We start from the raw sequence: 142,500 nt of genomic DNA on the forward strand, positions 1-142,500 counted from the left end.
TCATGCCTGTAATTCCAGCATTTTGGGAGGCTGAGGTTGGCAGATTACTTGAGGGCCAGGAGTTTGAGACCAGCCTGGCCAACATGGTAAAACTCCATCTCTACTAAAAAAATAGAAAAATTAGCCAGGTGTGGTAGCACATGCCTGTAGTCCCAGCTACTCAGGAGGCTGAGGTGGGAGAATTGCTTGAACCTGGAAGTCACAGGTTGCAGTGAGCTGAGATTAAGAAAAAAAAAAAAACATAATGTGAACACAGAGTGAGGATTTTTTTGAGGACAGGAATGTGCTTCCTTTTGTATCCTCAGTGCCTGAGATAGTTACCCTTCCTACTGTATTCTTCTCAATGCCTGAGAGAGTTCTTTGCACACATTGAGACTTGGTGAATACTTGGGGAGTTCCTGTAGTCATCTTTGAGGCTCTGTAGCCAGAGCATTCATTCTTGTAGGACTGTGTTGAGGGACATCCTGAGGATAGTTTGTGGCTGAGCAGATTAGCTCAGAAGTTAATGTTGGGGCAGTTCTGCCGCCTTGTAAATAAATAGACTAAAGTTGTAACTGTTTCGAGGCACTTAGGAGATTTTTACTTAATGTCATGGGTGTTATGTCAAGGTGAATCTTTAATCACTCAGGTGTAAAGTTGATCAGATTTTCACTTTACATTAATGCCTTAAAAGATTCGTGGAAGTCAGATTTTTCATTATCTGGTGGGCTTTTGTAGATTCCTCACTTAATTCTTTTTTTTCTTTTTTTTTTTTTTTTCAATCTTTAGGCTTTAATGACTGATGAAACAATATCCAATGTGCCAATCCTTATCTTGGGTAACAAAATTGACAGAACAGATGCAATCAGTGAAGAAAAACTCCGTGAGATATTTGGGCTTTATGGACAGACCACGGGAAAGGTAAGAGAAAAATATTTGGGTTACATACAAAGGACATTAACAGTTTTTAAAACATGATGTTTTGCTATTTAGATTACCCTTCTCTTTTAAAGGCTTAAACAGGCTTAGGATTTGTTTTACTGTGGGTATTTTTAAGCTCACTAGAGGCAGGAGTGTGTTCTTTTTAACGTTTTAAATGGGATTCATTCATCGGGTATTTGAGGAAGAAGGAAATGGTAGAAAAGGCAAACTTACTCTTTTAAGAGTTTATGATTATCTTTCAAATTTGATTCTAGAAATTGCTTTTGAAATAGCCCTTTTTAGCCAGAAAAGAATTTGTTTTTTGGACTGGAGTTTGCAGGTTATGAAGAAAAATAATCATTTCAATCACTTTCCAAGCATTGAAATCAAAGCACTTGATTATCCTCATTGCTTCTTGCTGAGAGAGGTAGGACTGTTGGCCCCATTTTGCAGAGGAAGAAACAGAGAGTGATTTGTTCAGGTCTACACAGCAAGTCAGTGATAAAACTAGAAAAAGAACTTGAGTCTTCCAAATCAATAGTTTTTACTGTCTTCAGTTGGAAGGAGGACTCTTGTAGAAAAGCAGGCTTAAGAGAGAGAAAATCTAGATCAGATAAAGTTAAGCAGGAATCTTTCTGTTCTTTTTAGCTTGGGGTTTTGGCATATTTAGTTTTTAAAAATCTTCCTTTTCTGTGATAACTTTCTGACTTTTTTACATGGTTCCTTAGTCTCACCTCTTCTTGATTATCTGTTTCTTTATAGAAATACTTCCTTTCTTTCATTTAATTTCTCCTCTTTTGCATCAGTATTAAATACACATGAATTCTTCATTTCTTCAGTGCCACCTGTTATGAGTGTTTATTTCTGCATGCTTTTGTTAATGAGAATGTCCTTATTTCTAAACAGTCCCAGACCTCTTTTCTGCATCAGAGAGCATGCTGGTTCCATAAGTCCCAGTGGCTTTTTTCTTGGTTTGCTGCCATAACTTTACAGATAAATATTGGGTGTTCAAAGCAAATGCTCTTCAGAGAGAGAGAGGCTGGGAATAGAACTGTGCTGCTTATTCTATCCTGAAAACACGAAGCCTGGGGAAGTCATCTATATGGCCTTGATCACATTTCTGTAATTAATACCTACTTAGGTTTGCTTTTAAGGAATGGATAAAATGATTGTAATGATCGTCTTTTGAATCTTTTCCACCACAGAGATGCTAACAGGCCTTTCTTGGTTTTGCCTCCTTTAGGGGAATGTGACCCTGAAGGAGCTGAATGCTCGCCCCATGGAAGTGTTCATGTGCAGTGTGCTCAAGAGGCAAGGTTACGGCGAGGGTTTCCGCTGGCTCTCCCAGTATATTGACTGATGTTTGGACGGTGAAAATAAAAGAGTTTTACTTCTCTGGACTGATCCTATTCACAGCTTCCTCATGAACTTTTCTAATAGAACAAGGAAAGCTCTCCAACCATGTCTGGTGTTGAGAAGCCAAGAGTCTCTGTCAACTCTCTCATTGCCCAGTGGTGACATGTGCTCTTCTCCACACTGTTGGGAGGTAATGCTGCCCCACGTGCTGGTGCAGGTCAGTATCCCGGGACTTGGAAGCTGGCAGGATTTGCCGGGTAAAGCTGTGTGCCATCATGGGGCACCTGAAAAGAAAAACACGTCTCACCACTGTGGTTGATTCAAAAGAAAGTGATTCTATTTTTTAAAGAAAGTGTTGTTAATGTAATTGGTATCCCTCCTAACTTTTTGAGTTCACAATTTACTTGGTCCAGAGTTTTCTATTCTTTTTTTTTAAAAAAACTAATGAATGACATTTAGATACTTCATAAAATTATGAACAGATATGGAAGCCAGAGCTCATTTGGGTGAACTTACTCCTGCTGAGTTAGCAGATTGGTGAGAGAAGCTCCCCTGAGCTCACCTGTCTCTCTGACTGCCTTGGAGTAGGTGGCATAACCTTGTGCACAGAGAACTAGAAGAGGGGCAGAACCCTGGCCTTGCAGTTGTGGCAGGTTTCCACTGTGGTAAGCTAGGGTCATTCCTCATCAAAGAATGTGTAGCAGATTGTTCACTGTGGAGGAGTTAATTATAGAATGGGTTATTGTTGTTATTCTTACTCATGAAGTTACAGATTTCAGCCAGTCTTTGCTTTTATACTTTTTTGAAATTTAATTTCTCTCTATAGCACCTTCCTTTTTCATTTTCAGTATCAAAAGTGACTTTCACCTCATAAAAGAGTTGAGAACATCTCTCATGTCACATACTGCAGGTGCATCGGTTACTTTTGCACAGATTGTAGGGGGATGTTTTTCTGAATAGGAAGACAGGACAAAGTTAACAGCTTAAGGGCTCTTAATTCTGTGAGTTGAGGACTTAAAAGTATTGTAGCATTTGTTTGGATCCAGGAAAAATGTATTCAGTGGGCTTTAAAATTTCCGTTTGCAGAATTTGGTCTCTCAGGCTGTTTCTGAGCTCTTTTTCTTACATTTTTTCTCCTTTGATACCTATTTTATTGGTGTTTAAAGTAAAGGTTAACATCTGTAGCTTTTCTAGGTTTTTTTTTTTGTTTTTTTTTTTTTGGTATGAAATTGTCTTTCTCCATTGCAGAAATAAGCTGGGGAAACACTAACCCAAAAACTTTCTGTAGAGCTGTTCCTTTGGAGGCAGCATCACCTATTGGCAGTAAAGACTTAGTATAAAAGCACCAGCATCCCTACTTGGGTGATGAGGATTAATTTTATAGCATTCCATTTTCCTAGTGCCACATGTGAAATTGGATTTTGATGATCTTAATTTATATTCTACCCTTATAGTAAAAGATCGAAAGATATATCTCCTAGGAACAGACTGGAGATAGGAGATGAAAAGTTGGGAGGATGTCTTTATTCTAATGTGAGGGTAGGGAAAATGTGGATAACATTACTGGGGTGAGGGAGGCATTGTTCTTTAGTTGGAGTTCTCATTCTTATTCTCCAGTACTGACTTGTGGGGAAAGCATACTTTTTCACTGCCAGGTACTGAATGCAGAGGCTCAGTGAAGTATATATGTGGGAAGTGCATGCATTTCGTTTATTAGCAAACATAGCTGGATTAAGACAAAATTGTTGGTTTGGAAAGGGGTTAAAGCCTTAAGTGAACAAATCTAGCTAACAGTGAATGAACTAGGTAATTGCATATTTTTAATTAATTTCCTTTGGTTAAAGGTCCCCCATACTTCTCTATTCGGAGACATGAGAAGTATGATTACTTCAGTGTTAGTTTTCTTAGTCTTTTTTTTTCCCTATTTGTCCCTTGTCACTTTGTTGCAAGCTAGAAATCTGTGGGTTATACATAGGGCAGCTCTTTGTGAAAGTGGTTTATTCCACTGGAGAAAGGGGATTGAAAATCAGTTAGAACCAATGTATTTCTTGCCCCACGGAACACTATTCCTATAAGATAGCTGAAAGAAGCTGCTGTGAGGAGCTCAGTTCCAAACACAGGATCAGCACCTTGTATAGGAATTCCCATGAATTATGACTTCTCATTCTGTTTTATCAGAGTGCATATATGTCCTATTTCAGGAAAAGTAAAACAGTCATTTACAAAAGAAAGTCAATCTGTATCCTAAGCATTTTAATAAAAAGTTAAAACAAATGTGCTATTTCCTTTTTTTTTTTTTTTTTTTTTTTTTCTGAGTTTGAACAATGCCGTTTGTTTGGGGAGGCAACCAAAAGTTCCCTGCATAGAGGAAGAGACATTTAGGGTGCGTGTGAGATACTTGAATTTTGCCACCAGGAGGGGGAAAAAGGCTGGGGTACTAGAGGTAGTAGATTTAGTACTACTTGAGAGATTTGGAACATGCTGTGGATCCAGGGTTGTTGGTCATCTCTGCGACAGGATGGGGATGGCAGATGTTTGAGCAAAATCTATATTAACATGCTAGCAAGGACTAGTTCTAGTTTAGCTGTGTTTCACTCATTTTACACAGAATTAGAATTGGCCGGGTGTGGTGGCTCACACTGTAATCCTAGCACTTTGGGAGGCTGAGGTGGGTGGATTGTCTGAGCTCAGGAGTTTGAGACCAGCCTGGGGAACAGGGTGAAACCCCATCTCTACTAAAATACAAAAAAATTAGCTGGGCATTGTGGTACATGGAGTAGCTCCCAGCTACTCTGGAGGCTGAGACGGGAGAATCGCTTGAACTAGGAGGTGGAGGTTGAAGTGAGCCGAGATCATGCCACTGTACTCCTGCCTGGGTGACAGAGCAAGACTCTCTCTCTCTCTCAAAAATCAATTAAATGCTACATTTGGCAAAATGGGAAAGAAAGAATTTCCTTTACTAGGCTTGTAGGAAGCCTGCTTTTAGAAAAACCCAAATGAGATCATAGAACTAAAGTACTGGGACAAACAGTGGGAAACAGTGCAATGGGTTCTTTTCAACCAAGTATTAAAGTATTGGAGATGTTGCCGGGCGCGGTGGCTCATGTCTGTAATCCTAGCGCTTTGGGAGGCCAAGGCGGGTGGATCATGAGGTCAGGAGTTCAAGGCCAGCGTGACCAACATGGCAAAGCTCCGTTTCTACTAAAAATACAAAAATTAGCCAGGCATGGTGGGACGCACCTTTAATCCCAGCTACTCAGGAGGCTGAGGCAGGAGAATCGCTTGAATCGGGGAAGCGGAGGTTGCAGTGAGCCGAGATCGCGCCACTGCACTCCAGCCTGGGTGACTCTGTCTCAAAAAAAAAAAAAAAAAAAAAGTACTGGAGGTGTCCTGTTGTCCTTGTTACTGTGAAAGGATGCGATGGGTTGTATGGGCAAATGAGTTGGTTTTGTTTGAGGCAGAGTGGAAAATAAAATTAGGCTCAGTCAATGAGCCTAGCACTCAACAGATCTTACTTTGGCTGTTCTGGCTGTGACTTGGGACTTCTTTTTACCATGGTCTGCTGTAAACACAGAAAACCCAATGTCTAACAGTTCATGCTGGAGTCTTGAGCATTGAGGGAGAATCACTGGACTCTAGAGAGAATGTTTGTTTGTTTGTTTGTTGAGTTGGTCTCACTCTGTCACCCAGGCTGGAGTGCAGTGGTATGAACATAGGTCACTGCAGCCTTGACCTCCTGGGCTCAAGTGATCCTCCCATCTCAGCCTCCCAAGTAGCTTGGGACCACAGGGGTGCATCACTGTGCTCAGCTAGTTTTCAAAATTTTTGTAGAGTTAAGGTCTCATCATGTTGCCCAGGCTGGTCTCAAACTCCTGGGCTCAGGAAATTCTCCTGCCTCAGCCTCCCAACGTGCTGGGATTCCAAGTGTGAGCCCCTGTGCTCCACCAAGAGAAAAACTCTTTAATTGCTAGGAAGTTGGGATAAAGAAATTTTGCTGTGATCAAGCCACCTTCTGTGTCATAGAACCAAAAGAAGACTGCCTGCTATGGCAAGACGGCCTAATTTTACTCCTGCCTCATACTATCATGGATAATCGTTTTCCTTTCTCTAGCAAGTTTGTGTCACTGGGAGTACTGGGAGCATTACCCTGTGTTGTGCTGGGGTTATACCAAGCAGTGTTAACTTTATTTAAAGAATTCAGGCAGAAAGGTTAGAGAATTTAAGTAGCAATTGTATATAGTAAGCAATACAGTAACCTTAATAAAAATTAATGGTGGCCGGGCGCAGTGGCTCACGCCTGTAATCCCAGCACTTTGGGAGGCTGAGGTGGGCGGATTACAAGGTCAGGAGATCGAGACCATCCTGGCTAACATGGTGAAACCCCGTCTCTACTAAAAATACAAAAAATTAGCTGGGCATGGTGGCGGGCGCCTGTAGTCCCAGCGACTGGGGAGGCTGAGGCAGGAGAATAGCGTGAACCCAGGAGGCGGAGTTTGCAGTGAGTGGAGATCACGCCATTGCACTCCAGCCTGGGCAACACAGCGAGACTCCGTCTCAAAAAAATGAATAAATAAATAAATAATAACGTGTATTTTATCAATTCAGTGATAAAGCAGACCTTTGTAAACTGTCTAGCTTGTGGTGACTGATTGAGGGTATCATGAAGCTCCGCGCGCCCCCACCCCCCGACATACTCGTTCATCCTCCTCTGTCCTAAAGCGTACTTCTTTGGAAAAGTAGAGAAGTTTTATGTTAGTGTACACTAGAGATGGTAAACTATGCCTTGTGGGTCAAATCGGGCCTGCTGCCTGTGTTTGTGTGGCCTGTGAGCAAAGAAAGGTTTTTACACATTTAAATGGTTGGAAAAAATATTTAAAGAATGCTATTTCTGCACACAAAAAATTATATGAAATTCAAATTTCAGTGTCTGTGTCTTTTTATTGGGACACAGCCACCGCCATTCCTTTAGCTTTTGTATGCAACAGCTGCAGAGTTGACTATTTGAGACACGTTGTATGGTCCCCTCAAACTGGAACTGTTTCCATTCTGGCCTTCTACAGAAAGTATTTGGACCCTGGCCTAGATAAATCTGGCTGGTGGTTATGTTATGTGAAATGTGCACACTGCAAAATATAGGGCTGTATGATTAAAATTTTTGATTTCAGCTACTGTTCATAGTCGATTTAAAGGGCAATTTAATTTACAGCAAATCCAGTTTCTCGGAGATTTGTGTTGGGGTTTTGGCAGCAAAAAAAAATCCTAGGAGTAATCTTGAGAGTTCCATGCCCCCTAGTGGATTGCTATAGGGTTTACTTTTAAATTTTCAAAACACTGAATTGGCCAAGGATTTCCTTGGTCCATATTATCCCAAGGGTCAGAGGCTGAAGACCTGGGCAGATGCTCACAGGTACTGTCATGGCCTGGGCAAATCTAGCCACGTCAGCGCTCATTTCTATTCCCTTTCCCACATTCCAGCAAACAAGAGACTAGGCTTGAAGGGACCCACCTTCCTCTCCTCCGATTCCTCGTGACGCCGCACGCCTCTTACTCTCCCCGGGGCTCATCCGGGGGAATGGGGCAGAGATTATGTCCCACCGGTTGGACGAACTAACGAGGGCGGGGAAAGGAAAAAAAAAAAATCAGAATAGGCAGCCAATCAGAGCTCGGCACAAGTCCAGCCAATCGGGTCGGGTCAATTGGGGCTTAGCCAATCGGGCTCGATGAGGAAGACCTGAGTCAGAGCTTGCGCTTCTCGCTTCCATCTGTGGGTGGCGCTAGGCTGGTTCAGCCGGACCGGGTAGGGGTCCTCGCTCGCTAGCTCGCTGTTTCTCGGAGAAGCCCCCGAGTGTCCGGCCTAGAGGCCATGAGAAGGCAGTGGGGGTCTGCCATGAGGGCGGCCGAGCAGGCGGGCTGCGTAGTGAGCGCCTCCCGGGCCGGACAGCCCGAGGCGGGCCCATGGAGCTGCAGCGGGGTAATCCTGAGCCGTAGCCCGGGCCTGGTGCTTTGCCACGGGGGCATCTTCGTCCCCTTCCTGCGAGCTGGCAGCGAAGTCCTGACCGCGGCCGGCGCCGTCTTCCTGCCTGGCGACAGTTGCAGCGACGACCTGCGCCTGCACGTGCAGTGGGCCCCAACGGCCGCGGGTCCCGGCGGCGGCGCGGAGCGGGGCCGCCCAGGGCTGTGCACGCCCCAGTGCGCGAGCCTCGAGCCCGGCCCACCTGCCCCGTCCCGCGGGCGTCCCTTGCAGCCCCGGCTTCCCGCTGAGCTGCTGCTGCTGCTGAGCTGCCCGGCCTTCTGGGCCCACTTCGCGCGCCTCTTCGGGGACGAGGCAGCGGAACAGTGGCGCTTCTCGAGCGCGGCGCGGGATGACGAAGTGTCGGAGGACGAGGAGGCGGATCAACTGAGAGCGCTGGGCTGGTTCGCGCTGCTGGGCGTGCGGCTAGGCCAGGAGAAGGTGGAGGAGGAGCGCGGGCCAGCCATGGCCGTGTCGCCTCTCGGGGCCGTGCCCAAGGGCGCGCCGTTGCTGGTCTGCGGCTCCCCTTTCGGCGCCTTTTGCCCCGACATCTTTCTCAACACGCTGAGCTGCGGGGTGCTCAGCAACGTGGCCGGCCCGCTGCTGCTCACCGACGCACGCTGCCTGCCCGGCACCGAGGGCGGTGGCGTGTTCACCGCGCGGCCCGCTGGGGCGCTGGTGGCGCTGGTGGTGGCGCCGCTCTGTTGGAAGGCCGGCGAATGGGTGGGCTTCACGCTGCTCTGCGCCGCCGCCCCCCTTTTCCGCGCCGCCCGCGACGCGCTTCGCCGCCTGCCCCCCAGCGCCGCTGCCCTGGCTGCCCTCCTGCCGCCAGAGGTGGGCGTCCCGTGGGGTCTGCCCCTCCGAGACTCCGGGCCCCCGTGGGCAGCCGCGGCAGTGTTGGTGGAGTGCGGCACCGTATGGGGCTCCGGAGTGGCTGTGGCACCCCGCCTTGTAGTGACCTGTCGGCACGTGTCCCCTCGGGAAGCAGCCAGGGTACTGGTGCGCTCCACCATCCCCAAGTAAGCCCGCAGGGCTGACCCCACTTCATCTCTTTCCAGGTCTCAGATCTGGGTCCAGCCCTAATACTCTTGAGTATTGTGCAGGCCTTTCTTGTGTCACGTGGATGCTTTGGGCGTGTAGTGGGTAGAGACCTGGAACCCTCCCCTCATTCTTTATACCCAGAACCCCTGTGGGGAGAATCTGGGGCAAGGTGTCAAGCTCGAAGCAGCTCTGGATTTCGGTACTGTGGGACACCCTGAATCCGGAACTGGGCATCTTTGAGCTCCCCTCAAAGTCTGAGTTTCTACTGGGCAGCTTCACTGTCTGATAGCCCTGCACGCCATACCCCACGGTTCTCTGGCCCTTTGAACAGAGATTCCCTAACCCTGCTGCTACTCCTCTGAAAGTGATAAGGTCCCAGAGGCCCAGGATGGTGCTCTCCTGGGGTAAGGAGATGGGTTTGTTAATTTTATCCATCTTTTAGAGCTTAGCCAGAGCTTCCCTTCTAAGTGAAATGTGGGTTTCTACCTAATCAGAAGGTAGGGGGGTGGCCCAGGCAGCTCTACGTGGTTCAACCCAGCCTTGCAGCCCAGGCTTTTCCAAATCTCTTTCCTGAATCCCCAAGCTTAGCCAGGTGTGGGTAACACTGCCCAGTTTTGCCATAGGTGTCCCCACTGGTGGCCTATAGGACAGCCATGACTTTATAGGGAAGACTGATGATGAAGGTTTCCCTGTGATGTGTGGCCCCCACCAGATTCCTTCCACTCCCCCACATGCCCCTTGCTCCTAAGGAGACTGCCAGGTCTGTTGGAAGCTACCCCTACAGAGTGTGTGGTAGGATGCCCCTGTCTGATCCCGGGCAAGTCACTTAATCTGTCTAAGCTAGCCTCCCTGGGAGTTGATGTGAAATGTCATGGAATGGAGCCTGCCACGTAAGTGTGCTACGGAAGTGTTAGCATGTATGTAAATAGGGACCCAGAGGAGTGAAACCATGTCATATCTGCCCCACCAACTGACAGGATTGTTGTGGGTATCAACGAGGCAGTGAAGGAAAGTATTGTGTTTGCTTTGGCTCCTCCCACTTTCTGTTTGTTGTTGGGAATGTTACTGAGCGTCTCTCAGCCTCAGTTATACCACCTAAAATGGAGATAATGCCAGTGCCTAGTTTATAGGGTCGTGAAGACTAAATAAAGTGATGTCCGCAAAGCACTAACACCAAACCTGGCCCACAGTGCTAAGTGTCAGGTTGATTATTCAGGTACAGGAAGCTTTATAGAAGCAGCACACTTTGTCAGCCACCTTTGGAGATACCACAGAATGGTTACGTGATGTGCCCAGAGTTGCCTGGCTGGTTGATTTCAGGGCTGATAACCAGATCTTCTGACTTCTGCTGTCACTCTCAGCTCCTTGATTTCTCCCAAGTACTGAGGAGTCAGAAAGCTAGCCTGTCATTTGTTTCCCTTGCTCCCAGGAGTGTGGCCATCTGGGGCCGTGTGGTATTTGCCACTCAGGAGACATGTCCCTATGACATAGCAGTGGTGAGCCTGGAGGAGGACCTGGATGATGTCCCCATCCCTGTGCCCGCTGAGCACTTCCACGAAGGTAAAGGACAAAGGGCGACGCCTGAAGGAGGGCCCCTCTGGGCTAGGGTGGGCCTCAGGAAGGAGAATCAGTGTTGGGCATTCTCACGCAGTCAGGGTGGCACTGGTCAAGGACCTTGGAGGCCTCCCTTCTTGTGCTGGTGGGGCATGTGGAGTGCCCTGTGAAGGATAATGCACACCCTTTCCCCGAGTGCCTGCAGCAATGTAGTGTGAGGATGTTGGGCCTTTGGGGTTCCTTAACACTTCAGTCTGGTCAGAGAGGCATGTGGCACTTTCAGGGCTCCAGAGACACGATTTGGGTAAAAGGCTTTGTGATGCTGCCACATAAGTACTGATGTTGCACTCCATGGAGGCAGTGTGATACGGTGATAAAGGGTCCAGGGGCTCTGGATGGGCATCTTTCCTCTGCCACTTATTAGTCCCATGTCCTTGGACAGACTAGTTAACTGTCCTCTGCCTCATTTTCCACGTCTTTGAAATGGGGCTAATGCATCCTACTTCTGGGTGTTGTGAGGGCTGGGTGCGACGTTGCCTGTAAAGCACTTACCCCCATACCCTGCACTTGGAAAAGGAAGGTCATGGCTGCCTTATAGCCATCATCACCATTTCTTTTCACCAAGAGACTTCTTAGGAGTTCCAGGAGGAGATGGGTGTGAATTCCACAAATATTTATTGAGCATGTAGCTAGGTGTTAGGAACTCCTAAAAGTCACTGCCCCGCCTGTCCAGGGAACGAGGACTGGGGAACAGCCTGTTGCTCAGAAGTGGTCATGCAGATATAGTGCTAGGAGCTCAATGGAGTTCTCAGCCTCTTCCAGCCAGGGGACCTGGGGAAGGCTCTCTGGAAGCAGGAGTATCTGAGCAGAAACTTGAAGGGTGGAGGGGTTTGGGGCGTTTGGAGAGGGTAGGGATGGGAGTTAGGGAGTGTGAGTCCTGCTATAACACAGGTGTCCCCAGCTTCACCCTCCTTCCTTCCCTGGCAGGCGAGGCTGTGAGTGTGGTGGGCTTTGGCATCTTTGGCCAGGCTTGCGGGCCCTCGGTGACCTCAGGCATCCTTTCGGCTGTGGTGCAGGTGAATGGCACGCCCGTAATGCTGCAGACCACGTGTGCTGTGCACAGCGGCTCCAGTGGGGGACCCCTCTTCTCCAACCACTCAGGAAACCTCCTTGGTAACCAGCTCTTTGGCCCCCTCGCGCCCTCCCACTTGCCAGAACCTCAGTCCCACCCCATGAGTGCTTGTGGCCAGCCCCAGTGCACCCTCTGTCTGGGAAAATGGTGGGCATTATGAGTGAGCTAGCCAAGGTTTGCAGGCTGTTCTCCTGATGGTGGAGAGGGAGGGATGCTGAACTGGGAGGAGGGAGATCGGGGCTCTGGTCCCTTCTCTGCTACTAATATAATTTGGTTTGATCTGTGAAATTCAGGAGTTGGATTAGTCAAAGCGTCACAGACTCCAAAGCCAACAGAGTCTGGAAAGGTAAAGCAAATGAATGAGAGAAGACAACAGGGAGGGGAGGGGAGAGGTCTCAACTGAAGCGCACCCGACTCAGCCGCTGCAGACTGTGGCCGTGAAGGAGGATGGGCCTGACGTTGGCTGGTATTCTAGTATTTTCACAAGACATGGAAAGCTTTTTTTAAAAAAATACATGTGGCCGTTAAATTGATCAATTTTTAAATTTTGGTAACATTCAGGTTTTTAAAAAACTGTCTGTTTAGCTGTCAAAAAGAAAAAAGAAAAAACATGGGTTCATCTAGAAATCTCCAACTCCAGTCCGGTCTAACTCTCCTCGTTTGTTTCTTCTTTCTCCTGTAGTGAAAAACCTTGCTCTTGCTGTCTACAATATGTTTACTTACCTGTTCCACCCTAGTATACAAGTAAAATTGTATTTGCATAACTTTAGTATATTTCCTCTAAATATTTAGTACTTACAAAGAGGAGATATTAGAGCCGTAAGTAATATTTAGAGCCGTAAGTCTAGGCCTGGTGTGGTAGCTCGTGCCAGTAATCCCAACACTTCTGGAGGCTGAGGCAAGAGGATCACTTGAAATGGGAGTTCGAGACCAGCCTGGGCAACATAGTGAGACCCTGCCTCTATTTTTATTAAAAAAAATTTTTTTTAATTAAAAAAAGAAAATACTAAGTCTACCTTGGAGAGGCCTGGCAGATAGCGCCTCAGCTAAGTGATCAAGGTGAACATCACAAGTACTCCATACAGACATCAGACAGCTGAGACACTGGGAAGGACACATGGCTTTTATGGTATTCTTCCCAATAATGCGTAACCTTAAACGATTAAAAGTAATGGCAGAACACTTAAAAGTGATGACAAAAACCACATTCACTTTTGCACCAATCCAGTAGTCATGAGAAAACATTAGGTAGGCCTCAACTGAGGGTCATTCTCTAAAATCACTGACCTGAGCCAGACATGGTGGTATGTGCCTGTAGTCCTGGCTCTGCAGCAGTCTGAAGTGGGAAGATCACTTGAGCCCAGGAGTTCAGGGCTGCAGTGAACTGTGGTCACCATTACACTCTAGCCTGTGTGACAGAGCAAGACCCCATCTCAAAAAAATAAACTGTATGTTTATTTAAAAAAAAAAAAAAAGCCAGGTATGGTGGCTCGCACTTGTAATTCTAGCACTTTTGGAGGCCAGGGTGGGAGGATTGCTTGAGTCTGGGAGTTCAAGACCAAGCTGGACAACCATAGTGAGGCCCCAGCTCTACAAAATATTTTAGGGAGGCTGAGGCGGGAGAATCACTTGAGCCCAGGAGGTCGAGGTTGCAGTGAGCTATAATCCCACCACTGCACTCTAGCATGGGTGACAGAGCGAGACCTTGCCTCTAAAAAAACAAAAACAAGAACAAAAAAAAAACTGTAAATAAATAAAATAACCTGCACTCCTAAAAATGTCAAGGCCATGAAAGATAAGGAAAGACTGAGGAATTGATCCAGATTGGAGGAGATTTGGGAGATGCGACAACTAAATGCAATATGGAGTCCTAGATAGGATGCTGGAACTGAAAAAGGACATTAGTGGAAAAACTAGTGCAACTCATGTCAGTGAGTTCTATAGTTCACTTAATAACAGTATTCTACCAAGGTATATGTTTTGGTTTTGATAAATATTTTTTGGTGACATTAGATATGAACATAAAGGAAAGCTGGCCAAAGGGTATATAGAATTCTGCACTATTTAGGCAAGACTTCTGTATGTCTGAAATTATCTTTAAAAAACTACACACACATCCATGCACCGAGCAGGCCAAACAAAACATGTCTGTGGGTCTGATTCATTCATTCATTCATTCATTCAACAAGCCTTTGTTGAGCGCCTACTTGGCACAAGGCAGTTTGAGGTACTGGGGAGACTGCATGAACAAAACATCAAAGTCCTGCCCTTATGGAGCTGACACTAGGTGGAGAGAAAGATAACAAGTGAAATAAGTGAACTATCTAGTGTGTTAGATTTTGAGAGTGTTAAGGAGAAAATGTAAAGCCAGGAAGGGGTGTGGGTAGCAGATGTTCGTGTCTAGAAGCTCAGCGTCTGTCACCATGTGGGGTGGTATCCAGCCCTACCAGGCCCTGGGGGCTCCAGGGTGGAGATGGTCCTCCTCCCTTCTGCAGCCTTTCTGCCCCCTGGCTCACATCCTCTTTTGCTCTCTGACTCCTCAACAGGCATAATCACCAGCAACACCCGGGACAATAACACGGGGGCCACCTACCCCCACCTGAACTTCAGCATTCCCATCACGGTGCTCCAGCCGGCCCTGCAGCAGTACAGCCAGACCCACGACCTGGGTGGCCTCCGTGAGCTGGACCGTGCTGCTGAGCCAGTCAGGGTGGTGTGGCGGCTGCAGCGGCCCCTGGCAGAGGCCCCGAGGAGCAAGCTCTGAGGCTGTGTTACCACCTTTGGAAAGAAGAGTGACCTTTTTCTGCTGTAGGAAGTGATGTTGAGGTGATGGTGGCCTCAGGATTCAGGGCCCAGCCCCTGCAGGGGCCCGGGCTACCTCTCATCTCCACCCAGTGACTGCAGTCTGGGCTTTGGGCTCTGGGGCAAACTTCTCTTCAGCCCCATGGATCCTTAACCTGGCAGCCCGTTTTGGGGTGCTTTCTTGAGCCCCCAGTTCTCTGTCCCCTAGCACTAGACTCCGCTGTATTGTTTTTCCTTCTGGGGAGCCCACTCCAACTGCACAGAAGTTCTGGGCCTGACAGGTAGATGCCAGCTGGAAGGCAGGCCCATGCCTGGTTTTGCGTCTGTTCCCCTGAGGGCCATCGTCATCCTGGAGCTTCAATGGGGCCTTGGCTCCTGTCTGCCTCTCAGTCAGAGTCAGGGCTGACAGAGGACTCAGCTTCCTTAGCATCTCATCAGAAACCTTGCTGTGAAGACCAGAGACAGAAGGGACAGAAACAGGAGTGCCTCCTGCTGTGCCAGGCCCGTGGGCAGTGCAGGCAGATCCCTGAAGGTCAGCACTCCTGGGTCTTCATAAGCCAACAGGGGCGCTCTTGACACTGTGCCTTTTTTTTCCAGCCCACAGCCTGGGTCTCAGGGATCTTGAGGGGTAGAACATGTCTGGTTGGGGCTTGGGAATAAACCTGATCTATTGAAAAACCTCTGTATTTATATATCAAATTGTTGCTTTTTTTCAGGAGTTGAACTGGGAATAGGCGAGTACCAGGCAAAGAAACACACCCTTTCCTTTTTTTTTTTTTTTTTTAGAGCTGTGGTCTTGCTCTCTCACCCAGGCTGGAGTGCAGTGTTGCGATCATGGCTCACTGCAGCCTCAAACTCCTGGGCTCCAGGAGACCTCCTGCCTCAGCCTCCTGAATAGCTGGGACTACAGTCGCGCACCACCACGCCTGGCTAATTTTTTATTTTTGTAGAATTGAGGTATTGCTTTGTTGCCCTTGCTGGCTTCAGCCTTCTGGTTTCAAGCAGTCCTCCTGCCTCAGCTTCCCAAAGTGCTGGGATTACAGGTGTGAGCCACTGTGCCCAACCCAGAAATACACCGTTTCTGTGCTGTTTTCTCAGCAGGGTGTGAGCTCATGGGATACGGTCCTGCCAGACTGGCCCTCATAGCTGTTCATGTGCCAGTCAGAGCTGGGTGGGGCTTGCAGGTCCCGGAAGGTGGTGGTCTTGACCTGGCAGCAGGTGCTTAAAGAATGCCTAAGGTGGGTGTCAGCTGGGGAGTTCAAGGGTGAATGAGGCCAGGGCAACCCCCGGGAGCTGAGGCCAACTCTTTGAGTCAGGACTGTGCCGTGTGCCCAGGGCCCTGCACGTGTGGGCCCTCGAGTGATTTCTACTGGCAGGCTGAAAGCCCTGTGAGGGGCGGCTGTGGGTGGAGGCCACGCAGGAAGAGTGCTTAGGAGTAACTTGTTTCTAACACCTGTGTGCTGAGTGCCAGTGCTGGGTGTGGTGTTATGATATATATTGGTTTTCATCCAGCATTCCTGACTCGTAACGCTCATAGTCCTTGTTCCAGTCTTTGTTAGAATGTTGGGTATGTTAGGGCTCAGGGGGCAGGCCTCTGACCTCTGGGTATCCTTTCACTAACGTTCGCCCACCTTTTTGACAGTGGGTCCTAAAGACCTTCCCATGAGAGGGTCTCAATCCTGGGGGAAGGAATGCTGATGTCATGAAGCTTCCATAAAAACCCAAGAGGACAGGGTTCAGAGAGCTTCTGGATAGCTGAACACCTGGCGCTTCCTGGCATGTGGCGTGCCCAGGGAGGGCACGGAAGCTCTGCACTCCTTCCCCTTTCCTCATTCCTTGCTCTATGTACGTCTCTTCATCTGTATCCTTTGCGATATCCTTTATAATAAACCAGTAAACATAAGTAAATGTGTCTCTGAGCTCTGTGATCCACTCTAGCAAATTAATTGAACCCAAAGAGGAGGTCGTGGGAACTCAACTTGAAGCCAGTTGGTCAGAAGTTCTGGAGGCCTAGACTTGTGCCTGGTGTGGTTGAGGGGGGCAGTCTTGGAGACTGAACCCTCAACCTGTGGGGTCTAATAAGGTCTCTGGGTAGATAGTGTTGGAACTGAATTAGAGGACACCCGGCTGATGTCCACTGCTTGTTGGTGGGGAAACCCCACACACATTTGGTCACTGAAGTCTTCTGTGTTGATGATTGTGATGGCATGAGAGTAGAGGGAAAACACGATTTGAGGAGAGTTTTTCCTAAAACACGGGGCAATCACAGAACACTCCTGGGATGGTTGTTCCTCCCTTTACAGATTAGGAGTGGGTCCAGAGGTCATGGCTAGTTTAAGAGAAGTTCTACAGTAAGTTAATGGTAGCAGAGTCCTAGATCTGCGGTCTGACTTTGCTGTGAGAGGGAGTGGGGGGGACGGTTTATTCTTGCACGTGTGGGTACTGATATGGTTTGGGTGTGCCCCTACCCAAATTTTATCTTGAATTGTAACTCCTACAATTCCCACATGTCATGGGAGGAACTTGTTGGGAGGTAATTGAATCGTGGGGCTGGGTCTTTCCTGTGCTGTTCTTGTGACCGTGAATAAGTCTCACAGATCTGATGGTTTTAAAAGTGGGAGTTTCCCTGCACCAGCCCTCTCTTTCTTTGCTTGCCACCATCCATGTAAGATGTGACCTGCTCCTCCTTGCCTTCCGCCATGATTGGGAGGCCTCCCCAGCCATGTGGAACTGTAAGTCCATTAATCCTCTTTTTCATCCCAGTCTCAGGTATGTCTTTATCAGCAGCGTGAAAACGGACTAATACAGGCATCAAGGCACCCACAGGCTACTCTGGGGAGACTGATGTGTCAGCCCATTAGTGCAATAAGCAGGGAAGCTCTGTCCAGGGAAGAGTATGTCTGGGGGCCCAGAAGGGGTGGGTCAGGTAAGGCTTCAAGGTGATTCAGGCTCTGAACCATGAAAAGAGAGTTCAGAGCTTACCAAGTGGACTGGAAACAGAGTGTTCCAGGCTGAGAGTGGCAGGAGCTGGGATAAGGAAGTGTGGCACAGCTTCCTTGTGGAGAGAAAATTGGAAAAGTGCAAGACAGGCCCAGGGACCAGTTACAGTGGCTTGGTGAGAGAGAAGATGGCTGAGGCAGGACTGGTGGTGGTGAGATCAAGTGACAATACAGGAGGTAGAACTGACGAGCTCCCTAATTTGAGACCAGGTGCTGTGTCTCACGCATGTAATCCCAGCACTTTGGGAGGCTTGAACCCAGGAGTTTGAGACCAGCCTAGGCAACATAGCAAGACACTGTTTCTTCAAAAAAAAAAAAAAAATACAAAAATTAGTCAGGTATGGTGGTGCACACCTGTGGTCCCAGCTACTTGGGAGGCTGAGGCAGGAGGATGGCTTGAGCATGGGAGTTTGAGGCTGCAGTGAGCTATGATCATGCCACTGCACTCCAGCCTGGGTGACAGAGGGAGACCCTGTCTCTAAAAAAGAAAAACAAAGATCTAATTTGGGACCATGAGTGGCACTCACTTGCCATGTCCTGTTAGCCTGGTCCCTGGATGCCTATGTGGAGGGAGGCAGCCCCATTAACCAGTCCACTGGCCTGGAACTGATGCCCTAGCAAGAAATGCACTTCTGTTGTATTTGAGCCATTACATTTGGAGTCTATTGGTCATAGCAGCAGAACTTACCTTCACTAATATAGCCTCTCCCTAGCTGGGAGCACTATACCAAACCATGTGTTGGGGGAGAGAAGAAGAAACGAGGATATTCCTCTCTTCTTTGAAGCTTACAAATTTCGTTGGAACTATGTATGGAAAAGGAGAACGTTTACCAGGCTCTTCAGATCTAAGAGTTGCCTGTTCTTCAAGTGGGCATACTGCCTCTGTTTCTCTGGGCTCCTGAGATGAGCCAGTACCTTGGAGCTCCTCCAGCCCTGGGAGCCAACAGAAAAGCCACCTGTTGTCTGTAAGGAAGTGCCCTCAGGCCTGGCTGAGCTCATTACAGCAGAGAGCCAGCAACTCTTCCTTCTCTTAGATTCCGTCATGTTAGACAATCTGCCTGCTGTCCCCACTAACCATCAAAGTTCCATGGAATGAACTTGCCACTTTTTCAGCATCCTAACCACCACACTTTCCTGCTACCTCTGACACTTGGAAATTCAGAGACAAAAGCCCTTTTTTAGGCAGCAAGCCCTGATTTTCAGTTCCAAAGCTATGGGCACTACTGGGTGGAACCAGAGGAGTGGTGTGCAGTGAGCTACCTGGAGGGGTTGCATGAGACCATGTCCCCTCTCCTGGTTGGAGGTGTCTTCTGGTTGCCAAGAAAGTATTGAGTGATAATCAGAAAAATTCCTTGATTTTCATGATTTGTTGCTTTGTAGCAGGTCTTAAGGAAAAAAAAAAAAAAAAAAGATGTTCATGGTTTGGGACAGGTCCTTAGAGATGGGCCACACCAGCCCTGACACACCTGAGCCCAGTGTTGGGCCACCTCACACCTCTCTCGCCTCCCTTCCAGCTTTATCTTTGTCCTGCTCTTTCTGGAGTCCTTTCCTTGCATCCTGCCAGCTGGCATCCCCTTCATCCTTGCATGCCTAGCTTCTACACAAAGCTTTCCATGACCTTCCCAAGCCTCAGTGCTGATTCCCTGCAAGGCTGTAGCCTCTCTGTTCACCTCTCTGTGTCACATCTTACTGGGTACATGCCCAGTAAATTCCCCACAACTGAGATTCTGCTTTGCCTGAGCAGTGCCCTCTGGCTCCTTAGGGATGATGCCTGCTAAGGGGTTTCCTGGCCTTAAGGTCATGGTTCAGGCTGGGTGCAGTGGCTCACACCTGTAATCCCAGCCCGGGGAGGCTGAGGTGGGCAGATCACTTGAGGCCAGGAGTTTGAGACTAGCCTGGCCAACATGGTGAAGCCCTGTTTCTACTATAGCCAGGCGTGGTGGCAGGTGCCTGTAATTCCAGCTGCTTGGGAGGCTGAGGCATGAGAATTGCTTGAGCCTGGAAGGTGGAGGCTGCAGTGAGCCGAGAGCATGCCAGTGCACTCCAGCCTGAGCGACAGAGCCAGATTCGTCCCCCTACCCCCAAAAAAGGAGTCATGGTTCAGACCTCCATTGTAGGCCCACCCCCTTGCTTTACTAGCTGAGGGATCTTGCCTAAATTCTTTAGCCTCCAGGAGCCTAAATTTCCTTATCTGCAAAATGGAGATTAATAAAACTTACCTTGCAGGACCTTTGTGAAAAAAAAAAAAAAAAAAAAAAAAAACTTGAGAAGGCATTCAAAGCACTTAGTTCATGATCAATAAATATTAGCTTATTGTTCTTCTAAGACGATGAGTAGGATTTTTCATCAGAAATAAATCATTCTGGTTGCCTTGGGCAAACTAATCTGCAATATAAAATATCTATAATAAATGGCTGCTGTGTATTCATTGCTACTGTGTGCCAGGCACCATGTTAAAACACTTTATAAAAATGATCTCATTGAGACCTTTCCACAACTCTTTTTTTTTTTTTTTTTTTTGAGATGGAGTTTCACTCTTGTTGCCCAGGCTGGAGTGCAATGGCATGACCTCTGCTCACTGCAACCTCTGCCTCCCCGGTTCAAGTGAATCTCCTGCCTCAGCCTCCTGAGTAGCTGGGACTACAGGCATGTGCCACCATGCCAGGCTAATTTTTTGTAGAGACAGTGTTTTACCATGTTTGCCAGGCTGGTCTCGAACTCCTGACCTCAGGTAATCCACCCACCTCGGCCTCCCAAAGTGCTCAGATTACAGACGTGAGCCACCGTGCCTGGCCCTTATCCATAACTCTTAAAGTAGGTGCTAATATTTGCAGTAAGTAGGTGGAGATGGCTTATCTTTCGCTGAGTTAGCTTGATCTGATTTGAGCTGGCAATACACTGCCTTCCAGGTCATTGTCCCGCCTGTGGGTCTTTGCACATCCAGACCACACTTCCTTCCTCTTTACCTAAATCTGCCTCTTTCTCATCCTTGGAGAGAAGTATTTGCACCCTTCCTTTGCCCCCAGTCTTTTTTATTTTTTCATTTCATTTGATTTATTATTATTATTATTATTTTTTGAGACAGAATCTCACAGTCACCCAGGCTGGAGTGCAGTGGAATGAACATGGTTCACTGTAGCCTCAAACTCCTGGGCTCAAGCAATCCTCCCACCTCAGCTTCCCGAGAAGCTGGGACTACAGGTGTGCACCAACAAGCCTGGCTAATTTTTGTAGGTCTCGCTATGTTGCCCAGGCTGGTCTCCAACTCCTGGGCTCAAGCGATCCTCCCGCCTTGGCCTCCCAAAGTGCTGGGACTATAGGCACGAGCCACCGTGCCTGGCCATGCCCAATCTTTCTTACTGCAGTTGGTGATACATGGTTTTTGTTTTCTCTATACATGTATTTTTTGGTGGTGTGTTTAATATCTGTCTTTTCCCAGACTGTCGCCTCCATGAAAGCAGGAACCTTGTCTGTTTTCTCCTCCAAGTTATCCCTCCAACGCCTAGCATAGTGCCTGGCATATGTAGGAGCTCAACAGAGTTTGCGGAATTATTATGTGTATGTCTGAAGGAAGGATGTTGGCAGTGTGCCCAACGTGTGAGGGGAACCCCACTGTCCAAGGTTCCAGTGGCTTTAAAGGTGTCCTCGAGAAAGTCAGAGGGACAGGGGGACGCTTGTTTTCCTTCCTTCCTTCCTTCCCTACCTTTCTCTCCCTTTCTCTTTCTTTTTGCTTTAAAGTATGCTGAAAGGACACTTTAAGCCAAGTCTGAATGGCTCAGGCAGGACTGGGGCGCGGGTGCTGGCAGGAGCCGGAGAGGCGACATCTGGCCATGGAAGCATTTGTTTCAAAGTTCAAGGCCGTTCGCTCAGGGTCAAGGTCAGTCCGGCGGGCCGTTCGGAGACCAGCCCCAGCGTGCCAGGACCGTTTCCGGGGCCTGGCCGGGGCGTTGCCGCGGGGTCGGGGACCAGCACGAGTGCTGAGTCACGCCCTGCCCGGGAGCGCCTCGGGTCGGTAACTCGGGAAGACGACCAAGCGGGAGCGGGAGCCGGAGCGAGAGCGCGCGGGCGCGGCCGACAGGTGAGATCGCGCCGCCGGGCGGGCTCTCGAGACCCCGGGCGCCCCGGGCGGGACGGGGACCCAGAAGAGGGGCGAGCGGATCAGAGGCCTGGCTCACACCGCGTCTGGCGTGGGGAGGTCGGTGCGCGCAGTTGTGGCGCTGCGAGGAGACGGATACTGGGTTCAGGCCCGCCCCTCTCCCCCAAAAAACGCAACAGGGAAATTTGCTCCTGGCCGAGGGCAAAAAAAACTCCACCCTCCTGGTTTGGCCCCTAAATCCCTGCTAAGTTTTCCTAAGGAAGATGGGCTTAGGCCGGGGAGGGCGAACCGGGGAAGAGGGAAGATGGGGTGGGTGTAACCCGGATCTTGCGAGGACCGTCCGAGGACCGTCCGAGGGTGCGCTGGGTAGAAGCTGCCGGTCCGGACAGAAGCAGGTGTGGGGGGAAAGGGAGAAACCTCAGTCTCTAAGAGGAAAGAAACAGGAGTTACCCCAGTGCCCATAGGCTCGGGGGGATGGGGGGTGCAGCCCTAGGAGGTCTGCTTTTCCCCTCCCGAAGCCCTGGGTGCTGCAGGGACAAAGACCAGCGGTGAGTAAACTAACTCTGATGGGACGCGTGCAGTCCACCCGGAACTGAATTAGTGGCTGATATTGGGGCTCTCCTTCCAACACCACCTGATCAACACACCCTGCCTTTCCCTACAACGAGAGTCTTTTTGACCCTGGAATTTAAGGTGAGGATGGGGAGGGGTGAGGTCTCTTGGGGGGCTGATGATCCTGAAGGAGGACAGGCATAGGGCAGAGAGTCAGATATAGTTTGGGATGGGACTTGCAGGTTTCTGGACTGTGCACCTGCGTTCAAAAGCCTGTATGAGGTTCCAGTGTGCGTGCATGCACCTGCCAGGGAGCCCTGGGATCTCATATCACACCTGCCCTCACCCCAGCACCTAGAGAGGAGTTCTCCAAGGAGCACAGTGTGTCACCAAGAAGAGGGCACTGAGCCCCAGCCAGGGTGGGCTGGGCAGGCTTAGCACTACCCAGCCCAGAAGTGATGGGCTGGGCAGGCCAGTGGACTCCAGGGCCAGCCTGACCTTTGTCTGGTGGCGAAATGAAGCCAGCGTCCAGGTACAGGTGGTGGGCAGACCATGGGGACCACAAAGTAACTGGCTCTGAGGAGGAGGGACAAATTGCTTGGCCTAGGTTTTCTGTGCGGGAGTGAATATGACATCCAGATGAACCTGTCTGCCCCAGAGCTGCCCGCTCCTGGGGATAAAAGGAGGCTGCCTCCCTTCAGACTTTGAGTCCCTTTTCAGAAGCTGGTCTTTTGGGGGTTCTGTTCTTCAAGTAGTCCCTGAGGGGCTGGCCATGGAGTGTCCCAGGGAGGGAGGCCGCCCAACTCTCTCCATCCTGCTGTGTCCCCCAGGTGGAGGAAACCTCCATGGCGCTGTGAGTTGTGCTGTAGTGGCCTTCTTATCTGGGATGGCCACTCTGGGAATGTGGCTCTCCAGAGGCTGATGTTGAAACCTCCCCTTTGCATGAGCCATGACGACTCAAAAAGCATAGTGTTTTATTTGTAATATTTGTGAAGCAATACTGCAGCAACTCTGGGATGACATTCTTGCTTTGATCAGAGCCCACACGGTTCCTGCTGTGTGTCTTCTGAGGCACAACCTCTGAACAGCTTTGGCATAAATGTAACTTCCTGGTTTTTCAGTAGTCGTATGGGCTGCTTATTGTGGAAGAATACCCTTGAGATCAGGGTGGATGCTCTTGGCAGAGAAAACAGGATTGACTGAGCAAACTTTTGTGTAAATCAGGTTGTGTATGTGTGTGTCTGTGTGTATGTGTGTTGTGGGAGGGAGCAAAGGTAAAGTTACTGAGGAGTTCCTGGACAATCAGGGTTTGTTCCGTTCTCTTAGGCCTTCTTTTAAGCTAACATTCCTGAACCTAGACAGACATAGTTAAGATTCTCTGTGATTCCCACTGGGGCTTTGGTGTTCAGTTCAAAATCAGATGGTGGATTTAGCAGTTCCTCAAACAGTTAAACTTCAAGTTACCATATGACCCGGCAATTCCACACCTAAATATATACTAAAGAGGACTGAAGACCGGTTCACACAAAAACCTGTACACAAATGTTCATAGTGATGTTATTCACATAGTCAAAAGGTGGAAACAACCCAAGTGCCCGTCAGCTGATGACTGGATAAACAAAATGTGGTCTATTCATACACCAGTAATGGACTGTTATTCAGCCAGGAAAAGGAATGAAGCACTGATAACATGCTACAACTCGGATGAACCTTGAAAACATTATGATCAGTGGAAGACGTCACAAATGAAAAGCCACATAGTGTATAATTCCATCTACATGAATTGTCTAGAATAGACAAATCTATAGAGACAGAAAGAACATTAGTAGCTGCCCAGGGCTAGGGTAGGTGGGGTACAGGATTTATTTTGGGGGTGATGGAAGTGTTCTGGAATTAGATAGTTGTGATGGTTGCACAACCTGGTGAATACACTAAAACCCACTGAACTTACATCTCCTTTTTGGAAATTTAAATTAAAAAAATTTTTTTTTTGAGACAGAGTCTTGCTCTGGCGCCCAGGCTGGAGTGCAGTGGCATGATCATGGCTCATTGCAACCTCGACCTCCTAGGCTCAAGTGATCCTCCCACCTCAGCCTCCTGATATCAGGGACCACAGGCATGTGCCACCATGCCTAGCTAATTTTTTGTAGAGATGGGGTTTCACCATGTTGCCCAGGCTGATCTGGAACTCCGGAGCTCAAGCAATCTGCCTGCATTGGCCTCCCAAAGTATTGGGATTATAGGTGTGAGTCAGCCTACATCTCATTTTTTTTTTTTTTTAAAGATGGGGTCTCGTCTAGGCTGGAGTGCAGTGGTGCAATCATAGCTCACTGTGAACTTACATCTTAAGTGGTAAATTGTATATGTGAATTCTATTTTGATTAAAAAATTAGATGGTGAGCGGTCTGTCCTATTATTAAAGACATTATTTCTGCAAAAATGACATATGCTTGTTTGAAAAAAATTCAAACAATACAAAAGCTTAAGGAAGAAAATAAAAACATCATCTATGACCACTATTAGCACGTTGGTTCAGAGAGCAGGTTTGATGTGTTGAGAATTGAACTTGGGCAAGTTGTTGAACTTTTTTCTAAAATAAGGAGAAAAAACTCATACCTTAAATTGAAGATATGGGCAAAAGTGCAGCAGATGCTAACTGCTGTAATCATTACCTGTATATATGTATTCATACCGAGGTGGATGTGTCTTATTGGCCATAAATGGGATTAGATCTTTCATGTGGTTCTGTGGCCTGACTTTTTCGGACTGGGCAAACTAATCTGCAATATATATTTTATATATGTATATATAATAAGTGGCTGCTGTGTATTCATTGCTACTGTGTGCCAGGCACCATGCTAAAATGCTTTACATAAATGATCTCATTGAATCTTTTCTACAGCTCGAAATCACAGTGGCTTACACCTGTAATTCCAGTGCTTCGGGAGGCTAAGGCAGGAGGCTAAGGCAGGAGGATCCCTTGAGGGGCTAGGAGTTCAAGATCAGCCTAGGCAACATAGTGAGACCCTCATCTATACAAAAAAAAAAAAAAAAAAAAAAAATTAGCCAGCTCAGGAGTTCAAGGTTATAATGAGTTACGATCGTGCCACTACATTCTGGCCTGGGTGATAGGGCAAGACCCTGTCCCTAAGAAAATTAAAAATAAGTAAATAAATAAATAAAATAAATATTGCCTGACTTTTTCTTTTCTTTTTTTTACTTTTGAGACAGGGTCTCACATTGTTGCCCAGGCTGGAGTGCAGTGGTATGAAGCACTGATACATGCTACAACTTGGATGAACCTTGAAAACATGTTTTGTGTAAATCAGATTATGTATGTGTGTCTTTGTGTATGTGTGTTGTAGGAGGGAGCAAAGGTAAAGTTACTCACTGCAGCCTCAAACTCCTGGTATGTGTGTTGTAGGAGGGAGCAAAGGTATAGTTACTCACTGCAGCCTCAAACTCCTGGGCTCAAGCAGTCCTCCTGCCTTTGCCTCCCAAAGTGCTAGGATTATAGGCAGGAGCCACCACACCCAGCCCTTGCCTGACTTTTTCATGGACAGACTTTTTGTATAAAAACATCATTCACAGGCTGGGCACGGTGGCTCGCACCTATAATCTCAGCACTTTGGGAGGTCGAGGCAGGCCGATCACTTGAGGTCAGGAGTTGGAGACCAGCCTGGCTGACATGGCGAAACCCTGACTCTACTAAAAATACAAAAAACAGTTAGCCGGGCATGATGGCACATGCCTGTAGTTCCAGCTACCTGGGAGGCTGAGGCAGGAGAACTGCTTGAACTCAGGAGGCAGACGTTGCAGTCAGTGAGCTGAAATTGAGCCACTGCACTCCAGCCTGGGCGATAGAGTGAGACTCTGTCTCAAAAACAAAACAAAACAAAACATCACTCACCCTTTAAAAACGACTGGCTACACAGTACTGCATTGTATGGGTTTATAATATTTTATCCTGTAGCCTCTCATTAGTGGCAGTTTCCATTGATTGATGGAGTGTCACACAGGTGGAGGTTTGCACAGCACTACTGCTATGTTAGAACATATAGCTGGACATCCACTAATTCCATACGTGCATTTTCATCTCCTACAGGGTGTGTGGCTGGAAATGCAGCTCCATGGCTTAAGCCCTTGCTTTAGGTGTCTGGCCAAGTAGATCATGGCCAAGCAGAGGGGAGTTCACTGTTCTCTGGGGCCAGGCAAGAACTGTCACTGGCAGAGCCAAGGAGAGTCGGCATGTCCAGGAGTATTGGGCAAGGGGCTGCCAAAGAGGCAGGGTGAAATCTCCTGGAGAGTCACTGGCCTCCCTGTTCCACAAGTAAGGGAGGCAGGGGTCAGTAGAGGAGAGAGAAGAGAGAAAGAGCAGATTGCAGGAGAGGCCTCTGGCAGCATGAAGAGGAAAAGTGCCTCCCCTCCCTGGCCCTGCTCTGGCCTGGGTGTCCCCTCAGGCCCCAGGCCCTTCACAGGGAACCCCAGATAAGCAATTTGCCTTCCTTGGTGAGGCAAGAGTTTGCCCTTTTGGGGAAGCAGGTTGATGATCCTAGGGGCCTGGGGGTCAAGGGCTCGGCTCCTTTGGTCAACTCATTGCCCCTGAGGTCCACTCTGGGGTCACTAGACTTTCTTTCCCTGAAAGAAACCCCGTGAAGGGCCCGGGGCAGGCTTGTATGTCCACCTGGTTGTCAAAGCTGCCCTGGCATGGCAGGCTGTCTGTCTGTCGGCCCCTGTCACCTGTCCTCTAAGCCTCTCCACCTTCTGCCACAGGTGCCCTGAACTCTACCCGCCTCCTCCCTTCCTGCCACTGAGCCTCTGGCCCAAGTTGTTTCCTCTGCTAGGAAGGCCCCCTAATCTCAGCTCTTTTTCAGGGATCTAGGTTGTCCTTTTTGAGTGTCCCTGGGTGCTCCAGTGTGACCTGACGCACAGTGGACTCCCCTATCCCTATCCCTGGCCAGCTGCATAGCCCCTCTCAGGGGCCATGCCCAGCTAACTTGGAAGTGGGGCTTTCTGGGTGTTTTCTTGACCTCATCCGTGGCTGACAGCCCCAACGGTAACACCCAGCACAGAGGGTTCCACGCTGCCAGGGGCTGGTGAAACACACGCCACCCACGGCCGGCCTCATCACTGCCTACATTCTCAGGCCCTGCGCAGCTCCTGGTGTTCACTGCTACCTCTGGCTGGGCCTGTGGGCCCTCCTGGGTCCTGGTCCCTAAGAGACATTCCCTTCTGGCCCAGTTGGCAGATTCAGCCTGAGGTACACTTGGGATTAGCTCTAGACAACCCTTCTGAGGGCTTAGAGGAGCCAGGGTGGTCCTGCCTGCTGGGGGGCTTGTCTTGGGTCCTAATCACCACCAGGGCTCAGCGTCCTCATCTGTAAAATGGGTATGTTCAAGCCTCAATGCTTTGGGGACCATTTGACCCATGAGAAACAACTTTAAATCCTCTCCAATCCATTGTGTCAGTGCCCTCCCTCCGCTATACTGTCCTCCCCCAGGGGAGAAGTTAGGCAGTGGGCATTTGAACACCAATGGGAACAGAGCCTGGAGTTCTAACCAAAAGCTGCCCCATAAGTGTGGGATGATTTGGGGACCGTCTTGGGGAACCACCACGTCTTCGAAACCAGTGTGTACGAGGACATCTCAGGATATTATAGCCGGTTGGGCCTTATAGTCCCCTCCCATTATAGGGGGTAAATTGAGGCCCAGAGAGGGAAGGGGTTGTGCCCCAGACCCACAAAGATGATCAGGGCAGTGCAGTGGCCTTCCAGCGGCCTGAGTGTCCCAGATGAGCTGGAACACACTTCCTTATGAGGCTGTTCAGTGGCTTGATGTCTATCCTTCAAGGTTGACCTCAGAGTCTACTTCCTCCTTTGCTGACACCCCCTCCAGTCCCTCTTCCTGAAGCCCACAGCAGCTGTTGAGCCTCTGGGGCTGCTTTCTGTATAGTGTGAGCTTTGTTTCTTTTTCTCAGCATCTCACCCCAGCAGCCTGGCTTATTTCTGCCTCTCTTTAGGGCTCAGCACAGGCCAGGAGGAGGGTTGATTGCCTGTCACCTCTCAGGGTCTCAGCTGTAGTCAAGAGTGCCCCTCAATGGGCTGCGTGGCTCCTCCCACACCAGCAGCCCTCTGCCTGCCTGAGGCCCACACTGCAAGCATCCTAATTTGGGGTTCTGCTGGGCTGGAGGCAAGGCCTCTGGTGCAGCCCCAGGCCAGCCCCTGGGCCCTCCCCTGTCTGGGGCAGACTCTGGGATGCACAGGTAACCCTGTTTACCAGCCTTCCAGGCTGGCTTGGGGAGTCCAGGCAACTTTGCTGCTGTAGGGCCCAAGGCTGTTGAGTTGGATAAAAGACAACTTTATACAAATATAAAAATAGAAGTTTATTTAATGTATGTATACACAGGAGCCTTCAGAAGGAAGACCCGACCCCCAAAAGAGGTACAGAAGCTTATATACCATCTTGAGGTCATAAAAAGAAATGGGGACTGGGTGCAGTGGTTCATGCCTGTAATCCCAGCACTTTGGGAGGTTGAGGTGGGAAGATCACTTGATCCCAGGAGTTTGAGACCAGCCTGGGCAACAAAAGGAGACCCCCATCTCTACCAATATTTATTATTTTTATTGTTTTATTTTTTTGAGATAGGGTCTCACTCTGTGGCCCAGGCTGGAGTGCGGTGGTGGCATAGTTACGGCTCACTGCAGCCTTGACCTCCCTGGCTCAAGTGATCCTCCCACCTCAGCCTCCCAGTTAGCTGAGACTATAGGTGCACATCACCACGTCTGGCTTTTTTTTTTTTTTTTTTTTTTTTTAGAGAGACAGAGTCTCTCTATGTTACCCAGGCTGGTCTGGAACTCCTGGGCTCAAAAGATCCTCCTGCCTCAGCCTCCCAAAGTGCTGGGATTATAGGCATGAGCTGCTACACCCAGCCCCATCTCTACAAGTAATTAAAAAATTAGCCAGGCATTGTAGCATACGGCTGTGGCCCCTCCTTCCTACTCCGTGATCACAGTCTTAGTTCACACCACATTTGTTTTAGTCTGTTTTCTGCTGCTACAGCAGAATACCACAGACTAGGTAATTATAATAAACAGAAATGTATTGGCTCATGGTTCTGGAGGCTGGGAAGTCCAAGATCAAGGGCCCTGTGTCTGGTGAGGGCCTTCATGCTGAGTCATCCCATGGTGGAAGGCAAAAGAGAGAGTGAGAGAGAGGAAGAGCTTAAACTTGCAGCCTCAGAGGCCCTTTTATAATTGATATTAATCCATTCATGAGGGTGGAGACCTTATGACCCAAACACCTCTGATTAGGCCCCATCTCTCAACACTGTTCCTTTTTCGGAGACATATTCAAACCCTAGCAGCAGAATTTTGCAGGATTCTTGTCGTAACCTGCTAATTGACCTCCTTAGACCTGGACCTTAAGTTGGTGACCTGTGAGCTGGGCTGAATCTGGTTGCGGTGTTTGTTTAGTGCAGTGCTTAAAGAATGTTTTTTGTTGTTCCTTTAGATGTGGCCTATGCTTGCCAGTTCCCCACAGGTGTGCCCACTGTTTCTTGTTATTGCACCTTTTCCCAGCTTCCCACATCATTAACATTGCCTACCTGGTTCTTGGACTTTGTAAGCTCTGACCTTATAACGGCAGGGACCATATCTGCCTGTCTGACCACAGGATACACAATACAGAGCGTGTCAAAAAGCAGGAGTTCAATTCATATATGTTGTTGAGTGAACATTATTCCCCTCTTCAAAAGTCTTTTTTTTCCTCCTGCACCACTACAATCTCTCCCAAAAGTCTTTGATGAAATATATCAAGTAAAAAACAAACGTGCAGAACACTTTGTTTAATGGGTGCAAAAAATAATTGTGATTATAGGTGCATAAACTGTCTCTGGAAGGAGTCATCCAAACTTGTTACGTAACAGTGGATGCCTCTAGAGAAGGGAACTTGGTGTTTGGGGGTTGGGCTGGAAGTGGGATACCCCCTTGTTCCTTCTGAATTTAATTCAAATTTTATAAAATTGGAGTTTCGTTAATCAAAGATTTACCTCATCTAAAAAGGTCAATTCATGATCGAAGCCTCTCTCACTGTGGGTCCTCCCAGCCCTCCCAGCCACCCTAACTCTGATATGCTCTCCTCTTTCTTCCCAGCAGTGCCTGGTTCAAGATGGGGTCCCAGGTCTCGGTGGAATCGGGAGCTCTGCACGTGGTGATTGTGGGTGGGGGTTTTGGTGGGATCGCAGCAGCCAGCCAGCTGCAGGCCCTGAACGTCCCCTTCATGCTGGTGGACATGAAGGACTGCTTCCACCACAATGTGGCTGCCCTCCGAGCCTCCGTGGAGACAGGTAATGTGCTCCCGTCTGGGGCTGTCACCGTGAGGGGGGTCTTGTCTCTGCTCTGGGGCTTGATTTTAGGACTGGGGGTGGTTTTGCCCATTTAGGGCAAAGTGCCTGCATTCCACTGTCAGACAAGCTCTGGAGAAGCTCAAGGTCTTTGGTCTTAAGTAGCCACTATAATGAGACCCTAGAAGTAAAAGCTTGAGCTTTTCTGAGGGTCTGAGGCCCAGATTGGTGTTTTAGGAAGTAGGGGTACCCCAGGCATACCTAATGGCCCGACTCTTTGGTCAAGGGCGCCCCTGTTGGTGTGCAGCTCGTGAAAGGTTCTGAGTCACTCTGGCTTCCCGTGGGCAGCCTAGCTCTGCCCTATGACCTCTTCTGTGTCCCTTCCCCAGGGTTCGCCAAAAAGACATTCATTTCTTACTCGGTGACTTTCAAGGACAACTTCCGGCAGGGGCTAGTGGTGGGGATAGACCTGAAGAACCAGACGGTGCTGCTGCAGGGCGGCGAGGTAAGTGAGGGCCAGCCCGGCTGCCAGCTGGCTCAAGGGCCCTCTGCAGGGCCTGGGCGGGATCCTCCAGGGTCAAGAGAGAGCTAGGCTGGGGGCAATGGCTCACACCTGTAATCTCAGCACTTTGGGAGGCCAAGGCGGGTGGATCACCTGAGGTCAGGAGTTTGAGACCAGCCTGCCCAACATGGCAAAACCCTGTCTCTACTGAACATACAAAAATTAGCTGGGCGTGGTGGTGGGCGCATGTAATCTCAGCTACTCAGGAGGCTGAGGCAGGAGAATTGCTTGAATTCGGGCTGTGGAAGTTGCAGTAAGCTGAGATTGCACCACTGCACTCCAGTCTGGGTGACAGACAGAGACTCCATCTCAAAAAAATAAATAAATAAAAAGAGAATGCTGTCTGTGAACCCCAGGCTGTGCCTGGTGCTGGGCAGATAGCGGATTCCCCATGAACAAAGGCTTGACCACAGCAACCACAAGAATATGGTGGCAGATATTTCTTGTGTAATTCCTGCATGCCAGGCCCTGTTTGTAGCCTTTACGTAAATCTCATGAATGTTTACCGTGCCTCTATGGGGAAGGTGGTATAACTTCATTTTACAGAGAAGCTAAAGGGTTAAATGGCTTGCTTAAGATCCCACAGCTGGTAAGAGGCTGAATCAGGATTTGAACCCATGCAATTTTAGCCCAGAGCCCATGCTCTAAAAGCTGGCGTCCCAGACAACTCCCAGGCCTGGCCAGCCCTTGGCTCTGTCTAGAACAAAAAGTCACACACAAGGTCCCACATCCCCTGGATCGGGACGTCACTGGGGCAGAGGTTTCCCTTCACTCATCTGTGTGTTCCCCCACCTCACATGTGCATCATGGAGCCTGGAACACACCTGCCATGACTTGAGCTCCATCGACAAGCTGCCACCAGCTCTGGATGAGTGTCACGTCCAGCCCAGCCCCACTTGGTGTTTGAAGCTAAGGGGGAATTGAGAAAAGGAAACACAATTCCTTTCCTTGATGAGTATGTGATTTAGTGTGACCCAGCCCTTCTTGAATTAATGGGGCCAGATAGTTTCCTGGTTGGAAAGATTACTGAGTGTCCCCTAGTCCTGCAGTCTCCGGCCATGTGTTTCAGAGCCCTGGAAGATTCCATGAGAGCATTTTGGAGGTTCAGGGGAAAGTAGGGGCTGAGTGGAGTCCAGGCCCTCCAGCCCCTCCCATTGGAGCAGCTCTGTTTTTGTCAACTTTATATATTTAGGCTCCAAACAAGATTTCCTTTTCTTTGTTTAAAATTTTTTTAATTAAAAAACATTTTTTTTTTATTGTTTTTGAGACGGAGTTTCGCTCTTGTTGCCCAGGCTGGAGTGCAATGGCATGGTCTCGGGTCACCACAACCTCTGCCTCCCAGGTTCAAGCGATCCTCCTGCCCCAGCCTCCTAAGTAGTTGGGATTACAGGCACATGGCACCACGCCCAGCTAATTTTTGTATTTTTAGTAGAGATGGGATTTTGCCATGTTGATCAGGTTGGTTTCAAACTCCTGACCTCAGGTGATCCGCCCGCCTTGGTCTCCCAAAGTTCTGGGATTACAGGTGTGAGCCACCGCGCCCGGCCTAAAATTTTTTTTATTTTTAATTTAAAAAAGTTAAATTATTTATTTTTTATTTTATTATTTATTTTTAATTTAAAAATTAAATTAATACGGAGTCTTGCTATGTTTCTCAGTGCAGTGGCTGTTCACAGGTGTGATGCCACTACTGATCAGTCTTTCTTTCTTTCCCTTTCTTTTCTTCCTGGCGGAGGCAGGAGGAGGGTTCTTCTAAAACACCCGGGAGGTTCTGAGCTAACTCCCGTGGGCAGTGTCCGATCCTGCAGCCCTGCCTCCTGCTTCCAGGTGCCCCTCCCACTGCCATGCTGGGTGGCTCCAGTTGCCCCCGCATTCTCCACGTGGAGGTAAACTCTACTTCCTTAGGTCTTTCCCCGGGTTCTAGTGCCATCCTTTGGGCTAACCAGTGTGGTGGTTTCACCCCCTCCCACGAGGGCTGCCTCGGGTGCCTAGAGGGGCCTCTTTGTCTGGTTTGTCCCGGCTGGCAGGCCGGGAGTAGGATGCAGAGGCCTAGGCCTGCCCTGCCCTGCCCTACCCTCATCTTTTTTTTTTTTAATTTTTTTTTTGGTCTCTCTCAGGCCCTGCCCTTCTCTCATCTTATCCTGGCCACGGGCAGCACTGGGCCCTTCCCGGGCAAGTTTAATGAGATTTCCAGCCAGCAGGCCGCTATCCAGGCCTATGAGGACATGGTGAGGCAGGTGAGCTGTGCACTGAAGGCACGGGGCAGTGTGGGCAGACGGAAGGACAGCCGTGGGATTGCCTAGGCCCGCAGCTGGGAGGCCACGGGGGTACTCAGAGCTGCTGGCTGTAGCCATAGAGTTGGAGAGTCACTAGGAAGAGACTTTCCTGGGAAGAGACCTTGAACTTGCTGCTGGAGCCAGGATGTGAGCACCCCAGACCTGCTCATGTTGCCCTTGATATATGTCTCTGACTTGCCTCTCCTGGGGCTTTTCACGGGTCCCTTCCACTCCTGTTTTCATAAGGCTCTGTTTTGTAGAGCAGGCTTAGATCCACGGTCTTCCACAGCAATTCTGCGAGGTGGGTGGGAGGAAGCACATTTGGACTCAAAACGTGGAAAGGGTTCTCTGCCCTCCTTTGGCCCAGGGAGCCACACCACAGGCTGAACCAGCAGACAGAGGTGGATGTGTAGGTGTGTTTCATATGTCCCTGTTCCACACGTCCTCTTCTCCAGGTCCAGCGCTCCCGGTTCATCGTGGTGGTGGGAGGAGGCTCGGCTGGAGTGGAGATGGCAGCAGAGATTAAAACAGAATATCCTGAGAAAGAGGTGGGCCAGGCTGCCTTGCCTTGGAGCTCTAAGTGGTTGGCTTTTTTCTGCATTATCTTAGGAACATCAGGAATTCGCTCAGGGCAGAGAAGTCTGGAGCTCTATTCACATAAACTGGGAGTGTGTATTTCTGTTTTGTGCCAAGGTGCGATTCTATAGGGGATTTTTCCTGCAGAGCTGGGATCCTGCTGCACCTGACCTTACGGAGCTGCTTAGGGTGTGTCCTTTCTCAAGGAAAGGTCCTGCCCTCTGCTCCAACCTGGAGGATCAAGCCCAGGGGCGATACCTTGCAAAAGCAGAACTTCTGTGTCGCCTTCAGAATTCAGGCCTTTGTGATACAAATGTATATTTGATTACCTCTTGCTGGCAACCAGCTTGGACAAAGACACCTTCGGTTGTTGCTTTGGTCTCTGCCTGATATGGTAGCCCCTGCTCTGAGCAGCCCCATGGTGGTGGGGAGCCTGCAGCACAGCCCTTTCTGCCCACGCTGGGGAATGACTGAACAGCACTGCCTTCTGTTTCCCATGGGTGGGAACGGGGAGGGGACATCAGCCTGCCCTGTTGCTTTCTCATGCTCAAAAGACAGAGATCCTACCAGGCAACCTAGCAAGAAAGAGAAAATCCTGGCACCCTGTCCAGGCTTGGCAAGGGCTGAGTGATAAACGTCATTACAGGTCCTCTAGGCAAGAGCTTGCTTGCGGTTGAAGCCAGATCGGCTTCTGAGAGCCACGTGGGGCCTGTGAATGGATCTTTTTTCTTCAGGGAAAGGCAGGTTGGTTTTGAAAAGAAAAATCAATAGAGGATAATTTAATTATATGGCTGTTCTCTGACAAATTGTTGGAAATTATGATGAGTGATTGATAAAGTTACAATTCATTCATTTTGATTTATGAGGGTTCTATAGGGAAAAACCAAACTGTTTTTCTCCCAATTCACTCCACACTTCTGGGATGAGATGTGTGGGTTTTTCCCCCACTGACCAATTCTCTGACACCAGCTGGGTGTCCTACAGTTAAATTCAATTCTGACACTACCTGGTGTTAGTGCAGACCCCACGGGTCAAGGGCTCAGTCCCACGATCCTGCCCCGACTTCAAACACCAGTTGCAAGTCCATAGGTCCCCAGCTTACCCACGCTTCTGTCCCACTTGGCTACAAGATAGAGATTCTCATGACTCTCTCCTTGGGTTAAATAATTTGCTAGAGCAGCTGATGGAAGCCAGGGAGACAGTTTACTTGCTGTTGCTGATTTATGACGAAGGATGTTTTAAAGGACAAAAATGAACATTCAGATGAAGGGGCACATAGGGCGTGGTCTAGAAGGGTCCTGAGCACAGGGGCTTCTGTCCCCATGGAGTTGGGGTGCACCACTGTCCTGGCATGTGGACATGTTCACCAACCTGGAAGCTCTCTGAACCCTGTACTTTAGGGATTTTTATGGAGGCTTCATCAGGTAGGCAAGGTTGATTATGACCTCAATCTCCAGCCCCTCTCTCGTCCCTGGAGCTGAAAGTTCCAGACTTCTAAGCTGGCTTGGTCTCTCTGGTGACCAGCGATCATCCAGGAGCCCATCAGGAGTAGCTTCATTAGAACAAAAGATGCTCCCATCACCAGGGAACATCCAATGAGTTAGGAGCTCTGTGTCAGACCCTCCCATCACTCAGGACATTACAAAGATCTCAGGAGCTCTGTATCAAGAACCGGCAATGAGGACCAAATATTAGAACAAATGATTCTCTCTTAGTAATTTACAAGGGTTTTAAGAGCTCTGCATCAGGAACTGGGGGCAGAGACCAATATATACATTTCTTCTTATTTCACAGGGGTCAGACCAGTTTGAGGTAGTAAAAAAGTTCAAGTAACTCAGTAAAATATCCACATGTTTAGGATTTGTAGACAATAAGGGTAGTGGCAGCCACCCTTTATTAAGGACTTAATATGTGCTGAGTTACATGCTTTATACATTTTTTTTTTTTTGCCCATCATTACAAAATTCCTATGAGTGGGGCTATTGTGCCCATGTTAGTGAGCCTTTGGGAGGTGTCCAAGTGAGTATCAGAGATGGGATTTCAACCCAGGCAATTTGATATCAAAGCCCAGGCTTTGAACATGATTGCAACATGAGGTGCCCAGGACGCTTCCCTGTGTTGTCCCAGACAGCAAGTAGACACGCCTGGAAGCACTAATTTTAAACAAGCTTTAATGTTGACATCAGCCTGATTGACTGTTGGAATGTCCATGGCTTGTATAATTATAAGTGCCCAAGGATGCTTGAAGATAATTTTCCAGGTGGCCCTAGGTGAGGTGTAGGTTGTGACATGTTGGCATATTGGTAGTCCTCTGGCCTGGGTGTGGCAGGAGGGTACTGAAAGAGTCCTAGTCTAGAACATGTGGGCTTAAGCCCAGCTCACCACTAATTGGTCCTGGCATTGGACAGATTACTTCTCTGGAGCTTCAGTTTCCTCATCTGTAACCTGGAGGTACGAGTGGAGGTGGACGTTTGTGCAATGTTTGTGTTTGAAGACTTGGGGGCTCCTTCTCAGGCCCTGTGGTCATTTTGTCCTCAGGTCACTCTCATTCACTCCCAAGTGGCCCTGGCTGACAAGGAGCTCCTTCCCTCCGTCCGGCAGGAAGTGAAGGAGATCCTCCTCCGGAAGGGCGTGCAGCTGCTGCTGAGTACGTGCACCCTTACCTCCCTCCCTGCCCTGCCCTGGCCTGGTGAGATATGGCTTGGAGGCTTGGTCACTGCTTCCAGCAGGAGGGTGGCTATGGTCCACCCCAGGCTCCCTCTTTTCCACTGTGTCCTGGGGTGGAGCATGAAGCACTCAGAAGTGGCTGTGAGCATCAAAGCCCATCTGAGCCTTGTCCAGCTGGAAGTTGTGCCCGTCCCCGGGCAGGGAAGAGGGCCTGGTACTTACAGGATTTCCATGTCCTGGTTATTGCTTTGGATGCAGTGCAGATGGTGGGATGCCTGTCTGCTGAATGATTTTTCTTGAGTGCATCTGAAGGATTTGCCCCAAATAGGATGTCTCTGTGGTCGAGGGAATAGGTTTATTGGTTTATGTTTTGAGAGTGGTGAGGAGTGTGGCCTTCTTGTAGAGCAGGGGACGAGACCCACCCAGCAAACGCTGGAGGGTGAGGTTCTCTTCCAGCTCTGTGGCCCCTATACTTCACTGCACGGGGCCCCAGCCTCCTCACTGTTTGCGGGAGGGTGAGGCACCTGTCCTGTGAAGGGCCCACATGGCTGCCTCAGCCTCCTTTTGGTAACTGGCTGTGGAGTGCTGCCGTCACTGTCACTTTAGGCAGTGAGTGTAGCGAGCTGGCTTCTCTTTCTCTGGCTTTCCCCTTTGTCGTGGTGCACTTGGAGCGCTCGTCCTGCCTAGTTAGGATGGCACGGCTGGCACTCATAAGAGGCGCGTCTGAGGTCTTCCATTAAACAGCTTTTCTGAGAACTTCTTGGGAAACAGCCTCGCTTCCCTCTAGGGGCTTCTTGGAACTTTTCTCCAGCTGGGCCCCTCGGGGCCAGATGTCCAGGTCAGCTTTGTGGGGCATAGAGTGGACTGAGGGAGGGGCATGGTGGGAAGACAGGGTGCAGCCATTGCCCAGTTGGGCCCCAGAGGTCCAGGCCTTCCCCAGGGTCAGCCTTGGCTTGGGGTCCAGGCTTGATGGGGTCCCTGTCCCCACCAGCCTCCTGGTCATGAACCCCCTTCTAGGTGAGCGGGTGAGCAATCTGGAGGAGCTGCCTCTCAACGAGTATCGAGAGTACATCAAAGTGCAGACGGACAAAGGCACAGAGGTGGCCACCAACCTGGTGATTCTCTGCACCGGCATCAAGATCAACAGCTCCGCCTACCGCAACACGTTTGGTGAGCAGGTGCCCAGCCGGGCTTCCCCCGTGCCTCCTTGCTTTCCAGCACCCTCTGAATGTCCTGCAGTGCTTGCCTCCAGGAGTCCACACCTTGCTGTCTTCCCCCTTTCTTCCCAACAGCTCAGACTTTAAATTCAGTGAGGGTTCACCGTTGCTGAGCTCTCCTCAGCTGTGATGATGGCTTGGCCCCAGGTGGCCAAGGTGACCAGAATCTTGTGAGATTAGGGCCGCCCCCTAGTGGTAAGAGATGGGAACAGGCGTCAGAGAGATGACAAAGATTGGTGGTGTTTCTTTCCCCCTCACCTGGGGACAGAGGAAATTCAGGGTCAGGCCTTCCTCTCTCTTGGCAGGCGTGCTGCTGCCCCCAAACCCAGATCAAAACATTTGGTCTCTTGAGCTTGGATTGACTGGGGAGTGGGGTTGGTAACATGGCCTCGTTTCTTAAACTCGGTATTTGCGTATTTAGCTGGCTGGAGGTGGCAGAGGTGGACTGATGTGTGTTTAAGCCTCCATTTGTGAGCAGGAGACTCAGTGGCCAGGCCTGGTGGTTGCTTTGTGTTCTCAAGTCCCTGTCATTTACTCCCGAATGCCCTTCCCTGACAAGGAGCTCCTGCCTTGTGTCCGGCAGGAAGTAATGATCCAATCCCAGGAAAAGGAAGCCAGTCCAGGCTGTGTGTAGCAGTAGGATTGAGGGCTTATAATGGACAGAGATCCCAGAATTTAATACCAAATTGTCCTAATGTTGTATTTTCAAATACAAGTTTTTAAAAGTCCCTTTAAAAAAGCAGTTTGCCATTTATTAAATCTCTGCATTTATTTTTAATGCTTCAGTTTTGTTTTTTATTTTTATTTTTTGAGACAGAATCTTGCTCTGTCATCCAGGCTTGGAGTGCAGTGGCGTGATCTTGGCTCACTGCAACCTCCACCTCCTGGGTTCAAGTGACTCTTGTGCCTCAGCCTCCCGAATATCTGGGATTACGGCTGTATGCCACTAAGCCCGGCTAATTTTTCTATTTTTAGTAGAGATGGGTTTCACCATGTTGGCCAGACTGGTCTTGAGCTCCTGGCCTCAAGTGATCTGGCCGCCTCGGCCTCCCAAAGAGTTGGGATTACAGGCATGAGCCACCACACCTGGCCTGCATTTATTTTTAAAATCTCACTTATATTCAAAAGTCAATTCAAGACTCAGCTAATCATTGTAACTTGTTGAGAGTTATATACATTTCTAAAAGGAGGCCTGTTGGTATTTTGACCCATTTCCACTCTGGCATCAGCAACCTTGCCTCTGCAGGAAGAGTTGTGAGGTAGAGACTTCAGGGGGGAATAAATTAGGTGGGAGGGTGGCCTCTAGAGCAGGCACCTCCAGGGGGTGGTCATGCCTCAGGAGGGCGACCTGACCAGCACCTATTGACCAGCGTCTAGAGCTTGCCCTCTCCTCCTCCTGGTGGCCACTTAACACAGCAGCTCAGTGTCTTGGTTTCGGTGTCATTTCTTCTGGCAGAGAGCAGACTGGCCAGCAGTGGTGCTCTGAGAGTGAACGAGCACCTCCAGGTGGAGGGCCACAGCAATGTCTACGCCATTGGTGACTGTGCCGATGTGAGGACGCCCAAGATGGCCTATCTTGCCGGCCTCCACGCCAACATCGCCGTGGCCAATATCGTTAACTCCGTGAAGCAGCGACCTCTCCAGGCCTACAAGCCAGGTAAGAGAGGCCCTATGTGCTTTGCAGTTTTAAGAGAGTTTGGGGTTAAACATGGGGAAGCCTTTTTGGGCTATGCCATACCTGGCCACTAGAACAAACTCTCCAAGCTGGTGATGGAAACATCCCCTTAGAGCTCCTTAAAAATAGGCCGGGCGCGGTGGCTCACACCTGTAACCCCAGCACTTTGCGAGGCTGAGGCGGGCAGATCACCTGAGGTCGGGAGTTCGAGACCAGCCTGACCAACATGGAGAAACCCCGTCTCTACTAAAAATACAAAATTAGCCAGGCATGGTCGTGCATGCCTGTAATCCCAGCTACTTGGGAGGCTGAGGCAGGAGAATCGCTTGAACCCGGGAGGTGGAGGTTGCAGTGAGCCAAGATCACACCGTTGCACTCCAGCCTGGGCAACAAGAGCAAAACTCTGTCTCAAAAAAAAAAAAAAAAAAAAAAAAAAAAATCAGGGCCTCACCCACCTTCCTAAAGCGATTTCACATTTCCGGCCCTGAGTCCGAAGGCCCCGGGAAGGATCGGCACTCTGGGAGGTGCAGCCCCAGGGGGTTCAGTGAGGTTCTGGTTGTTTCTGTGTCTCTGCTTGCAGGTGCACTGACGTTCCTCCTGTCCATGGGGAGAAATGACGGCGTGGGCCAAATCAGTGGCTTCTATGTGGGCCGGCTCATGGTTCGGCTGACCAAGAGCCGGGACCTGTTCGTCTCTACGAGCTGGAAAACCATGAGGCAGTCTCCACCCTGATGGAGAGGCCAGGCGGGAGACAAGCTACCGCAGCAGGTGGGCATACAGACAGCTTGGCGCATGGCACCCGCCTGGCAAGTGCTAGAACTAATGCTATTCTTCTGGAATAAGATGCCAATGATGTGGTGGCTAGAAATGCAACTTGTATAAAACAAAAATGGGAGAGAGAGAGGCATTAAACAAATACCCCCCTTAGAGGATGCTTTCTGGGTTTGGAAGGTGTGCTTGCCGTGGTACTGGCTGAGCGGCTCATGCGTGCTGGCTGCATGGTGCTGGGGAGGCCACAGCCAGCCCTCCCTCTGCACCTGCCTCCTCTGCGATGTGTATGCGTGTGCACGTGCCTGTGGTCATGACGTGTGCCATTTAGAGCTCTCAGAGCAGGGCAGAGAGCTGGGCTTTGGTGGCCAGTGTCTGTCTGTGAGGGCAGGAAGGAGAGCTGCACGTTGAGAACAAAGGAGGGACCTGAGGTGGAGAGATGCCCTGTACCCCAAATCTCTGCCATCACATGGTCGGGGAGCCCATACATTCTGCAAGAACCAGGGACTTCACAGGAGCCTTGTTTTCAATTTGCTAACAGGTGCATAATCCCTGTACTCCTTAAGCCTCATGGCCTTCCTACATTTCCACTTTATTTGTTTTTTTGTTCATTTATTTATTTTTGAGACAGAGTCTCGCCCTGTCACTCAGGCTGGAGTGCAGTGGCACGATCTCAGCTCACTGCAACCTACGCCTCCTGGGTTCACATCATTCTCTTGCCTTAGCCTCCCAAGTAGCTGGGACTACAGGCGCGTGCCACCATGCCTGGCTAATTTTTGTATTTTTTTCAGTAGAGACGGGGTTTCACCGTGTTGGCCAGGCTGGTCTCGAACACCTGACCTCAGGTGATCCATTCATCTCAGCCTCTCGAAGTGCTGGGATTCCAGGCGTGAGCCACTGCAGCCAGCACATTTCCACTTTTAGATCCTAACTCCATACCATAGGTTTCACTTAAGAAGAAAGAGCTAGATAAATGTTCCCTTCTGCTTACCCCACCCTGACAGAGTGCGTTTTTACACGGGCAGCAGGGGTTGAGACTGCAGCCTGGCCTGCCAGCCACTGGAGGTGTTTAAGGAAGGGCAGATAATGTGACTCTTTGCGGGGTGCCATCTGCTTACCCATTAGTGAGCAGACGGGGTTTCTGCGGGTGACCCCCAGCATATTTCTAGGTTACTTATGGGCAGATTTGTAAGTGACAAAACTCCAGCTGATGCTGGGAATGGGGAGAGGGCCCTCAAGGGACTTTGTGGTTTCGTGCTTCTGGTTTCCTGGCCAACCCCAGGGTCACTTGTCTGGAGGCCCAGCTGGGCACTAATGTCGGCCACCAACTATGTTACGGTGTATAAATGACTCCTTTATTTGGGAGAGATCTTCCAATCCAGAGGAGCCCCTCTTGGACCGCCTGGGTTAAATCTGCATAGCAGAAGTGGTTGATGAGTTCCTCTGAAGAAATTCAGGCCCCACCTCCCCACCCTGCCCCTCCCTGCTCCCTTTTGATGGTGGCCTCTGGGTACTCGGGCAGAGTCCTTGGGACACCAGCCACTCTGGGGTTCTCAGGCCATCCCATTGGGGCTGTCGCCCAGGCCTAAGTGAGTCGTGTGCCTCTATTGGAGGATGGCTGTTCCCCTGGTGGTTGCATCCAAGGATCTGTCTTTATGGACCACGAAGGGAAGCCCACCTTTCCGGAGGCAGGACCTTCGGCCTGAGAAACACAGGCCCTGGTGCTATCTGACCTGGGGTCCAGTGAGGTGGGAATCCCAGTGTGTGAGCGACAGGCCTTATTCTATTGACTTACAATATTCTAGAAGGACCTACGTGTGGGGACACAGTTTTCCAAACTGAGGAAATGTTGCAATAAAAGAATATGTTGTAAGAAAGACACTGGATCTTTTATTTTTTTCCTTTCATTTTCTTTTTCTTAAAAAAACAAAATGAAACCAAAAAAAAAGCCTGAAGCAAAACCTTTTTAGGAGTAGTTACAGATATTATAGGGGTGGGGGCGGGGGGCACTAAAACAAAGAGAAAAGCACCAGTGAGATGTCTTTCCCATTTTCTTCTCTCCGCCACGGAACACGCACACCAACAGAGCCCAGGCCACTTTTTGCCCTCTTCCCTTGGAAAAAGGAGGAACAGAAGATTTAAGAATTTTGAAAGGACTTTTTCTTGTGTGAATGTGTGTAAAAGTCAATGCTATAAATCTAAAACGAGGTCTGTTTTTTTAAAAAAGTTCTAAAACAACAGGAGGAAAACACATGGAAAGAAACCCCTCACGGAGACCTGCTTCCTTACAGATGGAGGCTCTTTTGGAGGAGAGTGTGAAGGGCAGAGGCCCCCCCTGCGCCGGCAGGACCTGCCCGGCTGCCCTCCACTCCCCCGCCATCACCCCTCCTCTCTCCTTTTAAAAAGCAAAACCCCACTCTTGGGACTTGGGTCGTCCTCCGATCCCTGCTGGAAAGTGCGGCGGCTACTTGGCGTCGAGCTTGGCCATCTCCTGCACGTAGATGCCGATGCTCTCGCTGTCGAAGAGCAGGAAGTACACGTTCTTCAGCGAGGACGCGCTCGAGTCATCAAAGTGGGCTGAGATGGCTTTGAGGGTCACCTGGGCCGCGGTCTGTTTGGGAAAGCAGTTTCTGTGCCAAAGCAAAGGAAGAGCTGATGTCATTTTGGTCCCTGGGACCCATGGGAGCATGAAGTGCCTTTGTTTTTACTGGGTGGGGCCTCGCTCTGTGCAGGGCTAGTCCGTGCATGATATCCTTTGACCCTAGCCAAAGGGACAGCCTGGGGGTGGCAGGTGGGGCATGTTGCCCCCACTTTATAGGTGTGACACTGACTCGGAGAGGCACAATGATTTAATTTAATTTAATTAATTTATTTGCTTTGAGATGGAATCTCTCTCTGTTGCCCAGGCTGGAGTGCAGTGGCGCGATCTCGGCTCACTGCAACCTCCACCTCCCGGGTTCAAGCGATTCTCTTGCCTCAGCATCCCAAGCAGCTGGGACTACAAGTGCGCACCACCACGCCTGGATAATTTTTGTATTTTTAGTAGAGACGGGGTTTCACCATGTTGGCTAAGCTGGTCTTGAATGCCTGACTTCAGGTGATCCGCCTGTCTCGGCCTCCCAAAGTGCTGGGATTACAGGTGTGAGCCACCGTGCCCTGCCAAGCACAATGATTTTAGTCAAGGTCATAGGGCTGGCGAAGTGAAGAGTGCCCTGTATTTTATTTTTTATTTTAATTTTTTTAATTAGTTTTTTTTTTTAGAGGCAAAGTCTTGCTCCGTCACTCAGGCTAGAGTGCAGTGGTGTGATCATAGCTCACTGCAGCTTCAAACCTCTGGGCTCAAGCTATCTGTCTCCTGCCTCTCAGCCTCCTAAGTAGCTGGGACTATAGGCATGTGCCTATAAAAAAAAATTTTTTTTTTTGTTTTTAATTTTTTGTAGAGATGGGTCTTGTTATGTTGCCCAGGCTGGTCTCGAACTCCTGGCCTCAAGTGATCCTCCTGCCTCAGCCTCCCAAAGCTTTTGGATTTACAGGCATGAGCCACTGTGCCAGCTCCCTGTATTTGAATCTGTGTCACCTGACCAAGTCAAGCTTGGCTTTAAAAATGCTAGCCATTCAGTATTAAAAATACCTGGTCTTCAAAAAAGCAAACAGAAGTTTTATTAGCTCCCTCCAAACTGGTTTATGTACTAACCCGATTGGTTAGTAAAGGGCAAAAATGTATGCTCCAAACCTGTCTTCATAAGTCCTTTTTTATGCACTTAATATTTCATAGGCACAGGCCCATGTAATTTCAGCATCGTGACTCCGGGCATGGCAGGGTTGATGAAAGTTTGTTAAAGGCCCCAGGTTCCAGGGAGCTACTGATAGTGCCATCCACCAGGCTGGGCCACAGCACCAGCTTCCAGGGACACAGCCAGAGTGGTCGTTAGGGGTCAGCCACAGAGACCCCTGGAGCAGGTCCAGGAGGGGCCTGTTAATAGGGATTCTTCCCACTCGCATGTATTCCAGCACAGAACAGCACTGCCATGGTTCCACCGATGAAAGAATGCATCTCACAGCATCTCTGGGCCTGGACTGCTGAGACTCAGTGCTGTTTGCCTAGGTTGACGTACGATTACGGCAGGAACCTAGGCCTCATTATTTTCCTCTTGGGCTTCCCAGGACACGGCTATAAACCATAGCTATATTATAAAAGGCAGCTCTCAAGATGAGAGGGTGTTCAAAATTAAAGCAATAGATTGGCTAGGGGCATGAAGGGAAAGGATATGTTTTATGTGACAGGAGATATCCTCATTACGTATCTGAAACAATGCCCAGCTGGGATCTGTGACAATCCAGTCATCGCCCAGCCTCCTTTTCAGCAATCACTTGGGGACAGATTTTCACTTCTCTGGGTGTATTCATCAAAGCCTGGAACTCCTGGCTCTGCAGTTTCCCAGAGCAGCAACGGAATTCCCTGGGGATTCTGGAGCCAGGGGTCGGAGATGGGGGGGCCTGAGATTCTGCATTCTGACATTGGTCACTGCTGCCTATGGACCACACTTTGAGTAGCAAGGCCTTCGAGCCTGGCGTTTTCTGATCATGTGTCCTGGACATGGACAGCTGGTGGAAATATGGACTTTGAACCTGGAAGGCTCTCAAAAAATAACACACCAGCTGGCCTCTGCCTCCCGCTCCTCCCCTGGGCTGCCTTCCTTCTGGGGCTTTAACATCAAGGAGGCAGTGGGGCTGGCCCCAGCTGGGGAAGACCCGCTGCCTAAGAGCCAGTGGGCTCGCTTCCCCGTGGGTTCTGAAGGATGAAGACCGGGTTTCCTGCCCCGTCATCTGGTCAGCATACTTGGCTGTGCTGGCAGCCCTTGGTAACACCTAGATCAGATGTAAGTGGGGAGCAGCTGATTTCCAGGGAAAAAGCTGGAGGAATCAGCTCAGGGGAACTGCATCTTACCTGCCGCTGGGGAAAGGCGGGAACGCGACGGACTTTAGCTTCTTGTCCTCCGCCGCTGACAGGCAGTTTTTGATGGTCTCTTCAAGCTGTTCTTCACATTTGTCGGAGCCCCACTGAGGGATGTGACAGTGGATGACAAATTTGGCTGCGAGTCCACTGGATTGGCTGACGGCGGCTGGGACATAGGCGAGAAAATGCCGCGGGTTATTTCCTAAGGTTTCCTAGGTTATAGCCTAACCTCATCAGGTACCTGTTAGATCTGGAGATAAGGCAGTGAGAGAGACGTTGGCTGGGCAGCATCCTGTGCTCCTGATGTGACTATGTTTAACAGAGAGCAAGAGCTGGGTTGGATCGCTTTGCACAGTTAGCACAAGGTTTGGGTAGAAGCGTTTAATGCTGCTCTGACACGTCATTTTCATATGGTCTGCCAAGTAGTCCCTGGGTTGGGCTACCTCCTCACAATGGTTCCTAGTTAAAGGGACACGTCAGATCCTCTCTGGTGGCTGTGGTAGGTAAAGTAATGGCATCCCAAAACATCCATGTCCTCCTCCCTGGAACTTGTGGGTATTCCCGTATATGGCAAAAAGGACTTTGCAGATGTGATTAAGTTAAGGCTCTTGAGATGGGGAGATGATCCTGGACTGTCTGGGTGAGCCTGGGGCCTGATAAGAGGGAGGCAAGAAGCTCAAAGGCAGGAGAAGGCCGTGGGATGAAGGAGACACAGACTGGAGCAATGCAGCCAGGAGCCAAGGAATGTTGCAGCTTAGAAGCTGGAAAAGGCAAGGAAGGGATCCTTCCCTGAGCCTCCAGAAGGAACCAGCCCTGCCAACGCCTGGATCTTAGCCTTTCTTAAAACTCATTGTGGACTTCTGGCCTCCAGAACTGCAGGAAGATAAATTTGTGTTGTCTGAAGCCACGAACTTTGTGGTAATTTGTTACAGTAGCCACAGGAAATGAATACAGTGGCTTTTATTTTTTTTTATTTTTAGTTTTTTTTGAGACAGTCTTTTTCTGTCGCCCAGGCTGGAGTGCAGTGGTGCGACCTCAGCTCACTGCAACCTCCACCTCCTGGGTTCAAGTGATTCTAGTGCCTCAGCCTCTCGAGTAGCTGGGATTACAGGCATGTGCTAATTTTTAAAATTTTTTTGTAGAGATGAGGTTTTGCTATGTTGCCCAGACTGGTCTTGAACTCCAGGGCTCAAGTGATCCTCCTGCCTCAGGCACCCAAAGTGCTGGGATTACAGGCGTGAGCCATCACACCTGGCCTACTGTGGCTTTTAAAAAATAGCTGTGCCTGGGCCCCACCCCCAGAGGTCCTGACTCAGTAGGTCTGGTGCAGGGGCTTATTATGCTTATGTGATTTTAGGACTTCCTATGAGTTGAGAACCACTGAACTTGATTGTATAGTTCCTTGACAGGGACTGCCATTTGATGATCTCCACATGCCCTGCAGACAGTGAGTGGGGTTTCAAAAGCGGGCTGTGAAATTGAATTAGGCCAGCCTTGTCTCACAATTTCTGTCATACTCCTTTGTTTTACTGTTTACTCCCCTAAACGTGGTTCCCAATGGTGACAGAGTTGATAAAGCCCCGTGGCTGCTAAGCTGGAGGGAAGTCCCTGTGGGACTCCCCAGGGGAGCAAGTTCCCTTGGATCTGCCTGAGGCAGCTGCAGCTTCAGTCATGAGCCATGCGTGTCCCCACGCCGCCCATCGGCGCCCTGTGCCCCTCCAGGAACCCAGGAATCGGCGTAGCAAGGGTCCGTGGCCACTAGGGGCAGCACTTGTAACAGAAACGTGTGTCCGCTGTATTCCAGAGCTGTGTGTGGGGTTGAGGTGAAAGACTGACTGGAAATCTATGAAGCCCACCTAGTTTATGATAAGTATTTCCTGGCAATGTCCACAGTGTCAGGGAAGTGCTGACTGCACTTCCTCGCATGGGTGGAAGCCAAATCCAAGGGACCCCTTCGTCCATCAGGGGAAGCTGTAGGCTCCTTGCCTTCCAGTGCCTAGAGGGGGCTCAGTGTCATCACACGTGAACGCCTGAGCGCAGGACCCAGGCCACACAATACACCGAGGCCCTGGGTAGGGGCCCGCCATGCGTGCTGACTCTGAGACCACGTATATTTGTGCACCAGAAGCAGAGTGTCCCTCTTCGGCCTGAACAATGATGCCCCTAAAACTGGAGGCTGCTCTGCTGAGAACCAAGGACCCTGGGGATGGGCCTTGCCCGCATGGTGTGATCTTCCCGAGAACCTGGCCGCTATTGTATGCCGGACGGAGTTTGGCTTGTTATAGTCATGGCTGATTTATTTCATCTATTTTAAAAGTATAATCATGTTACTAGCAGAATGGTATTCCTCTAATGTAAAGTCTTTTTTCTTTTTTTTTTTTTTTTTTGAGACAGGGTCTCCCTCTGTCGCCCAGGCTGGAGTGCAGTGGCTTGATCACAGCTCACTGCAACCTCTGCCTCTTGGGTTCAAGCGATTCGATTCTCTTGCCTCAGCTTCCCCAGTGGCTGGGATTACAGGCACCCGCCACCACGCCCGGCTAATTTTTTTGTATTTTTAGTAGAGATGGGGTTTCACCATGTTGGCCAGGTTGGTCTTGAACTCCTGACCTCAAGTGATCCACCCGCCTCGGCCTCCCAAAGTGCTAGGATTATACTGCACCCAGCCAAAAGTCATTTTTAAATAAAAGGAATATGTTCCTATTGGCAATGTCAAACATCCAATCAAGTAAAAAATGACTTTCAGGGTAGTGCATGACATTTCAGTCCAAAACAAAGTATGTTCATGGCAACTGGAAATGAATAACACAGCTTGTAGCCGTAATGCTTTGTAATGTTCGCCAGAGGTGTCAAGGATGAGGGTCAAGTTATTGCAAGGGTTGTGACCCTGGTATTTGGTATAAGCACCTATCCACATAATGACTAGGGGCATTCTCTTACCTAATGTGATGTTGCCTGGTGAAGACCTGCATTCTGAGGGTGGCAGTGCTGCTGCTGGGAGCTTCTAGAACCTTCCCCCAGGTGAGCCATCACAGTTCTTGGAGTCACCACAGCAAAAGGGGACTCTAGGTTGGCCCCTTGTCCTGCTGAGAGGCTGCTACTGCTGATGCCTGGTTTCCGTGACACTGTGGGTTTTCTTTTAACAGCACCTCAGTTTCCCATAATGGCCTCTCCTCTTCCTGCGTGTCTGGGCCCAGTGCTCTTCTCTCTGCTGCAGCCCCAGCTCCTAAGCAGCCATGTGCAAGCCATTTTCCTCCTTAGCTTTCAACAGGGACCTGCACCTCATGACCTTTCTGGGGCCCCAGGGCTAACACGTGCCCAGTAAAATGGCCATTCACTCCTGAAACCCGATTCCCCTTTTTCCCTCCCTGTCACTGCAGACACCATCGGTTTCCTCTGCCTTGTCTCATTCCAGGCCCATGTGCTTCATTTTCACCCCCACTCCGCCCCCACCCTCATCCAATACAGCTTTCTCGATGGTCTTCGGGCCCCAGCCCTCCGTCTGCCAAACCATCCTCCATACGGTTGCTGGAGCCAAGGTCCTTAAACTCCACATTTAAACTCAGAATCTGCAACTGCTCCTGATTGCCACCTGGCCTTACTGCAGTCCTCCCAGGCTCCCTCCATGGTCAGCCCCTCTCCCCTTGGAGTCTATCCATTTCTTGCTCTTTCTGGATGCCCAGTCGTCCTCCAGCCAGTGGGCTCAGTCCCCTGCACACATGGGTCTGGCTGCACCTCTGTCTCCACACTTGGCTATCCTCCTTTGTCCCTGACTCCCTCGCCCATTCTCTCTGGGCCTCTGCCATGCAATTCAGCAGCCAGCTGTGCTAAGTGATGTACTGTGTTACCCTGGGGTCCCCGCCTGGTTGTAAAGTTCAGGAGTGTTCAGGGCCTACAATCACATCCACATCCCGATGCCTGCGCCCAACAGCACACACCATAGATGCCTAACGTGAACTGGTTCTGCCCCAGATGACATCTTCACTGAAGCACTTTTGTATTCCTTGCTGCTGCCTGGCTCCTACCACAGTCACTGGCAGGCAGGTGCTCCAATATTCAACAAATGAATGAAAGGCCTGACTTTTCATCAGTTTGCTCGGCCTGGAAACCCTGGACCTACCCTTAGCGCCAGCTTCTGCCTCCCTGAACATGCAGCATCGCTGCCTCTCACTGACTCTGCACCTGAAATATTTTCTTGATCCACCCTCCCCCACCCCCTGCCACAGGGTGGGCCTGCACTGCAGTTGGTCTTTTTTAACCATGTTAAGATGCCCTTTTTTTTTGTTTAAACATTTCAATATTGTTGAAATCAGGAAGCAGCTTAGAATTGCTGTCAGCCTGGAGCTGAGTTCTTCCAGAAAGAAATTACATTTCCTTCTATGTCACCTGGGGACACTACCAAACTAAGGCTATGTCTCACTCTCTTCTCTGCCTGAGGTTTTGAGCTGCACTGGATCTGGCTGCAAATCTTCAGGACCACTGGCTTGTGGTTCAAATTCTTTTTCTTTTTTTTAGACACAGAGTTTCACTCTTGCCACCCAGGCTGGAGTGAAATAGTGTGATCTCGGCTCACTGCAACCTCTGCCTTCCGGGTTCAACTGATTCTCCTGCCTCAGCCTCCCAAGTAGCTGGGATTACAGGCACCCACCACCACGCCCAGCTAATTTTTGTATTTTTACTAGACAGGGTTTCTCCATGTTGGTCAGGCTGGTCTCAAACTCCCGACCTCAGGTGAGCCACCCGCCTCTGCCTCTCAAAGTGCTTCGATTATAGGTGTGAGCCACCATGCCTGGCCAAATTCTTTAGTGAGGCTTTTTTTTTCCCCCTCTGTCCACTGGATGCCAAGGTCAAGATATTTGCTGCTCCTTTCTGCGTGGTGGGTTCATGTCTTGCTTGCTGTTATACTAATGTGCCCCAGCTTTATGTGGGGCCTCCTATTAGACACCTTATTTTGGAAATTTAATTTTTCTTAGTGTTACATACAATAAGAGTATATCTTACAACTGATGGTGTTTTTAAATGAAATGCAATGTGGTGTTAGACAGTGGCGAACCATCTCCCCTTCTCCATTTTTCCCAGGGTGCTAACACTCACTGGCCCCAGGCCATGGCTTCTTACACCTAACATATTTGCACCAATGTCTCAGCTCAAAATTGTGTCCTGCAGCCCTCTCCTTCCTTCCAGGTTCATGTCTATTTCCTCGGTGCAGACTTTTGTATTCTTTCCAGCTAGTGTCTGGATTGCTGCCTCTCAACTTCTGCACGTCTGAAATTGTACATCTTTTGTCTTCATTCTTGAATGACAACGTAGCAAAATGTGGAATTCTTGGTTGACAGTTTTTTTTTCCCTTCAGTGCTTTGAAGGTATTTCTTTCCTGTTTCCACACATCTTTTTTTTTTTTTTTTTGCTGATGAGAAGTCTGCTGTCACTAGAAGAGCCATCATTTCTTTACAAATGATCTGCCTGTCCTCTCGGGTTACTTTGAAGGTTTCTTTTGATTTTTCAATTTCTAAGGCTTTACCACAACACTCCAGGTTTTGGATTTATTTTCATGTATTTTGCTTGATATTTTCAGCTTAAGGGTTCATGCTTCATCCTAGAAAATTCTCAGCTATGATCTCCTTAAATAATGCTTCTCTACTTTCTATTTCTGCCTTTGGAATTCTGTTTAGAAGTGTGTTGGTGCTGGGCACAGTGGCTCCCACCTGTAATCCTAGCATTTTGGGAGGCTGAGGCAGGAGGATCACTTGAGCCCAGCAGTTCGAGATCAGCCCGGGCAACATAGCAAGACCCATCTCTATTTAAAAAATAATTTAAAAAAGAAGTGTGTTGGAGCCTCTCATTCTGTGTAGAGCAGCTATTTTTCCTCTCCTTTGCACCCTATCAGGCAGTTTCTGGGGAACCTTCCCCACACCCAGGCCCCCAGTCCAGATGCTGTCTTAGATGACTGTGTTGGGGCTTGGTCTCATGGTTATATCGGGGATGTGGTGGAGCCAAAAATTGAGTCGGTGGGCAATGTGGCCCTGGGCTTGGGTGAGGGGCTCTCTTTTCCCTTCTGCTACCCTAGAAAGACAGATTTTTATACAAGTTGTTGCCCTGGGTGGTGGCTAGAGCTTTGGCTTCTTGTAAAGGCCGCGAGAGTCTCATGCAGCCCCTTGCTTTGAGCAGTGAGCCTGGCTCTGGCCCTCTTTATACGTGAAGCGACTCTGCATCTTACAGACCTGGAGCCCAGGCCTGGGGCGGCGGCCTCCTGGAGGTGCTGCTGCCCTCCTGTCTCTGTCTACGTGGAGGCTTATCTTATATTTGAGTGTGGCTCTTACAGTTTTTAAAGAGACACTATCTATTACTGCTATGCCTGTGGGGAGTGGTGGGTGGAGATTTAAAGTGTGGGCTCTTGTTCTTTCTGGACCAGAAGCCCCCATTACTTTTTTCTATTTTCTTTTTCTTTTCTTTTTTTTTTTTGAGACAGAATCTTTCTCTGTTGCCCAGGCTGGAGTACAGTGGCACGATCTTGGCTCACTGCAACCTCCACTTCCCAGGTTCAAGTGATTCTCCTGCTTCAGCCTCTGAGTAGCTGCGATTACAGGCATGTGCCACCACGCCTGGCTAATTTTTATATTTTTAGTAGAGATGGGGTTTCACCATGTTGGTCAAGCTGGTCTTGAACTCCTGTCCTTGTGAACCGCCTGCCTCAGCCTCCCAAAGTGCTGGGATTACAGGCATGAGCCACCGTGCCTGGGCCCTACTTTTATAACAATCAAGTCTAATCTGGACAGCCCCCTGCTTAAACTTCCAAGTGCCCTCATGTCCACGTAGGGTCAGATCCAGACCCCTTCGCACAGCCCACAGGCCCAGACTCATCTTGGCTGCCGTTTCTCTCCTCCCACGTGCTGACCCAAGACTCCCTGCTCACGCAAGACGCGCGTCTTCTTGCATGCAGTGCTCCTATTGCCCTCTGTGTCCCACCCCCAAGGAGTCTCACAGCCTCCCTGCAGTCCTCCCACGCTCCCCTACGCTGAGGTCGTGGCTCCTGCTCTGTGCCCCAATTATGCATCTGAGGGCAGCAGTGGGTTTTATTTTCGTCTGAAGCCCTGCAGCCCTTGGCACTGACTGAGGGCACAAGGAGCGAACTGACTGGGAATCGTGTGGGTGGGAACACGGATCTGAGGTTGAATCCACCTGTCAAAAAGTTGCCCAATATCCTGGACAACAGATGTTCAAACAAAAACTTGTACACAGATGTTCACTACTGCATCTCTATTCACAATCACCAAAGGTGGAAACAGCCCAAATGTCCATCAGTAAATGAATGGTTAAACAAAATGGAATATTATTCAGCCATGAAAAGGAATAAGTACTGACCCATGCTACAGTATGGATGAACTTTGAAAAAAATGTTAAGTGAGAGAAGCCAGACAGAAAAGTCATATATTGCATGATCCCATTTATATGAAATGTCCAGAATAGGCAAATCCATAGAGACAGAAAGTAGATTAGTGCTTGCCAGGGCCTGAGGGGGCACTGGGCATGACTGCTTAATGGTTAGGGGGTTTGTTGGGAGAAAAGCTAAGTGTTGAGAGAAGCTGAGGCAGGGCTTGCATGTCTGACATCATGTAAAAGAGTCTTGGAACATGTCCGGGGTCCAGATTCTAAAACCCCTTGTGGCCTTTGGAACACCAAGCTCTGTGCCAAAGGGTGGAAGGCTACCCTGACGCACTATAATCTAAGCCCAGGGCATAAAACCCCTCGTGGCTTGGATAGAATCCAGGGCTCGTGGCTCTGGAATGTGTCTAGACTTGCTGGCTTCTTGCTCCTTGCTCTCCCAGGATTGATTGTATCTTGAGTTAAAAGAACCTGCTCTCCATTATCTCAAGTAGCAGAATATGTTCCAAATGCTTCAAAGGAAATGCTAAACTGTCACAGCTGTAGATCATGCGCTTGCCCTTTCGACCCCAACATCCTCACCACCTGTTTCTTTGTTTGATCACCAATAAATAGCCTGGGCTTCCAGAGATCGGGGCCTTCACAGCCTCCACACACTAGCGACAGCCCCCTGGACCCACTTTCTCTCTCAAACTATCTTTTCTCATTCATTTGACTCTGCTGGACTTTGTCACCCTCACGACCTGGTGTTGAGTCCAATCAACCCAACAGGGTTTCTGTGTGAGGTGATATCAAAGCTCTGGACTAGGTAGTCGTGATGGTTGGCTGCACAACACTGTAAAAGTACTTAATGCCACTGAATTATATGCTTTAAAATAGTTCCAGTGGCCGGGTGCAGTGGCTCATGTCTGTAATCCCAGCACTTTGGGAGGCCAAGGCGGGTGGATCACTTGAGGTTAGGACTTTGAGACCAGCCTGGCCAACATGGCGAAACCCCATCTCTACTAAAAATACAAACACTAGCCAGGCATGGTGGCATGCGCCTGTAATTCCAGCAACTCGGGAGGCTAAGGCACAAGAATCGTTTGAACTTGGGAGGCAGAGGTTGCAGTGAGCTGAGATCACGCCACTATACTCCAGCCTGGGCGACAGAGTGAGACTCTTTCTCAAAAAGAAAAAAACATAGTTCCAGTGGTAAGTCCTATGGTATATGTATTTTATCACACACATGCGAAGTTCACCCAATGGCTCTAGACCATTTTGGGGGATCTGATGCAAACTGACTTGAATTATTCAGACATATTGGAGTCCCCAGGACATCTAAAAGGATCTCTATGGGCCTGCCCAAATTACCTGAGATGCTAAAACAGCTTTCTGATTAGTTATGGCATACTTTGTCTCATAAGCTGAATAGGCATGAGGCATGTGAGGCTGGAGACTCCACAGAGGAGGGTGAGGCCATGCTGGTGACAGGAGCCTAGTTCCACACTTACCTTCGGCGACTTCCAAAGGGCCTTGGGATTTGCGAAGCTCCTTTACCGTTTCCAAGAACTCTTTTCCCCCAGCCTTTTCCAAGGCTTTACCTGCAAAGGAGAGCAATGGGAAGCCACTGTGGTTGTTCTTTCAATCTAATTACACTGTTTGACATATTTGTAGTAAGCCAGGAAAAAACAAAAGCACTGTTAGAAACTAGGAATTGAACTTCCCAATTGTTATCCTGGTTTGCCAGTGGTCAGGGGAGGCAGGGGTCTCTGGGCCTCAGTCTAGCAGACTTAGATTGGCAAGCTTTTATCAAGGATCTTTTAAGGGGTGATTTGGTCATAAAGCGGTCTCATGGCTTGAGTCTTGTAGATGATTTAAAAACAAAACAACAAAAAATGGAGATTCTAGTGTTGCGTCCCACAGGTTTAGTACTCATGTGGAGAGCTCTAAAGTCCTGGTCCCATCACAGTGCCATCCACATACTGTACGTGCTTGAGTCAAAGGACAGACAGAGGCCTAGGGCAGCCTGGCATGTTGTTCCCCCAACCCGGTGCTCAGTTTGCAATGGAGAAATGCAGAGAGGCTAATCTCTAAGGACTTTCCTGCCGGGAGATGCCCTGAGCTTTTGATGTTAGGGGAATGCCCCACTCTTTCTTTTTTTTCCTACCTCAGCTCTTACTTCTACACAGGCCAAGTGGAACCCCTGGGAGATGACAGGACGCCACCTCTGACCCCACAGGAACCCTGTCAGTGTGCACCAGCGCATCCAGCTCTCATGTCTCTGAGATGACATGGGTGTTTTGTCCAGACTGGGATGACGGCGGCTTTGGGGCAGCAGAGGAGGCTTTTTTCAGATGTTTTCATCTTCGAATAAACTTGGTGATCTGGATGTCTGTGGCAAGTCTCAGCTCTCTCTTTATGAATCATTATTATTATGGTTCAGTTCATGGTCTTCCCCAGGGCCTGGGTGCTGATGCTTCCCCACTCCACACTCGAGCCTCAAGTATATGTGGACAGCCACAGTACACTGTGCAGCTGGTTTAGGACAAGTGTCTATTCCAGTGGTCACTGTCCACTGGGGGAGGGCGTTCAGAGGGGTTTTCTTTGTTAATGTGCTTGGGTTTCCATGATGCAACAGAGAAATGGTGATTGTGCATTATACCCAGTACCTCTGAGGTTCCTTTCTGGCCCCCAGATTCCTGGACACTGTTGATCTATTGGGTCCAGAAGCCTGGAGAAGTCCGGGTAACCGAAGCTGGTAGCCAGTTCACGTTGAGAAGCAGAGGACTAGGTCTACACTGGTGCCCTCTGCATTCAGGTCAAGGGCCAAATGGGAATGTGCAGAAGGCAAGGGGAATCCACCCTCCTCACTGAAGGCTTTTAAGAAAAAAGCATCCTGGAGAGAAGTAGTTTCTCTCTACAGAAGCATTCCCAAGAAGGAAAGGAGCAATGCTAGAATGAGAATACCACAGCTTTGCAACTCCTAATGAATGGCGGAATCTAGAGAAGAGGCATCAATGGCTGCCAGCATCACACCAAGACAGACAACCAGGCACGACGCGCCTCCTCAGGCACGAGCGCTCGCCACTGACCAAGGAGTCTTGGCAAAGTTTTCGAACCTACGCCTCATGAAACCTCTAGATCCAACCACCAAGTTATAAAAAAGCAAAGAAACATGTTTCATGATGCCAGGGGAATGTAATCAACAAAATCCGGACTGCATGAAACCCTGTAGGACAAATGGCCCAGCTTCCTTAACAAATGAATTGCAAAGAAATAAGAAAGAAAGAGATGAAGGAGGAACCTATGGTATAAGAGACTCATCAACCAACTGCAGTGTGTGGACTGATTTGGATCTGAAATCAAATAAACAAGTTTTCTTTCTTTCCTTTCTTCCTTTCTCTCTCCCTCTCCCCCTCCTTCCCTCCCTCCTTCCTTCTCTACCTTCCCTTCCTTTCTTTCTCTTTCTGACTCTCTCCCTCTGTCTCTCTCCCTCTGTCTCTCTCTTTCTTTTTCTTTCCCTCCCTCTCTTCCTCTTTCTCTTTCTCTCTTTTTCTCTCTTTCTCTCTCTCTTTTTCTTTCTTTCCTGTCTTAATTTCTTGACAGGGTCTCACTGTGTGCACTCTGTGGCCAGGCTGGAGTGTAGTGGCGTGATCACAGTTCACTGCAGCCTAGAACTCCTGGGCTTCAGCGATTCTCCCACCCCAGCCTCCCACCTTAGCTGGGAGCACAGGCATGTTCTACCATGCCTGACAAATTTTTGTATTTTTTGTAGAGATGGGGTTTCGCCATGTGCCCAGGTTGGTCTGGAACTTCTGAGCTCAAGTGGTCCACCCACCTCAGCCTCCCAAAGTGCTGGGATTACAGGTGTGAGCCACCGTAGTTGGGCCCCCCTTTTTTATAAGAGATGGGGGTCCCACTATATTGTCCAGGCTGGTCTCAAACTCCTGGGCTCAAACGATCCTCCTGCCTCAGCTTCCCAAGTAGCTGGGACTACAGGAGTGTGCCACTGTGCCTGGTTTAAACAAATGTTTAAGAAACTTGACATTTATGATGTAACTGGAATTGGAACACTGGTAATTTGTTGATATTGCTATCTTTTTAAAGGTACAATAATGGTATTGTGGCTGTGTTGTTAGTAAACAGCCCTTATCTGTTAGAAGTCATTGTGAAATATTCATAGATAAAATGATGCTGGAAGTATGTGGAGGGGGTAAGAGCTGAAACAAAGGTGGCCATGGGTGGTGATTATTGCATCTGATTGCATAGGGTTTCATTATACTTTTCTGTTATTTTTTGTGTATGCTTGACTTTTCCCATAATAACATAATGTTTGAAAAGAGTAAGGCAAGGCCTTGGATGCTGGGATGATTAGTTTGGGTGATGGTGGTGGAGAATGGAATCATAATGGGAGGGACTCCTCCTAACACAGCAGCAATAAAACAACTGTCAATTACTAACTGCCTAGGAGCCCAGCACTGTGCTAGGCCCCATCACAGCACCCCTATGGGACAGGTACTATTGCTATCCTCCCTTACAGAGGAGGAAATGGAGGTTCAGGGAGGTTTAGAAACCTGCCAAAGGTGACACAGCTGGGAAGCAATTCAGAAAAGCCGGGACAGTCCAGGCAGGCCGACCTGGAACCTGCCCTCTTAACCACCTGACTGCCTTTAGCCCATTTCTCCTCCCAAGACCCTGAAGAGGTTGGCCTTAGAATCCACTGCTGGGATCTGAGTGTGAATTTTTGCTCCCAGACCAGTGCTCTTTCTACTCTGCCACCATGCCAACTAAAAAAAGGAAGCATATTGTTTTTCTTACATAAAAATTTCATTACTATAGAAATGTGTAAAGTATGAACACTGCAATGTGTCAGTGAGAGGCAGGACACCTATTAAAAGAGCTCCAGATGAAGGCTACTAGAGGGCGTCCTTCCATGGAGAGTGGAAGGAGACCTGTTTCTCTGTAATGCTGACTTTTCCCAGGGCTGTCCTATCTCCTTTTCAGCACAGCAAGTGGCCTCTGATGCCAGGAGGAAGCCGTGAGTGAGTCCAGCTGCCTGGGGCCCCTGGTGCTACCACCCAGGGCTGAACTACTAGCATTTACCTCAAATTGCCTCCCTCACAGGCAAGCCCTGTACCCTAGAGACAAAGCCCCTTCTTTGCTCACTTTACCCTTTCCGTGGAGAGTTTAAGGCAGTTCTGCTTGGTAAAAATGGACGGGATGGGGACTGTTAGCATGCTGTTATTTCCAGCGCCCCTAACAGCTTACCCTCCCAAGCTCCTCCACCCTGGCTAGTAACAGCTCCCTCTGCCACTCGTGGGACAGATGGCAAACCACAGGCAAAAATAACTCAGTGCTCATAGCTTAATGGACAACCTAATTTTTTTCTAGATATCCATTTCCCTTTTATCAATAGCACTCTCAATATTTAAGCTTACGATATATGTAAACATGTACAACAATATTTATAGTAGCACTATTCACTATAGCCCAAACTGGAAACTACCCCAAATGTCATCAGTGGTAGAACAGATCAATAAACTGTCATATATTTATAGATCGTAATACTACAGAGCAAGGAAAATGAATGAATACAAGCATACTCAACAACATGGATAGATTTCACAATACTAAGTTGAGCAAAAGGAGTCGGACCCAGAAGAGGACAAGATTTCATTTTTACAAAATTCAAGACAGATGAAACCCATCTCTGCTTTGATAAGAAAGGACAGTGGTTACCCTTGGAGGACATACTGACTAGGAGTGGGGCTGAGGGAGACTTCTGGGGTGCTGGTAAGGGTCTACTTCAGGATCTTGGTGCTGGTTGCAAAGTGGGGTTCACTTTGAGAAAAATTCATCAAGCTCTACGCTAATGATTTGCTTTTACACAATATCCCAATAAAAATTTCAAAAATATATGCAGAATTAAAACAAAGTTAGCTTCTCTCTAGTGAAACTGTTCAACTACACATAAAGACAGAGTTTGACATGGGACCCCAGCGATGGGATAGCCAGTTGACAATGATCAGCTTCACAAGAACTTGCCTGAACAGTGGCCTATTCTATGGCACTTCTACTGAAGTCTCAGGACCTTACCTATATCTTCTTTGAGGTCAATTTCGGCTGTGGTTGGGTGGACAATGCCCTCCACTCTCATGGAGCCAATATGGCTGATGTCACTCTGGGTTAAGGACAGCTGCATTAGGAAGAAAAGGTGGAGAATGTGGAAAAGATAAAATTCTGTTGAAAAATCTCATATTTTACTTGCATTCATTAATTCTCTTTAATTATTCATACCCAATGTCAACACAGGGGCTGCAAAGAGAGTGACAACCTCCAGTTTCCCAGGTGTTTGGCTTGCAATAAGCTCTTTGAGCTCAGTGGATTTGCTTTCCACTCTGGGGCTGGCAGCATGCAACAAATCCATTTCCTCTTCCCTGGAACAGGAACAGGACCTCCCCTCTTCTTTCTTTTTTTTTTTTGTTTGAGACGGAGTCTCGCTCTGTCTCCCAGGCTGCAGTGCAGTGGTGTGATCTCGGCTCACTGCAAGCTCTGCCTCCCGGGTTCACGCCATTCTCCTGCCTCAGCCTCCTGAGTAGCTGGGACTATAGGCGCCCGCCACCATGCCCGGCTAATTTTTTGTATTTTTAGTAGAGACGGAGTTTCACCGTGTTAGCCAGGATGATCTTGATCTCCCGACCTCGTGATCTGCCCGCCTCGGCCTCCCAAAGTGCTGGGATTACAGGCGTGAGCCACCGCGCCCGGCCCCCTCTCCTTTCTTTCTTTCCCTTACAGCTCATGCCTTTGGTTCCCAACCCTGGTGGTCTTAGTTTTCAGTGATACATCTTCTGAGCAGCTCCTGCAAGGAAGCCCAGGGCTTACTCTCTCTTCTCCCCTCAGCATCCTGCATTCTCCCTAGAAGAGCACAAAATTTGTGGGGCAGGGCTCTGAAGCCAATAACCTTGCTGGATAGAAGTAATGGGCTCTGGGAGTCTGACCTGGGGGTGTCTGGCTCCCTTGCCCTTTGGAGACCACAGTCTTGGGGCTACCATTGGGAATTGCTACCCTATGTGTTCATAGTAGAGTGGAATGGAGGGCATTCTCTATTGTTGGCCCATGTGAGCAAGACCTTTATGTTCCCTTAGCTAAGTGAGAGAAAGCTAATCATCATGTAACAGTGAACAGACCGGAGAGGGGACATAAATTCCACCTCTTTGTTTCCCTGCTTTCATCAGTGATGAATTAGCAACCAGCCACACCGATGCTCTTCTTATGTTCTTTCCAATTCTTTGAATGGAGGCTTACTGTGTTGTCAGGATGGAAACATTCAGCTACCAGAGATATGATTAACTGACTCTTTCCTTGGGTGTCTTATTTCAGCCTCAGTTGACTTGGTAGATAAATTGTCTGCTCAGTAAACTTTACACTTGTAGGAATGAATTATTTGCATGTCTGGCTGGGATGCTGTTGTGTTGCTGAAGACTGTTCAATGTATAGCCCTGTTTGTTTTCTTTCTAAAGCCTAGGAAGGCAGGCAGACTGAACTATTGGCAAATAATTCATTTCTAATACCAAGGATATTTGGGAAACATATATTTCTATTTTCTTTCTTTGATAAATTACATTGAACCATGTAAGATGGGCCTCTCAGAAGCTGTCTGAGAAAGTTAGCTATGGATTTTTTTTTTGGCAGATGTAGAAATAACTGGGGTGTGGGGAATTCCCAGCAAAACCAGTAATGCCATCTTATCTACTCACCAGAAAGAGCTTCCATGCTTACCCTTGTCTGACCAACATTAGCATTAACAATTCTCAGCAAAAAAGAACAATTCTCACTCTCACAATGCTGACACTGCCACAGCTCTTTAGTTTAAAAATGAATAATTCAAGACTGCAGTGAAAATCATTATTAGGGGAGCAAGGGAGGCATCATTGCTTGTAAACAGTAGGTTATAAAAATACAGTAGTGTTTTAATATAGCACAATGCAATTCTGTTACCTTCTGTCCCAGAACAAGGCTCTTAGAAGACAGAATGGTGAATCCATCCCCTGGCCCGTCTTCAGAGGTGGAATTTGAAGTTCCTTCTTTATCGCTGTCCTTTGGTTTGGACTGTCGGTAAAAATCAAAAGGCAAGATGAGAACCAATCCAGAAAAAGCCTGAGGTGCCTTTATTAAGCTCTTCTCACGGCTGCCACCAAGTTGAATATGAAAGGAAGTGGTTAGGTGACATGTTCTGCTGTTTCTTGAAGGAGGGAAGCAAAAGTCAGCAATATAAGGAAAGAAAAGGGTACCACAAAATAGCAAAATAGAAAGTGTGTTAAAGGGCTCACACGTACCTGCAGTCCTCACCTACCCCTGTACACCAGCACATTGTCCTTGCTCATTTCAATGCCTGCAACTCACGACGACAAGCATCGGAGCTGGGTGGGGCTGTTGATAGCCCATTGCTTAGCCTTCTTTCTCCCCAGGATTTCTCGGGGCACAGAGGCAGTGTGGAATGAAACATCCACAACTTCTACAGTAGGGTTGTCCAATAGAACTTTCTGTGATCATGGAAATACTCTGTCTTGATCCCCAATAATGTTGCTGAGTGCTTGAAATGTGGCTGGTACAATCAAGGAGCTGAATTTTAAATTTGATTTAGTTTTAATTCAAATCCAAATAGCCTTGGCTGGGTGCCTTAGCTCACACTTATAATTCCAATGCTTTGGGAGGCTGAGGCAGGAGGGTCGCTTGAGCCCAGGAATTTGAGGCTACAGTGAGCTACGATCTCGCCACTGCATTTCTGCACTCCAGCCTGGGTGACAGAGTGAGACCCCTGTCTCTTAAAAAAAAAAAAAAAAAAAAAAAGCCACATGTGACCAGTGGTTACTGTACTGGGCAACTTAAGAAAACATTGTTCTATCAGTGGCATCTCTGAGCTAAGCTACCTAGTATATCAAGCTATCCCAAACACCTGAAATTCCACTGGCGGAACTCAGGGAATGCCTGCTTGGAAGGCAACACAGAGCTCTGCAGAGAAATAAAATGCAGGTTCCCGGCTATCATCGCTCACTTCAGATTTTGCTGGGGATAGTAAAACGGATCTGAAAACTATCCCTGCTTAGGATTTGGAAACCTAGAGAAGACCCATTTCAGCTCTAACCTCAAAGGCCCTTTATTTTTTTACCTGTACATTCTTGTCATTTTCTTCTGGCGCCAAGCTGCAAGAGTCCTCGGTCCTTCAGAGGTGTCTGCTACGAAGTCATTGTTTCATCTTTAAACTTCCCTCCTGTTCTGTGAATGTCTTAGTGTCTGTCTGGGCTGCTCTAACAAAATGCCATAGACTGGCTGGCTCACAAACAACAGAAACCACTTTCTTTTTTTTTTTGTTTTCGAGACAGGGTCTTGCGCTGTCACCCAGGCTCGAGTGCAGTGGCGCCATCATGGCTCACTGCAGCCTTGAACTGCTGGGCTCAAGCCATCTTCCTGCCTTGGCCTCCCAAAGTGTTGGGATTACAGGCATGAGCCACTGTGCCTGGCCCAGAAACTTGTTTCCCATAGTTCTGGAGGCAGGAAGTCCTTGGCGCAGGCAGGTTCTGTGTCTGGCAAGGGCTCGCTTCCTGGTAGATGACACTTTCTAGCTGTGTCCTCACATGGCAGAAGGGTCCCTCTGCCTCCCTCAGGCCTCTTTTATAAGGGGACTGTTCCCATTCGTGAGGACTCCGCCCTCATGATCTAGTTACCTCTCAAAGGCCTCACCTTGTAATCCTGTGCCTCTGGGGTTAGGTTTCAACATATGAATTGTGGGGGAACATAGGCATTCAGACCATTGCACTGGGAGTGCCTGGCTCAGGACACGCAGCCTCGGCTTACCTTTTTGGACGTCCGTGGTTTGGCAGCCTTGGATTTCTTCCCCCCCTTCTTGCCTGACGTGGCCTTCCTGCCTCTTTTCTCTGGGGGCGGGGAGAGGATCGTTTCCGACTTGCCTTTGGTCCCTCGCTTTTTGGCCAGCAGTTCGGGGTGAATTCTGGGCAGGACGCCTCCACTGGCGATGGTCACTCCTTTTAGCAGCTGAAGAGAGAAATGCATGCACTCATGTAGCAAACAGCTTGCTAGTTCCCAATTTCATACAGTTCTTTTTTTTTTTTTTTGAGACAGAATCTTACTCTGTCACCCAGGCTGGAGTGCAGTGGCACAATCTTGGCTCACTGCAGCCTCTGCCTCCAGGTTCAAGCGATTCTCCTGCCACAGCCTCCTGAGCAGCTGGGATTACAGGCACCTGCCCCCATCCCCGGCTAATTTTTGTATTTTTAGTAGCGATGGGGTTTCACCATGTTGGCCAGGCTGGTCTCGAACTCCTGACCTTAGGTGATCCACCTGCCTCGGCCTCCCAAAGTGCTGGGATTACAGGCGTGGGCCACTGCGCCTGGCCTGGATTTAATACAGTTCTAACTGTTAAATGTGGCCTCCGCTTTCCTAAAGAAACTGCATAATACACCATTTAATTGGCTTTTCCCACTTTCAGTTGTAGAGCATTTCTCTGTAGGTTAACAAGGCATCCTGTGATGTTGTACAGAAAGCAAAACAAAGCAAAGCAAAATAGAAGGGACATAGAAGTTGAAACCAGGGATGTTGCCCAGGGCTCTGGAATTCCAGACACAACACAGGATAAAGAGCTTCCCATTTGGGGAGCGCAGCTTGAGAAAATGAGGTTCAAAGTCATTGCAAAGACTAGACCCAGTTAATGACGAACCAGTGGTCTCCACAAGCTTGCACATACATTCCATCAGTAAAGTATGTCTGGCCATGCTCCTCCCAATCAATATAAGTTAATTTATCCGTAAAGAAGAGACACGTACTACTCCACTAATATATTCTGCAGATTCGAAACCAACACGACCCCAAGCGTGGTCTGCAACCACGGCTCACCCATGAACTGGTAGTTACCCATCAGTGACAAGAGAAGTATAATAAGCATCTAGAAACTTTCACAGCAAACTGACAGTTATTGTATATCTGTTGAATCTGATAACAAAAAATTATGGCTTGTAGTTTGCTTTTTAATTTTTCTAGTAATTTTTATTACATTTTTGGAAATTATCAGTCCATGATGGATTGGCCATAAAAACGGCTTCTTCACTACAGTTTGAGAAGAATGAGATTAGAGAATAAAGATAAATGAAAAGAAACAGAAATAAAAATTCTTATACTATTTACCTACCACCTTACATATACTGTAGGTGAAGAGGGAGTATTCGCTTGACTTTGGAGTCAGTTTCAGAATATAAAGGGTCAGTTCTAAAATATAGTCTTCTGCCTTCATCAGAAAAAACTGTCAACTAAGTTTGGGTGAAGAAAGTGAAGAGAATAACATTTGTGCCACACCTTCCTCAGCAACACACAGAACTTGTCTTCAAAGAGAAAAGAAAGGTCTGATAAGACCTAGAATATATAATGAGATCTATGCCAGAGGCAATTTTATTTTGAATCTGAATGATAGAGCTAGCAGAATTTGTTCTTTTATATGGCCTGAGTTTTTTTTTGTATAAATGTAATTGGGAACTGTAGCGGGAGTGACTCATGGCCAGCCAGGCCCACACATTAGCATGTTTGGCAAACCCATTCTATGGCTTCCCTCAATGCTTCAGACGTACCTGGTTGAGCTCCTCGTCATTGGCAACTGCCAGCAAGATGTGTCTCGGGGCTATCCGGGCCTTCTTGTTGTCCCTCGCGGCATTCCCGGCCAATTCTAGAATTTCCGCTGAAATTACAAGGAGGCATTAACAGGCAATCACAGAATGGGGTCTGAGCTAAAGCTTTTCTTTGGAAATGGCCTTCAAGTTTGATCACATTCATTCATTTGTGATTTCTATGTCTCGGCCTGGAAAGAAATCCAGGAAGCATAAGAGAACTCAAGTTAGTCCCAGCTACTCAGGAGGCCGAGGCAGGAGGATCGCTTGAGCCCAGCCAGGAGTTCAAGGCTGCAGTGAGCTATGATTGTGCCACTGCACCCCAGCATGGGCAACAGAGTGAGACCCTGTCTCTAAAAAAAAATTTAAAAAAATTAAAAAATTAAAAAAAAGAAAAAAAGTCAGGTCACAGAGAAGTAAGCTATTTTAGCAAGATGTCATCCGATCCTGTGGCAAAGCCTCCTGGTTGTCCCTCAGCATCAGTTCTCCCTCTTCCTCTTCTTCCTTGGTACAGGACTTCTGATTTTTTTTGCCAAGCCCATAACTGCAGGAAAATTATTTTTCCCTTGATAAGTGTGGTTCTGTGACCAATATTTGGCCAACGAAGGCAAGCCGTCGTGTTGTCTGGTCCTTCTGGGAAGTGTCCATCAATGAAGGGGCTGTGCCCTTCTTTCCTTTCTAATGGTGGGCTGAGGACACGATGGCTGGAATTTGGGCAGCCATCTTTGACCAAGAAGACGACGTTGTGCACGCTAGAGCAAGAGCACAGAAGGAAACTGAGTCTCTACCAATCTAGACTGTCTTTTCTAGACTTCTTTTCTATGAGAGTGAAATAAACTCTCTTGTTGAAGCCACTGTCTACAGAAGTGAATCCTGACCAATACAGAATCCTGCTATGGAACCTAAATTCCTCCCAGTCTGTGGGGAGCAGGGCCATCTCTGAGGAGAATAGTGATGTAGGTAAAGTCTGTTCTGGGTGCCCACTTGGACTTCTCTTAGACTCTCCTTTTTTTTTTCTTTTTTGTTGAGATGGAGTCTTGCTCGTTCTGTTGCCCAGGCTGGAGTGCAGTGGCATGATCTTGGCTCACTGCAACCTCCGCCTCCCGGGTTCAAGCAATTCTCCTGCCTCAGCCTCCTGAGTAGCTGGGATTACAGGCGCACACCACCACACCCGGCTAATTTTTGTATTTTTAGTAGAGACGAGGTTTCACCATGTTGGCCCGCCTGGGCTCGAACTCCTGACCTCAGGTGATCCACCCGCCTTGGCCTCCCAAAGTGCTGGGATTACAGGCCTGAGCCACTGCGCCTGGTTGACTCTCCTTTTCCTCTTTGCTCAATGCCCTAGGTCCTTCCTGTCCTAAAAGAAAAGAGGATGGAAGGACTGACTTATACTCTGGGATGAGGAAATGGTTAACCCGAAAAGTGAATTCCTAAAGGGAATGCCAGGAGACCTGCGTAGGAAAGCACGTAGAGCCTGGGGGTCTTCCACATACTTCCCAAAACTTTAGCATGGCTGACTGTAACAAACACGCCACTTGGCCAATATGAAACAATTGATAAGAAGAAATTTTCCTAAAGCTATCTCACATGCTATTAAAACCTTGGGGTAAAAAAAGAAATCTGTAGAATTGGTTTCTACTATCTATATGCTTTCCCCCTTCCTCTTCTGTTTTATTTTGTTATTTTTCTTTCTTCCTCAATTTTAGAAGGATGTTCTGCTAAATCAAATTTGCCTTCAAAAGTATGAATGAGCCTTTAAGGAAAAATTCCTTCCCTTAGAAAGCTAGAGGGAATGTGCCGACGTGTTGTCTCACTGATAATGAGGGGGGAAAGTGTGCGTGTGTGCATGTGTGCGTGTGCATGAATGTATTGTGTGAGTGTGCAGGCAGGCATATGTGTGTGTGTGTGCGTGTGCATGAATGTATTGTGTGTGTGAGTGTGCAGGCAGGCATATGTGTGCATGTACATGTGGGTATGTGCTGGGAGGATATGCTGATACAATGGCACAAATACTAAGCCCTAAAATTAACAGATGACTTTGTATGAGTCTTTGCAATCAATCTAATTTCAAATAAAAGAGCATATGAAATCGCCATCATTCATAAAATCTATGGCAATCACAAAAACTTGACATAAGTATGCCGTATTAACTAAGCACATGTGATTAACAAAAAAATTAGAATAAAATAAACATTACAGTTAAATATTCATAGGCATTTCCATAAAGAAAAGTGCTAAATCACCGTAAATTCATTCTCACATCTTTTCCAGATTATTAAGCAATGAATATTGTGTTTGCCAACAATTCATTTATGCAGTGACCATGTTTTCTGAATCAAAGATTGGGGCACTAAAATTTGAGAAGTGTGAGCATGCTTGCTGGGACAGTGGGATAGGGTATTTGAAATTAATGCTGTCTGTGAACCCACGGATTATATTGGAAAAATGAAATCAATGCTGTATTAGATAAGCAGGCTTGCTGCTTTCAGGCTGTTGCCCAATCCTTGCTTTCTCTTCAAAAGGATGCCCATTAAAAGGAAATGGAGTGGCCAGACATGGTGGCTGATGCCTGTAATCCCTGCAATTTGGGAGGCAGAGACGGGTGGATCCCTTGAGGTCAGGAGTTCGAGACCAGACTGGCCAACATGGTGAAACCCCGTCTCTACTAAAAATACAAAAATTAGCCAGGCTTGGTGGCATGCACCTATTATCCCAGCTACTTGGGAGGCTGAGGCAGAAGAATCACTTGAACCTGGGAGTGGAGGCTGCAGTGAGCCGAGACTGGGCCACCGCACTCCAGCCTGGGTGACATAGTGAGATTCTGTTTAAAAAAAAAAAAGAAAGAAAGAAAAGAAAATGGAATTGTAAAGCTTTCAAATAGACGTTATTTTTGGAGACAGGATCTCACCTCTGTCACCCAGGCTGGAGTGCAGTGATGGCTCACTGCAGCCTTAACCTCCTGGACTCAAGTGATCCTCCCCTATCAGCCTCCTCAGTAGCTGGGACTACAGGCTCGTGCCACCACGCCAGGCTAATTTTTAATTTTTTTGTAGAGACAGGGTTTTACTTTGTTGTCCAGGCTGGTCTCAAACTTCCGGGCTTAAGTGGTCCTCCCACCTCAGCTTCCCAAAGTGTTGGGATTTCCAGGCGTGAGCCGCTGTTCCTGGCAGGCTTGCTTTATGGCTCTGGGTTAAAATGTGCAGCTCTCCATTGTGCACAGTGAAGGGAAGTGTGCTGCCCCTGCTCATCTCAAGGGACTCTCATTTCTGGGGTACACATGGGAGGAAGAAGCACTCCACTCATCCCTTTTTCTAGATGGGTTTGGGGGTTAATGAGTCTCCCAATTTTAAGCTTCTGAGCAACTGAATTGAATTCAGCATCCTGGATCATTGCTTTCCTGCCTCCTGTTACCTGCATTTAGAGGGAGAAATTAAGCGCCCTCCTCAAGTTCATCAAATTAACTGTCAGCATAAGAGGCAGGGCTCATGGGAAGCACTACATATTTGGAGTCTTCAGGAAGCCCATGAAGGTCAGGTTATTTTCAGCTTGACAGATGCACAGACATTCATAGACAAAAAAATCTGCCGGCATCAAACGTAGCATAGGAGGAGACTGAAGGCAGAGACTCAGCATGCAGCACAATTCAGGGAATGCAGACGATGCTTGGGGATCATGCAACTGGGCTCTTAAACAAACTCTTTTGAAATAATTTATAAGAAAGAAAACCTTGATTATGTGTTCTAGTGCAAAAGCAGTGGTAGGACTTTTTTTTTTTTCCTTAGAGAGAAAAAGATAATACATCACAGAAAATCTACATCAAATAGTTCCTATCTCTTTCGGATGTTTAGTCTGGACATCCTTGAGACATGGACTTCACCATTTAAATGTTTGTAATAACATTAATCATTAGCCAGGCACAGGGCTCATGCCTATAACCCCAGCACTTTGGGAGGCTGGGGTGGGAGGATCGTTTGAGCTCAGGAGTTCAAGGCTGCAGTGAGCTATGATAGTGCCACTGCACTCCAGCCTGGGTAACAGAGGAGACCCTGCCTCTAAAAAAACAAAATTCAAAGCAAATGAAACAAGAAAAACATTAATCATCATTAATAGTTTCAAATGTTATTATGGCAAATATAGTCCCATGAACTATAAAAGTTTGCTACATTCTTGAGTGACTTTATTGATCTTGGGGATTTTATTAATCCTGCCAAATCCTTATATTGGCAATCAATAGGAAAATTGGATTTATACAGCACTAAATTTACTCTACTGCAAATGTTGTGGGAAGATCATAATTCTGTTAAGTGGTGGGGACTTCTATGGCAAACCCCTCACTTCTCACAAGTCACACTTCTAGCAATAGTAACAATCTGGAATACAGCTGAGTATCTAGCAGTAAAAAGAATTTCTTTAGCCAAAAGCGATGCTGTAAAGCTCATACGCATTATTTTGGAAGAGTCTGTGTCCTTTCATTTTGTATACAATTTAAACCAACAGTGGATATTCCAGCCCACAGAAGATGGGAAATAGCACATTAATTATAGGGTTGGGACAGGTGAGGTGGAGTGAGCAAGACTCTGTCTCCTTCCCAGGCCCTTTCTTCCTTGTCCACTTGCCCACTGCTTGGCGGTGTCCCTGGGGTTCTGTCTGTGCCTTCTGCTCTGCTAGGGCCATGCAATCTTCTGGGGAAAACCCCATCGGACTCATGGCTCCAGCTTCTACCCACCCATCGTACTACTGAATCTGCACCTCCAGCCCTCCCATGATATCACCCAGACAGCCTCACCTGGGGGCTTCACAGGTAAAGCAAAATCACAGTCCCCAAATCAAAATCATTTCCCCAAACCTGCGTTTCTCGTCGCCCTTAGAACTGGTAGCTCCATCCACACATGGCTCCTACCAGAGACCTGGGAGTGATTCCCTATCCTTCCCTCTCCCACTCCCCATCTCCTTCCAGTCACCACATGGGGTCCATCCAGCCTCATCAGTCTCACATACTTTTGGCCTTCTTGTTGCCATCGCCTGAGTTAAAGCTCTCTTCTCTTCCAGCCCAGATAATTGTACTGGGTGTCTAGATGGTTTCCCCATCCCTAGTTTTGTTGTTCTCCAGATCCATGCCAGCAAGGCCACTGGTGACCCAATAGGTACCTTTGTGCAAATTAGAAAAAGATGCTCCTAGCTGGGTGTGGTCCCAGCACTTTGGGAGGCAGAGGCAGGCAGATCGCTTGAGCTCAGTAGTTCAAGACCAGCCTGGGCAACACGGCGAAACCCCGTCTTTACAAAAAATACAAAAATTAGGCAGGCTTGGTGGTATGTGCCTGTAGTTCCAGCTACTTAGGTGGCTAAGGCAGGAGGATTGCTTGAGCTCAGGAGGTCTAGGCTGCAGTGAGCCATGATCACACCACTGCACTCCAGCCTGAGCAACAAAAACTTACCCTGCCTCTAAAAAAAAGAAAGAAAAGACAATCCTGCCTCAAGACACTTTTTATATTTAGAGACGGAGTCTTGCTCTGTTGCCAAGGCTGGAGTGCAGTGGTGCTATCAAGGCTCACTGCAGCTTCAACCTTCTGGGCTCAAGTGATTCTCCTGCTTGAGCCTCTCGAGTAGCTGGGATTACAAAGGTGAGCCACCATGCCCAGCAAGATGCTTTACTTTCTGGATTTTGTTAGAACAAAACTCTTTACTACCATCTGCTGGAAATTCTCATAATAAATACACAAATCTTTGTAGTCTAGGATTTGAATGATATTCCCTTAAATGTGTGTTCTTGTGCCGTGTACAACCTGCACGGCCACATGTGCTGGTGGTCAAAGTAATCTTTTAAAAACACAAATGTAATAAATGAGAATCATTAGATAAGAAATGTTTTGGTATTAAGTGGTGAAACCCAATTATCTGGAAATGACATGTAAATGACAAGTGTCTATGTTACACAATGATTTCATGGGATGTCCTGAAATTCAGCCCTATTTTAAGACCTACTTGTTTTGGTCAGTTGAAAATGTATTATATGACCGAACATTTTCTCATCATCAAAATGATTATAAACAATTCCTTCTCAATATCTACTATCAATATCTATTGTCAGCACATACAAAACACTACTGCAGAATTTGGGGCTTGTTTTTTCAGTCCATTTTTCCTCACTTACATTGGAGATGTGAACTGGGCCAACATTATCACAATTCCACAGATCAAGAAACTGAAGTAGGAACGTGATAACCGTTCTGGGAGGCAAGCATGTTCAGGTCAATGGGGCATTCTAGATGAGCAGCTGAGCATGCACTCTTTGCAGGACTGTGCACCCTCCTTCACCAGGTTGGGGCTAGAGACACTGTGGCTCTAGCATCATAATCACATGTGAACCTGGGGCTAGCCAGACAGTCAGTCCATAGAATCAGGCGAGGCAGGCTGCTGTCTCTCACCCAGTGTTGCTGAGAATTTGTGCCCTCCTTTTTTGACTGTGTTGTCCCCAGCCTTCTCTTCCTGGCCATGCCTGTGGCCGCAGGTTGCCTTCCAGAGGCAGTGTGTGGGAGAGAGGGCCTTCAGAAACCACAGACATAAATCTGACAGGAGCGGTAGACTGGCCAGGGGAAGCCCACTGATGGTGGCTCGTTGACCCCCAGGACATCAGCAGGAGAATCCAGTTCATGTGGGGGTGAAGAGCACTGCTTGCCACAGAGATTTGGGTGGGAGAGGAGTGGAATACTGCCACTTAAGAGTTGTGTAATGAGGGTCACTTAGAGAGGCTGTGCCTGTGTGTGGGAAGAAGGTATCTGGGGGGTGCTTGTCTCTAGGGGCATACTGCAGTGTCTGCATCAGTCCCCAGCAGCCCTTCTTTTGGGAGCTGGAGGAGGTGCCTCTCCACCTGGGACCAAGGCCTCCAGCCAGCTCTGGAGACCCCGGGGGCCCAGCTTTCCCACCGGGCTCCTTGTCTCTGTGTTTCCAGCTCTCCCCCTCCTGCAGGGGGGCTACACCCTGTTGGTGCTGGGAATCCCTTTGGTAGTCTGGTGAGGCCCAACAACTCTTCTCAGAACAAGGTGCTTGATTAAAAAAAAAAAAAGGAAAACATACATAACATACATCTACCATTTAACCATTTTAAAGGATACAATTCAATGGCATTAAGTATATTCACAATGTTGCACAACCATAACTATCCATTTCTAGAACTTTTTCATCATCCCAAAGGGAAACTCTGTACCCATTAAACAATAACTCATCATTTCTCCCTCCCTCTCCCCAGCCCCTGGTAACCTCTATTCTACTTTCTGTCTCTATGAATTCACCACTTCTAGGTATCACCTACTCTGGGTATCTCATATAAATGGAACCATACAATATTGCCCTATTGTGTCTGCCATCCTTCATATGCATAATGTTTTCAAGATTCATTCAGGTTGTAGCATGTATCAGAATTTTATTCCTTTTTGAAATATTGTGGCTGAATAACAGCCCATTGTATGAATATACCACATTCTGCTTATCCGTTCGTCTGTTGATCGACACTTGGTTGCTTCCACTTTTCGGCTGCTGTGAAAAATGCTGCTAAGAACATGGTTGCACAAATATCTGTTTGCGTCCTTTCTCTTTCTTTCTTTTCTTTTCTTTTTTTTTTTTTTTTTGATGGAGTTTCACTCTTGTTGCCCAGGCTGGAGTGCAATGGCGCAATCTCGGCTCACTGCAACCTCCGCCTCCCAGGTTCAAGTGATTCCTCTGCCTCAGCCTCCCCAGCAGCTGGATTACAGGCATGCACCACCACAGCCGGCTAATTTTGTATTTTTAGTAGAGACAGCGGTTCTCCATGTTGGTCAGGCTGGTCTCAAACTCCCGATCTCAGGTGATCCGCCCGCCTCGGCCCCCCAAAGTGCTGGGATTACAGGCGTGAGCCACTGCGCCCGGCCGAGTCCCTACTTTCAGTTCTCTTGGGTATATAGCTAGGAGTGGAATTGCTTGGTTGTATTGGTAATTCTATGTTTAACTTTTTTAGGAACCATCAGACTGTTATCCACAGTGGCTGCACTCTTTTTTAAAAATACATTTTTATTTTTAATCTTTGTGAGTACATAGTAGGTGTATATATGTATGGGGTACATAGATATTTTGATACAGGCATTAAATGTGTAATAATTACATCATGGAAAATGGGGTTTCCTTCTCAAGCATTTATCCTTGATGTTACAAACCATCCAGTTATACTCTTTTAGCTATTTAGAAATGTACAATTAAATTATTTTTACTATAGGCTGCACCATTTTACATTTCATTCATTCATAAGATCTGGTGGCAGCTCTAATAACTACTTTGAGTGTGAAGAGTCCCCACCCCCTTTGTCTCCCAGTCCATACCTCCCACTTCTCAACTCACTGTGGTTTGGTTCTGACCTCCCACGCCGTCCCTGCCAAGGTCACCATGACCCTGAGGTGGCTAGATCTGTTGTCCTTGTCTGGTTTTTATCAGCATGACCCTTAGGGGCTCCTGGCCTTCCCTCCCTTCCCTTGGCCTCTGACGCGTCACATGCTCACATCTTTCCTCCTTACCCTCTGGCTTTCCTCAGCCTCCTTTGCCATCCTTTCCCCCTCTCCCTGGCCCACTGGGCAAACTGGTGTCGCTCATGCTGGGTCCTGTGCTCTCTCTGGGTGACCTCCTTCACTTCCACTGCCTTAACACACTGATATGAACCTCCTGCTCACAGCTCCCTCCTGAGCTCCCGACACACCTAGGGGGTCTTCACTCAATAAGAACAATAGCCACATGGATGGAGTTGCTCATGTGTGCTGAGCGGTGCTAAGCACTTTTCATGCATTATTTTATGTAATCCTCACAGTAACATCATGAGTGGTAAAGCAATGAGCCTGAGGGTTCATAGCTAATATGTGGCAGAACCAGAATCTAGGTTCAGGCCTGGCTGGATCCAGCGTTTCTATCGACTCTGATCTTCTGGACATCTTTTTTTTTTTTGAGAGACAGGGCCTTGCTTGGTCACCCAGGCTGAGGAGTGCAGTGGTGCAGTGGTGGAATCATAGCTCACTGCTGCCTCAAATTCCTGGGCTCAAGGAATCCTCCCACCTCAGCCTCCCTAGCAACTGGGACTATTCAGAACATGCCACCACACCCAGTTAGGTTTTTTTTTTTTTTTTTTGAGATGGAGTTTCACTGTTGTTGCCGAGGCTGGAGTGTAATGGTGTGATCTTGGCTCACTGCAACCTCTGCCTCCCAGGTTAAAGTGATTCTTCTGCCTCAGCTTCGCAAGTAGCTGGGATGATTACAGGCAGGCACCACCATGCCCGGCTTATTTTTGTATTTTTAGTAGAGATGGGGTTTCATCATGTTGGTCAGGCTAGTCTTGAACTCCTGACTTCAGGTGATCCACTCGCCTCGATCTCCCAAAGTGCTGGGATTACAGGTGTGAGCCACCGTGTCCAGCACATACCTGGTTAATTTTTTAATTTCTTGTAGAGACGAGGTCTCACCATCTTGCCCAAGCTGATCTGGAACTCCTGGACTCAAGTAGTCCTCCTACTTTGGCCTCCCAAAGCGTTGGGATTACAAGCATGAGCCACTCTGCCCAGCCCTCTTGGACATCTTATAGACACCAAAGCTCAACAGGTCCCAAACTGAGCCCCTCCTGCTGCAGCCTGGATCTCATCCATTGCTCCCTACTTCAGTTACAGGCACCATTCTCCATCCACTAGCTGCTTTGCTCTCTCTTCTCCTTCCTCTCAGCCAGACTCTTTTTTTTTTTTTTTGAGATGGAGTTTTGCTCTTGATGCCCAGGCTGGAGTGCAATGGCGCGATCTCGGCTCACCGCAACCTCTGCCTCCTGGGTTCAAGTGATTCTCCTGCCTCAGCCTCACGAGTAGCTGGGATAACAGGCATGCACCACCACGTCTGGCTAATTTTGTATTTTTATTAGAGATGGGGTTTCTCCATGTTGGTCAGGCTGGTCTCGAACTCCTGACCTCAGGTGATCTGCCCGCCTCCGTGTCCCAAAGTGCTGGGATTACAGGCGTGAGCCACCATGTCCAGCTGGTCAGACTTCTTTTACCCATTCCCTACTCCTTTTGTCTCCAAGTCCACACCTCAATCTACTTCTCACCCCATGGCAGTGTGGCCTGAGAGAAAGTAGCTAGTCCACACCTACAAGATTCATGTCATCCTTGATGCCCCTCCCTGCGGATCCAATCCATTATGGAGTGGAGCTGACTCCACCCTCCAGAAAGCTCCCAGATTTTCCATTTCTTCTCACCATCCCCACTGTGCACCCTTGGTCCTGGCCACTGTCAGTTCTTTACAAAGTGACACTAAAACAACTCCACTGGTCTCCTGGAATCTGATCTTGCTCCTTGACAACTGATCTCTATCTAAAGCCAGAGTGATGCCTCGCAGATGCTGCCACCTCTCTTTGATGCCTCCTCTGCCATATGTGTGTGTGTGTGTGTTTGTGTGTGTGTGTGCATGCGAACCCTCAACGTGGCCTCCAAGGGCCGTCACAGTCTAGCGCCTGCTGCCCTGCCCCCATTTCATCTCTCACTCCTCCCATTTCCAAGCTCTGCTCTCGGCACATTAGAAAGGGCCACACACTCTTTTAAACTTGGAGTCTTCTCCCTTACTCCCCACCTCCCTTACTATCTTCCCCTAGTTCACCCGCCCCCCCCCCCATCTGAATCTGGCTGACTGCCTTCCCCACCTGGCTGCCCATCAGAATCATTTGGGGGAGCTTTTAAGAATCCTGATGCACAGAGAATACCCCAGAATCTCGGGGGTGGGACCCAGGCACCAGGATTTGAAATCAATCGATACGAGAAAATGCAGGGTTGACAACCTGGTTTAGGTCTTAACAACACTTATGTTAGATTAGGCAGCCCTTCCCCCAACCCGCATTTCCCGAAGTTCCTCTCATTCCCTGCCCGACAGCACCTGATCTTATTGAGGCGTTTCCTTCTTGTGCTCCTCACTAGGCTCTAAGTCCAGCAATGGGAAGGACCAAGTTAGCTGGTTTTCTGCTGTATCTTCAAGACCTGATTCAAATGAGGCACTCAGTCTAGATTTGTTTCATGAATGTGGAAGTCATTTCAAGGGTGACAGGAGGCTTCCACACTTTGACCCCCCTTTCCTAAACAGAATCAATGGATGCCTCTTTAAAAAACAAACCAACCAAAAAACAGACTAAAATCCCCCATGTCACTTACTCAACAATAGCTTGCAATTCCACTAATATGATTCATTCCTTTGGATTAAAACACCTTGTCTCATTAAAATGCAAATTCAGCCTGAAAATACACCACCTTAATGGAATTAGTCATTTATACTTTGTCCTGAATGATTTTGTCAGCTCTTAATAGAGGAGGGAGGAGACGAATTACCATTTACTGAGTGCATCCTATACGCCAGGTGTTTTACACATATTAGCTCATTGAATGAGGTTAAAAGAGCTAGTTCTGGAAACACCTGGAGCTCAGAGAGGTTAGGGTAACAGAGCTGGTCAATGAGTCATCTCGATTGGAACCGACATCTGAGCCTGCACTCTCTCAGTGCCTGCCTGCCTGCCTTTGGGGGAGAGAAAGGGCACAAAGAAGGGAGGGAAAGGACACAGAGGACAGGCCTGGGCCTCAGGAGACAAATGTCACCTTCTCCTCCTCCACGTGGCCCAGGATGGCCTGGACACTGGGACTGGCCAGGGGCAGGAGGACTTTGGCAATGGCACCCTTGCAGGTGCTCATCCTCTCCATGTTCAACCCACTGTATAAATGGCCCAATTCTATTGCAGGAACTCTGCCTAAGGACTTACTGTGTGCACTGACGTGGAGATGCTCAACAAATGCTCTTTGAATGGATGAACCAACAGGAAGAGGTAAGCTTCGTTTATCTCACACATCTGAACCAAAGACTAACAGAGATGCCAGGGATTCCAAAGGCCAAATTTTGTATATGCACTGGATTAGACTTTTGCCAAATGGAGGCACAGGAAGTACTTAGTTATTTGCATCACACAAATATTGGGGCAGTGTAGGGCAGCAAAACTGCGTGGCTCGAGGTCGAGGGCGTGGGGGAGTCCTAGTTCCCCATCTGGAAGCTGTGGGATCTTGGAGTTACTCAGTGTCTTCCAGTCCCAGTGGGTGACACACACCTAACAGGTTGTTTTAAAGCTTCATAAACTCTTCTCAAAGTCTGTTCTCTCCCTGCCTCAGCTGGGAGGTTTTCCCATCAGATTCCTTGGCCTCACTCCAGATCCAGTGAATCAGACCCTTTGAGAGTGTATCCAGGAACTTGCATTTTATTTTTTATTTTTATTTTTGTATTTTTTTTTTTTTAGTAGAGATGGGGTTTCACCGTGTTAGCTAGGATGGTCTCAATCTCCTGACCTTGTGATCCACCCGCCTCAGCCTCCCAAGTGCTGGGATTACAGGCGTGAGCCACCGCGCCCGGCCTTTATTTTTTGAGACGGAGTCTTGCTCTGTCACCTAGGCTGGAGTGCAGTGGTGTGATCTCAGCTCACTGCAACCTCCAACTCCTGGGTTCAAGTGATTCTCCTGCGTCAGCCTCCCAAGTAGCTGGGATTACCAGCCTGTAATCCCAGTAGCTGCCACCACGCCTGGCTAATTTTTGTATTTTTAGTAGAGATGGGGTGTCACCATATTGGCCAGGCTGGTCTCGAACTCCTGACCTTAGGTGATCCACCCACCTCAGCTTCCCAAAGTGCTGGGATTACAGGTGTGAGACACCGTGCCTGGCGGGAACTTGCATTTTAAACAACCATTCCTGACATCTTTTGGCTTGAGGTTAAAAGACTGGCTACAATCTTGCTATTCAACGTGTGGTCCCTGGACCAGCAGCATCAGTATCACCTGGGAGTTTGAGGAATGGAGTCTCAGGTGCCACCCTGCCCTTGTCAACAAGATCCCTGCGGGACCCCACTTTGAAAAGCACTGCTTTTCAGAGCCCTCCAGCTCTCCCCAACCTCCTAAAGGAGGGAAGGACTTTTAGCTCGGGAGCAAGGTTTTCATTTCATAAGAGGAAGGCTCATGATGCAGAGGTCTGCCTGGTGGAAGCTCTGGGGGGAGGACATTTCCATGCACGGATGAAGGAAAACCTTTCACCAATAAATGTTGGTTGGTGAGCGATGGGGACTAAGAGGGCAGGGCAGGACTGAGCATCTAAAGAGGAAAAACCAGCAGAAAAGAGGAATCTGGGGACAGAAGAGAGGACCAGCCCTGCCACAGCCCAGAGGATTTCATGCAGTGAGGCTTGCCTCCCCAGTGTTAGACCGTCTGGGGAGGTTTGCTTTTTAACCTGGCAGAATTTCCAAGGAACTTAACCTTGGTGTCTAGGGAATTTGTTAACCTTGGGCAAAGTCAGAGACATTGTTGCTCGTGGCTATTACCCAACAAGGGACTAAATCACACTTATTGTATATATATATATTTATATATTTTATTTGTAAATATTTCTGAAAAGCACCCCTGATATTGTAAAGTTTGGTTTCTATTTAACTATGACATAAGAGGACAACAACAAAAAAAGCTAAAGAGAAAGTTACTAAGATAAAGAACACACACAGCAAAATCTCATCTTTCAGTAAAAAAATTAACTTTAACAACAAATATGGGAAACTATTTTCTGTGCACCCCTGTTAGACGAGAATCACCTCAGTGAAGGAGAGCAAAATTAGAACATTACATCGGCTTCGTGGCAGCACCCGAAAGATGCTTTTAATGATCAGATAAATGTTATTTATGGACACTGAGTCCCAGTTTAAATATACCAGGAAAACTAATGTTTAATGAGCAATTTGATGTAAAAAGACTCCCTTTTACAAAATGAATATCAAATCCCTGATTCTCCCTGCAGTTTATTTTCTTCAGGAGCTTAGATATTTATATATTGCATTCACTTAAAGCAAGACACATCTTTTGCAGGACTGGTCTAGGAGGGCCACTTACTTGATTGTGGGTTCTCTGCCTTCCATGCGGATCACCTGTCCTTCCTATACCCTCTTCTCTCCCCTAAAGTCTGCAGAAGTTGATTTTAGCCAAGCAGGCCAATTGCAACCCTGTCACCACCCACAGTAGCCTTGAGCCAGCCAAAAGGCAATTTGGAGCATCCCTCCCCAGCCTGCGAGGGGGACCCAGGGGAGGGTGGGGACCTGGGAGCAGGCAGTGTCCTTTGCGTGTCCTCATTACCTGCCAGGTACTCAATGACTGCCGCCATGTAGACAGGGGCGCCCACGCTGATCCGGTACTTGAACGTCCCTTTCTTCAGATAACGCATCAGCCTCCCCACTGGAAAGATGACACCTGCCCTAGCTGAACGGGACAGCTTGGACATTTTCTTCTTCCCGCTCCGGCCCGACATCTTGCTTCAGTTTCCCTCTCAGCTTGCTGACACAGTGGCTTCCCGGCAATAACACAATGCTAAAAAGGAAAGAAGACAGAGTTGAGGAAGGGTAGTTGGCAAACATCTTGGGCACAGTGGCATGGCCCTTGGGCACCACTGTGACACCTCTGACTGCCCTGGGGAGGCAGCTGAAACCTGGCTGCTACTGCAGGTGCAGGAGGCACGGAGTCAGGCATGGGGTCTCTGAAGAGCATGGGCAAGCCCACCCACAAACATCCCTCCCCCACCAAGGCAGCCTGACCTCAAGAGGAAAGGCCACAGAAAACTGTCACGGAATAGGGAGTTCTCGGTCCTGTGGTCAGCTGAACAATGATCCCCAAAGATGTCCATTTCCTCATCCCCAGAACCTGTGACTGTTATCTTATATGACAGAGACTTTGCAGATGGGATGAAGCTAAGGGTCTTGAGATGGGGAGGTTTATCTTGGATTATCTGGGTGGGGCTAACGTAATTGCCTTAGAAGACGGAGGCAGGGGGTCAGAGTGGGCAGTAAGAGATGTGAGAACAGAAGGAAAAGGATTTTCCCCTCAAAGCCATCAGAAGGAATTAGTCCTGCTGATATCTTGACTTCAGCCCAGTAAGGCTATTTTGAACTTCCAACCCCTGAACTATAAGAGAATAAATTTGTATTGTTTTAAACACTAAGTTTGGGGTAATTTGTTCCAGCAACAACAAGAAAACTAATACAACTCCTCTTGGCTTATATGACTTTGCCCATTATAATGGTTAGTGTATTAGTCTGTTCTCACACTGCTAATAAAGATGTATCCAAGACTGGGTAATTTATAAAGAAACAGAGGTTTAATGCACTCACAGTTCCACGTGGCTGGGGAGGCCTCACAATCATAGTGGAAGGTGAAAGGCACATCTTATATGGCAGTAGACAAGAAAGAATGAGAACCAAGCGAAAGGGGTTTCCTCTTATAAAACCATCAGATCTCGTAAGACTTATTCACTACCACGAGAATGGTATGGGGGAAACCACCCCCATGATTCAATTATCTCCTACTGGGTCCCTCCCACAACATGTGGGAATTATGGGAGCTACAATTCAAGATGAGATTTGGGTGGGGACACAGCCAAACCATATCCGTTAGGTTTGACAGACATAACTGAGAGCTGATGTGTATTTTTTAGACACTTTTCTAAATCCTGCAATAATGTAGCACTCTTAGAAATGGAAACAGGCCAAAAGAGGCAGTTTTACTGAATATGTGTGGTATGCAAACATAGCAAATGAAAAGCCATAATGCAGCCTGAGCGTCTGTTCCTTGGAATGAGGAATCCAGGTTGATTTTGGGGAGAAACTTCACAGTCAGCACAAAGAGGTGAATTCAGCACCAGGAACTAAGAGAGAAACATTCACTGTTGCTTAAGGAAGCTATCTTTTGTGTGAAGATAAAATAATCACATATTCCTGGACAGAGTCTTTGTAAGTCCACCCACAATCTAGAAAATTGTAGTAGATCTTGGGTAGGCTTGGTCTGCTGGTTGACAGAGTATTGTAACCGACAAATGGAATATAATCTTCAGTAAGTAAAAGCAAATTACAAGGAACAAACGGTCAGGAGCAAAGAAAAGGAAAATGACTTTTTCTAGGAAATGTGTTAATACATCAAAGCTCTCTTCCCCAAGGTCAATGGCGTTCTCAGGGGCCGTTTCCTCTGGAGATGAAAAATGAGAAAGTCAGGAACAAATTGAAATTGGTTCTGTCCGTTGATCCTGGTTAGGTCATCATACCAACAGGCAAGATGGCAAAGGAAAGGAGGGTCCAAGAAAGTTGCTAAATATATGACAGAAGAAGATACTAAATGAATGCTTGGCTAATATGAAATAGATACAAAACCAGGATTTACTTAATCTAGGTGAAAGAGTGAACAGATTTCAATTTTCTAAAGCATCTGATAACTCCATTATGACCAAGGAGACTATATTAAAAGCTCTGAAATTAGCAACACAGCCCTTTCTCAACTCTCACCTGTCCCCGAGGTGAATGATTCAAGTTTGGGGCATTTTAGTATATACTTCATATACATTATTTAAAATGCTCATAGGTACTCACTACTCCCCTATTTTATACTTTATATGTCGTTTTGCCACCAAAGGATGTAGCTATTCATCAGTTAGGTACACGCAAAGATGAGAGAAATACCTTAGACTATTATCTCTTTGACCGCAAGGCCCAGAGATCAGGCAACGTTGCCATGTTGTTTTATCACGTTGTTTCTTCATCTAGAAGAAACAAGATCTCCCACATTTGCTGTGCTGCTGCTGTGTGTGGCTGCTCACTCTCATAAATCCACTTGTAGGGGTTTTCTCTTTGAGGAAGCAAGCAACTATGTGTTAGGTAAATGTATGGAGGGCCTGCTGTTAGTCAGCCCTGTCGCAGGAAAGAGGGGAAACAGACAGCATTGCTAAGTGGTCCCTGTCCTCACATAGCACGTGTTTGCTAGCTGGGTTGTGGTGCTCTAAATGGAGGTGGCTCTTGCTATAGTGGAAGGAGCCCAGGACTGCGGAACAGTAAGTCCTGGGCATAGCGCTGCTTCTACAGAACTACAGTCATACACCCCACAATGACTGCATATGATGGTGGTCCTGTAAGATCATAACGGAGCTGAAAAATTCCTATGACCTAGTGACATCTTTTGTTGTTGTTGTTGTTGTTTGGGAAGGAGTCTTGCTCTGTCCCCTAGGCTGGAGTGCAGTGGTGCAATCTCGGCTCATCGCAACTTCTGCCTCTGGGGTTCAAACGATTCTCCTGCCTCAGCCTCCCAAGTAGCTGGGACTATCGGTGTGCACCACCATGCCTGGCTAATTTTTGTATTTTTAGTAGAGACGAGGTTTCACCATGTTGGCCAGGCTGGTCTCAAACTCCTGACCACAAGTGATCCATCCTCCTCAGCCTCCCAAAGTGGTGGGATTACAGGTGTGAGCCACTGCACCCAGCCAACCTAGTGACAACCTAACGGCGTAGCACAATGCCTTACTCATGTGTTCGTGGTGACGCTGATGTAAACAAACCTACTGTGCTGCCAGTCATATAAAAGTCTAGCACATATAATTATGTATAGTATATAATACTTGATAACAAATGACTATGTTACTGGTATGCCTTCTACTTATTAAAACAAAGTTAACTGTAAACCAGCCTTAAACGGGTCCTTCAGGAGGTATTCCAGAAGGAGGCATTATTATTACAGGAGATGACAGCTCCGTGCGTGTTATTGTCCCTAAAAACTTTCCAGTGGACAAGATGTGAAGGTGGAAGGCAGTGTTATTGATGACCTTGACTCTGTGTAGGCCTAGGCTAATGTGTATGTGTCTTATTTTTTTTAACAAAAGTTTAAAAAGTTAAAAAAAATTTTAATAGAAAAATGCTTATAGAGTAAGGCTATAAAGAAGGAAAATATGTGTAGCTGTACAATGTATTTGTGTTTTAAACTAAGTGTTATTACAAAGAGTCAAAAAGTTTAAAAAGGTTAAAAAGTTTATAAAGTAAAAAAATTTACAATAAGCTAAGGTTAATTTATTATTGGATAATTTATTGGAAAATTTATTATTGGATAAGGTTAATTTATTATTAAGGAAAATATTCTCTTTTAAATGTAGTGTAGCTTACATGTACGGTAGAATGTCTACAGTAGTGTACAATAATGTCCTGGGCCTTCACATTCACTCACCACTCACTCACTCACTCACTCACTCACTCACCCAGGGTACTTCTAGTCCTGCAAGCTCTATTCATGGCAGGTGCCCTATACATGTGTACTGCTGTTTACATTTTATACTGTATTTTACTGTCCTTTTCTAAGTTTAGAGACACAAAAACTTACCTTTGTGTTACCATTGCCTGCAGTATTCAGTATGGTAACATGTTGAGCAGGTTTGTAGCCCAGAAGCAACAGATTATAGGATTATAGCCTAGGTGTGCAGGAGGCTGTACCATCTAGGTTTGTGAAGTCCACTCTATGCTGTTTGCACAATGACAAAATCACCTAACGATGCATTTCTCAGAACGTACCCCTTTCGTTAAGAGATGCATGACTGTAGTTATGTGAGCTTCATATGTTATTTGTTTGGAACTCAGTGGCCTCATCTGTAAAACAGGGCAGGTGGCTAACATCCTTACAGTTCTGCTCTTAAACATCCTGATTTTTCTGAAAGGCACTTTTCAATGATTTTGGTAGAGAAGCTTAGGCTCTTTAAGCAGTCGGTTCTAAAGACTTAAGAGCCTACGCAGGCTCATAAAGGTGCATTAGTGACTCTCCTAAGCCAATTATGTGCTTTTCTCAGTTAATGGTAAGTGGGATTGGAGGATGATTAGTAAGTCTGGTTGTCAAGAAAACCACCTGAAAAGCCCATCACAGGGTGGACGTGCTCTGTGAATATGGTGTGTGCTGGCTGGTCTTAATCTCTCCCTACCATGCTTCCACCAGAGAACGCTGCATGAAGTACAAACACCACAAGGGCAGGGACACCCCCTGTGCGCAAGCGCACACACACACACGTACGTGCACACACACGCATACACGCACGCGCGCACACACACACACATGCACACATGCACGTGCACACAGACACACACACACACACACACATTCCTCAAAAACAGCCAGAGAATGACAGGTGTGCAGGATAAAGCCATTTAGGGACTTTCCTCCTATTAGCCGCCAAGAGAAGTCACAAATTGCCCTAAAAATTGGAACTTAGGACTAGGAGTGTAAGAAAAGCAAGTGACTTTAGGGCACGGATGCCTAAAACACTCATGAAGAGGCCAGGCATGGTGGCTCATGCCTGTAATCCCTACATTTTGGGAGGCTAAGGTGAGTGGATCACCTGAGGTCAGGAGTTTGAGCCTGGCCAACATGATGAAACCCCGACTCTACTAAAAATACAAAATATTAGCTGGGCGTGGTGGCGGGTGCCTGTAATCCCAGCTACTCTGGAGGCTGAGGCGAAAGAATCACTTGAACCCGGGAGGTGGAGGTTGCAGTGAGCCAAGATTGTACCACTGCACTTCTGCCTGGGCAACAACAGCGAAACTCTGTCTCAAAAACAAACAAACAAACAAAACCCAACACTCATGAAGATAAAATAGCCAAGTAAGGAAAATCAAAGTAGGAACAAGTAAAGAAACATACCACCTGCACATTGTAAAAAAGTACCTAAATGTAAGAATCATCCCAAACATGGTACTTTATAACAAGGCTTTCTCTCTGTGGCTTCCAGACTTCCCTCTAAGTGAGGGCCTTAGAGAAAATCCCCCTGGGTGGGGGATGCAGCTCCATCTGAAGTCTAAGTGTGAGACAGATTGACTTACGCATGTATTTTAAGCAGGACGGGAGAGTTCTCTATGCCTGCCAAACCCATCTTTTCAGGTCTTGTGCGGAATTTAAGCAGCCAGGCACCTATCTCCCAGGCCCTCCTGGGGACTCAGGGCTGTGAGGTCCCCGCACATGGACAGTAAGAATTAGAGCACATCCAGGAATCCCTAGGGGAAGCAAGGAGGGGCTGATGGAGCTGACATGTCACATCTATCAGAGCCCACTGAAGGCAGGAAGTGCTGAGCCTCTGGGGCCACTCCAGAGAAGACCCTGCTTTCTAAAGACCACCTCTCCCCAAAGCCTGTGCTGGATTATGCCTGGAGTTATGATAAATTATAACCCTGAACTTCCTTCTTTCCCAAGCCACCCTTTCCTCCAACTCTATTCCATCTTGGGAAGTCAGGAGTCAAAAATGTGAAGGGTTTTTATCCACATCCTGGTAATTGGAGTCTCAGTGTAGGCCTACTGTCTAAAAAGAACCATTGCAAGTGAAAATTTGTTTCCTGAAGGAAACAATTTCTGCTCTAAGACAATTTCGCTCTGATTAGGCAAAGCTTAAGGACTATGATACACTAAGTTTAGGTGTTTGGAGAGTGAATATGGCTGGACACAGCTCTTGGTGTCCTCAGAGACACCGTGTGGGCAATCCCTGGAGACCACGCAGCTCTGTTCAGGTGGCCCCATCTTCCCAGATGCACGTGGGATACAGAGGAAACCAGACAAACCCTGGATCTGCGATGTACCTGTCCTTTCATAGCAGAAAGACCAAGGTATACAGTCTTATAATTATCCGTAGAGTGGATCAGAGCATTTCAAGCATGTTAACAGTGAGAAACAGGGAGGTAAAACTCCAGACTCAGAGAAGAACAGGGAGAATGTAGGGCTCCTGGCTCGTTCCCCCCAACCCACAGGAGCACAGCAACTGGAAGCACATCGTTGGTCTTGTGTGTGCTGGGGAAGAGGGCGTATTCAGACTCCGTTGTTTCAGGATTTATTTCTAGGTTTGGCTTTTAAGCCCATAACAACAACGACAGGTTAGATTTTATATATAACACCAGGTAAATATGAAGTTGCAGCATTGACTCAGACACGGGCAATAAACTCACACTAGACTATTCAAATAACTACCGTATTTCACTGACTTTATGATGCACTTTTATTTTTTAACATTTTACTGTCTCTAGAAGTTGGTATGCATCTTGCAATCGATACCATCATAGATTCAATGTAAGACAGTATTTATGGAGCATTTATTATTGAACAAGAAACTACATTAGATGTTGTTAAATTTATATGACCCTTGTCCTCCAATATTTTCCAATGAAGTTGCCTGACAGACCAAAATGAAGTTTCAAATAGATGTCAGAGCCATGGTTCCTAACCTGTGCACCAGGGTACACTGGGGCAATCAACAAACCCACAGAAGCACCGCAGGAAGGTTTAGGCTTTCCCTTGAATACAGCCATAGTTGGCCTCTGTGGGACCCCACCACTACCAGCTCCCGATGGTTCAGTTTCAACAGTAGGGTGCACTATGTTCCTTTAGATGATGCCATTTTTTTCTTGCAAGGCTGGGTTTTTGGCTGTTGCTGTGATTAAAAGCAAGTGTTGGGTGAAAGTCAATACAGAACAGAAAATGAGGGTGGCAGTGTCCAGTCTGACTCCAAGGTCTGGGTACCTGTGCAGTGCCCAACAGTTGTACACATCCTATTTGTAATTCATTGTGGTTATTTAAGAACAGAATAAGAATACTTTTTCCTTTTAATTCATGTGTATTATTTTCCCAAATGGCTAGTACAATGTTAGAACATGAATACTTATTAAGTTGTTTGGGCCTCAACACTTCATAAATGGAACAGGCAGGTATTTCCTCTGCTCTAGTGGTATCGAGAACATGCTGGAGACATTAAGAACTCTGAGAAAGTGAGGGAATTTCTATGCTAGGGCCCAGCACCAACAAGCTTAAACCTATACTTCTGACTTGCTCAAGGTTACCCTAAAGCAAGGAAAATAAGAAAGTTAAAGAAATTATTTAAATATTTTGAGTTTATCTTTAAATCTGAGGAATATTTGCACATAGTAAAAAAAAAAAAAAAAAAAAGCAAAAAGGAACCAAAATGTATAAAATGAAGAGCAACCGTTTCTCACTCATTGGTCTCATTGAGAGAGACAAATACAGGTGACAAGGGTTAATTTCAGTTCTGGTGGCTACCTCCAAAACTCTCATGCTTATACCTCCACTTCTTGATCTATTTTCATTTTTAGACAGTCTCTATCTGTGCCGAAGGATGAGACCTTAACCCACCTTCCTCCTCCCTTTTCAATTGTTGACAGTTATTTTTTCAGTTTTATTTCCTCCACTGATCGCCTTGGAAACTTGAAGTAATACTGTACACTCCAATCTCTGTTTCTGACTTCAACTTTGGGGATTATCTCTCATGTCATCATCAAATGAGATGAGGATATGAGCGCCCTAATCTTTCCCTGGTCCTCTCCTCCCTACATCACCTCCCTAAGCTCTACTTCTGTCTTCTATACTTGCTATTGTCCTAGTTCATAACATATATATTTTATTCTATAATCACAATAAAATCATTCACATTTTGACTCTAGATTTATTTTGAAAGTTAAACTCCATTTACATGGTTAAGACTTTCTAAACATTGTTCCCTGCAGAACTGAGTATAGTGCTCATCACATTTGTAAATATTTTCTGCAGAATCAAGTGTGATGATAGCATCACAGTTTCTTCTCTGTGGTCCAGCATCGGAATCCTTGAGTCCTCATGTCAAGATGAATTTTTTTTTTTTTCTGAAAACCTGATGTTCAGAAGAATTCCACATTTTCCGTGGCTTCACATTTGGACCATGTCTTTCTTGTATAGCTCCTCTCTAACCCTGAAGTTATTAACTATAGTTGATTCTCAATATGTGGGGTAGTTATGTTCTCTATAAAGTAGTCAGAAACACAGAATTAGCAAAAACTGAAAAACTGCGCGTAGGGGAAATACAGGGTTAGGCTCCTACAAGCCTCTGGTCACAACATTTCATCAACTAATCAATACTTAACCTTGTTTTATGTGTGTTTGTGTTCAAAGACACCTTGTTTAATAGATATTGACAACTCATTAACATTGAGCTTCCGGCCAACAGCACTGTAACACGTGCCTGAAGGAAGCTTGCACATCATGGCCTTCTTGCACTTAGGAATGCTAGACATCATTTCAGCACTACACCTGGGGTCCATTCTAAACAGCAAAATCACCAACAAAAAGCACAAACGTGAAAAACATGGCACTAAATAGGGCATGCAAAGGGCACTTGACTGCAGTGTGAGCTGAAACAAGAAGGCAGTCACCTGGTGCAACCACAGCTGGGAAGGTGTGCTTGTGGCAACTAAGATGTTTTGCTGCTCTGTGTACGTGCATGTCTTAGAATGACCATGAAAGTGCCGCAAGTATTGATTTGGGGGCTCCAAATACATTTTAGCATGTAGGCAAATTCACAAATATAGGATCCACAAATAGGAATGTGGACCGTATTTTTCTGTGTTGACAAAAGATGTTGCTTTACCATGTCCTCAAAATCACTCAGCTTCTCAATCACATTGTTCTTTGCAGAGACCCTGTTTTTCCCAGAGAACCCTTTGCAGAGGGGTTATTCTCAAAGCCCTCTGACCTCCAGCTCCAGTTTGGAATAGGAGTTGTTTTAGTCAGCAGTCTTCCTGGGACTGGTCTTTCTGGGACCTATCTTCTCTGTTCATCCTTAGTCCTATGACTTCCTCTTTCTTGGTTTTCTCCCTTGTTTTGTTGGTATCCACCTGATGTAACTCTTCAGAAACAGGACAGGGAAGTAAACTTTGTTTTCTTTCTTTCTTTTTTTGAGACAGAGTCTTGCTCTGTCACCCAGGCTGGAGTGCAGTGGTATAATCACGGCTCACTGCAGCTTTGACCTCCTGGGCTCAAACAATCCTCTACCTCAGCCTCCTGAATAGCTAGGACTATAGGTATGCACCACACCCAGCTAATTTTTTTGTATAGATGGGGTCTCACTATGTTGCCCAGGCTGGTCTTGAACTCCTGGCCTCAAGTGATCCTCCCGTCTGTGAACTTTTGGCTTCAAGTGATCCTCCCACCTCAGCCTCCCAAAGTGCTGGCATTAAAGGCATAAGCCACCACATCTGGCCTAAACTTTGTTTTCTTACAGAAACAGAACTATCTTACTTGAATGATCTTTAGGTTATCATTTATTAGAGTATTATCATTTTCAGTGTCAAAATCATTTTGCTTCAATATTTTGAAGTCATTGAACCCTGCTCAGCATTTGGCAATAAGTTGGTTCAACCTGAAAACTTAGACTTTTATAACATGGAATTTTTTTTCTATTATGTCTTTGATTATCCCTCCCCCCTCAACCCACTGCCAATTTCTTTATTTCTCCCAATACCCCCTTTCTTTGTCTCTTACTGAGATTCCTGTAAACCAGGTATTGGATCTCCTGGATTAATAGTCCAAGTCTCTTATCTTTTTTCTTCTATTTTTTCTTCAGTCTTTATCTAATTTTGGTAATCATATTTTTAATTTCCAAGAGCTCTTTTTGTTCTCAGATTATTCCTTTTTTATAGCATCCTGTACTTTTATGAATGCACCATGTCTTCAAATCTCTCTGAAACTAATTAGAATGTGTTAAATTTATCTTCTGTCCTCTAAATTATTTTATCAGGCAGTTGTTCTATTGATTGATTGATTGATTTTCATCTTTTACTTTCATGTAGGCTTTTCTTAAATGTCTGGTGATCTTTGGCTATGCATTTGTATTTAAGAATGAAGGACAAGGCTGGGCGCGGTGGCTTACGCCTGTAATCCCAGCACTTTGGGAGGCTGAGGTGGGCAGATCACTTAAGGTCAGGAGTTTGAGACCAGCCTGGCCAACATGGCGAAACCCTGCCTCTACTAAAAATACAAAAATTAGCTGAGCGTGGTGGTGCGTGCCTGTAATCCCAGCTACTCGGGAGGCTGAGGCAGGAGAATCACTTGAACCTGGGAGGTAGAGGTTGCAGTGAGCCAAGGTCCTGCCACTGCAACGATCCTTTTTCAAGCACTCCAGCCTGGGCGAGAAAGTGAGACTGTCTCAAAAAAAAAAAAAAGAAAAAAAAGAATGAAGGACAAGGTTGATGATTATAGGCAGACAGAAGAGCTTTCTCCAATTCTTCAACCATTGTTTGGTGGGTATGCTTCCTGTTTGGGATCTCTGGGTGTGTGTGCAGGGCATGCCAATTAGCAGGCAAGGCTTTAGGTGTCCAGTTAGGAACTAGTTGTATTAGTTCATTTTCACACTGCTGATAAAGACACACGCAAAACTGGAAACAAAAAGAGGTTTCATTAGACTTACAGTTCCACATAGCTGGGGAGACCTCAGAATCAGGGCGGGAGGCAAAAGGCACTTCTTACATGGCAGCGGCAAGAGAAAAATGAAGAAGAAGGAAAAGCAGAAACCCCTGATAAACCCATCAGATCTCGTGAGACTTATTCCCTATCAGGAGAATAGCACAGCAAAGTCCAGCCCCCATGATTCAATTACTTTCCCCTGGGTCCCTCCCACAACATGTGGGAATTCTGGGAGACATAATTCAAGTTGAGATGTGGATGAAGACACAGCCAAACCACATCAGCAGGCATGGCTTTAGTGTGTCCAGTTAGGAACTGAGAACCCCCAAATGCCAGAATGAGCGGGGAGGTTTATTTTGTGGTGTGATATTTATCCTAGAAATTCTATGTGTGCCTTGTAGTTTTTTAACTTTTTGAGATGGAGTCTTGTTCTGTCACCCAGGTTGGAGTGCAGTGACGCAATCTTGGCTCATTGCAACCTCTGTCCCCCGGGTTCAAACAATTCTCCCTGCCTCAGCCTCCTGAGTAGCTGGGATTACAGAAGCCTGCCACCACGCCTGAGTAGAGACAGGGTTTCACCATGTTAGACAGGCTGGTCTCGAACTCCTGACTTCAGGTGATCTGCCTGCCTTGGCCTCCCAAAATACTGGGATTACAGGCATAAACCACCATGCCCAGCCTCTTGTAGTTGTTCGATTGCTTTAGAGAAGAACTCTCAGATTGTTAGCTTAAGGGCTAAACACCAAATTGCTGGAAACTCTTCTAGTAGTAAAGGAGGGAGAAAGGACAATTCACCAAGCTGTCCTGGAAACAGGCCTTCAATGAGTCCCCACTTATCACCCTCCCCACCTTCGCCGAAGTTCCCTCTTGCTTTTACTCTCAGTTGTGGCTTCCCCTGTGACGTGCATATGTTCTTATGCACTTTCAGTCTTCTGGAAATTTCTTGAAATCTCCCATCTGCTGTTGACTAACCACACCAGCCCCTACCCCTTTGTTATTGTTTATTTTATTTGTACTTCTTTGCCATCATTGCTGTGGCTCTGGAGAGGAGGGGTTTGAAGGAAAGCACAGGGGCTCAGTCCATCATTTTGAACCGGAAACTGAAAATGTCATTTTACTTTAACATTTTAACAAACCTCATTTAACAAACCTCAGCCTAGAAATGAGTATGCTGCTGAGGAGAAACAGCTCAACTGTTTTATAATTGAGTAATAATGTCATGTTAAAAAATTAAGATCACATTCATCACCAGGTGAGTCACTGAAAACTAACCGGTCTTGAGATAATTGAAGAATATAAAATTTTGCATCAAGAGACGATAAAGACTCCTTAATAGAATAGAATCCAACTCAGTGTGTCTGTATTTGCACAATTGCAGCATATGAGGTTCCCATAAACAATATTTAAAATTATACTGTGATCCCAGATGGGAGGAGAGGAAAGAAAGGAAACCCCTTAGCATGTGCCCTTATTGAATGAGTTGCTTTTGGTGAGAAACAGGAAACCTTATTTAACACCCTGATGGCCTTCATCAAAAGACAAAATAGTCTGGTTTCTTTAGACCAATATTTTCTTTTTATTCAAATAATTTCTTTATCAAGTATAAGGAGCTGATATACAGTGAGCCATATTTTACACCTCAACTTCTCCACATTTTTATTTTTTTTTTGTAAACTGTAGAGGGCTGCAACGAACCCTCTGCCAGCCAGCAAGGTGGGCCATTAGACACCTCCAGCATCCTGATTTATTTATTTATTTATTTATTTTGTTTTTGTTAAATTTTTTATTGGTGGTATTTGGTTACATAAGTAAGTTCTTTAGTGGTGATTTGTGAGATTTTGGTGCACTGAACCTGATTTGTAGTCTTTTATCCCTCACCCCCTTCCCACCTTTCCCCTGAGTACCCAAAGTCTATTATGTCATTCTGATGCCTTTGTACCCTCATAGTTTAGCTTCCACTTATGGATGAGAACACCAACAGCATCCTGACTTAAATGACCATTTTTTTCTACAGTCAAGCTTCTACAACGAGGCTTTGAAAAAGAGACAGCAGTCAGTAATTTGAGGATTGGGAGCTATAATTATAGGCCAGGGTGTCACAGGTGGGGTTCGGTCACACCGATGAATCACCTTGACAAAGGATCTAGACTCACAAGACGGCTTATTTTAAAGCACTCTTTTGAGATCATTCTCTTCAGAAGTATGCAAATCAAAATGCTTTCATCATACATTATTTTAAATCTAGAAATAAGAGATCTTAGAGCTTTTAATGATGGAATTGAAATTTAAAAAAACTTTAAACATTGTTTTCATGAACATGAAATTCACAGTGTCATCCCTAATGGACTCGTGTACTGTTTTAAAATTGCTGAAATTTATTCAATTTATTCATTTTTATCCCCTATGATATTTCCCTAATCTGTGGTATTGTGCTTCAGAATATTTTATATTGTAAATATTTATGAAAAGTGATGGAGACACTGCAATGAAGCATCTTTGTCAGTTCAGAATAATCCTTTGGGAGAATACATTGAGATGAAATAAAACAAAACTAGGTAGGAAATGAGGGGATTCAATATAAATATATTAACTATACATTGAAATATATTTTAAAGGGTATGAAAAAAATCTTAGCTTCCCATCTAATAGAGTTTGACTGTATTTTGGTGTGTTACCCTAAGAACTGTATTAAAATGATAATAGTTTGTTAGCATTATTTTGTAGCTGTAAAAACCATTTTCAGTAATACAAGCTAAATCACTGGCTCTATTACACTTCCATTTATGAACTCCAAGGGCAAATCATTATAGTATAATACTTTCCAAACCATTTTCTTTCAAGGCCACCTTTAAGTGAATGAGAATAGTCAATAATTTTATCGTCATATATGTTAAAGCACATTAACAATTTATAACGTAAAGGGCTATATCAAATGCAATTTCATCAAAATGACACGCAGATCAAATTAACCAAATTAACCAACCATGAATGTTAGAACCAAGCATTAATCCAATTTATTTAAATTATACTATTGGATAACAAATCATTCCCTTTTTAAAAAGTATTTCAAGTCACGTCGTGGAGCGGGAAGTTCAACTGCCGGCACATTCTTTGTCATTCAGAGGCAGAGCATGTGTGGTCACTCTAGAGGAGCTGGGGACAAGGGGTAGGGGCGTTTAAGGGGTAGATTTAGCATATCTGCTGCTACTGCAGGATACTAAGACATTTTAACACGTTTTGTTGTCTCTGTTGAACCTGAGCTATGGTTGTTTTAAAAAAGAGAAAAGCAGAAGTTGTTGATCTATAATGTAGCTTGTTTCTTTATTATTAGCCTTATGCTATTTTCTAATATAAATACATTTGGCCACCTGTGGTACCTGGATGAGAAATGAATAAAAATTATTTTAGTTTTCTTTGAATCTGAGTTAGCAATGCATTCCTAAAGAAAGCCAACCAGAAAATGAACCAGTTTGCCTTCCTGAATCTACTCATTCACAGAAAACAAAACAAAAACACCCTCACTGGGTCCAGCCTGGTCTCTTCTTGTCTTTTTGTTCTTTGAGGCTTGACAAATAGGAACAGTGGGATTTCCATAAACGATATTTAAAATTATACTGGGATCTCAGAAGGGAGGAGAGGAAAGAAAGAAAAACCCCTTAGCACGTGCCCTTATTGAATGAATTGCTTTTGGGGAGAAAGGATAAACTTTATTTAACATGCTGATGGCCTTTACAAAAAGACAAAGTAGTCTGGTTTCTTTAAACCAATATTTTCTTTTTTTTTTCTTTTTTCTTTTTTCTTTTTAGACAGAGTCTCTGTCAGCCAGGCTGGAGTGCAGTGGCCCAATCATAGCTCACTGCGGCCTTGACATCCTAAGTTCAAATAGTCCTCCCACCTTAGCCTCCCAAAGTGCTGAGATTATAGGCATGAGCCACTGAGACCAGCTTGACCAAGATTTTCTTTTAATTTAAATAAGTTATTTATCAAGTATAACAGTGGGTAAACTATCTTGTTTTCTGCAAATCTAACAGATTCAAATTAGTAATGCAGTTTATTGTTATAAGCAGCACCTTCTTTACTTCTCTGAGCAAGGCACTGGCTTTGTCTGAGCCAAGATGAGATTCCCAAATGGGAGTAGAGGTGTGTAGGAGCACCCTTAAGGGCTAGGGTGAATGTTTCAGTACCAGACAGCAGGTGGGCTGTATGCCTTGGTGTGCCTGATCCACCAGGGGCTTCCAGAGACATCCATGTTTGCTGAGCAACTGAGTACATCGGTGGGGCCAGTTGTCTGCTCTCAAAGCTAGAACAACAGACTGCTCTGGAACCCCTCTTCCTCCATCCTTTCCTCTGCCTGCACCTCCCTACCCATTTTTTCTTGCTGTCTGTCCTTTTTTCTTTTTCTTTCTTTCCTTTTTTTTCTTTTTTTTTAAGAGAGTCTGGCTCTGTCACCCAGGCTGGAGTGCAGTGGTGCGATCTTGGCTCACTGCAACTTCTGCCTCCCTGGTTCAAGCGATTCTCCTGCCTCAGCCTCCCAAATAGCTGGGATTACAGGCGCCCACCACTGTGCCCCACTAATTTTTGTATTTTTAGTAGAGATGGGTTTTTGGCATGTTGGCCAGACTGGTCTCCAACTCCTGACCTCAAGTGATCCGCCCACCTCAGCCTCCCAAACTGCTGGGATTACAGCTGTGAACCACCGCACCTGGCCCTGCTGTCAGTTCTCAGGCAGTGGCTGCACTGTGGGGAAAAGTGGCTTGGGTCTTTTGCTGCAGTTCTGTGTTCTGTGCTGTTGACAGGCACTGTTGCTCCCTGGTTGTGCATGTGTGGGTCCCCTGTAGCTCCTGGGCCCTGGCACATTGTATCAGCTGCTACAGCTAAGGGCTACCACTGGCCACACCACACCACACCATCCTCTCTGTGGGTGTAACCAGCCACTGGCCACGCCACAGCATCCCCTCTGTGGGTGTAACCAGCCACTGGCCACGCCACAGCATCCCCTCTGTGGGTGAAACCTGCCACTGGCCACGCCACAGCATCTCCTCTGTGGGTGAAACCTGCCACTGGCCACGCCACAGCATCCCCTCTGTGGGTGAAACCTGCCACTGGCCACGCCACAGCATCCCCTCTGTGGGTGAAACCTGCCACTGGCCACGCCACAGCATCCCCTCTGTGGGTGAAACCTGCCACTGGCCACGCCACAGCATCCCCTCTGTGGGTGAAACCTGCCGAAGCTCAAGGGGGCATCAAGGTGGTAGAACGGAAGGTGCGGTGGACCACGGGGAGGGAGCCTCCAGTTTGGCTGTGACTAGCTGTGGCCTGTAGGCAAATCAGTAGACCTTTTAGGGCTCCCCTTTTGCTTGAACAAAAATTTGTAGGAGGCCAGGCACAGTGGCTCACCCCTGTAATCCCAGCGCTTTGGGAGGCCGAGGTGGGAGGATCACTTGAGGTCATGAGTTGGAGACCAGCCTGGCCAACATGGTGAAACTCTGTCTCTACAAAAAATACAAAAATTAGCCAGGTGTGGTGGCACACGTCTGTAATCTCAGCTACTCAGGAGGCTGAAGCAGGAAAATCATGAACCCAGGAGGCAGAGGTTGCAGTGAGCCAAGGCCACGCCATTGCACTCCAGCCTGGGTGACAAAGACTCTGTCTCAAAAAAAAAGAAATTATGCTCTAATATATAAAACAGATGCAAGGGGAGCTGTCCCGGCTGGAGTGGGCAAGTGCCTGGGAACTTCAACAGCTTGGTCCCCGCCTTTCCTGCCTTGGGCCTCCAAGGAGCACTGGGTTCTGTGGAGCCCCAACTGAGAACCATTGCACCAGCTCACCTCTGAGGTCCTCTCCAACCTATAAGATGCTCAAAACAGACTCCCTCTGAGCCCCACCTGTCACTTACATTCACAGAGATGGAGCAACCAGGATAAGTAAGTCACATTCACAGGATCTTTCCTTTGAAGTTGCTATTTCTTCACCCAGGATAACCACAGAAAAGAAAAACTGGACCTGAAAAAATCTGCTTGATTTTATATCTAGGACTGCCTTTTCTTCACCCCAAAACAATAATCTACATTGTTTACTACGAACAGCTGAGGTGAAAATTCAGTTTAGTGGTGACAGGGTTGTTGGCGGGGTGGTGGGGGGACGGGGGACTTAAGTCAATGATCACTTCATTGAAATTCTGCAAGAAAGCTCAATTTGGAAGTTTACCACTCGGATGAGCAACCCAGTGAATTACCACCTGACCTAAAAGTTTATGTTGCATATTGTATAAGCTATTGAGGTTTGCCTCTTTGTGGTCCACCACCACTATTTAATTTTAATGGTCTTATTGAGCAGTGAAGGCAGGAGCACAAAACACAAGTTACAAAATTCTGTGTGTGTGTGTATATATATATATATATATATATATATGTCATTGGCAGTGCCAGTCCAGTCAGCATGGGGCCTGGGTTCCAGGGTAAGTTTGATTTTATCTTGTGCTGCTTTTATCCTGTTGTCATAGAAATATCCCAAATTTGGGCATCTAAACTCTTATCATCAGGACTGCCTTTCATATCCAGAAACAACCCCTAAATCTTTGGCCAGATCATGTGTTGTAACTTTGAATGAATAAACGTGGTCAGTGTATCTAACCCTTCTGACATCTCAGAATCAGTTGGAGTAAATGTCTGTACACTGGTGGTCTATGCATATTTCCACACACATTTCTATCAAAGCATGAGAATTTTGACTTGAATTACTTACTCCATTCCAAGTCCAAATTGGCAATGCTAGTCAAATAAATTGGGCAAAGTATGATGGATGGTGAGATGGATAAATGAACAGTAAGGGCTTCAGAGAAACCACCAAATTTATCTTATTTAATACTTTGTGACAAGACAGTTTAAAGTACAGAGTTCTGTGGCTCAGTCTCATATTCTTTCTTTCATTTGTCATAGTTGGATAAAGTAGTGAGACAAATGTTTCGAAAATAAAAATTTGCTTACACAAACATTAAGCCGAGCATCATCTGAGAATCATTGGAAAGCTAGCAGCTCCTTGCTCTTACCACGTGGGCATAAGGATGTAGGGCTCTGGGGTCAGGCTGCCTGGCCTGGAGTCCCTTGTGTGGTGACTTTGGGGCATGTTCTTCACCATCCCCCCACCATTTCGTTTTCCTGTGATGGGTGTAGTAATAGTACCTACTTATAGGGCTGCTGTCAGAATTAAATGGGCTAACACATGTAAGGTGCTTGAACAGTACCTGGCAGGTAGCAGACATTTAATAAACATTAACTACTGTGATTTATTTCCACAAAAGAAATCATTATAGAGAACTATTTTCATGAAATGCAGTCTGACATTTTCTTGGGCATATTTCTGCCTCTTTGTCCACTCTATTTCAAAACCAACCGCTACAATTATTACGGTACTTGAGGTTGTATGTGTGTTAAGGGGTAATAATGAAAGTTTAACTCTAGGAAAACCCTGAGAGCCACATCATCTGCTGAGAACCCTCATGACAGCAAATAGTTTTGTTTTTCCCAAGGCTGGGCACTTTCAGATCCCCTCGGTCTAATCCTGTAGTCTCCAAATTCCATCTGCATGAATTCATAGTCATTGCAATGTTGGAAATCACAGGATTTCACAAAATCATAATCTAAGACTGAAAGGGACTTGAGTGATCAATCATTTAGCATTCTCCCACCCCCGCCCCCACCCAAATGTAGCTACAATGAAAGGAATGGCTTGGAAGGGAACGTGCTCATTGCATGACTTGTCCATGGCCTGTGAGACCAAACTAGAACCAGCCCCTTACCTCAACTGCTGCAATTGGGCTGTTCTTCCAACACGCTATATGCAGATCCCACCTAGCATAGTGTTAGATCACAGTTGATATTCAATAAATATTCCTTCAACTAGTGTCTGAATAAATGAAACCAGCCTTAAATATTTTGTTTCAAAAGGTCTCTTTTGTGATTTTTTGGGGGAAATGAATTATCCTCCCAAACACTTATCTTTCCCTCCAACCTAATTCCCAATATACATCCTAGTGTATATTGGGGAAAAAAATTCTATCTTCAAGATTTCACTACATTCCTTTTAAAAACATGATCTTCCAATACCATATTGGAACTCATATACTTCTCTACTGGTTCGTTTTTCTCTTTCTTCTATATATAGAATTTAAGGTAGTCACAGACTTAAATGGCAATGAAAAAAATTGTGAGGGTTCTTTTAGTTCACCCTTCAACCTGAACCTTGGCAGGGTAGGCCAGGCCAGGACTCTCAGCCTTGCAAGGGAATCTCATAATCACGTTGAAGAACGAGGACTAGCTGGAACACAGCATCTGCATCCAGCTTCCTTCTACCTGCCTCGCTCCCTTACCCTTCTTCATCCAAATCCTGCCACGTTCTGTACGAAGCCTAGCCCAACACCCTCCCTTCAAGTCCAAAACTCTCTTCTCCCTTTACAAACTGTTGTAGTAAATTTTTTGTGTATATCGTTATGTATTAATTACATATTATCATTATGTATTATCCATCACTTTAAAATTATTACTTGTATTTAGTTACCCAAAAAAGACATACATTAATTCAAACTACAGAACTTGGCTGGGCACAGCGGCACATGCCTGTAATCCCAGCACTTTGGGAGGTACAAGCTTGTAGTCCCAGCTACTAGGGAGGCTGAGGCAGGAGGACCACTTGAGCCTAGGAGATGGAGGCTGCAGTGAGCTGAGATTGTGCCAATGCACTCCAGCCTGGACAACAGAGTGAGACTCCATCTCAACAAAACAAAACAAACAAAAAAAACAAATTACAGAACTTCAAATATTATAACAAGGTTATGGATGGGTATCAATAATGATATGGCTAAAGCCCTTCTTGACAATCCCTCTAGTTCTTGTCTCTCTTACTGGGCATCTTCTATACTTTTTCTGTCTATTTTGTATGCATTTTTACTTATAGAGATGTATAACTTTATATTGTTTTAATATCAATAGTACCATATAGTATGTACTGTTCTGCAATTTGCTTTTTTAATTAATAGTATATCTTGGTGATCTTTTTCTGTCTCAGTATATATAGATCTGCTTCATTCTTTTGAACTGCTGCCTAATATTCCAGAAGACAGATGCACCACAGTTTATTTAGCCATTCCCTGTTGATGGCTGTTAGGCTGTTTTCTACTTCAGAATGACCAAAATTGCAATGAACATCCTTATACATGCTGAGCTCATGGATGCCTGCTTCTTTGGGTGACATACTGAGAAATGGAATGGTGAGTCACAGAATGTGCACATTATTAATTTTATAGTGCCAAACTGCTCTTCCAATTGGTTATATCAATTTACACACCAGTCAGCAGTATATGAAAGTACCTGTTTTCCCACTAGCTTGCCAAAATCACTTTTTACCTTGTTTTACCTGCATGTATATTTTATCTCCTAGGTTTGGGGTTGTAAGCTTTATGAGAGAAGGGCCCAATGACTTCCTTATATTTTATTTCATTTCTTTCCCTATCTAGGGGTGTTTACGAATTGGTGTATACTCAGGAGGCTGAGACGGGAGGACCCCTTGAATCCAGGATTTCGAGACCAGTATGAGCAATATAGCGAGACCCCCTATCTCAAAACAACAACAAAACAAACAACAAAAGAATTGGTGCTCAATAAGTGTTTGTTGAATGATCTCTAACCACAAGTTCTTTGTTAATCTCTGTGCAATATACTTTCCATTTACCAAGACTCCATCTAACTTGGAGGTTATTTCTTAAGGTTGAAAAACATTCTTAAGAAAGTTGGCTGAATTTTTGCACATCCCTCCCTGGTAACAAGTTACAGATACCTTTCATTTAAAGTTGCCTAAGACAGGACTCACCTCCTGTTCTGCTGGCAGGAGGCAGTGAAAACAGATGTGGTTGTCTTAGACAATAGCTAGCAGGGTGTCCCGCCCACTGGGAAATGGCAGACCAGAGGCGCCTTAAAAATCCTGGGAACCAGACAGAAGATGAAATGGTGAGGGAGTAGGGTCAGAATCATCAGGACACTCCGGATTCAACGAGGTAAATTCTTTTACGGAGTTTTGATATAGAGGAAACCACTAACAATGTGTAAAGTCTGACAATTAATGGATCCAGGTGAGGTGTAACTGTGGTAGGGTAGGAAAAACCAGAGAAGAGAACTGGGCATGTTTTAAAAGGAAATTTGGCTACAGGAAAGAGGGGTTATGAAGATGTGAATTATGCGACTTAAGATAAACTTTTCCGCCGGGCAGTGCCTCTATTTATTTATATGTAATTTTAGGCTAAAACAATTCTAAAAATCACCAGTATGTTTCCAAATCTTGGAGCTCTGAACATTTAGTCTGAAAATAAGAAGTGTGTTAAAATGGATTGAGAATTATGTGTAGCTTAGTTTGTGGTTCAAAACAACACACACGAAGACACGTTCTCGCTCCTAATAATGTTTTCTTTTTCTCTCACCTATTGAACCGTTTCAGTAGCAACTGTGCAGCCCAGTGAGGTGACAATTGGATTTCAAAACAAACACAAATGAGCAAAGTGAGGAAACCATTTGCCGTGGTGGACTGATGGCCCCTAGCGGATCCTGGGGTCTGTGGGGCTTAGAACTGGGCCCTTGTTTTGAATTCCTCTGAGGTGGACAGAGGCTGGACGGACACCTCAGTTCCAGCGTGGATGTGATAGTGGAACTGCCCTTAAAACCAGGGCAGCGGAGCCACGGTTCCCATCGCGTCCCCTCAAACACTCAGGGCCCCGCACTTTGGTTTCTCAGCCCATTTCCTCTCGCGCCTTTCATCCCTTCACTCATCCAGGGCCGTTGCCAAAAAACCCTGGCAGGGACCAGGCCTCAGTCAGGCGCACGGTGGTCCACTGCACGCGACGGGACACTCCTGGAGGAGGCTCCTTTGGCCCTTGGGGAACCAATGCCCCTTTGGCCATTGTTGTAAGGAACAAAGAGGGCAAGAACTGAGGGCGCCCCCCCGAGGAAAGGCGGGGGAGGACACCCACGGGCGATCCGGGGGGCTGGCCGGGCTGGGGCTGCAGGCTGGGAGCCGGGGGAGGCAGGGCTGGTCCCCAACCGCCGCGCCCCGCGAGCGATACGCACGGCGTCCGGCGCCCGGCAGAGCCCTTTCCTGCGCCGCAGCCAGTTTACTTTTATTCCCTTTTTCGATATTTTTATGATTATTATTTTTTCCCGCGCAAAGCGGGAGCCAGACTACCCAGGCGAGCCACGGCGGGGCCGCCATTTCCCGGTGAAAGCGCAGCGCGCGTCGGCACCGGGCGCCCCGGAAAGGGAACCGAAGGGGAGTGCCCGGCCCCGCGCCCTCTTCCGCGCCGGCCCCGGGGCGCACGCCCGCCCGCGGCGCCTGGGTGTCCGCGCAGCAACCCCCAGCCCTGGCCCCGGCGCCCGGCGTCCCCGGCCTGACCTTCCCCGGCGCGGCCCGCCCCCGGACTCGGGTCCCTAACCTCCGCCCGGCTGCTCCGCGCCCCCTCCATTGTCAGCCTGGAGCCGCCGGCGCCCTGCCCGGGCACCTTCCGAGGCCCCCGAGCGGCCCTCCCCGGGCTCCCTCGGGCCCTGCGCAGCCCCCCACCCATCGCCCCGTGCCCCTCGGCGGCCGGGCGCCTCCCTCCTCCCGCTCCTGCGCCTGAAACTCCGCATTCCCAGGAGACCTCCGCTTCCTCCGGGTCCAGCCTCGCCTGGGGCCCGCTGCTGACCCTCGCATCCCTCCTCCTTCCCCCCTCAGTACCCTCGACGCCCCCGGCCCCTCGCTGGCCGCAGGAATTTGACCACTTCTTTAGCAGCCCCCCCTTTATCGCCCAAGGAAGCAAGTTGGGCAGCTGGATTTAAGAATTTGTTTTTGCAGGGGGTGGGTCGGCTATCGAGGGTGCGCCCTCAGGGGCTCCGGGGAGAGGCAGAGGTGGTTCTCTCCGGCCCCTGCACTGCCCCGGCGGCGCGTTTTGTTTCCAGACCCCGGAGCACCCTAAACAATAATGCCATCGCCATGGCGGGCTCACCTGGTGCTGCGCCGCCTGCTCCGGGCGCCCGGTGCCCTCTGCGCTCCCCTCCCCGGGCGCAGGTTCGGCCCACGCGGCGCCGGTGCCGGGCAGGACTCTTTGCCTTTCTTTGGGTTCTATCTGTGCGTGTCAATGGCGGCAAGCGGCAGTTCTCTGGGCCGCGGATAGTAGCGGGGGGAGGAGGAGGAGGGAGAAGGGATTGCTCCTTCTCCACATAACCACCTCTAGGAGGAGTCGCTCAGCCTCATCCCCCGCCAGCCCAGGCTCCGCGACGGGTCCGGGGCTTTCGGTGGGGCTTGATGAGCTATTGTCCTTCAGGAGCATTAATGGTGAAACCGCGCGGCCTCGGCGTACTTGGCCGATCTGCGAGACGAGCCGAGGGCCACTCGCTAAGATGAGGCTTTCCCCAGAGCTGGGCACAAACGCGCTATGGTCGCGATCCAGTCTCCTGTTAGCCGGATCCACCTTTGGTGGGAGAAGGTGGCGTGGGCGTTCATCTGGCAGCTCTGGGGAGAGTCTTCGAAGGGGAAAGCGAAAAATGCCACCTTCTATATTTTTGTGTCCTTAAATAATAACAAGTACATTAACGTTTGTGTCCACCACTGGGAAGAGTGCATAGGGCGGCCACAGCCGCAAGAACTGAGAATTTATATCCGTGCCTGTAGGCTTTTTAGAAATTAAGACCGATTTAGAATCCAGCGTTGCATAATATTTGGAGAGGCAGATGTATGTTTTGGTGGGTGAGACTGTGTGTATGGGCATAATTTTTAATTGGGTTGCTTTACAAGGTGTTAATTTGCAATATCCCAACGGGTATTTAGATGAGCGCGAGGCTATTGTCTTCAGGACCAGTTTTTATTAGTTACTAGAAAATGCATCTTTATGGGGGTGTGGTGGACACTGTCGGGTGTGATAATGGGGATTAGCAGTTGCTGTGTTCCTACTGGAAGCCAGTCTCGGCTTTGTATTGTGAGATGTTGGCCAGGGCTCCACGGTTGGAGGGGAGTCAAAAGAATGTGTTTATTTCAGTGGGAAATGCTAACTTGCTGTGGACCATCCAGGTTTCCTCTGATTTCTCCTTCAGTCAAAGGACTGTGAGAGGCAACATTTTGATCTCTTCCAAAAAGAGAAACCGATGCAAACAGAATTCTCCAGACTTGGCCAAATGCATGATTTTTAAAGCTGTTACATTTGGTAATATTGTGTATATTTGCTACTACAAACTTGTAACTACTTAGGCAGTGGGGACTTTGGAGTGACTGAAAGCCTCCCAGTGCCTGAGTGGGAAGAACTCATGCCTACCACCCTCTGCGTCTCTACTAGTTAATCATGGCTATTGCTGGCGTTTATAGATAGCGGGTTAGGTTTAGAACATGTGCATTTTAAAGTGTGTTTGCTGAGAAATCAGCCATCTTTCTCTCTGACTTCCTCCAAATCACGCATATATCATCAACATATGCATAAACCTCTATTTCAGTCTCCTATGGCTTCTCAAACTCCCCTGGACTCAACAGTCTCTGTTTCTTGGGGCTTCCTTTACTCTTTTCCTAAGCCTTTCACGCCCTCTGTGTATGACCTCACTGTTCTTTGTCTTGGAAGGTATTTTCCAGGTCAGATATCCAGTCAGGATAAAGTCTTCCTTCCCCAAGATGTATATTTAAAGGGTTTCAAATGATCCCCTGGGGCATCCCATAATAATGTCCTTTCCCATTCCTAAAGAAAGGGTCTCTCTTCTTATACATTCAGGTGTCCATTCTTCACCAGAAATAACCATCAGGCCAACATTCAAGAGAGTTCAGGAGTTTTCTATGAGTGCTTGAAAAATACTCATACTCTGTCATCCAGTCAGCCAGGCTGACTGAAATATAGTTGAATAATTCATCAGTAGATATTAGATTCACATTCTCCTTGTAATTTCCCAATAAAAGTGGCATATGTGGTCATTTTTATGTGAATTTTGTAGAAGAGTTCATTCTAGCATTTTGTTATGTGCTATCCTGAGAGAGGCTGGATCTAGTAAATTTACTGGTTAGGATTCTCCCATTTCTTACTGGTTGGTTTCTTCAGACAGATGATGCTGTCACAACTCAGAAAATCAAGGAGGAGGTCAGCTTCAGAATACTCTGATTCTTAGGATAAAAGAGTTCTTAGAGTTCACCTAGTCCAAACCTTTGTTATAGGAAGAAATCTGGTATTTGGATGGGTGAAATGACTCAGCCATGGCCTCGTAGGACGTTAGTGGGAGATCCTCCAGTGCATGTCCAGATACCCAGTCAATGCGGTTTCCGCCAATTCCAAACTTTTCAGGATGTATAGGGGACAAATATGCCACTTAATATGCAGATCTGGTTGAATTATGTATGTTTAATACCGAACATTTAACACATAAAAATTTAACACTGAGATAGTATCATATAATATTATATAAAATTAAAATACATTTTAAAAAGTCAACATGATCATAAATGGATAAGTAATCTAGAGTTCTGCAGTGGTCTCTAGCTCAGGGAACCTCTGACAAGTTGAATAATAAAGAATGATAAGAGCTTACACTTATTGAATGTTTACTATGTGCACTGTACTAAGCACTTTATCCTAACTTATTTAATCCTTTCAACACTTGTATGGGGCAAGCACTATTTTCTCCTTTTTACAGACTGAGGCAGGGAGTGGATGAGAAACTTTCCCACAGTTATAGAGTTAGGAAGTGGCAGATCCATGCTCTTAATCACTATCTTAATCTGAAGGTGGAGAAGTGCATTTTTTTTAAGCAAAGGAATTTTGCACTCAGTCACATGATCTGAGTCTAAGAGGGGCCCTTGGGCCCCTCCCAATAAATGTCCCTAAGGAGTCAGCAAACAGCCTAATTACAGGAGGGTTGGTTGATTACAGTTGCACTGAAAACATTTTCTTAACCCTTGACCTGTATGTGTGCATAATATTATGAATACAGGTATTGATTGTGAGTTGACTCCATTACAGCAAAGATGTCTTTAATAATTTTATTGAGATGCAGGATGAAGCACTTCTCCATTTAGAGAGAGGCATGTAGCATAATTTAGAGATGAAAAAAAAGAATCAAATGAATCAGTCATCCAACCAGATTTGTATCCTATTGGGTTGCTAGTAATTCATCCACAAAATCATCTACTTCAAAAGTAGCTTCACTGATTTACCCCTCAAACCCTTTTTGTTGATACAAATTTGTGATTTTGTGTAAATTGAGTGGACTTTTATTTTTCATGATTAGTTCTAATCTAGTTTACGACACATATTATAATTTGTGATCATTTCACCCTCCTAGGATCTTAGTATGCAATTACCTTAGTAATTTCCTGAATTTGCATCTTCCAGAAGTACTATGTGCATGTAGGTATATATTTATATCTGGCATATGTAAGTATATGTGTAAGATTTGTAGATCTAAATTAATTTTATTTGGGAAATTCTGATCTCCTTTGAAGTAACCTGAGATTCCTTGGGAGTGTCATAGAAACAGATGGAAATCATTGGTTTATGCACTTCTTTGAATGTAAGTTAGGAATTCTAGACACTGTATTAATTTTATCAAGGCACCAACTGGTATAACTCTAAATAGCAATGTGGGAGCTTGACGTTATGAATGCAGACAAAGCACCAGGCTAACAGTATCCCACCCTGTGAAAGAATAAACACAGCGTCCAAAAGTACCTTATAGCTAGGAAAATACTAGGCAATTTGACACAAATTTTTTTTTAAGCTGGAAACTTACAAAGTCTTTCCTGTTGTTATATTTTGAATAGTGAACATGATTGGTGTTAAACTTTTATTTCCTTGATCACGACTGATGACTTTAGGATCTTAATCATGTGTGGAGGGGGAGTAATATCCTTAAAAAAAAGGACATGCAGGCAGTCATTAGGCCAACAAAGACTGTGCTTAGAATTTCTGGCTAAAATGAATGTCTTGGTCTCCTAACAAAAGAAACATTTTACTAGTCCTGGTTCTTAAAAACAGTGACAAACTATGTCTTTTTTGATACTAAGTCTTGACCCTTTGGTTCTGGGAAAGGGGATTTGCATGAGTAGGTACGTGTGTGTATAGATGCATATTTAGATATGTACATTTATGTATGAATCGAGAAATATTTGATGCATATGTTACATGTGTATACCTTGTAAGATGAGTAATGACTGAGATTCCAGTGTGCTCAGAGTTAGGGCTGGTTTGGATTTTAAAGAAATCTACCGAATGTTTAGCATTTAACTGATGAACTATATTGTAAAAGAAAATGAAGTGTTTCTGGTTTTTAAGACAAATACACTGTCAGTCCCAATTATGCAAAGTTGTGGTTAGGAAAATAAGGCACGTGGTATCATTACGTTTAATGGAAACAGAGCCCAGAGCTAAGGGGAGTGTGCCAGTTGGTAACTTGCTCTGATCGGTTACGGAGCTCTCTGGGAGATCATCCTGTTACCTCCAGGCAGAGTTCTTTGTGACAATTGTGATGAGAAGTGGCAGCAAGCATCCAGAGAGTCTGGACTTTAGCATCTGTGTTGGCAGATCTGTGCAATGTGAACCTCACACCTAAACAAAATTGCTCTTTACAGTTTAGGCCCAGTCTGGAGAATGGGGGCATTGATTTTCCAAATCCACAAATGCAGAATACCATAGTGAAACTATAATTTATTTATACAAATGGTGTGTTTTTACAAAGGCCATCTGTCAGTTGACTCTCTGATCTAAAACAAATCTGTTTGTTCCCCCAGAAGAAATAACATGTCTGTTGAAAAAAGATTTATGGACGACAGGCTGCCCAATCCACCAACCATTGGTATAATAGTAACTATTTATGATATATTTACTTCTAAAGGAGTGCTGTGAGTGGAAACTATTACTTGTAAAGTATGGTAATTAATTTTTCATTACCTCAAAGCCAAGAAATGGAGCTCACTTGCATTTATTAAGAGTGCTGCATGAGAAACATGTTCCTTCTGGAAAAAAAAATCCAAGTAAAGCATTCATAGAGCTGTGGCTCTGTGATAACTCACTGTTCTGATTGGGTAAATATAGGCCCATGGGGTTGATCTCAAGCCTTTGATTGTTTTCTGGAGGACAAGGGGACGAATCACTCTTGAATGACTATGGCTACTTTATCTCTAGGCACCATGGATGGCCCTCATTAAAAATGAGAACTTTCTATTAATACTAAAAGAAAAGAAGATTCTAGGCTAGGAGAAATCGATATGGAAAAGAAGGGAAGGCTCTCTGCCCTATCTCCACTTCTCCCCAGCCCCTGACCCCTGCCAGAAAAGAGATACTCAAACTATTTATCTGTTTATCTATTTATTCCTGGACTCCCACCCCCAGCTTTACTGAGGTATAATTGACAGAAAAAATTGTACAGTTGACCCTTTATTTCTTTTTATTATTATTATGATACTTTAAGTTCTAGCGTACATGTGTACAACGTGCAGGTTTGTTACATATGTATACATGTGCCATGTTGGTGTGCTGCACCTGTTAACTCGTCATTTACGTTAGGTATATCTCCTAATGCTATCCCTCCCCCCTCCTCCAATCCCACGACAGGCCCCAGTGTCTGATGTCCCCCCCCGCCCCCGGGGTCCAAGTGTTCTCATTGTTCAATTCCCACCTATGAGTGAGAACATGCGGTGTTTGGTTTTCTGTCCTTGCGATAGTTTGCTCAGAATGATGGTTTCTAGCTTCATCCATGTCCCTGTGAAGGACATGAACTCATCCTTTTTTATGGCTGCATAGTATTCCATGGTGTATATGTGCCACATTTTCTTAATCCAGTCTATCATTGATGGACATTTGGGTTGGTTCCAAGTCTTTGCTATTGTGAATAGTGCTGCAATAAACATACGTGTGCATGTGTCTTTATAGCAGCATGATTTATAACCCTTTGGGTATATGCCCAGTAATGGGATGGCTGCAGTTGACCCTTTATTTCTATGGGTTTTGCATCCATGGATTCAACCAACCACGGTTTGAAAATGTAGTTAGGCCTGTAATAGTTGCATCTGTGCTGAACTTGTAGGGACTTTTTTCCTTATCATTATTCCCTAAACAATACAGTATTACAACTATTTACATAGAATTTGCATTGTGTTAGGTATTATAAGTAATCTAGAGATAATGGGCATAGGTTACATGCAAATATGGACCATTTTATATAAGGGACTTGAGCATCCTCGGATTTGGTATCTGCAGAAGTTTCTAGAACCAATACTCTATGGATACTGAGGGACAATTGTATGTATTTAAGGGATACAATGTGATGCTTTCATATACATATATATTGTGAAATTATTGTCACAATCGTTAACACATCAGTCACCTTACGTAGTTACCTTTGTGTGTGTGCACTGAGGACATTTAAGACCTACTCTCTTAGCAAACTTCAGGTAAACAATACAGTATAATTAACTCTAGTCACCATGTTGCACATTAGATCCCCAGAATGTGTTCCTTATAACTGAAAGTTTGCACTCTTTGGCCAACATCTTTTCATTTCCCTCAGTTCCCAGCCCCTGGCAACCGCCATTCTACTCTGTTTCTTTGAGTTAGACTTTTTTTTTTTTCGAGTCAGAGTCTTTCTCTGTCGCCCAGGCTGGAGTGCAGTGGTGCGATCTCGGCTCACTTCAACCTCTGCCTCCCAGATTCAAGCCATTCTCCTGCCTCAGCCTCCCAGGTAGCTGGGACTATAGGCATGCACCACCATGCCCAGCTAATTTTTTTTGTATTTTTAGTAGAGATGGGGTTTCACCATGCTGGCTAGGCTGGTTTCAAACACATGACCTCAAGTGATCCTCCCGCCTCAGCCTCCCAAAGTGCTGGAATTACAGACGTGAGTCACCGCACCTGGCCGAGTTTGACTTCTTTAGATTCCACGTATAAGTGAGCTTATACATTTCTCCTTCCTTGTCTGACTTGTTTCACTTATTAGCATGATGCTCTCAAGGTCCATCCATGTCGTCACCAATGGTAGGATTTCCTTCTTTCCTTCTTTTTAATGACTGTATATAATGGCAAAAACTGCAATTACTTTTGCACCAACCAATACACACACACACACACACACACACACACACACACACACACACACACAGTTTCTTTATCCATTAATTCATCAATGGACATTTAAGTTGTTTCCATGTCCTGGCTATAGTGAATAATGGTGCAAAGACCATAGGAATGCAGATATATCTGAAGCTACTGTTTTTATTTCCTTAGGATATATACCCAGAGGATGGGTTGCTGGATCATAAGATAGTTCTGTTTTCAATATTTTGAGGAACCTGCATACTGTTTTCTATACTGGCCCTATCAAATTTCATTTTCACCAGTAGCTTACAATGGTCCCTTTTCTCCACATCCTTGTCAATGCTTTTAATCTTGTCTTTTTGATAACAGCTTAACCTAACAGAGGTGAGGTGATATCTCCTTGTGGTTTTGATCTGCATTTCCTTGAAGACTAATGATGCTAAGCACCCTTCATGTACCTGTTGGCCATTTATCTGCCTTTGGAACAATGTCTATTCAGGTCATTTGCCCCGTTTTAAATGAGGGTTTTTTTTTTTTTTTTTTTTTTTTTTTTTTTTTTTTTTTTTTTTTGCTATTGAGTTGTATGAGGAGTTCCTGATGTATTTTGGATATTAAATCCTAATGGGACGTATGGTTTGCAAATATTTTCCCCATTTCATAAGTTACCTTTTCATTTTGTTGATTGTTTCTTTGCTGTGAAAATTTTTAGTTTGATGCCATCCCATTTGTTTATTTTTGTTGTTGTTGTTGCCTCTGCTTTTGAGGTCATATCCAAAAAAAATCATTTCCTAGACCAATGTCAAGGAGCTTTCTCCTAGGTTTTATTCTACATGTTTACAGTTTCAGGTCTTACATAGAAGTCTTTAATCTATTTCAAGTTATTTTTTGTGAGTAGTGTAAGATGGAAGCTCAATTTCATTCTTTTGCATGTGGATATCCAGTTTTTCCTATGCCATTTGTTGAAGAGGCTGTCCTTCCCCCATTGTGTGTTCTTGGCACCTTTGTCAAAGATCAGTTTACTGTATTAAATATTTACTTACTTTGGAATATTTATTTTTGAATGGGACCTAATATTTCTCAAGTACATATTCTCTTCCAGAGGCTTGGCTAGGTCACAGGAGAGGTACAAAAACCCATGCCTTCTTCTCTCTGGAAACTTGCAGTCTACCTGATAACTCAGGGCTTGGTGATAGGTAGACAAATCCCCTTGAAATTGTCCATGAAAAGTGGTTAACAAGAGTCAGTAGTTATCTCCAAACATCTTTCTTAAGTTAATATCTTTCTTAAGTTTTCTGAACCATTCTTAAGATCAGCTAAACCAGGTTTCTTCCTCAGATGTCTTACTTTATTTGCTTTTTATTTATTTTTGCTTTTCAAATATTTAAAAACATAAGTAATACTTGAACATGGTACAAAGGTAGACAGTCCAAGGGACCCTTTCTCTTATGTCTCTGTATTAGGTCATTCTTGCATTGCTATTAAGAAATATCTGAGACTGGGTAATTTATAAAGAAAAGAGACTGCACTATTTACAATAGCAATGACTTGGAACCAATCCAAATATCCATCAATGAGAGACTGGATAAAGAAAATGTGGCACATATACACTGTGGAATACTATGCAGCCATCAAAAAATGAGTTCATGTCCTTTGCAGTGACATGGATGAAGCTGGAAGCCATCATTCTCGGCAAACTAACACAGGAACAGAAAACCAAACACCACATGTTCTCACTCGTAAGTGGGAGTTGAACAACGATAACCCAGGGAGGGGAACATCACACACTAGGGCCCGTTGGAGGATGGGGGGCGAGGGGAGGGAGCACATTAGGACACATACCTAATGCACGTTGGGCTTAAAACCTAGATGACAGGTTGACAGGTGCAGCAAACCACCATGGCACATGTATACCTATGTAACAAACCTGCATGTTCTGCACATGTATCCCAGAACTTAAAGTAAAATATAAAAACTAAAAAAAATAATAATAATTTAACTGGCTCATGGTTCTGCAGGCTGTGCAAGCATGGAGCCCACATCTCTTTGCTTCTGGGGAGGCCTCAGGGAGCTTTCACTCCTGGCAGAAGGTGAAGCAGGAGCTTATGCATCACATGGCAAAAGCAGGAACAAGAGAGGGTGGGGAGGTGCCACACACTTGTAAACGACCTGAACTCGTGAGAACTCACTCACTGTTTTGAAGACAACACCAGGCCATGAAAGACCTGCCCCAATGGCCCAAACGCCTCTCACCAGGTCCCACCTCTAGCACTGGGGATTAGAGTTCAACATGAGATTTGGGCAGGGACAAATATCCAAACTATATCAGTCTCCCAGGCAACGAGTTGTCCTTTTTAAGGTGACCAAAGTTCACAGTTTCTTCTATGTTCTTCTAAGTGCATATTTTTCTCCCATGTTTCTCCCTGTGGACAGAGGTCTTATTTTTCTTCTCTGGGGGATTTTGGGGGAGTCTTAGATTTGAATCCCTCAAGAGACAGATTTTTAAGACAGCATATTTACTTCTTGTCTGTGAGGTCTCAGGCAGAAGAGTGGATGCAGAGGCTCAGAGTGAGACTTTGGTGAAGGTATGGTTGTGGGATCTCCTGCCGGGGCTGCAAAGTGAAAAATCTCCATGTCCAGATCTAGAAATCCTGCCAATTCCCCCCCACCCATGGCATAAATCGAAGCTCATATGAGGGGCAACCCAGGGACACAGCTGGTACTGAAATATGTTTTAGGTCTCAGGCTTATAGCTCTGAAGATAAGAGGACCCTTCCTTTCTTCCTGATACATCCTTGTGGATGCCCAGATGCCATTCTGCTTTATTTCCCAAAAATGCCTCCTAGCAGTGGTGCCAGAGATGAAGTGGCACTGTCCAGGATGCCCATTATATGGACAAGTCTCAGGACAGTTGGACTAAGCCTGTGGGCCCCCAGGCTCCCTGCTGCAAAAAGCATCAGAAATGATGTGATGGATCCTGGCTGGGATCACATCCAAAGTCATGTCTACCTGGGACCTCTGAAACATGGGGTCCACAGGCAGGGTCGCCTGCATCTGGAGTGCTGCTCTCTAGTTTGGGCTGCCAACATTTCCATCTGGGGTCTGGGCCTCAGCTCAGCCCTTGGGGGGATCTGAGAGTAGTGGGCCAGGGCATACACTGTCCTGGGGGCTGCATGGATAGGAGACTGATGTGGCAAAGGCACCCTGGGAGCATGGGTTTCAGAAATAATGGGGATGGGAGGCAGCCCATGGCTTCCTGCAGCCACTCAGCTGTGGCCTTCTCCATATTTGCTGCAGGTATGGGTCTCAGTAACTTCTCTACCTGCACCCTGTTCCTACCTTTTATACAGGAATTTCTATCTCTGCTCCTGGGCCTCTACACACCACTGCCCACCTCACCGAATTGGTCTTTTGGTTTTATTTGGGTTGGGGAAGAGATACTCAGATGGGGGGAGAGAGTGCACATCAAAGGATATTGGGGGACCTGCCCCAATAATCACGTAGGTTCTTTTCTATTTTTCCTAAGTGTCAGCCGGCTTGAGAAATAAAGGGACAGAGTACAAAAGAGAGAAATTTTAAAGTTGGGTGTCCGGGGGAAACATCACACGTTGGTAGGATCCGTGATGCCCCACAAGCCACAAATACCAGCAAGTTTTTATTACAGATTTTCAAAAGGGGAGGGAGTGTGCGAATAGGTGTGGGTGACAGACATCAAGTACTTAACAGGGTAATAGAATATCACAAGGCAAGTGGAGGCAGGGCGAGATCACAGGACCACAGGACGGAGGTGAAATTAAAGTTGCAAATGAAGTTTCGGTCACCATTGTCATTGATAACATCTTATCAGGAGACAGGGTTTTGAGATCAACCGGCCTGACCAAAATTTATTAGGTGGGAATTTCCTCTTCCTAATAAGCCTGGGAGCACTATGGGAGACTGGAGTCTATTTCACCCCTGCAGCCTCAACCATAAGAGACGACCACACCCCTGGGGGGGGGCAGTTTAGAGACCCACCCCCAGGTGAGCATTCTCTTTCTCAGGGATGTTCCATGCTGAGAAAAACAATTCAGCGATATTTCTCCCATTTGCTTTTGAAAGAAGAGAAATATGGCTCTGTTCTGCCTGGCTTACTGGCGGTCAGAGTTTAAGGTTATCTGTCTTATTCCCTGAACAATTGCTGTTATCCTTTTCTTTTTTCAAAGCGCCCAGATTTCATATTGTTTAAACACACATGCTGTACAATTTGTGCAGTTAATGCAATTATTACAGTGTCCCGAGGCGATATACATCCTCCTCGGCTGACAGGATTAAGAGATTAAAGACAAGACAGGCATAGGAAATCACAAGGGTATTGATTGGAGAAGTGATAAGTGTCCATGAAATCTTTACAATTTATGTTTAGAGATTGCAGTAAAGACAGGCATAAGAAATTACAAAAGTATTAATTTGGGGAACTAATAAATGTCCATAAAATCTTCACAATCCACGTTCTTCTGCCATGGCTTCAGCCGGTCCCTCTGTTTGGGGTCCCTGACTTCCCACAACAAAGGAAGCTCAGTTATTCTTTCCTATCACATAGGTTTATGCCTCCATTTTTTTCTTTCCTTCCTTCCTTCCTTCCTTCCTTCCTTCCTTCCTTCCTTCCTTCCTTCCTTCCTTCCTTCCCTCCCCTTACTAGGGCTCTTGGACACTTAAAGGTCCACTGAGATGTGTTAGGGCTCTTGGAAGATACTAAGGGTCTGAAATGTTGAATGTATGTGCATTTCTGTTGAAAAGATCCATCTTATGCTTTTTTTCGGCAGGTTCTCAAAGGGATTTCCACTACTTAAGGTAGCTAATCATTTCATCTTCTTGCCTTTCCCTAGGCTCCCTTTCTGTGTTTTTTTTTTCTTTGAGACAGAGTCTCACTCTGTCGTCCAGGCTGGAGTGCAGTGGTGCTCACTGCAACTTCCTCCTGGGTTCAAGTGATTCTCTTGCCTCAGCCTCCCAAGTAGCTGGGACGACAGGTGCATACCACCATGCCTGGCTAATTTTTGTATTTTTAGTAGAGATGGGGTTTTGCCATATTGGCCAGGCTGGTCTCGAACTCCTGACATGAGGTGATCTGCCCGCCTCGGCCTCCGAAAGTGCTGGGATTACAGGCATGAGCCATCATGCCTGACCTTCCCAGGCTCCCATTCTTACCAGCCGAGCCCTAGTTCCTTGTTATGTGCTCTGAGAAACTTCCTTCCTCCCTTTACAGCAGAGATAGACAGACTTTTTACGTAAAGGGCCAGATTGTGAATATTTTAGATCTGTGAGCCAAGAGACAAAATTATGTAAGTACTTACATTACAAGAGATAACAAATTTCCACCATTTTTATTAATAAAATTCGAAATATAATAATAATAATAAGGGAGTACAATTTTTTTTGTAGTACAGGCCTACCAATGAGAATAATGGAGTTCTGTTTTAGGGGTTATAACATTTCTCTTAATTGGAAGTCAAATTTAGTGTTTGCTGTAATCAAAACTGGTCATAAATGTTCATCTATTAATGTTGGACAGTAATGAATTTTATATATTAAAATTTTAAAAATAAAATGTGAATATTACCTAATTTTTATGTGTCATCAAATATTCTTTGTTTATTTTTTTATTTTTTATTTATTTTTAAGTGTTTTTGGAGACAGGGTCTTGCTTTGTCACCCAGACTAGAGTTCAGTGGCATGATCATGGCTCACTGCAGATATAACCTCCTGGGCTCAAGTGATCCTCCCATCTCCACCTCCCGAGTAGCTGGGACCACAGGCTTGCACCACCATGCCTGGTGAATTTTTTAGCATTGTTTGTAGAGACAGGGTTTTGCCATGTTGCCCAGGCTGACCTTGAACTTCTGAGCTCAAACAATCTGCCTGCCTCTGCCTCCCAAAGTGCCCAGATTATAGGTGGGAGCCACCACACCTGGCCTCTTTGTTTTATTTTTATTGAAACATTTAAAAATGTAAAAATCGTTCTTAGCTTATGGACTGCACAAAAATAGTCTGTGGGCTAACTTTGTTCTCAGGGCCATCGTTTGCCAACCTTTGCTTTGTAGTACTCACCACAACTTATGCTATACTCATTTGTTTTCTCCTCTTCCTCTTGCTTTAAATATCAAATAATCCTAAATGGCTTTTAGCAAAAAACAGCATTTTCCTGCTCTACTTTTTTCCTGTTCCACTGCTCGTCTCCAAAGGTAAGCACTGTAAATTCTTAGCTGTTTTTTCTGATATTTATCTACATACATCTAGAAGGAAATAAAGGAAGGAAGGAAGGGAAGAAACAAAGAAGAGAAAAGAAAAAGGAAAGTGACACTGTTTCTTGACTTATCAGTTTAAGACACTATTCCTAGTGATTTATTACGGAGAAATGAGGATTAATTCTCTTACACTCTTTCTTTTCTTCCCACTTCCTTTTTTCCTATCCCCTTGATGCAGTTATATCATAGTTTTTGGTTAAATTAATATGATTGTGATCACATAGTTATTACAGCAGAGCCATATAGTATACTATACTTCCTATCTTGTCCAATATTTGTTTTTCCTGAAAATAATAATTGCCTTTTACCCACTTTGGCTTAACTATCTTTGTGCTTTTTGGCAGATCCTGTTCACAACCTCCCAGGCCATGTAATGCTGGAGATAACTAAGCCTAGTAATATTGCTACAATGCTGCCATACAACTATGCACGTGTGATGCCTGTCATTTTCAGTATAACTGGTAACAGTGTAGCAAGATGGAGCTGTGGTATGGTATGAAGTGGTACCCTTGACCTAGATGTTAGATTCTGCAACTTATGCAAGGTGGTTTTGCAATCATGTATAGTAATGATGTTGAAGTTTCAGGATGACCAGACTGGAAGCAGCAGAGACTTTGCAAATGCCCCTTTAGGCTTCCTTCAGGATGTTACTGTAGGCAAGTAGAAGGTCTTCACCACCTTGAGCATGCCTCCTGTGAGGACCTGGAAATTTGAGGAGCCACCCTCATCCCCTACCCCAAACAGCTGACATCTTTCTTTCCTTCATTCCTGGCAGCATATCTTTTTAGCTTGCTACAGTGAAATACTGTTTGTATTAGGTGTTTTTTTTTTTTGACAGAGTCTCACTCTGTCACCAAGGCTGGAGTGCAGTGGTGAGATCTCAGCTCACTGCAACCTTGGTCTCCTGGATTCAAGCAATCTGCCTGCCTTGGCCTTCCAAAGTGATATGATTACAGGCATGAGCCACTGCACCTGGCCCTAAATCATGCTCTTAAAGGCAAGAGGCATGTCTTTTCTTGTTGCCTGGAAGGAACATGGCTATAGTGGTGAGCTAGCCTCAACCATGCAGAAGAGAGTGGCATCCTGGAAAGGCTGAGCACCAAAAGGGAAGGATATGAGTTTCCAACATTGTAGGGTACCCTATTAGCCTTGGCCTTTTTTTTTTTTTTTAAGAGGTAGGGTATTGCTATGTTGTCGAGGCTGGCCTAGATCTCCTGGCCTCAAGCAATTCTCCCACCTTGGCCTCCCAAAGTGCTGGGATTACAAGTGTGGACCACCGTGCCTGGCCATCTAGGCCTTCTAATGCTTCTCGTAATATGGAAGAGAAGTACAACTCCATTTTATTTCATTCATTATCAGTAGAATCTGCATCCTGACTAATCCATTACATGTGTTTAATCTGCCAAGTTGTACTGGAGGAGATCCTTCATTACATGTAGAATAAAGATTTCTTGTCTTTTTCACATAAAGGAAATAAAAGCCTCAAAAATGTTAAACAGTGGAGGAAGAAACATATCTCTCAGCTGGATGAATAGATGAACTCTTAGCATGCTACCATACTTCCAATTTATTTTATTTTTATTTGCATGGTTCGTGGAAGGAAGAAGGAACTTAGAAACTAAAGACTCAGTTCTAGTTTTAGTTTCTCCACTGCGTGACCTTGGGCAATTAATGGAATCTCTGAGTTTTATCATCAGAGCTAACCACTATTATCGCTTAACCAGAGGGGGGCTGTATACCAAATTCTACTTTTGTAATGATGTCTTTAAATATTTGCTTTACAAATTCATTTATTTACAATGAATCTAAAATTAATCTTTAAAATGAATGATTATTTATTTTACTTAAAATGAATGGTATTTAATATATAAACTTACATGTATTATAATATTATTGATGGGCTGGGGGCAGTGGCTCATGCCTGTAATCCCAGGGCTTTGGGAAGCTGAGGTGAACAGATCACTTGAGCTCAGGAGTTCGAGATAAGCCTGGGCAACATAGGGAAACCCCATCTCTATAAAAAAAAGAAAAATAAACTTAAAAATATTGATAGCTGTTATTTATTATACATTTACCATGTGTCAGGACCTGCAAAGCACTTTAATAATGGTAGTGATGTTAGTAATGAACTGTTATTGCATGCTTGCTATATGCTATATACTACACTAACTGCTTTATGTAATTAGCTCATGTACTGCTTACATCAACCCCTTATGATGTTCTGTTATTAAGCCCACTTTACAGGTGAGGAAAGTGAGACCGGCAGTGGTTATGTAACTTGTCTAAGACAAGGATTCATATCCATGTGCAGGCTGACTTTAAAGCCTTTGCTCTTATGCTGCTATGTTGCTTTCTCTTTTTTTTTTTTAAGAGACAGAGTCTTGTTCTGTTGCCCCATGATGGAGTATAGTGGTGCAATCATGGCTCACTGCAGCCTTGAACTCCTGGGCTCAAGTGATCCTCCCACCTCAGCCTCCCAAGTAGCTAGGCTGCAGCCTGTATTTCTTTTTAAATAAAAAATTTATCAAGAAAATGGGCAGGTAAGATTAGAGAATCATAAACTGAACCTTCAATAAGATTTGCCTCTAACTTGAAACTTACTGTTTTGAACCCATGGCCATGACACAACTTAGAATCATGGAAGGGATGTAGGGTCATCCCTTGTAACCCCCACCCAGCATGAAAATTCTGTCTGTGATAGCCTGGACAGATGGTCACCCTGCCTGTGTTTTAACACCTCACTGGCTGAGCTTCCACTGCTTTTTTAGTGCCTGTGCCACTGTTGGGAAATCTCAACAATGTTGGTTTTCAGACTCAAGCGCCTGTGTTTCTTGCTGCCTTTGCAAAGCTAAAGCCATCAAGTGGCAGCAAATCTCTCCCTGGCTCTCATCACTCTCCCTTTTCTGTCTCCCAGCCCCTTTGATAGAAAATTTCATAAAGAAGATGACTTTCGAGCTGAATGTGGAAGGCTGCATGGGATTTCAGTAGGTGGAGATGGGAGAAGGCAGGATTAGAGGCAGAGACTGGAAGTTGGCCAGGTGGGGGTGTGGCTGGTGTGCCAGCCTAGCAGTTCATTCAGTGCCTGAGAGCAGGTTCACAGGAAGGTATCTTTGGAATGGCAGGCTGAAGCCTTAATATGAGAAATTATCTTGAATAGACTCCAAAGTGATTCAACTAAGAATTTTTGCAAGTGTGCTTTATGTTGAGAAGTTAACACAGCCCAATTGCCTTATTTACACATGCTTATTTTCATAAAAAGACACTTGCTGTGTCTGAATGTTTGTATCCCCCAGAATTCATATGTTGAAACCTCACCTCCAATGCAATAGTACTAAAAGAGGTGGGGTCTTTAGGAGGTGATTAGATCTTGAGGATGGAGACCTCATGAATGGGATTAGTGTCCTTTTGAGAGGCTGGAGGAAGCTTGTCTTCTCTTCTGCCATGTGAGAATGCAGCAAGAAGGTGCCATCTCTGATGAGCAAGCCCTCACCAGACGCTGAAGTTGCTGGCACCTTGATCTTAGGCGTCTCAGCCTCCAGAACTGTGAACAATAAATTTCTATTGTTTATAAATTACCTAGTCTAAGGTACAGTCATCCCCCCATATCTGTGGATTCTGCATCTGTGGATTCAAGTAACCATGGATCAAAAATATTTGGAAAAATTATTACATCTGTACTAAAAATGTACAGAATTTTCTCGTCATTATTCCTTAAACAACACAGTATGATGATCATTTACCTAGCATTTAAATTGTTTTAAGTTTTATAAGTAATCTACAGATGATTTTAATTATATGAAAGGATGTACCTAGATTATATGCAAATACTACACCATTTTTTAACAGGGACTTGAGCATCATTGAGTTTTGGTATCCACAGGAGGTTCTGGAACCAGTCCCCCACGGATATCAAGGGACGAGTGCATTTTGTTATAGCTGCCCAAAAGGACTAAGACAATACTCTTCAAAGAGGCGTGTTAAGTAGATTTACTGATGAGTTATCTGTACAAGGTCGCAGCAGCCTGTCCCTTGCGTCAGGTTTTGTCAGGAGACCCACTTCTCTTTCTAGTACATCATGCTGCCTGTCTCTCTGATTGTCCCTTTCTTCCAGCTTATTTGATAAGAGTATTCTCCACTTCATTTTGTGTTGCTGATCATGAAATTGAGTGCTCCCAATTATATGGCAGGTGAGCAAGAAGAACCTTACTTAGAGCCAGAGGGGAAGGTCACAATTAAGATCTTTAAGAACTTTCAAAAAGACATCCCTGCAGAATGGCTATGACAGCTGCTGCTCATTGAGATTAGGAACCATTGGCTTGAAACCAGCTAGTGCTGAACAGCGGGACTTCCTGCTCTGCTCCAAAGTGTTTATTTCATTCCACAGTGGCTGCCGAAATGCAGCCTCTAGGAATCCTGCTTTAAATGTGCCCCTGGAGACGCTGGGCTATTAAGGGTTATTGCTAGTGGTCCTCTGTCTAGGAAATGATTCCAGTTCTACGTTATACATCTTTGAGTTGGCTTAAAGCACTGCATATGTTACTACAAAGTGTTGCAGTGATGTATATGTTTGTTTTGGTAACCCATATAGTCATTTTTCAGGAAAATTATGTTGAGGACATTATGACACATAACCCAAGGAAGCAAATGTTCACCCATCAGATTTTTTATTTTTAGAATAAACCCTTAGAGTAACTCTCATGTGTACATGTTTCTGTTTTCCAAACAGAATGAGTGTCCAGATAACCTTTAGCTCACACTGATATACCCTTAAAATGGTTGTATCTATGAATGATTCAATTAAATTAATAGCCCCCAATGCCTCTTGTGGAACTAGTTTCAATTTTATTTTTTTTATTTATCATTTCTTTCTTTATTTGTAGAGATGGGGTCTTGCTTTGTTGCCCAGGCTAGTCTCAAACTCCTGGCTTCAAGAGAGCCTCCTGCCTCAGCCTCCCAAAGTGCTGGGATTACAGGTGTGAGCCACTGCACCAGGCCTAAAATTTTCTTATATTGCTCAAAGGTTAGATAAAATCCTAATTTTTGAATTCTGTTACCATGAAACAGACCTTGCATTATATATACTTACAATACGTGACATCCCATTACCATACGATACTCCTTTTCACATTTGTAAATTAAAAGAAAATCAATAATCAAACGAGGCATTCTCACCCCCCACCTCCCTTTTTAGTGTGCTGTAGTCCCTTTGCCTTAATCTTTAGAATGTGTGTGGTGTTTTCTTGGGAACTATAATAGGGCTGATATTCTATATGGCTAGCCTTACTTGACCCAACCCTAGCCATTCACAAACAATGGACATCAATGGTATAGTTTTCACTTTCCTGCTTGCTCTCTGAGCAACTGACTGTGCAGTAGGATATGTCTTTATCAGGTCCTCTGATTTCTAGTTAAACCTGGTATTTTCCTTGTGCTGATATTCTCTCCCTTGAGATACAGCCTTTTGCTGATGCTAAAGGTTTGTGGCAGTCTTCATTTAGGCTTGTTCTTATTTTTGGATACAGCTAATATAGGCATAAGGTTTCTGTCAGATGAAATTTAGAGGCACTCTATATTTCTGTTCAGAATATTAAAAACACAGAGCTGTTTCTACAGCGTTTGTAAATGCAGCACCTCCTTGCTTACAAAACAATCACAAGATCCTCTGAACCATGCAAAGTCTCCCAAAGAAATCTCCAGGGTAGCAGATTGCAAACTGGCTTCGAGATAACTGTTCTTCACCTCCCGTCTCTCAGCCAAACATTATTATCAGCTAGAACAAGAAGTTCTTTAAAAGTGTAATTGTAGCTGTTTTTATTTTGATTCTGTACATAAAAGTTTAATTATTTAATTTTTTTATTTTTTTAGAGATAAGGTCTTGCTCTGTTTCCCAGGCTGGAGTGCAGTGGTGCAATCATAGCTCACTGCAACCTTGAGCTCCTGGGATCAAGTGATGTTCCTGCCTCAGCCTCCTGAGTAGCTATTACAGGAATGCATTACTGCGTCTGGCTAATATTTTTATATTTTTATTTTTATTTTTTGAGATGGAGTCTCGCTCTGTCACCCATGTTGGAGTGCAGTGGCGCAATCTTGGCTCACTGCAATCTCCATCTCCTGGGTTCAAGCAATTCTTCTGCCTCAGCCTCCCAAGTAGCTGGGATTACAGACGCACGCCACCACGCCCAGCTAATTTGTTGTTGTTGTTATTTTTTAGTGGAGACGGGGTTTTACCATGTTGGCCAGGCTGGTGTTGAACTCCTGACTTCAAGTGATACGCCTCTCAGAGTGCTAGGATTACAGACGTGAGCCACCATACCCAGCCAATAATTTTATTTTTTGTAGAGGTAGGGTCTCACTTTGTTGTCCAGGCTGGTCTCAAAATTCTGGCTTCAAATGATCCTCCCACCTTGGCTTCCTAAAGTGCTGGAATTAGAGGCATGAGCTACTGTGCATAGACTGTACACAAAATTTTAAAAATGCCTGCCAGTTCCTTAATTCTGGTTGCTAGTACATACCACAGAGCAATGCAGATAGGGATGGACAGGACTGATGTAAAAATGAAAGCAAAGAAGCCAAGGTAGTGAAGTAAGTGCAAAGGTATAAATTTTGTTCCCGAGGAAACATATACAATGAAAGTATTTCCATTGAGAATATTTGTTTTTACTTATTTTTCCTCATTACAAAAGTAAATAATATTTATATAGGCATTTTGGAAAAAATAGAAAAGTAGTCCTCATCCTTAATCTCAATACCCATGTAATAACTACTATTAATCTTATTTCATATCCTTTCTGTATTTTCTTCTACACATCTATATAGTTCACAAAAATGAAATGATTCACTTTCAATTGCTCTTAAAGATTTTGTGTTATGAAACAACACAAATGTATGGCTTAACATGAGTTATCACAAGGTGAACACATTTGTAACCAATACCCACATAAAGAAATAGAACCTTGTCAGCCATTCCAGGAATTCCTGAATCTGCCCTATCACCAGCTCAAACCACCTGGCTTCCCACATGAGTAGTCACTGCCTTGGCTTTTATCATAGGTTAATGTTTTATCATTTATAACTTCTACATATATGTTATAGGCCCCATCATACATTGTTATTTTTTTTCTTTAAACTGTCAATGATCTCTTAAAGATATTTTTTAAAAACCACTTTTATATTTACCCACATATTAACTGCTTCTGGTGCTCTTCATTTCTTTGTACTGACCAGATTTCTGTCTGTTATAATTGTCTTTGTCCCAGAAGGACTTTAACATTTCCTGAAGTGCAGGTCTACAGCTAGTAAATTCTTTCAGTTTTCTATGCCTGAAAAAGTCTTTATTTCATTTTTGTTTTTTAAGATATTTTTGCTGGGTATAAAACTATAGGATGACAGCTTTTTTTCTTCCTCTAGTACTTAAAAATTGTTGTTTCATTGTATTCTGGAATGTATTATTTTCAAGATATATTTATTATCAAGAAGTCAGCTGTATTCTTATCTTTGTTCCTCTTCTGTTTATAAGACTATCTTTTTCACCAGTGTTAAGCAATGTGACTGTGATATGCCTTGGTAGAGGTTCTTGTGCTTTGGGTTCATTGAGCTTCTTGGATCTGTGGGTTCAGTAATTTTAACCAAACTTGAAAAATTTTCAGCCATTATTTCTTAAAAAAATTTTTTTTGGCCCTACTTCCTCCTGTTTTCTCTCCTTTAGGGACTCCATTTTTAGGCTGCTGGAAGTTATCCCACTGCTCAGTGATGCTTCATTTGTTTCAGTTTCTTTTTCCTGTGTGTTTCATTTTGCATAATTTCAATTGCTATATCCTGAAGTTCATCACTCTTTTACAGTGTCTAATATGCTGTTCATTTGGTCCAATGTGTTTTAAAAATCTCTTATGATGTAGTTTTCATCTCTAGAAATTCATTTGGATCTTTATAAAAAAATCTGTCTTTCATATCTCTATATGCTCAATCTTCCTTCTGCATCATTGAATATATGGATTATAATTATAACTGTTTTATGTCCTTATCTACTAATTCTATCATTTTTTGTGTCATTTCTCTATCTACTCATTATGGAAACAGTTTAATTATTTTGATGCTTGTTTTTAAGTTTTGTTAGGTGAGATCAGAGCAGCTTTTGTTCTAGGGCTGATTTTGCCTCACTACTCAATGCCTCATGAATTTTGAGGTTGTCCACTCTGATAGATGAGACTATGGACTTTTTCTGGTTCTATGCAAGCTCCAGAGATGTTTATCTTACTTGTTTTGAGTGGTTCTTTTCCAAGCTTTGGGTAGTTGCCTCACACACATGTGCTGATGAATACACAAGGAGTGTCGCATGCACATCTCTGGAGCTCTCTCTGGGCACCTCTCTCCTTACCAGTACTTTGCTCGGTGGACCCTAGCCACATGACTTCCATGAACTCCCAGCTTTGCCTTCTCAACTCAAGGAGACTGTTGGGTCCCCCTTCTCTGTGTTCTGGTCTGAATATTCTCTCCAGGGAGTAAGCTGGGGCAATTTTACCCCTCTCTCAGGGATCACTATTATTTGAAGCCAGATATCCAATGTGTGAAAACAGAGATTTGTTTCTTTCCATGTATTTGGTCTAGTATTTTAGTTCTTTTGAGCAGGAAGGTAATCTGGTCCCTGTATTTCATCCTAACCAGAAGCAGAAGCCCTTATCCTGACTTTTTACAGTGATCACTTCCTTATGTTACTTTGTAGTTTTATTACATCAGTGTACATTTCTAGACACTGTAGTTTAGTTTCGCCTACTAAAAATTATTATTTATCTTTTAAATCTCTTAATATACAGAATCCTTCTCCATCCCTTTCTTTTTCTTTCATTTTATCTGTTGAAGACCTGTACCATTTGACCTATAGTTTCTCACTGTCTGGAATTTGCTGATGCACATTTGCAGTGCAGTTCAACACATTGTTCTAGTCTTTTGTATTTCTTGAAAATGAGCAGCTGAATCCAGAGGTTTGGTTAGACTGGGGTTCAATACCTTTGACAGGACTACAGGGCTGCTGTGCTCTTTCATCAGGAGGCACATAATTTCTGATTATCTTTCTTTTTGTAATACTAGCAGCCATTAATTCTACATGCCTACATTTATTAATTCATCAGGGATGGAAAAATGGTGGTATTTGAATTCTTTAATTTTTTCATTTATTAGATAGCATACCTTTATAAAGAGACATATATCGTCATTAATATTTGATTACCCATGGTATGGTTTATACAGGAAGGCAGAATAAATGCTTCATTTAAGATAATGAATTGGTTTCATATCATTCTCTCAAGGTTACCCATTAGTTTTTAAAAAATCATTTTAAATATCATTATTAACTCACTGATCGATGGGTTTTAATCAATTGCAATTATTATCCTTTAGAAGCTCAAATTTTCCTATCTCTGGCTGATGGGAGCCCCTTCAAGTTGGCACTGAATCCTTTTTACACCTTAGTAGCTTGGTAACTCCCTCTTTTCCAGTGTAAGAAAATGCTCCAGGCCCATCTTCCACATTTTCTGCCCCAGATCAGGAATCAACAATTTCCCCAAGAAGTCTTAGTTTTATTTAGTGGAAAATAGTATTTCAACCAATCTGGGTGCTAGGGATAATCAATGCTATTAGGTTGGTCATCATCTTCAGGCTTCTTTAGTGAACAGAGCTAAGATATTATATGTATGTGTACATTTTTTTTCCTTTTAAAAGATAAAATACATTTGGGAGGCCAAGGTAGGTGGATTGCCTGAGCTTAGGAGTTCCAGACCAGCCTGGGCAACGTGGTGAAACCCCGTCTCTTCTAAAAATACAAAAACTTAGCCGGGCATGGTAGTGCGCACTTGTAATCCCAGCTACTCAGGAGGCTGAGGTGGGAGAATCACTGGGACCTGGGAGGTGGAGGTTTCAGTGAGCCAAGATCGTGCCACTGTATTCCAGCCTGGGCTACAGAGCAAGACTCCATCTCAAAAGACAAACAAACAAACAAAATCCAAACCAAAAAAGAGATAAAATACAATTACTCATCTCTTAAACAATGGGGATACATTCTGAGAAATAAGTTGTTAGGCTATTTCATCACTGTGTGAACATCACAGAGTGTACTTACACAAACCTAAATGGTATAGCCTAGGTTTGGACATATCACATACCTAGGCTATGTGAAATGGACACATGTCTAGGTTGTGTGATATGTCCTAATACTCCTGAGCTATAAACCTATACAGCATGATACTATACTCAGTACTGTAGTTAGTTGTACCAGAGTGGTAAGTTTTGGTGTATCCAAACATAGAAAAAGTACAGTAGAAATATGATATGAAAGCTCCATTATAATCTCCTGGGACAATCGTTATACACGTGGTCTGTTGTTGACCAAAACATTGTTATGTAGTGCATGACTGTATCTTCTGAGTTCAGATTGATACATCTAATTCATAACCACAGAGTTATAAAATTCAACCTCTTCTATATCACATTTGTACCTCCTTTCTTTTACACCAAGAATCTTGTTTCTCAAGGACACAAGACATGATAGAGTTAGAATATGCCATAATCATTTACTTCATCCCATGTTTACACGAAATACCCTCAGAATAATAGTAATACCACTGCCACCAATGTTATTACTGACAGCAGTTAAAATACATTTTTGCAGCCAGGCACGGTGGCTCACGCCTGTAATCCCAGCACTTTGGGAGGCCAACGTGGGCAGATCATGAGGTCGGGAGTTAGAGACCAGCCTGTCCAATATAGTAAAACCCTGTCTCTACTAAAAATACAAAAAAATTAGCTGGGCATGGTGGCGCATGCCTGTAGTCCCAGCTACTCGGGAGGCTGAGGCAGGAGAATCATTTGAACCCAGGAGGCAGAGGTTGCAGTGAGCTGAGACTGCTCCATTGCACTCCAGCCTGGGTGACAGAGTGAGACTCCGTCTCAAAAAACAAAACAAAACAAAACAATAAAAAACCCCAAAAAACCAAAGCAAACAAACAAACAAAACATTGCTGCATATTGTATGCTCATTCTACCCATTTAAGAATAATTATCTACATTGTTTGAACATCAGCCATTGTATACTATAATCTTCCCCTTTTAGCTCTCATTTAGTATTTGTTATATAACTAATACTGTAACTGCATGTTTATTACTTGTCACCAGTCATTATGTTAAATGTTTCTTTAGTCATTTTGCATGGCTGAAGCTCATTCTGTAGTATATTTCTCAAAAAGGGTTCATGGGACCAATGTTCCCTACTTTTTTTTGCATATGTTGATAACAGTTTATGCCCTTTGCACTTGAATGTCAGTTTTGCTGCATATACAATCCTTGGCTTGCATTTTCTTTATTTGAGTATCTTAAATATGTGCTCCATTTGCTTCTGGAGAAACACTGGTATAGAAATGCTTCAGGATAATCTAATTTTCTTTCTCTTATAACTTATTCACTGTTTGATTAGATGTCAAAGGATTTTTCTTTTTTTCTTTAAAGTCTAGTAATTTTATTTGAATATTTTGTGATATTGGTCATTCTGGGTCAATATTCTCAGGTACATGATGTTTTGTATGTTTTGTTTTTTGGGTATTTTTGTTGTTGTTTCTGAGACAGGGTCTTGCTCTGTCACCCAGGCTGAAGTATGGTGGCACGGTCTTGGCTCTCTGCAACCTCTGCATCCAGGCTCAAGCAATCCTTCCACCTCAGCCTCCTGAGTAGCTGGGACCACAGGCATGCACCACTATATGTGGCTAATTTTTGTATTTTTTGTAGAGATGGGGTTTCACCATGTTGCCCAGGCTGGTCTTCAACTCCTGTACTCAAGTGATCCTCCCATCTCAGCCTCCCAAAGTGCTGGAATTGCAGGTGTCAGCCACCATGCCTGGCCTACATGGCATGTTATTATTATTTTTTTTAATTTTTAAGGCCAGGCACAGTGGCTCATGCCTGTAATCCCAGCACTTTGGGAGGCCGAGGCAGGCAGATCACTTGAGGTTGGGAGTTCGAGACCAGCCTGACCAACATGGAGAAACCCCATATCTACTAAAAATACAAAATTAGCCAGGCGTGGTGGCGCATGCCTGTAATCCTAGCTATTCGGGAGGCTGAGGCAGGAGAATTGCTTGAACCTAGGAGGTGGGGATTGCGGTGAGCCAAGATTGTGCCATTGTACTCCAGCCTGGGCAACAAGAGTGAAACTCCATCTCAAAAAAAATTTTTTTTAATATCATGGTGCATAATAGGTGTATATGTTCATGGGGCACACATGATATTCTGATACAGGCATACATTGTGTAGTAATCACATCAGAGTAGTTGGGGTATCCATTACCTTAGCATTTATTGTTTCTTTGTGTTAGGAACATAGCAATTCCACTCTTTTAGTTATTTTTAAATACACAATAAATTATTATTGACTATAGTCACCCTGTTGTACTATCAACAGCTAGATCTTGTTCATTTTATCTAACTATATTTTTGCAATCCAACATGGTGTGTTCTTTTAAAATACAGTTTCAGAGCTTTTATTTTTAATTTGAAGAAAGTTTTCTTAAATTACAGTTTTTTGGCATTTGTTTTGTTCTCTTGTTTTAGTTTTCTTCTTTGGAGACTCCTATTACCCATATTTTGAATCTTCTTTGACTGTCTTCAATATTTGTTAGTTTCTCTCTCATCATTTAAATCATTTGAAAATTTCTTTTTAAAATAGACTTTATTTAAAAATTTTACTATTATTTTTAAATTTCAATAGGTTTTTCGGGGACAAGTGGTATTTGGTTACATGAATAAGTTCTTTAGTGGTGATTTCTGAGATTCTGATCTGAGATTTTGGTGCACTTATCACCTGAGCAGTGTACACTGTACCCAGTGTGTAGTCATTTATGTTTATCCCTCACCCTCCTCCCACCCTTCCCCACAAGAACCCAAAGTCCATTGTATCATTCTTATGCCTTTGAGTCTTCATAGCTTAGCTCCCACTTATGAGTGAGAACATATGATGCTTGGTTTTCCATTCCTGAGTTACTTCACTTAGAATAATGGTCTCTAATTCCATCCAGGTTGCTGCAAATGCCATTATTTCATTCCTTCTCATGGCTGAGTAGTCCATGTTGTGTGTACACACACACACACATACACACACACACACATACACACACACACACACACACAACATTTTCTTCATCCACTCATTGATTGATAGACATTTGGGCTGGTTCCATATTTTTGCAATTGTGAATTGTGCTGCTGCAAACATGTGTGTGCAAGTATCTTTTTCGTATAATGACTTCTTTTCCTTTGGGTGGGATTGCTGGATCAAATGGTAGATCTACTTTTAGTTCTTTAAGAAATCTCCACACTGTTTTCCACAGTGGTTATACTAGTTTACATTCCCACCCTTGTCTTCCCTTTTTACCACATCCATGCCAACATCTATTATTTTTTGATTTTTTGATTATGGCCATTATTGCAGGAGTAAAGTAGTATTTCATTGTGGTTTTGATTTGCATTTCCCTGATCATTAGTGGTACTGAACATTTTTTTCATATGTTTGTTGGCCATTTGTATATCTTCTTTTGAGGATTATCTATTCATATCCTTAGCCCATTTTTTGATGAGGTTCTTTTTTTCTTGCTGATTTGTTTGAGTTCCTTGTAGATTCTGAATCTACATCTGTCCTTTGTCAGTTGTAAAAATTTAGCCCTTTGTCAGATGTATAGATTGTGAAGATTTTTCTCCCGCTCTGTGGGTTGTCTGTTTACCCTGCTGATTATTTCTTTTGCTGTGTGAAGGTTTTTGTTTAATTAAGTTCCATCTATTTACCTTTCTTTTTGTTGTGTTTGCTTTTGGGTTCTTGGTCATGAAATCGTTGCCTAAGCCAACGTCTAGAAGGGTTTTTTCGATGTTATCTTCTAGACTTTTTATGGTTTCATATCTTAGATTTAAGTCTTTGCTCCATCTTGATGATTTTGTGTAAAGGTGAGAGATGAGATCCAGTTTTATTCTTCTAAATGTGTCTTGCCAATTATCCCAGCACCGTTTGTTGAATAGGGTGTCCTTTACCCACTTTATGTTTTTGTTTGCTTTGTCAAAGATCAGTTGGTTGTAAGTATTTGGCTTTATTCCTGGGTTCTCTATGATGTTCCGCTGGTCTCTGTGCCTATTTTTATACCAGTACCATGCTGTTTTGGTGACTATGGCCTCATAATATAGTTTGAAGTTGGGTATTGTGATGCCTCCTGATTTGTTCTTTTTGCCAAGTCTTTCTTTGACTGTGGGGGCTCTTTTTTGGTTCCATATGAATTTTAGGATCATTTTTTCTGGTTCTGTGAAGAATGATGGTGGTATTTCGATAACGATTGCATTGAATTTGTAGATTCAGTAGGCAGTATGGTCATTTTCACAATATTGATTCTACCCATGCATGAGCATGGGATGTGTTTCCATTTGTGTTATCTACAATTTCTTTCAGTAGTGTTTTGTAGTTTTCTTTGTAGATGTCTTTCACCTCCTTGGTTAGGTATATTCCTAAGTATTTTATCTTTTTGAGTCCTTGATTTGATTCTCACCTTGATCGCTGTTGGTGTATAGCTGTGCTATTGATTTGCGTACATTAATTTTGTATCCTGACACTTTACTAAATTCATTTATCCATTCCAGGAGCTTTTTGAATGAGTCTTTAGGGTTTTCTAGATATGTAATCATATCATCGATGAACAGCAACAGTTTGACTTCCTCTTTACTGATTTGGTTGCCCTTTATTTCTTTCTCTTTCTGATTGCTCTGGCTAGGACTTCCAGTACTATGTTGAACAGAAGTGGTGAAAGTTGGCATCCTTGTCTTGTTCCAGTTCTCAGGGGGAATGCTTTTAACTTTTCCCCATTCAGTATAATGTTGGCTGTGGGTTTGTCATAGATGGCTTTTATTACCTTAAAGTACATCCCTTCTGTGTCCATTTTGCTGAGGATTTTAGTCATAAAGGATATGCTAGATTTTGTCAAAAGCTTTTTCTGTGTCTATGGAGATGATCATGTGATTTTTGTTTTTAATTCTGTTTATATGGTGTATTACATTTATCAACTTGCATATGTTAAACCATCCCTGCATCCCTGGTATTAAACCCACTGGATCATGGTGGATAATCTTTTTGATATGCTGTTGATATGTTTGATATGATATGTTGGTTAGCTAGTATTTTGTTGAGGATTTTTGCATCTGTGTTCATCAGGGATATTGGTCTGTTGTTTTTTGTTGTTGTTGTTATGTCCTTTCCTGGTTTTCATATTAGGGTGATACTGGCTTCATAGAATGATTTAGGGAGGATTCCCTCTTTCTCTGTCTTTTGGAACAGTGTCAATAAGATTGGTACCAATTCTTCTTTGAATATCTGATAGAATTCATCTGTGAATCTATCTGATCCTGGACTTTTTTGTTGGCAATTTTTGAAATTACCACTTCAATCTTGCAGCTTATTATTGGTCTGTTCAGTTTCTATTCTCTCCTGGTTTAATTTAGGATGATTGTACATCTCCAGGAATTTATCAGTCTCGTCTAGATTTTCTAGTTTGTGTGTGTAAAGGTTTTCATAGTAGCCTTGAATGATCTTTTGTATTTCTGTGGTATGGGTTGTAATATTTCCTGTTTCATTTCTTTTTCTTTTTCTTTTTTTTTGAGACAGAGTCTTGCTCTGTTGCCCAGGCTGGAGTGCAGTGGCGCAATCTCGGCTCACTGCAAGTTCCGCCTCCTGGGTTCACCTCATTCTCCTGCCTCAGCCTCCCAAGTAGCTGGGACTACAGGTGCCTGCCACCATACCTGGCTAATGTTTTGTATTTTTAGAGAGATGGGGTTTCACCGTGTTAGCCAGGATGGTCTCAATCTCCTGACCTCGTGATCCACCTGCCTCGGCCTCCCAAAGTGCTGGGATTACAGGCATGAGCCACCGCGTCTGGTCTCCTGTTTAATTTCTAGTTGAAGTTATTTGATTCTTCTTTCTTCTTTTCTTGGCTAATCTCGCTAATGGTCTATCAATTTTATTTATCTTTTCAAATAACCAACTTTTTGTTTTATTTATCTTTTGTATTGTTTATTTTGTTTCAATTTCATTTGGTTCTTCTCTGATCTTTGCTATTTCTTTTCTTCTGCTGGGTTTGGGTTTGGTTTGTTCTTGTTTCTCTAGTTCCTTGAGGTGTGACCTTAGATTATCTATTTGTGCTCTTTCAGACTTTTTGATGTAGGTGTGCAATGCTATGAACTTTCCTTTTAGCACTGCTTTTGCTGTATTTCAGAGGTTTTGATAGGTTGTGTCACTATTATTGTTCAGTCCAAAGAATTTTTAAATTTCCATCCTGATTTCATTGTTGACCCAATGATCATTCAGGAGCAGGTTATTTAATTTTCATGTATTTGCATGATTTTGACGGTTCCTTTTGGAGTTGATTTCCAATTTTTTTCCACTGTGGTTTAAGAGAATACTTGATATAATTTTGATTTTCTTAAATTTATTGAGACTTGTTTTGTGGCCCATCATATGGTCTATCTTGGAGAATGTTTCATGTGCTGGTGAATAGTATGTATATTCTGCAGTTGTTGGGTAGAATGTTCTGTAAATAACTGTTAAGTACATTTGTTTTAGGGTATAATTTAAGTCCATTTTTTCTTTGTTGACTTTTTTTTTTTTGAGACGGAGTTTCACTCTTGTTGCCCAGGCTGGAGTGCCATGGCATAATCTTGGCTCACTGCAACCAACCTCTGCCTCCTGGGTTCAAGTGATTCTCCTGCCTCAGCTTCCTGAGTAGCTGGGATTACAGGCATGAGCCACCACGCCCAGCTAATTTTGTATTTTTTTTTTTAGTAGAGACGGGGTTTGGTCAGGCTGGTCTCGAACTCCTGACCTCAGGTGATCCACCCACCTCCGCCTCCCATAGTGCTGGGATTACAGGTGTGAGCCACTGAGCCTGGCCTCTTTGTTGACTTTTTGTCTTGATGACCTGTCTAGTGCTGTCTGTGGAGTGTTGAAGTCCCCCCTATTATTATGTTGCTGTCTATCTCATTTCTTAGGTCTAGTAGTAATTGTTTTATAAGTTTGGGAGCTCCAGTGTTAGGTGCATATATATTTAGGATAGTGGAATTTTCCTTTTGGACTAGTCCTTTTATCATTATATAATGTCACTCTTTATCTTTTTTAACCATTGTTGTTTTAAAGTCTGTTTCGTCTAATATAAAAATAGCTACTCTTGCTTGCTTTTGGTGTCCATTTGCATGGAATATCTTTTTCCACCCCTTCAGCTTAAGTTTATGTGAGGCCTTATGTGTTAGGTGAGTCTCTTGAAGACAGCAGATACTTGGTTGGTGAATTCTTATCCATTCTGCCATTCTGTGTCTTTTAAGTGACCATTTAGGCCATTTATATTCAAAAGTAGTATTGAGATATGAGGTACTATTTTAGTCTATTCATTGTACTGTTTGTTACCTGAATACCTTGTGTGTTTTTTTTTTTCATCGTGTTATTTTCTTATAGGTTCTGTGAAATTCATGCTTTAAAGAGTTTCTATTTTGGTGTATTTCAAGGATTTGTTTCAAGATTTAGAGTTCCTTTTAGCAGTTCTTGTAGTGCTGGCTTGGTAGTGACGAATTCTCTCAGCATTTGTTTGTCTGAAAAAGACTGTATCTTTCCTTCATTTATGAAGCTTAGTTTTGCTGAATATAAAATTCTTGGCCGATAATTATTTTGTTTAAGGAGGCTAAAGATAGGACCCCAATCCCTTCTAGCTTGTAGCATTTCTGCTGAAAAATCTGCTGTTAATCTGATAGGTTTTCCTTTATAGGTTACCTGATGCTTTTGCCTCACAGCTCTTAAGATTCTTTTGTTTGTCTTGGCTTTAGATAACCTGATGACTATGTGCCTAGATGATCATCTTTTTGCGATGAATTTCCCTGGTGTTCTTTGAGCTTCTTGTATTTGGATGTCTAGATCTCTAGCAAGGCCAGGGAAGTTTTCCTTGATTATTCCCTGAACTATGTCTTCCAAACTTTTAGATTTCTCTTCTTCCTTGGAAACACCACTTGTTCTTAGGTTTGGTCATTTAACATAATCCCAAACTTCTTGGAGGCTTTGTTCATTGTTAAAATTCTTTTTTCTTTGTGTTTGTCAGATTGGGTTAATTTGAAAGCCTTATCTTTGAGCTCTGAAATTCTTTCTGCTATTTGTTTGAATCTATTGTTTGAGACTTTCCAGTGTATTTTGCATTTCTCTAAGTATGTCCTTCATTTCCAGAAGTTGTGATTGTTTTTTATTTATGCCATCTATTTCCCTGGAGATTTTTCTGTCCATATGATTTAACATTTTAAAAATTTCTTTAAGTTGGTATTCACCTTTCTCTGGTGCCTCCTTGAGTAGCTTAATAATTGACCTTCTGAATTCTTTTTCTGGCAATTTAAATATTTCTTTTTCTTTTGGATCCATTGTTGGTGAGCTTAGTGTGATCTTTTGGGGGTGTTAAGGAACCTTGTTTTGTCATACTACCAGAATTGTTTTATGGTTTCTTCTCATTTGGGGAGACTATGTCATAGGGAAGACTTGGGGCTCAGGGGCTGCTGTTCAGGTTCTTTTGTCCCACAGGGTGCTCCCTTGATGTGGTACTCTCCCCCTTCCCCTAGGGAAAGCGTGGGGCTTTCTGAGAGCTGAACTGTGGTGATTGTTATTTCTCTTCTGGGTCTAGCCATCCAGCGGAGCTGCTTGGCTCCAGGCTGGTACTGGGGAGTGTCTGCAAAGAGTCCTGTGATGTGTCTTCAGGTCTCTCAGCTGTGGATACCAGCACCTGCTCTGGTGGAGGTAGCAGGGGAGTGAAGTGGACTGTGTGAGGGTCCTTGGTTGCGTTTTTGTTTGGTGTGCTGGTTTTGTGTTGGTTGACCTCTAGCCAGGAGGTGGTGCTTTCAAGAGAACATCAGCTGTGGTACTATAGAGAGGATACAAGTTTGCCCTAGGGTTGCCTGGATAGGTACTCGGGTTTCTCAGGTGATGGGCAGGGCCATAGAGCTCCCAAGAGATTATGTCCTTTGTCTTCTGCTACCAGGGCAGGTAGAGAAAGACCATCAGGTGGGGGCAGGGTTAGTTGTATCAGAGCTCAGACTCTTGTTGGGTGGGGCTTGCTGTGACTGCTGTGGGGGATAAGGGTGTGGTTCTCAGGCCAATGGAGTTATGTTCCCAGGGGGATTATGGCTGCCTCTGCTGTGTCATACAGGTCACCAGGGAAGTGGGGGAAAGCCAACAGTGACAGGTGTTACCTAGCTCCCACGCAGCTGGAAAGGCTGGTCTCACTGTCAGCATGCTCCCCAAACAGCATCAAGTTTATTTCCAGGCAGCAGGCGAGCAGGGCTGAGAACTTGTCCCCGGCTACAAGCCTCCCTGCTGAGAACACAAGCAGGGCTTTCAGGTTTTATGCCTCCCTGCCTGCCACAGCTTCTGTGCTTGTATCTGCACTCCTTGTTTGACCCTTTCCCCAGATTCTGTCCAGGAAACTTCATGTTCAGTAGAAATTGTTATAAAATTCAACCAGAAGTTTTCTTCTCTCTCTGGTTTTTCCTCAATTCCACTGGCAGCCCTCCCCAAGGACTCCTGCAAGATAAAGACAGAAAAGGCTTCCCTGAGGACTGACAGTGCCCACAGGGCTCTTGCTGCTGCTTTCTCTACCCCTATATTTTGTGTGGCTCTCAGTATTTGTCTCAGCTCCAGGTAAGGTCAAATCCTTCTCTTATGATCTGGGCCTTCAGGTTTCCCAGTGAAGGGGTGTGTTTGGGGGCAGACATTCACCCTCTCACACTTTGGCACTCACAGTTTATTGGCTGTCTCATGGAGCCTGCAGTGGCAAGCTGCTTCCTTCAAAGGGTCTGTGGATTCTCTCAGCTTTCCTGGTACATTCCTGCAGTAGTTCTTGGAGCAAAAGTTCATGATGTTGGTCTCCGTATGCTGCTTTGTCTGTCCGAGTGGGAGCGGCAAGTTAGTCCTGCCTCTTATCTGCCATTTTCAAACTTTTTTTTTTTTAGAGCAATTTTAGGGTCACAGAAAAATGGAGAGGAAAGTAGAGAGTTCTCACATATGCCCCTTCTTACCCCAGGTATCCTTCCTCACTAGGAATATCAGCACCAGAGTGGTACATTTGTTAGACTTGATGAAGCTACACCGACACTTTGTCATCACCTGTAGTCTATAGTAGGGTTCACTTTTGATGTTGTCCATTTATGGGTCCTAACAAATGTATAATTACATATATCCACTATTATAGCATCATGCAGAACATTTCACTGTCCCCAAAATCTGTACTATGCCTATTCATCCTTCCCTTCCTCCCTCCCCTCTAACTCCTGGTGACCACTGATCATTTTACTGTATTCATAGTGCTGTCTTTTCCAGAATGTCCTATAGTTGGAATCATATACTATGTAGCCATTTCAGATTGGCTTCATTCAGTTAATAAGATACATTTAAGATTCTTTCATGTCTTTCTGTGGCTTGATAGTTCATTTATTTTTATTGCTGAATAATATTCCCTTGTAAGGATGTGCCACAGTTTATTTATCTATTCGTCTACTGAAAGACATCTTGGTTGCTTCCCAGTTTTGACAATTATGCACAAAGCTGCTCTAAACATTGGTGTGTAGGTTTTTGTGTAGACATATGTTTTAAACTCATTTGAGTAAGTAACCAAGGAGTGTGATTGCTGGATTGTATGGTAAGAGTACATTTAGTTTTGTAAAAAACTGCCACACTGTCTTCCAAAATAGCTGTACCATTTTGTGTTCCAAACAGCAATGAATTTTCCTGTTGCTCCATATCCTCGCCAGCATTTGGTGTTGTGTCTTGTTTTTTTGCCATTCCAGTAGATGTGTAGTGGTATCTCTTTGTTGTTTTAATTTGCAATTCTCTAGTGACATATGATATGGAGTATCTTTTCATATGCTTATTTGCCATCTGTATATCTTCTTTGGTGAGGCATCTTCAGGTCTTTTGCCAATTTTTAAATTGAGTTCCTTCCTTCCTTCCTCCCTCCCTTCCTTCCTTCTTTCCTTCCTTTCTCTCTTTCTTTCCTTTCTTCCTCCCCCTCGCCCTCCTCTCCCCTCCCCTCCCCTCTCCTCCCCTCCCCTCTCCTTTCCTTTCCTTTCCTTTTCTTTCCTTTCCTTTCCTTTCTGAGATGAGGTCTTGCTATGTTGCCCAGACTCGTTTTGAATTCTTGGGCTCAAGCAATCCTTTCACCTCAGCTTCCCAAAGAGCTGGAATTACAGGCATGAACCACCATGTCTTGCCCAATTGTTAATTTTCTTATTGTTGAGTTTTTCTCAATTTCAAAATTGTGTTAAAATACACAGAAGATAAAATTTGCCATCTGAGCCATTTTAAGTGCATAGTTCAGTGGTATTAAATATATTCATATTGTTGTGCAACCACCAGCACCATCCATTCTAGAGCTTTTCCATCTTGCAAAACGAAAACTCTATATCCATTAAACAATAACTCCCTATTCCCCCCACTCCTCAGTTTCTGAAAACCACTGTTCTACTTTCTGTCTCTATGAATTTGGCTACTCTAGATATCTTATATAAGTGGAATCATAGAATATTAGTCTTTTTGTGACGTTAGTTCTTTTAGGTATATACCCAGGAGTGGAATTGCGGGATCATATGGTAATTATATTTTTAATTTTTTGAGGAACTGCCATACCATTTTCTATGGTGGCTGTACCATATACATTTACATTTACATTTCCACCAATAGTCCACAAGCGTTCCAATTTCACTAACACTTATTATTTTCAGGTTTTCTAAATAGTAGCCATCCTAATGGGTATGAGGTGGTATCTCGTTTTAGTTTTGATTTGCCTTTCCTTAATGATTCATGATGTTGAATATCTTTCCATGTGGTTATTAGCCATTCTATACTTTCTTTGGAGAAATGTCTATTCAACTCCTTTGTCCATTTGTGAATTGGGATGTTTGTTTTTTTGTTGTTAAGTTTTAGGAGTTCTCTAGGTATTCTGGATATTAATCCTTTATCAGATATATGGTTTGCAAATATTGTCTCCCACTTTGTGGGGTGCCTTCTTACTTTTTTGATAATGTGTTTAGATACATAACATTAAAACATTTCGATAAAGTCTAATTTGTCTATTTTTTTCTTTTGTTTCCTGTGCCTTTGGTGTCATATCCAAGAAATCACTGCCAAATCTGATGTCATGAAGGTTTTGCCCTATGTTTTTTTCTAAAAGTTTTATAGTTTTATATGTTATGTTTAGATCTTAGATTCATCTTGAGTTAATCTTTTAAATGGTGTTAAGTAAATGTTAAACTTCATTCTTTTGCAAGTGGATAGCCAGTTTTCCCAGAACTATTTGTTGAAAAGATTGTTGCCTTCCCAATTGAAAGATCTTGACATCCTTGTCAAAAATCATTTGACCATATATATGAGGGTTTATTTCTGGGTTCTCTATTCTATTTTATATATATATATATATATATGTTTTTATGTTAATACCACATGATTTTGATTATTGTAGCTTGATAGTAAGTTTTGAAATCAGGAAGTGTGAGTTTTTTAACTTTGTTCTTCTTTTTCAAGATTGTTTTGGCTATTTGGGGGCCATTAATATTCCATACACATTTTAGGGTGAGATTTCTATTTCCACAAAAACCAAATCACCAAATTTTTTTTTTTTTTTTGAGATGGAGTCTTGCTCTGTCACCCAGGCTGGAGTGCAGTGGCACAATCTCAGCTCACTTCAACCTCTGCCTCCTGGGTTCAAGTGATTTTTCTGCCTCAGTCTTCTGAGTAGCTGGGATTACAGGCTTGTGCCACCATGCCTGGCTAATTTTTGTATTTTTAGTAGAGACAGGGTTTTGCCATGTTGGCCAGGCTGGTCTTGAATTCCAGACTTCAAGTGATCCGCCCGTCTTGGCCTCCCAAAGTGCTGGGATTACAGGCATGAGCCACCGCATCCGGCCTGGAATTTTGATTACATTGAATCTATAGATCACTTTGGGCAGCACTGACATCTTAACAATATCGAGTCTTCCAACCCAAGAATACAGAATGCATTTCCATTTATTTATGTTTTAAAAATTTTTTCAGGCTGGGCGTGGTGGCTCATGCCTGTAATCCCAGCACTTTCGGAGGCCGAGGCGGGTGGATCACGAGGTCAGGAGATTAAGACCATCCTGGCTAACACAGTGAAACCCCATCTCTACTAAAAATACAAAAAATTAGCTGGGCGTGGTGGCAGGCACCTGTAGTCCCAGCTACTTGGGAGGCTGAGGCAGGAGAATAGCATGAACCTAGGAGGCACTACAGCCTGGGCAAAAGAGCGAGACTCTGTCTCAAAAAAAAAAAATTTTTTTTCAGCAATGTTTTATAGTTTTTATTGTACAAGTCTTTCACGTCTTTGGATAAGTTAATGCCTAAGTATTTTTTTCTTTTTGATGCTATTATAAATTATTGTTGTGTTTTAAAAGGTTTTTGTAAATTTTGGATAACAGTTCTTTATCAGACATGTCTTTTGCAAATGTTTTCTCCCCAGTCTGTGGCTTGTCTTCTCATTCTCTCAACAGTGTCTTGCAAAGCAGAAGATTTTAATTTTAATAAAGTACAGATTATCAGTTATTTCTTTCACAGATTGGGGCTTTCGTATTGTATCTAAAAATTATGAAACTCAAGGTCATCTAGATTTTTCCAGTTTATCTTGTAAGCATTTTATTGTTTTGCATTTTACATTTAGGTCTATGATCCATTTTGAGTTAACTTTTTTGAAGAATGTAAAGTCTGTGTCTAGATTCCTTTTTTTTTTTTTTGCACTTGGATGTTCAGTTGTTCCAGCACCATTTGTTAAGAAGACAATCTTTTCTCCAGTGTATTGCCTTTGTTTCTTTGTCAAGGATCAGTTGACTATACTTGTGTGGGTCAATTTCTGGGCTCTATATTCCATTCCATTCCATTCATCTATGTATCTGTTCTTTTGCCAATATCACACTGTCCTGATTACTGTGGATTTATAATAAGTCTTGAACTTTGGTAGTGTCAGTTCTTCAACTCTATTTGCTTTCAACATTCTGAGTCTTTTGCTTCTCCATGTAAACTTTAGAATCAGTTTGTCAAAACCACAAAATAACTTTCTGGGATTTTGATTAAGATTCGTTGAACCTAAAGATCAAATTTGGAAGAACTGACATCTTGACAATATTGAGTCTTTCTATCCATGTACATGGAATATATCTTAATTTATTTAGTTCTTTGATTTCTCTCATCACAGTTTTGTAGTTTTTCTCATATTGATCTTATACTTACTTTATAAGAGTTATACGTAAGTATTTCTTTCAGGGTGTTGCTAGTGTAAATGGTATTGTGTTTTTAATTTCAAATTCTACTTATGCGTTGATGATATGTAAGAAAACAATTGACTTTTAAAATTTAGCCTTGTATCCTGCATTCTCTCTCTAACCACTTATTAGTTCTAAGAGTTTTTTTTGGTCAATTCTTTTGGATTTTCTACATAGACAACCATGCCATTTGTTAACAAAGAAGCTTTTATTTATTCCTTCCCAATCTTTATATCTTTTATTTCCTTTTCTTGTCTTATTGCCTGGAGTGCAGTGGCATGAGCATGGCTGACTGCAGCATCACCTCTCAGGCTCAACTGACTCTCTTGCCTCAGCCTCCTGAGTAGCTGGGACCACAGATGCATACCAATATACCCAGCTAATTAAAATAATTTTTTTTTTGTAAAGATAAGATTTTGCCATGTTGCCCAAGCTGGTCTCAAACTCATGGGCTCAAACAATGCTCCCATCTAAGCCTCCCAATGTGCTGGGATTACAGGCATGAGCCACCCTGCTTAGCTTTCAATTTCTTTAATAGATATAGCCCTATTCAAATTGTCTATTTCTTTTTGTGTGAGTTTTGGCAGATTATGTCTTTCAGGGAATTATTGGTCTGTTTCATCTAGGTTAGCATTTGTAGGCATAGATTTTTTTTTTCGTAGTATTCCTTTATTGTTTTTTAATGTCTATGGGCTCTGTAGTGATTTCCCATCCTTCATTTCTGATATTAGTAATTTATGTCTTATCTCTATTTTTCTTAGAGGTTTATTAATTTTATTGACCATTTCAGAGAACTAGCTTTTATTGGTAATTTATGTCTTATCTCTATTTTTCTTAGTTAGAGGTTTATCAATTTTATTGGCCATTTCAGAGAACCAGGTTTTATTAATTTTTCTCTATTGATTTCTTATTTTCAATTTCATTTATTTTTGCTCTAATTTTTATTATTTCTTTTCTTCTGCCTACAATGGATTTAATTTGCTCTTATTTTTCTAGTTTCCTAAGATGTAAGCTTAGATTATTGATTTTAGTTATCTCTTTTTTCTAATATATGCATCAAATGCTATACACTACTTTTGCTGCATAACACAAATTTTGATAAGTTGTATTTTCATTTAGTTCAAAATATTTTTAAATTTCTCTTGACATTTCTTCTTTGACCCATGTATTTATTTAGAAATGTGTTGTTTGCTGGGCACAGTAGCTCACACCTGTAATCCCAGCACTTTGGAAGGCCAAGGGGTGAGGACCACTTGAGCCCAGAAGTTCAAGACCAGCTTGGGCAACATGTGGAGACTACATTTCTAAAAAAAAAAAAAAAAATTAGCTGCGTGTGGTGGCACACACCTGTGGTCCCAGCTACTTAGGAGGGTGAGGTGGGAGGATTGCTTGAGCCCAGGAGGTTGAGGTTGCAGTGAGTTGTGATTGCACCACTGCACTCCAGCCTGGGTAACAGAGTGAGACCCTGGCCAAAAAAAAAAAAAAAAAAAAGTGTGTTGTTTAATGTACAAATATTTCTGTTATTGATTTCTAGTTCAAGTTAATTGGGAGTATACACTGTATGATTTTTATTCCTTTAAATCTGTTAAGGTATATTTTATGGTTCAGAATGTGGGTCTAAGTGGATGTTCCATGTGAACTTGAGAATAGTGCATATTCTGGTATTGTTGGATAAAGTATTCTATAGATGTCAATTATGTCCAGTTTATCAATGGTGTTGTTGAGTTCAACTATGTCCTTATGATTTTCTGCCTGCTGGATCTGTTCATTACTGGTAGAGGAGTGTTAAATTCTCTAACTGTAATAGTGGATCCATCTATTTCTCCTTGCAGTTCTATCAGTTTTTGTTTTATGTACTTTGATATTGTGTAGTTAGGCTCTTATGCATTAAGAATTGTTATGTATTCTTGGAGAATTGACCCCTTTATCATTATGTCATGCCCCTCTTTATCCCTGACCATTTTTCTTGCTCTGAAGTCTCCTCTGTCTGAAAATATAACTACTTCAGCTTTCTTCTGTTAATGTTAGCATTGTATATCTCTCTCCATTCCTTTACTTTAAAAAAATGTTGTTAAATTTGATAAAGAATACACATTGCCCAGCATGGTTGTGTGTACCTATAATCTCAGCTAAGTGGAAGCTTGAGCTCAGGAGTTTGAGACCAGCCTGGGCAACATAGTGAGACCCTGTCTTTAAATAAATAAGTAAATAAATAAATAAATAAATAAATGTATTAAATTATCCACACAACATAAAATTTACCACCTTAACCACTTTTAAGTTTACAGTTTATTTATTTATCCATTCACCCATTGATGGACATTTTAATTGCTTCCACCTCTTGGCTGCTATAAATAATGCTGCTATGAACATGGATGCATAAATATCTCTTCAGAATCTTGCTTTTAATTCTTTTGGATTTGGGCAATCCCAGAAGTGGATCATATGGTAATTCTATTTCTAATTTTTTGAAGACCCATCACACTGTTTTCAATAGTGGCTGTGCCATTTACATTCCCACCAACAGTGCACAAGGGTTCTAGTTTTTCCACATCCTCATGAACATTGATTATTTTCTGTTTCTTTTTTAAAAGTAGCCATCCTAATGAATATGAGGTGGTATCTCATTGTGGCTGTGATTTTCACTACTGTAATAATTTACAAAGATGATATTCAAATGTCCAAGAAGCATATAAAAATATGAACATTTGAATACCATATAAAAATATGATCTTTTTTATATGCTTCTTGGACATTTGAATATCATTTTTGGAGCAATGTCTATTCACATCATTTGACCATTTTAAGATCAGTTCTTCTTGTTGTTGTTGTTGAGTAGTAGCTCTTTATACATTGTAGGTATCAACCTCTTATCCATATGTAATTTGCAGATATTTTCTACCATTCTCTAGATTGTGTCCTTTGAAATATGATATTTTCAAGCTGGATGTAGCACCATTTATCTATTTTTGCCTTTGTTGAATGTGCTCTGGGTGTCATATCAAAGAAATCCTTGCCAAACCCTTATATGCCTTTACTTTTAATTGATATGTATCTTTACATTTAAAGCAGGTTTCTTGTAGACAGCATATAGTTGTGTCTTGGTTTTTGATCCACTCTGACAATCTTTGTCTTTTAATTGGTGTATTTAGACCATTAAAATTTAATGTGATTATT

The 142,500-nt window shown here is 45.0% G+C and overlaps 4 protein-coding genes across 27 annotated transcripts in view; 3 read left to right on the top strand and 1 right to left on the bottom strand.

The window, feature by feature from the left end:
• Positions 1–4,530, top strand: part of SAR1A (secretion associated Ras related GTPase 1A) — a 23,380-nt gene extending 18,850 nt beyond the window's left edge. For all 4 annotated transcript variants that reach the window (XM_054436962.2, XM_054436964.2, XM_054436963.1 and 1 more), the window contains 2 exons: positions 769–900; positions 2,144–4,530. In XM_054436962.2, coding sequence (XP_054292937.1) covers positions 769–900; positions 2,144–2,260 — 249 coding nt within the window. In that variant the 3' untranslated portion in view covers positions 2,261–4,530. The remainder of the gene's footprint in view (positions 1–768; positions 901–2,143) is intronic.
• A 2,652-nt stretch (positions 4,531–7,182) lies between these two features.
• TYSND1 (trypsin like peroxisomal matrix peptidase 1) lies at positions 7,183–16,695 on the top strand. 11 transcript variants are annotated; one of them, XR_008492088.2, is made up of 7 exons: positions 7,183–9,285; positions 10,737–10,867; positions 11,938–12,034; positions 12,287–12,339; positions 14,540–15,327; positions 15,894–16,033; positions 16,438–16,695. XR_008492088.2 is itself a non-coding variant. In XM_054436968.2 (5 exons), exons 1-5 carry the CDS (start codon positions 8,120–8,122, stop codon positions 14,543–14,545), a joined length of 1,542 nt encoding a protein of 513 aa, XP_054292943.1. In that variant the 5' UTR covers positions 7,183–8,119; the 3' UTR covers positions 14,546–15,473. The 11 variants fall into 11 exon arrangements, 5 of the variants coding, with proteins under 5 accessions (XP_054292943.1, XP_054292942.1, XP_054292941.1 ...); XR_008492086.2 differs by lacking the exon at positions 12,287–12,339 and having other exon boundaries at positions 11,849–12,034; XR_008492085.2 differs by lacking the exon at positions 12,287–12,339 and having other exon boundaries at positions 11,849–12,034; positions 15,897–16,033.
• A 4,818-nt stretch (positions 16,696–21,513) lies between these two features.
• On the top strand, positions 21,514–55,231 carry AIFM2 (apoptosis inducing factor mitochondria associated 2). Of its 11 annotated transcripts, none has more exons than XM_063670515.1 (10): positions 21,519–21,872; positions 30,595–30,785; positions 31,172–31,287; positions 33,462–33,581; positions 34,076–34,168; positions 36,735–36,885; positions 37,881–38,033; positions 39,537–39,737; positions 40,336–40,523; positions 55,032–55,231. In XM_063670515.1, the coding sequence occupies exons 2-9, from the start codon at positions 30,608–30,610 to the stop codon at positions 40,485–40,487; spliced, it is 1,164 nt and encodes a 387-aa protein (XP_063526585.1). In that variant the 5' UTR covers positions 21,519–21,872; positions 30,595–30,607; the 3' UTR covers positions 40,488–40,523; positions 55,032–55,231. The 11 variants fall into 11 exon arrangements, with proteins under 11 accessions (XP_063526588.1, XP_063526585.1, XP_063526584.1 ...); XM_054436972.2 differs by having other exon boundaries at positions 21,525–21,872; positions 30,592–30,785; positions 36,735–36,843; XM_063670517.1 differs by having other exon boundaries at positions 21,525–21,872; positions 36,735–36,843; positions 55,015–55,231.
• Positions 42,394–102,051, bottom strand: LOC129006821 (core histone macro-H2A.2). Its single transcript, XM_054436978.2, has 9 exons — positions 101,643–102,051; positions 78,698–78,928; positions 64,479–64,585; positions 62,698–62,895; positions 60,841–60,951; positions 58,939–59,038; positions 54,354–54,443; positions 45,472–45,646; positions 42,394–43,153 (listed from the first exon to the last, which is right to left on the bottom strand). The coding sequence occupies exons 2-9, from the start codon at positions 78,867–78,869 to the stop codon at positions 42,988–42,990; spliced, it is 1,119 nt and encodes a 372-aa protein (XP_054292953.1). The 5' UTR covers positions 78,870–78,928; positions 101,643–102,051; the 3' UTR covers positions 42,394–42,987.
• Between the last annotated feature and the right edge of the window lie 40,449 nt (positions 102,052–142,500).

Source organism: Pongo pygmaeus, chromosome 8 (assembly GCF_028885625.2).
Source record: "Pongo pygmaeus isolate AG05252 chromosome 8, NHGRI_mPonPyg2-v2.0_pri, whole genome shotgun sequence".
In the NCBI taxonomy this organism is placed as follows: domain Eukaryota; kingdom Metazoa; phylum Chordata; class Mammalia; order Primates; family Hominidae; genus Pongo; species Pongo pygmaeus.

Bases quoted from the DNA above. Each gene is read 5' to 3' on its own strand.
- TYSND1 (XM_054436966.2), top strand. From the start codon at position 8,120: ATGAGAAGGCAGTGGGGGTCTGCCATGAGGGCGGCCGAGCAGGCGGGC. The intron at 10,868-11,848 runs GTAAAGGACAAA...CTTCCCTGGCAG, and splicing joins CGCTGAGCACTTCCACGAAG to GCGAGGCTGTGAGTGTGGTG. The intron at 12,035-14,539 runs GTAACCAGCTCT...ACTCCTCAACAG, and splicing joins CCACTCAGGAAACCTCCTTG to GCATAATCACCAGCAACACC.
- LOC129006821 (XM_054436978.2), bottom strand. From the start codon at position 78,869: ATGTCGGGCCGGAGCGGGAAGAAGAAAATGTCCAAGCTGTCCCGTTCA. The intron at 62,896-64,478 runs GTACGTCTGAAG...TTCTCTCTTCAG, and splicing joins ATGACGAGGAGCTCAACCAG to CTGCTAAAAGGAGTGACCAT. The intron at 45,647-54,353 runs GTAAGTGTGGAA...CCTATGTCCCAG, and splicing joins CCCTTTGGAAGTCGCCGAAG to CCGCCGTCAGCCAATCCAGT.
- AIFM2 (XM_063670515.1), top strand. From the start codon at position 30,608: ATGGGGTCCCAGGTCTCGGTGGAATCGGGAGCTCTGCACGTGGTGATT. The intron at 30,786-31,171 runs GTAATGTGCTCC...TCCCTTCCCCAG, and splicing joins CCGAGCCTCCGTGGAGACAG to GGTTCGCCAAAAAGACATTC. The intron at 34,169-36,734 runs GTGGGCCAGGCT...TTTTGTCCTCAG, and splicing joins CAGAATATCCTGAGAAAGAG to GTCACTCTCATTCACTCCCA.